Source organism: Xenopus tropicalis, chromosome 9 (genome assembly GCF_000004195.4).
Source record: "Xenopus tropicalis strain Nigerian chromosome 9, UCB_Xtro_10.0, whole genome shotgun sequence".
In the NCBI taxonomy this organism is placed as follows: domain Eukaryota; kingdom Metazoa; phylum Chordata; class Amphibia; order Anura; family Pipidae; genus Xenopus; species Xenopus tropicalis.
Genome location: NC_030685.2, coordinates 61055016 through 61190859, shown reverse-complemented (window position 1 = coordinate 61190859; position 135844 = coordinate 61055016). Strand labels below are relative to the sequence as shown.

Sequence of the window (135844 nt, the reverse complement as noted above, 5' to 3'; positions counted from 1 at the left end):
CAGAAGTGCATGTATGAATACTTTTACATCCTAAACATTTTAGGGTAAAAAAAAGCACCCCCCCCCCGCACTTTTGTACAGTATCCCTGGGAGTCAGTAGGAACAGCAAGAGGTGTTGGGAGGTTAACTTTTTATGCCAGCAGTGAATCCACTAAGTGTCACATTAGCTGTAGGTCAGTCTGTGTATGGGCCATCTTTAGCCTCCCCAAACAAAAAAGTCACCCTCCGCCTATGCAGATATCTGTGACGGGCCTTCTGCGCTCCCAGGACACGTTCTGCACTGAGGCGACTGAAAACACGCACTCGATGCAACATCAGGCCAGTGACAAGGCAATATCTATAATAAATAATAACTTTTATGTAAAGGGTTCATTGGCCAAAGTCATTCTTTTTTGGATTGCAAAGAACAAAGTTCATAGGCAAAAACTTTATTGCTGGTCTGAGTGCCTGTCTGGATGGAAAATATTTGAAGTCAGAGAACTGTACCTGGGTGTTGCACAGAACATTTAATTTATTAATTTTAAATTAATTATTAAAGGCAAATCTATAAACTGTGCACAACACCACATTAGATTGTCTGTGGCAGGGTAGGCAAAGGCTTGGTAAGGAGAGCTGTGTTAATGACCGATGTAACTTCTACTTCTGCGCTCAAGTTTATGCACTAGGTTACTCTATGTATGTATGTATATCTTTATTTATAAAGCGCTACTTATGTACGCAGCGCTGTACAGTAGAATACATTAATACAAACAGGGGGTTATTAATATAATAATAGATAAATACAAAGTATAATAATAAATACAAATAAATACGAGATACAGTTGCAATAAGTTAAGAGTCAAAGGCATAAGAGGATGGAGGTCCCTGCCCCGTAGAGCTTACAATCTATATGGGAGGGTAACTTACAGACACAAATAGGCAAATACAGTATAAGTGCTGTAGGTCACAGTGGGTGACACTACAATATATGTGCCTATAATAGAATCATACTTATTTACAGTAAAAGCCTTGCCGCTGACAGGTGTAACATAAGTACAAATACTTAGGTGTAATATAGGTGTGTGTAAAAAACGACTTACACTCCTTTTAATAATCAAAAATAAATATTGTTGCAATATAGCCCAAGTTTTTGTTTCCGCTTTGGGACCAAAATGTAAAATATAATGCAAGTAAAAGTAATAATAATTACGTATATATTATTGGATATACATAGACATACAGACACAAAATCTGTTTAAAACATTGATGCAATCAACATTTAAAGACTGTGGAACGATGTGCTTATACAGTTAGTATACATGATATAAGAGTGGCCAGCCAGCCTTGTATGGAAAGTCTCTCATATAACCCACATAGGGCTTTATTGGGTCCAGCTGGAATAGCCATACAGGCACCTGCTTTCAGGTCAAACACTTTTCAAATCGATGTTGTGCCTATTTTTATGTTATGAATAGTGCAGCACAGTTTGCAGATTCATTCTCTCTGCTTATGTAACAGTCCCCCTACTCATACAGGTCTTGGTGCAGCCGGCTTTAACCCTGCATGTTTCCTTCACACAGTGACGACATCACCGTCATATCTAAGACAAGAGAACGAATAGATCCTCTTATACTCGGGAGGTCCCAGGTAGCCGAGTGGTAGGGAGTCCGCCCTCAGTAGGGTCAACCCCCACTGAGACGCGGGTTCAATTCCACCCTTGGCCGCTGGCTGTACCCTGTGATGTTGGACAAGTCACTTCACCCAAAGTCCGGGTTGGCTGTATAGCCTTTTTGACTTTTTCAGTGGCTACATTTACCTTTCCCCACCAATCCTCTTTTTGCATTTTGATACCAGCTATAAAATTGCCTGCCTTAATTATGGCTGATTGTCCCTGCCACAGTTAGTGGAACTGAGCTGTCTATGGCAGCTGAAAGCAACTGTCACAGGAAAAATCTTTTTCTTTCCACTGGCAATAAAAAGTCAATTGATACACATCCCTGATGCTTGTGATATAACTATGAGAGCCCACTAGATATCAGACCAATGCCAATGGCAGTAAGAGACTGAAAGCAGTTGCAGATCAGCAATAGCTGGATATCCAGAAGACAGGGGCGCTGCTGCCATAAGCCTGCAAGAAGCCACTCCTGGTAGCTTTAAATCGGATTTTTGACTCTGTACTAGCAATGTGGCCCCCTCTTTCAGTTATCTGGGAACCTGTTATCCAGAAAGCTCTGAATTACTTAAATACATTTTTAAAAATGATTTCCTTGTTCTTCAAGATAATAAAAGAGTATAGTGCTGGGCGGTATGACCAAAAATTTATATCACGGTATTTTTCAAAATTATATCGGTGTCACGGTATTTGACGGTATTTTTTTTTGGTGGCCACAGAACGCTCTTAAAAATGTGCTATACTAAGCAAGATTCACATCCCAAGGCTGAATGAGTTCGAACACAGTGAATTCAAGTTTGGAGATGCAAGCTTTCAGTATAAGAATTTGTCTCCAGTGTGGGGGGGTTTCTTTAATTTAAATAAATGAATTTACACATATCCCTGTCATTTGTATATATTTACTATCAATTTTATTCAGACATTGCAGATAAATTCTGTCTTGTTAGCAGTTTATGTGAAACCTTAGTGTATTACTGGCTATGTCTGGGCAAGGTGGAGTGATTGGATGCTGTGGGGTGAAATACAAGTAGTCAGTCACTCTTGTAGCATTGTATAGGGTGCATGGTGCAAAGTAAAAGGAAGGAAGGTGGTGGATTTGAGGGTATTTTGAGGGATTTTCAGCTTGGTGGGTTCTAAGTAGTGCTGGGCGGTATGGCTAGCGATGCGGTCCGTGCCGCTTCTGGTGCGTACTGACGTCACGTATGCACGGGGCGCAACACAAACTACACCGGTATGGGGGTATTTCAAAAATTAATATCAGTTTTTTTTTAAAAAAACGGTATTTGGTATATGGCGGTATACCGCCCAGCACTAAAAGAGTACCACGTATTTGATCCCAACTAAGATATAATGAATCCATATTGGAGTTGCATCCACTGTACCTATTTATATAGAAGGACATTTTAAGTTAACCTTTAGTATGTTATAAAATGGCCTATTCCTAGCAACTTTGCAATTGGTCTTCCTAATTAATTTTTTTGAATAATTTGCCTCTCTTCTGCCTCTATACAGATTTCAAATGGGGGCCAAAAAATATTGCTCTGTGAGGCTACAATATTATTATTATTATAATTTTGTATTACTTATTTTTCCAAGTAGGCCCCTTAACTATTCATATTCCCATCTCTTGTTTAAACCACTACCTGGTTGTTAGGGTAAATAAGACCCTAGCAACCAGATAGCTGCTGAAATACCAAATGGAGAGCTGCTGAACAAAAAGCTAAATAACTGAAAAACCATTAAAAATAAAAGTGAATTTGAATGCGAACTACCCCTTTAAGCTAACTGATCACAAACACAAATGTTTGCAGATCCCCTAACAGAAGTGCATGTATGAATACTTTTACATCCTAAACATTTTAGGGTAAAAAAAAGCACCCCCCCCCCGCACTTTTGTACAGTATCCCTGGGAGTCAGTAGGAACAGGAAGAGGTGTTGGGTGGTTAACTTTTTATGCCAGCAGTGAATCCACTAAGTGTCACATTAGCTGTAGGTCAGTCTGTGTATGGGCCATCTTTAGCCTCCCCAAACAAAAAAGTCACCCTCCGCCTATGTATAAGCCTGCTTTTGTATGGTCCAAAACTTGCAAACAAAGAAAGTCCATACACTCACGGTTCCTTGTTAACTTAGTCCATTATCCACTGGTGCAGATCCTCCTGATGTACCTGACCAGGTGCCTATAACAATGAGCACAAGAAAAAAAGGAAAAAGCACACAAAACGATTTGCTGGAGTAAAAAGATACCTCCAACCTGTATTTCCTTTTTTAGGGCATAATATGAAAACATTGCCAATAAATTTATTATGCACAACATTCTGACAAAAAGAGGATTTAAATGTTTTTAGAACCAATATTGACTAGTTGTTGCCAGCAGTAGGCCAAGCCAACTGGGCACCCTAGGCAACCCGCTCGGCTACCTCACCCCTGCACCTTCCCCTCCCCCTCATGTGTTCGCGCATGCGCAGTTTCGTCGGGGAGCGATTGCCCCCACCGCGTAATGACAACCGGAGGGGGGCAAGAGAAGGGAGCGCAGGCTAGGGGTAGGCAGGAAAGGTTCCTGACTGGCACCCCCCAATCGTTGTGCCCCTGGTTGTTGCATTCAGAATCAAACTAAGCCCAAGGCCAACTTTACCAACTACATTTAGGTTTACAGGTTTACTGTAAAATTACATTGCACCTTTAGATTGCAAGCTTTTGTAAAGAAGGCCTTCTTTTCCCATTTTTATTCTGTTTTTTAATTCTAGTTTTTTAAATTATTGTAAGACCCATGTATGTTATAAATTAAAACAAAGAGCTGTGTAACTTGCTGGCACACTATAAATAGATGATGTTGATGGTAATGACATTGCCCTCACAGAAAAAACTACAGCCACAATTGCAATTCAGTGTCTTGGCATGTTGGGCCAACAATCTCCTACCCCTCACCCCCCAGCTCCATCACCAGATTTTCTCTGGAAGGCATGGATGGAAGGGGGCATATTTTTTTAATTTCAACATTAATATAGAGACACCTAAAACCTGCTGCCCTAGACACGGCCCTTGGGTGCCTAAATATAAATACGGCCCTGGGCATTGCAACATCAGACCAATGGTTTTTGGGGACCATAGTCATTTAGGCTAAAACAGACATACAGTGTGATTCCATCCATATGTGGTGCAAATCCAAGTGCAAACCTGGGGAGGCAATGTGTACGCCTTTTAAAAGCTTGCTATACTATTATTATTACATTTATTTATGTAGCACTATTATGACAGTATAAGGCCAGAAGGAGGTTACCCCTTGATATCAAAGGCTTGGGTACAGAACAGGCCACACCAGGGACTTTCTCTCAGGGATGGGCCCTCTGGTTGTAGTGAGAGGATTATCAGAAACATGGTGGTGTTCAAAGAAATTAATTAGTGTCAGGAATTCTTTAGAAGGTATATTTATTAATGTAGCAACCGAAGGATAACAGTCTGAGTAATACAGTGATAGCAGTCAATGTAATAAAATAAGCAACCAGGAAAAATATAAAATAGCAGGAAACAACTCAATATAACCTTTAACAAAGACTATGAGCAATGCTTTATGGCAGGGATCCCCAACCTTTCTTACTTGTGAGCTACAGTCAAATGTAAAAAGACTTGGAGAGCAACACAAGCATCATAAAAGTTAATGGAGGTGCCAAATAAGGGCTAAGATTGGCTATTAGGCAGCCTCTATGCACACTATCAGCTTACAGGGGGCTTTATTTGGTAGTAAATCCTGTCTTCAACCAAAATTTTCCACCAAGTCAGGAATCCAAAAATAACTATCTGCTTTGGGGGCACAGAGAGCAACATCCAAGGGGTTAGTGAGCAACATGTTGCCCCCGAGCCACTGGTTGGGGATCACTGCTTTATGGTCTCACCCAACCAGGTCTGCTGGTCTCCTTATTACTAAGGCCCCTATTTTGGGTTGCCAGGCATCTACCTGTGTACAACCAGGGTACTAACCTGCTAACCTCCTGTTGCAGCTTTGGGCTGCTCGGCTACTCTGACTGGCACTAAGTGGGTGCTCCTGCCCACAGACTGGGTTTTTTGATACATGAACTAAAGATATAGTTAGACACCTACTGGCAAGGTATCAAATAGCTTGCCAATTTAATTAAATCAGCAGAATATTTAATCTCAGTATTTGGTAAATGCAACCTTAAGGGTTACATTTATAAAACTGTACATAAGGCTATGGTACTTTATGACTGACAAACCAATGTAGGTAAGGAGGTCCCTGCTTGCAAGGGCTTAAAATATAAAATGCAGTGTAATATAAAAAGTTTCTCTAAAGTAAAAATTTTAGAAGCATCCCTGTCTTTAGTCAGGTAAATATACTATACTGATGAGGGAGCTGGTCTATAATGTACATTTAAAATATATTGAATATATTTAAAAGTGAAGGGAACTATAATTTATACCTTTTATATATGTGTATATTTATGCAGTTTAAAAGCTCAACAATTAATGAATAACTACTAAATTAAAAATCAGCCTTTAATATGTAACAGCTCGGAAAATGTGGGCCAATGTGACCTCCGTAATCAAGAGGCAAAGTCAATAAGGGAAAGTATCGGGTGGTATAATTCATTATTATTTATTCCGTTCTAGAACAGCCAAACAAATCCTTCACATTTATAAATACCCCTATTAGGAGGAGATCAGGAATAAAAAAAAGTCACCACCAAATCAAACTATTTAGTGGAATTTTTTGTACACTTTACCCACAAAATGTTAGTTCTCAGGTTTAAGCCTGGGGAGTTATATTTGTCCAACATAGCAATGGCGAGAAGCAAGAGTCAGGTATTTCATGTTTTCAAATTAAATTAATTCAAAATGAAATCAAATGAGAGATGACTTCCCCAAATGAAGGAAATATTTACCCCTCTATTGCTGTGTAGTGCTAATCCTGCTGCCATACAGTATTAATGGGTATGTTTTTTCAAAGTAATGGTGTATTGATTAGACACAAGCATTATCACTGACATCAAGATAATAAAAATATTAACAATAAGATGTAAAAGTCCATCTCCCATAAACTCCATTATAAGCAAATAATTCTAATTTTTAAACATTATTTCCTTTTTCTCTGTAATAATAAAACAGTACCTTGTAATTGATCCCAACTAAGATATAATTAATCCTTATTGGAGGCAAAAAAGTCTATTGGGTTTATTCAGTATTTAAATGATTTTTAGCAGACTTAAATTGTTGAGATCCAAATTACAGAAAGATCCCATATCCAGAAAACCCCAGGTCACGCGCATTCTGGATAACAGGTCCCATACCTGTCTCTTGTGGTTAAGTATTTATTCTGAAGGTATAGTTTTGCTTTAAATACAGTGGCATTTAATGACACCTTTTTTGACAGCTTTGTAAATGTCACTCCTCTGGGTGCCATTCACAGGATCTCAGTGTCTGGGTCTTGTCTTACATACACATCAGCACCCCGGGCAGGATAATAGCTCAACCTCCTGACCTCCCTCATACAGACTTTGTCTCCAGCCAGAATAGAAAGAAGCACAGGGAGCAGCTCAGCAAGGTGAGTTCCCAAATAACGCTTAGATATGAAGAATAAGTATGCAACACAAACCACACACAGATTTATTTATTTATTTACATTTCCAGAGGTATTGCAGCATGTATAGAGCTTTTGGTATTTGTTACAAAAAACACTAAAGTGCAATGCAAACTGTACATATATCCTATTATAAATCTGCTTTATTTTTACAGGATCACAATGCATGTCTCCTTTTTCCAACAGCCCTTCTGTGCTGCTCCATCTCACACAAAACTCTGCCTTTCCCTTCCCCATCTATCTGCTTTAATTTGTTTTTTGTTTAATGTACCTACTCAATCTTCTGCCTCTGCACTCTCCTTATGTCCTTCTCGGTGCTCCTGCGAGCCCAGATCATTTTTTGTAAACTGTTCAGGGTTGAACCTATCATCCTTCCTAGTCTTTCCTCCTCTGGACACACAGTTCTTGGACCTCTCAGGCTGCTCTCTGAACTCTTCTCCCTCTCTTAACAAACTATGGAGGCTCCAAACATTATTGTTGGCTCAGAACAAAATCAAAGAAGTAGGAGATTTATCCTGGATGGGGATTCAAAGTCTACAGATCCTGGATCTCAGTAGAAATAGGATATCTGTGCTCAGTATGAGTTTTTCCAAGGATCTGGACTTACTTATTCACCTGATATTATCTTACAATTTGCTCCACACTCTTTCTGAACTATGCTTACAGCACCTACATAACCTGGAATACCTGGACCTGCAAGGAAACCTAATTACCAGCCTTCAACCTGGAGTCCTGAGACCTTTAACCAAGCTACGTCATCTCCAGCTCCAAAACAACTTATTGAAGAGTTTACAAAGTGATGAATTTTCTGTCTTACAAAGACTAGAGCTCCTGGACCTGTCCGGGAACCAAATCCAAGAGCTGCCACCCATGTTATTTAACCCCCTCCATTCCCTAACCTTCCTTAATTTACAGCAAAACCAGCTTCACCACCTCCGTTTTCAGACACTGTGTAACCTACCAGCCCGTGGGACTATAATGTTATTGTCCCAAAATCCCTGGGAATGTGACTGTGATCTTCAGCGTGTGTTTGGGAAGCTGGCTGGAGTGCACAGGCTCAGCTTGCAGGACAGTAAAGAGCTTCGTTGTGCTGAGCCACCGCAACTAAGGGAAAGACCCCTCACTTCTTTAGACACAGGATTGTGTGTGGCAGAGACAGTTACTGTGCTGGTCATCACTTTGACTGTAACTGTAACTGTGGTTGGAGCCATTGTTGCAGCAGAGAGAAGCAGAAAGAAAAGTCCTAGGACCCAAGAATATGAAATATCCATTCAGGACTGAATAGATAAAAGAAGGGATATTGACTAGGAAAGCGCTAGATTTTCCTGTTACTGTTCAACTAAATGCACCACTTATCATACTGTTGCTAGTGCTCTGCTGACAGACCCTAAGGGGTGCAATTTTGTACCCCTTAGAGCTCAGCACTTATAACTGTGGAGTTGGTAAATATAAAGGTTAAAGGGGTGGTTCACCTTCAGTCTAACTTTTAGTATGTTATACTATATCCTTTTCCTGACAACTTTGCAATTTGTTCTCATTTTTTATATTTTATAGTTTTTGAATTATTCGCTCTCTTCTACTGACTCTTTCCAGCTTTCAGCTGGGGGTCACCGACCCTAGCAGCTAAAAAACGATTGCTTTGTGAGGCTACAATTTTATTGTCATCGTTACTTTTTATTACCCATATTTTTATTTAGGTCCTCCTCTATTTTGATTCCTGTCGCTCTTTAAAACCACTGCCTGGTTGCTAGGTTAAATTAGGCCCTAGCAACCAGATAACTTCTGAAATTCCAACCTGGAGAGCTGCTGAACAAAAGGTAAATCATCCAAAAACCACAAATAATAAAAAAAAAAGAAGACCAATTGCAAATAATCTTATAATAGCACTCTCTACATTATACTTAAACTTAATTTAAAAGTGAACTACTCCTTTAACTTTACACCAATCTCAGTATATAATGTCTGTATATATATAAAATCCCTTTTATCTCTATATTTTGAACTGGGAAATCCTAGCAGCTGGATATTAATTTAATTAATCAAGTAAATCTTTCCTGGAAAAATTTCCTGACATTCCGGGAAGTGCTTAAAGGGGTAGTTCACCTTTACATTAGCTTTAAGTATGATGTAGAAAATGCTGTTCTGAAACAACTCACAACTGTTCTTCATTTTATATTATTTGTGGTTTTTGAATTAGTTAGTTTTTATTTAGCTCAGCAGCTCTCCAGTTTGGAAATTCAGCAGCTATCTGGTGGCTAGGGTACAATGTGACCTAGCAACCAGCCAGTGGTTTGAAAGAGAGACAGGAATATGAATAAGAGATTGCCTAAATGGAAAATGAGTAATTAAAAGTAGCAATAACAATAACATGTTAGCCTCAATAGTTGTACAGGTATGGAATCCCTTATCCAGAAAGCCACAGGTCCCGAGCATTCTGGATCACAGGTCCTATACCTGAAATAGACTCTTCCTGGGTCAGTGACCCCCAGTTGAAGACTGGAAAGAAGCAGAAGAAGCAAATAATTCAAAAACTATACAAAATAAAAAATGAAGACCAGCTGAAAAGTTGCTAAGAATAGTCCATGCTGGAAGATAGTAAAACCCGAAAGAGAACCGCCCCTTTAATGAATCAGTGCATTTATCAAAGTCTTTTTTAAAAGTACCAGTTTGTCAGGGGCAGTTAAGCTTTCCAAAAGTTATTGCTGTTGATTATTATACCAGAAGCAGGGACTGCTAATGCATCACACTGTAAGAGAATATAGAGCGGGTAACCTGGCTTTCTGAACTACTACAGGAAAACACCACAGCTGAAAACAAAAGTATTTCAATTTAAACTTTACATCTAGAAAATAGAACAGTTCAATGCGATGCAATTATTTGTCGTTTACTCTGTATTACATATGTAGGTCTCTATTATAAATTGATTTGGATACCAATATTTGCTACCATATACAGGTCCTTTTCAAAAAATTAGCATATTGTGATAAAGTTCATTATTTTCTGTAATGTACTGATAAACATTAGACTTTCATATATTTTAGATTCATTACACACAACTGAAGTAGTTCAAGCCTTTTCTTGTTTTAATATTGATGATTGTGGCATACAGCTCATGAAAACCCAAAATTCCTATCTCAAAAAATTAGCATATCATGAAAAGGTTCTCTAAACAAGCTATTAACCTAATCATCTGAATCAACTAATTAACTCTAAAAACCTTAAAAAGATTCCTGAGGCTTTTAGAAACTCCCAGCCTGGTTCATTACTCAAAACCGCAATCATGGGTAAGACTGCCAACCTGACTGCTGTCCAGAAGGCCATCATTGACACCCTCAAGCAAGAGGGTAAGACACAGAAAGAAATTTCTGAACAAATAGGCTGTTCCCAGAGTGCTGTATCAAGGCACCTCAGTGGGAAGTCTGTGGGAAGGAAAAAGTGTGGCAGAAAACGCTGCACAACGAGAAGAGGTGACTGGGTCCTGAGGAAGATTGTGGAGAAGGACCGATTCCTGACCTTGGGGGACCTGCGGAAGCAGTGGACTGAGTCTGGAGTAGAAACATCCAGAGCCACTGTGTACAGGCGCGTGCAGGAAATGGGCTACAGGTGCTGCATTCCCCAGGTCAAGCCACTTTTGAACCAGAAACAGCGGCAGAAGCGCCTGACCTGGGCTACAGAGAAGCAGCACTGGACTGTTGCTCAGTGGTCCAAAGTATGTCATTCGGAAATCAAGGTGCCAGAGTCTGGAGGAAGACTGGGGAGAGGGAAATACCAAAATGCCTGAAGTCCAGTGTCAAGTACCCACAGTCAGTGATGGTCTGGGGTGCCATGTCAGCTGCTGGTCAATGCAGCTAGCTATCAGGAGATTTTGGAGCACTTCATGCTTCCATCTGCTGAAAAGCTTTATGGAGATGAAGATTTCATTTTTCAGCACAACCTGGCACCTGCTCACAGTGCCAAAACCACTGGTAAATGGTTTACTGACCATGGTATTACTGTGCTCAATTGGCCTGCCAACTCTCCTGACCTGAACCCCATAGAGAATCTGTGGGATATTGTGAAGAGAAAGTTGAGAGACACAAGACCCAACACTCTGGATGAGCTTAAGGCCGCTATTGAAGCATCCTGGGCCTCCATAACACCTGAGCAGTGCCACAGGCTGATTGCCTCCATGCCACGCCACATTGAAGCAGTCATTTCTGCAAAAGGATTCCCGACCAAGTATTGAGTGCATAACTGAACATAATTATTTGAAGGTTGACTTTTTTTGTATTAAAAACACTTTTCTTTTATTGGTCGGATGAAATATGCTAATTTTTTGAGATAGGAATTTTGGGTTTTCATGAGCTGTATGCCACAATCATCAATATTAAAACAAGAAAAGGCTTGAACTACTTCAGTTGTGTGTAATGAATCTAAAATATATGAAAGTCTAATGTTTATCAGTACATTACAGAAAATAATGAACTTTATCACAATATGCTAATTTTTTGAAAAGGACCTGTATTTAAGTGTTAGTATATCTTTATTTTTATATTCCATTTGTGTTGAAGGTACAAATACTTTCCCTAACCTTTGGGCTCTAGGCAAATGACTGGGGCAGCAGGCAGAGCTGTGCAAATTCAATATTACATATAACCCCTGGAATACAGGGGCGACATCCTTTGGCCCCCTAAAAGATCAATATGCTACATTACTTGTAGCTTTAAGTATCTATACTGATTATCTTTTACTTAAAATCTGATTTAAACGGATTAAATTTCCTGTAAATTATGACAGTGCTGATAGCATTATATATATTTTATTAAGTTAGGCTTAATGGCACAGATCTCCCCCCGTCATATGCAAAGTACCTCTGGGGATGGGGGCGCTTCCACCTGTACAGTATAATCCACATAGCGTAACATGCAGGTAATGCACCAACACTAGCACTAATACTGCTTTATACTGTTTATTAACTTTATCCATTTATATGCTTTTACCCCATCCTGTGACATTATGTTCATAAATAAAGTCTGCATTTTGCAGTATTAAAGACTTGATGATTGAACTTACTTAATATAATCAAGAAATTCTTGGTGATTTGCAATATGCTTTATTTTATTCCCCCTGTATTACGGATTCCCCAAACTGTGGGGGAAACCATTAAGGGAACCAATACAGTATAAAGGGGCACAGCTGATTATGGCAGAAGTATATATATATGCTTTTTTTCTTTGGGTTACATAAAGGGCAAAACTTACAGTTGTGAGTAGGATTGCGTTTCCCATAGGGCAAATAGGGCAAACAAGAAACTTTACAGTACCTGCCATTCTGTAACTTGATGGTCAGTGACATAGCTTATATAGTTTGTACAGGGGGCCGTGCAGAAGGACAACCATAATATCATCCATTACCATATATACTCGAGTATAAGCCGATCCGAATATAAACCGAGGTACCTAATTTTACATAAGAAAACTGGACTCGAGTATAAGCCTAGGGTGGGAATTGCAGCAGCTACTGCAAAGTTTCAATAATCAAAATAAATACCAATGAAATTACATTAAATGATGCATCAGTGGGGTATATGTTTTTAAGAAAAAAAGTAAACTAGCTCTGTAAGTGGAGAAAAGGGTCAACAAAAACAATATGGTATCAACAATGATACCTTAAGAGTACTACCCCCTTAGCTCAATCAGCAACCCAGCTAAAACACAAAGAGGTAAAATCCTTTAAAACTATATATAGTTTATATAGAATATAAAGTGCAATGTCTAGTGCAGAATGGGACAGGTGAGGATGGTAAATGAAGATTAATTTGGGAGCGGGCCAGGGCACTGGAGGGTCTGGTTGCGGGCAGCCATGACCCATGGCACCCGACTCGAGTATAACCGAGGGCGACTTTTTCAGCACATTTTGGGTGCTGAAAAACTAGGCTTATACTTGAGTATATACAGTACTTGAAAAGTGCAACTTGGCCACCATTCACCAACAAGTGCAAATTTCTGCAACTTTAGACCAGGCCACAAAGAACTGCCCCCTGATTACCACAGATATAGTTACATAGGGTTGAAAAAAGACCAGTGTCCATCAAGTTCAACCATTCCAAGTAACCCCAGCACACCTAACCCACACCTACCAATCTACACACTCACATACATAAACTATATATACAACCACTAGTACTAACTGTAGATATTAGTATCACAATAGCCTTGGATATTCTGCTTGTTCAAGAACTCATCCAGGCCCCTCTTAAAGGCATTAACAGAATCTGCCATTACCACATCACTAGGAAGGGCATTCCCCAACCTCACTGCCCTCACCGTGAAAAACCACCTACGCTGCTTCAAATGGAAGCTCCGTTCCTCTAATCTAAAGGGGGGGGGGCCTCTGGTGCGTTGATTGTTTTTATGGGAAAAAAGAACATCCCCCATCTGCCTATAATCCCCTCTAATGTACTTGTACAGAGTAATCATGTCCCCTCGCAAGCGCCTCTTTTCCAGAGAAAATAACCTCAACCTCGACAGTCTCACCTCATAGTTTAAATCTTCCATCCCCTTAACCAGTTTAGTTGCAAGTCTCTGCACTCTCTCCAGCTCATTAATATCCTTCTTAAGGACTGGAGCCCAAAACTGCACCGCATACTCAAGGTGAGGCCTTACCAGGGACCTATAAAGAGGCAAAATTATGTTTTCATCCCTTGAGTCAATGCCCTTTTTATACAAGACAGCACTTTATTTGCTGTAGTAGCCACAGAATGACACTGCCTGGCATTAGACAACTTGTTATCAACGAAAACCCCTAGATCCTTCTCCATTAAGGAAACCCCCAACACACTACCATTCAGTAGATAGTTTGCGTTTATATTATTTCTACCAAAGTGCATAACTTTGCACTTATCAACATTGAACCTCATTTTCCAGTTTGCTGCCCAGTTTTCTAATTTTGTCAAATCGCTCTGCAAAGCGGCAGCATCCTGCATGGAACTTATAGTTTTGCACAATTTTGTGACATCAGCAAAAATAGAAACAGTACTGTCTATGCCCACCTCCAGGTCATTAATAAACAATTTAAAATGCAAAGGACCAAGGACTGACCCCTGCGGTACTCCACTAACCACACTGGTCCAATTAGAAAATGTTCCATTTACCACCACTCTTTGTACTCTATCCTTCAGCCAGTTCCCTATCCAATTAGAAATATTATGTTCTAGGCCAATATTCCTTAATTTGATCATTAACCTTCTGTGAGGTACTATATCAAACGCTTTAGCAAAGTCCAAGTAGATGACATCAACTGCCATTCCAGCATCGAGGTTCCTACTCACCTCCTCATAAAAGGCGACTAAATTAGTCTGGCAAGATCTGTTACGCATAAAACCATGCTGGCACAAACTAATAGTATTGTGAACTGCAATGTATTCAAGTACCCTATCCCTTATTACCCCTTCCAAAAGTTTTCCTACTACTGATGTCTGACTAACAGGCCTATAGTTTTCAGGCTGAGAACGGGATCCCCTTTTAAATAGATATGATGCTGGGGACCTAACTATGGGATGTTACATTGATCTTCTGGCTGTCACCTGAACATCACCACTTTAGAACCTCATGTCATTAAGGTAATAATTATCCAGGCCTGAATTCGAATTGCCCTCCATTTACTGGAACCTTGATGACTTGAAATGGTTCCCTTTAAAGGGACAGTGAATTTCTATTTTGCCCATATATCAATCAGGTAGGCCCCTTTGAGGGCCCCATACATGGGCAGAGTGTGGTGACTTTTACACCAAAATAAAAATAACAATAAATTAAAATATAAAGTACAGTTGCCCTGCACTGGTTAAACTGCTGTGTTTGCTTTGGAAAGATTATAGTTATATAATATATAGATAGCCACAGGGGCAGCCATTTAAGTTTAAAAAGAGGAAAAGGCACAGATTCCATTAGCAGATAAGCTCTGTAATAAATTACAATGGTGTTTTACGAGCTCATCTGTTATCTGCTATGTAACCTGTGCCTTTTTCAGACTGAATGGCTGCCCCCATGGCAACACAGCAGCTTGGTTTATACAAACCATAGTATTGTTACTGGAGCAACACAACTTTTACCAGTTGAGGCCAACATTACATTATTACATTACATTTACTTTAAAGTGGACCTGTCACCCAGACATAAAAAGCTGTATAATAAAAGTACTTTTCAAATTAAACAAGAAACCCAAATTCATTTCTATATGAACACATCCAAACCCATTATAAAAGGCATTTAAAAATCCCAGCTGTCAATCATATATTGCCTGCCCCGCCTCTATGCCTTAGCATAAAGGCGGGGCAGACAATTACTTTAACTTTCAATTCAGCTCTCACTTTCCCCTTCCTCCTCACCATCTAATTGTGTAACCAGTGCATGGGCCTGGGCATCTGACCCCCATTCTGACACATACACAAGATTTTGGGGTGATACAAAGCTTGCCTAAATAACAGTGTCCACAAAATGGCACCTGCCTATTTGCTGTGATTGTGTAATTCCTGGACTGAAGGAAACCAGATTTATATTATTTATATAGTGTAAGTGAAGTATATTTTACTTAAACACAATAGAAAATAATTTCAAATTATTTCTTAGGGTGACAGGTCCTCTTTAAATCACTTTCATTTTCTGGTGATACCGTTCTTTTAACATGCAGTTACTAAATAAACCTTTGTGCTTTTAACTCCTCTTACATGGAAAGAACTAAGATGTGTAGCTTCAGTCCACCAGTTATTTTTCAACTGCAGCTGCGACAGCTAAAAAAAAAATCTGCATTTCAATGCAAACTGAAGGGGCTGCTATCAGGTGCCTATACCTCTATATACACAATTTACAATACTTTTCTGTGTGATTTATTATGTGGAAGCATCTTGGGAGATCTTTCCTTACCTCTTAACTCTTGGTGGCTTGGAATTATTGAATGTTTATTTCAGCAATTAACACAAGCAGCGGATTTGTGTCAACATTTTAATGATTTTAATATTAAAAGAACAAAAAGAAGTACATTTAGAATGCACATACTGCAAAAAATTCTATATTTTCCATTTATACACCAAATTAGATATCACACATCTTCACTTCTGCTTTGGTTTTAAAGAAAAAAGTAATTAAAGGAGAAGGAAAGGCATAATGACTGGGGGTGATTGTAATTGTTATTTTAGATGCTGGGCCATTGCTCCTGTATGGTGAAAACTGCACTGGCCTGGGGTACTACTAAAGGATTGCTTTTCCTTCCCCTTTAAGTGTAAATGGAACAGCTGGTTACATCTGCTGCCAGCTTTAATGTCTCTACTGGACATATTTTCCATGACTCAAAGCAACTTACCAAAATCATGACACAACGGTCAGTTTAGACTTTTGTATTGAAAACAATATTCCAAAAAATCTGCACTCAAACTGAAATGTTTAACTGAACAGGCTTCTTTTAAAGGTAAAAGTAACATTTAGCCAACTTCCATCATAGTCACTTTAAGAACCAAGGAGCAAAGCTATTTTTATATTCAGACCAGAAGTTGTCCAGGGCCAGACCTATCACAGGGTTGCCCAGTGAGACCAAACCTTTCTTATTTCTCCATAGGTATCTGTGACATCTATTACATGTATTACTGTGAACATCTAATGCAGAGTGGGGCCTTAATGTCAGGTTCTCTTGTTAAGCCCTAAAAAGCTTCCTGATACTTTCACTGGTCCACTTAAGCAGGAGTCTAAGTGCTGTATAAGGAAAAGAATACTCCATCCTGGTTATTAGAGACCTGTGAACTGCACACTTTACTGCACGAGATCATGACAAACAGAAAATCAACTTTAAAAATTTTATTCTGTGTTCGCATAGCTTGCTGTGACCTGTAACTCTATGTGAAGGGTTTTTCCATGTTGTTGAATGAGTTCACAAGTTCTCTGCAAGCCTCAGACAAGATGATGTTCTGCTGCATCACAGGATTTACCCACATCCAACAGGGTGTTTAAGTGCAGTTCTAAAGCAGAGTTTTCCTGCCGATTTGCATTAATGAGTCTACGCAGCTCATTCAATTTGTCTGTAAGAGAGGGACGCAAAGGTGACGCAGAGAGGCTCTCACTTAGAGATGAATCTTGGGAGGCAGCGTGAATGATATTCTCTGTAGATCTCAGTTGTGGGGTTTTTATTGGAGCCCTTTGTAGGGGGGAAGAAGACATGTTGTGTTCCACAGGCCTTTGTGGGGAAGAAATGTATAGAGCAGTCTCCAGAGACATATGCAGCGGGGAGGAATGAACACCACTGTGTGACCGATTTGTTGGTTTCTCTTGGGGCCTGAGTAAGGCTTCCGGAAGGTACATAGGGAGAAGAGGTGACGCAGATGTTTCCAGAGCTTCTTCTTCAAGAAACTTCTGCAGTTTCTCCTTACACCTAAATTAAAAAAAAATAAAACCACAAGCAACATTATTATATTTATCTTATTTAAAGTAAATCTTCTGGACAGAGCAGTAATATCAAAAGTCTACTCGGGAGAGCTATAACAACATCATTTTCTGTTTATCCATTTGCAAAACCTAATCTTTTTCTGGCATATTCCATTCCAGCTTGCCTTGTTGTTATACTTTTGACAAGTCTACTACCATATAAACACTAATAATACTGTGGGGCAGAGCCGAGCCAGGCAGTTAGTGAGACCCCTTTGTCCCATGTAGGCTTGGCATAGTTGGATGCCTTTAACAGTCGTAGCGCCCCAAGCTTATACATACAGTTAAAGTTCTCACTCCAGCCATATCCACACACATTTCACATAAACATCTGCAAGTAAACTATGTAAGCATTAATGAGCAATTGTAAGGTCCAAGAAAACATCCGTTCAGTTTAAGGCTATGATTCTGATTCCCACAAACAGCAGCTTAAGTTTTAGTCAGTTGCTCCTGCCCCAACCTGCCTATTTCACTTTACTTGGAGCAAACCCATGCTGCACTTTTGTATGAAAATGTTTTAATTTGCTTCCTGTAAGCTGTGACATCACAATTTGCATTTGCTTTGCTGAAGATGAATATAACGTCACTCCAATGGACCCTAGTAGTTAGATGGTGGGATTAATGAGACTAATGGCAAGAGCACACTAGGTATATGCCCTCTTCACTTTGTCTGCAGGCAGGGAGAAGTGGGGCATACGCTTAGTGTGCCCTTGCCCTTAAAGTTAAGCTAAAAATGCATTTTGAAAAAAAAAAAAAAAAAAAAAAACACACTGGCCCTATGCCTTAGTATTATAAGCATATATTTTCTTGGGTCATTAGCTGCCACTTCACTATTAATATATACATTAAAAATAATGTTCCTTTAACACTTACCCTTTGCTCTCTTCCCTCTCAGCCTCCAATGACTGTTTGAGCTGCAACCTGAGCTTATTTATGTGCTTGAACTCGGCTCCTAACTCTTCATTTTCCAGGTTTTGCTCAGGGCTCACACGAATTGAAGCCAACATTTTTGTCTTTTGTGTGGGAAGACGTTGCCTGTAAGATCGACTTATGGGGGGGAAAATACAATTCAGCTGACTTGGCATCATACCAACAAGTTAAAACAAATTAAAACAAGAGGCGCACAAAGTTTTGTTTTTTTCAGGAACACCTTAAAGATGTGAGTGATGGAAAACATGATACACAGAAAATGACTCACCCATCATAAGTCTCTTGCGCATCTGTGTGTGTGCTCATCCGAGCTCTTTCCCATAAATTTGAAGGACTCAGATTTCTCAGATCATCTTGCAAGAAATAGACATGAATGTCTTCAAGAGAACCTAAAACAGACATATTATCAGAATCTGTCAGTGTATTTACATCTTTAACCAAACCATGTTTTTCTTCATTAACCACAAACCGTATCCTATGGTGGACAAAATTCACTGCTGGGAAGATGTTGCAAGCTTTTCATTCTTGATATAGAGATCAATGTTAACCTTTTACCAAAGACCTGGTCAAATACCATAGGACTGTAAATCCTAATTTGCTCTTAAAAATAAATAAATAAAATATCCCAATGTATTGCATCAAATTTACTAGTTTGGATTTGGCTGAAGCCTGAACTGAATCTAAAGTCGAATTTGCACATGCAAATTAGGGTACGGAATGTTTACAGAGAACAGAGCGCAGCAATTTTTTTCAGATTTCTTTGTAGATTTGACCAAAAGTTATATGATTTTAAGGGTTCAGATACAGTTCGGCCAGGCACAGCCGAATCCTGGCTTTAGCTGAATCCCAAAATGAATCCAGGATGTGGTTCCTCCCTCTAACATATTAGCAGGCATCCTTAGTTCAGGTCTTATGAGCAGTAGCTTTGACTCAAGCTACATTAATACTGGTGCTGATTACACTGCCTAATTTAAAAGTATCAGCTAAAGTAAACACACGGAGATTGAGCTACCCGCCCCCTAATTGTGCACTTTTTGCATCATTAATATAATTCCTTAAGACTGGTATAAACTGCCATCTAATCACCCAAAAGTTCTCGATAAGGTTTGTTGTGGTGATGGCCTAGAAACCAGCTTTATGAAAGCAAAACCATTATTCGTTCAGTTTTGACATAAAAACAGGATGTAGGCATAGAATCCAGACTTGGGGAAACATACCCGAGTATTCAGAGTTCACTGATGGATCCCAGTCTCGAAGCTTGTGGTTGATACACAGGTTTAATAAATCATCCCATGGAAATTCTTCTGCAGGAAACTCCTCCGAGTATCTGCCACCTGCATTTGTATGCAGTTTATCATATGCATGTCTAAGAAGGATCTGCACCTCAGAGAGCAAGACTGGGAGCCCCTGCTTACATCGACAGATCTGATCAATGTACTCCAGAATCATAGAGCAGACAGGAAGCCAGGGAGCTGAGAGGTTAAAGTTTATGAAAACAAAATATTAAAATGTGTTACAAGTGAAAGATGCATTTATGTATGTGTGTATGTATGTATCTATGTATGTAGCTGCTTCTGTCTCAGAAGCAAATGGACACACAGAGTGCAAAATTTTTATAACATCTATACTTAGATACTAATTATACAATACATTTACTACTAGCTTAGCTTGTAGCTTCAGTCTTGTATGTCTATTTTTTTCATCATCTACATATATTTCATGTATTTATGTATGTATTCATGAATTTACATTTTATGTAAGTTATATGGTCAAAGTAGCACTCACCAAGGTGTGAGGAATAGTGTTACAAATGATATGCAAGATACAATTAGCCAGTCAAAGAGATTGGTCTGTCCCTCCAGGGAAGAGAGACCTCCTGTTCCAGAGTAAATGCCTGCCTACTTTTCCCATACCCTACTTAGTGTTATTACTTCATTACAATAACAAAGTGTGGTCTATTAACTGGATGGCATAAGAATCCAAAAATTGATATCTTTGAAAACTCCATGCACAACATACACAGTACCACGTTTACTTGTAGTCTGTACAGAGACATGTCATAACTTCAGAAAATGTAACCCCCTTTGCTAAGTAAAATTTACAGGAACATTTTTGGTATTGTGACCCTTTATGTTCTTGTTCCACCCACTATTTTTCTTTTTCAACCATCTACATCTCACCTCCTTGGGGAGGTTTGTCCATCTGTGGAATCTGAAAGGATAGTACAGACTTCTTTAGCCAGGCAAGATGCCCAGGGTGGTTCCAGGAAGTATGTGGCAGTACAGCAGTGCCATTTGGACAAGAGAACTCAGTTACTGGCCAAGAGATATCAGAGAGCTGCTCAGAGGAAATAACATTTGCTAAGAAAGCAAGTACACTGTTGTACAGATCAATTATTGCTGCAGGATCCTGTGAGGGAAGACGAGCCTTCTTTCTTTCCCACATGTCTCGATGAAAAGGCTCGCTAAATCCACTACATATGCCATCTTCTATAAACTGGCGCAAGGGAAGGGAGCATAATTCCAAGGTATGAGGGCAGCTGGAGAGTAGAAACTGTACAGCACTGGTGACCTAAAAGATACAGAAATCATGTCCATCAGTGAAAAGAAAAGTAAAATAGAAAAATGGACACTGCTAAGGAATGTAGTGTTAAACGCCCATATTTAATAAAAAGGCACATCATTTGTCCAGGAGCAGTAACCTATAGTGACCAATAATATGTTTGTTTGCTTTAAAAGCATAAAGAAACATATAATAACTGGGGGTGCCAAACTTTAGGTCATCCCCAGTGACTAATTGTTTACCTGTGACCCTGGGCTGGTGCTCCTGTTCACTGAACCAGGATTACTACATTAGGAATGCCAGGACCCCCATCTTCTTGTTCCAGGATTCTCTATAAATCTTAGTCTAGGTGCGTATTCACTCATGTATGCACTTGGGCTGCAGAGCAGATCCAAGAACATAAAGAAAATTGAGCTTCTACAGTAGTACCGGGTGCTGCTGCAGTTTTCAGGAAACCAGCCCAGGTTCTCAGGTAAACGATTTTAATCACTGGGGGGTGCCTGCCATTTGGGCACCCCAACAGCACAAAACCACACTTGTTACTATTTTTAAATGAAGGCAGCCTTGAAGCTTTGTCACATACCTGTTCGGTACCTTGCAAGTCATCTAAAGAACCAGAGAGAGGGAAAATCTCATACTCTGAAATGAGACCATTTGAGACTAAATCTGCAAGGTTTAGGCCTAAAAAACACAAAAGAAAGGGAAAAATAACTTAATCTAAATTTGTGTAGATGTACAAACACACTGGAACGGAAGAGAGTGTGACATGTTGGTGCAATTCAGGCTTAAATGCCTTTTATGCCTATGCTTATATGAGCTCTGAAACACACACTAACCTTCTTCCACTTTAGTCATAGTGTTCATCCCAAATGCTGGAACCAGCACTCCAAGGGGAATTGGAGGCTGGAACGGCTTGGCCTGAAGTAGTTGCTTGAGCTGCAATAAGGCAGACAGCCAATACACATCATCCTCAATACTGTCATCTACAGGTGGCAATAGAAGGATAAGGCCACTGGTCCCTAATAGATCTCTCTTTGTTTCCACTTGCTCCATCTCTGAGGTTGTTAGTGGGCCCTGTGCCACCTAGAACAAAGGCAATTTTATTTTTGAGGAATGTGTTAATAACTGTGATAAAAACAGAGTGACAAATTATTGCAGAATAACTGAAAACAAGGATTTACCTTGACACACACATTAACACGCACAGGGCGGCCATTCTGAGATTCAAGAGAGCTGTAGAGTACCAGCGTGTCTACGCTTTGCTGCTCTGTATCTGAAGTCTGACCACCTGTCCAGGAGAACTTGGCCTTTAACCACTCTGAAAGAATACTAGGACACAGAATGGAAGTCTAAATAATGTTGGGAAACTTGTGATAACATTTAAAAGATTTTTTTTTTTTTTTTTTATATATTTTTGGTTTCAAAAATAAGGGAACGAGGAAGCAAAAACAAAAAAAAAAAGAGTAGATTTGCAGGGAACTTTAAACTCAAAATCATACCCTTATTATACAATACATGCGACACCAGACCACTCGTCCAGGTTTATTCATATGGTATACTTACCTGCTTGGTTCAGGTATCTCTGAGGTTTCTGGCAGTAGTAGTACCAACTTCCAAAATATACAGTCCTTCCATGATTCTAGATTCTGGGCTATCAGAGATGGTAGCTGTAGAGGTGTCCAAGCAGCATCACTGGAGAAAGCAGAGGGATTGTTATGCAGACTGCAGAAATAAGATATGAAGCTACAATATATTGGTTACATTGACCTGAATGACCAGCTGACAACTCAGTTGGATGAAAAATTCTTGGTACTGACCATAACAACTTCTGGAAAAAATGCTGAACTTTCATCTGGTGAAATATCTTCTCCCTGCTCTGGTGAAAACTAAAAAAAAAATAAAATAAAATTCAAACTCAAATTTTCAAATTCAAATTAGCAGGCTTAGATGGTGAATATCTTGGCATGGGGCACTGCTAAAGAACTCAATGGACATATAATATACCACTACAATTAACTGTGCTGCAGTTCCCTATTAAACACTTTAAAAATGCAGAACAACAAAGAGATCAATCTAGAATTGTTGTGTTTACCTTGTAAAAGATACCCCTATTTTCCCAGCATGTCCCAGGTTCAGGAAACCTTTTGCAAAGCCCAGATGGGCACCATGTAAAGCAGCGCTGGGAAGTAAGGCTTTCAGTTTATCATTGCGGCTTACAGAACCAGGTGCGGCTGGGAAACCTCGCATTTGCCGCCTTAGCTTTTTACGCACAGCCAACACTTCCCTCCATCTGATAAAAGGGAAAAACAAAAATATATATGCCATCTATGCTATGCACATGACACTCATGGATAGCTGAAATATATAAATATATTTCCCACCTCTGAAGGTACTTGCTGTAGTACTGCATCTCATGAAGGGAATCTCGTGCTAACTCAAAAATCTCCACTTCCAAGAACTGACTCAGATACTCATCACATACCTTTTCAGAGCAGCGAGAGATGCGTGCATTTTTGTCTAGCTGCACAGCATGCCTGCAATACATGAACCAGAAGATGAGTGCTGAATGGGAAACAAAGGCATTTCAGGCTTGTCACAAGTGCCAGGAATTAGTGACTTACTTAAGCTCTTCAGCTGAAATATTGTAGATACTGTCAGTTAAAACCTCCTTTAATAGATCTTTGCACTGAGACAGGCTGATTTGGTCTAGTAGCTTTTCCCTCTCTTGTTTTAGCCTGAAAAGCAGAACAAAATGACTACAGAGATTTTGTACTTAAACACTAATAAGCACAGGAAGAGCATAAACTAGCAGAGCAATAAGACAGACAGACCACACACTAGCTGAGCAATAAGCACAGGCAGAGTATACACTAGCAGAGCACAGGTGCTCTCGCTGTTGGGGAACCCTTACTACCAGTGTCCTAGGAAATGAAGGTTTATACATGTAAAACTTCAGCACTGGAAAATAATAATATGTTAATAAGCAGTACAAAACAGGGCAGACAAGTTTTGGTTTCCCGATTCATTTTTAAACAGGGATTTTTAAACAAGGATTCTGCTTTTTGCTTAGATCTTGTGCCACAGTATCTGTCTTTTGTCATCATGCACTAGCATATGCCACTACCATTGCCTTTCTTACCTTGCTTCTTCTGCCTTTTTGAGCTTCTCTTCCTTCACTCTTTGCTTCTCAGAGCTCACTTCTTCCACTGCTACTCTGTGTGAGATCTCAGAAATCACATCTGTGAGCAGTGTGTCAGCAATAGGGACTGCTGCCCTACAGAGAAAGAAAAATGGTCTTGGAACAATGTTGTAAAAACATACAGAGAAATGTACAAAAATGATCGTTGGTGCCAAACATAAGACTAAAGCTAAAATGTTGTACTTATTCCTTATGTAACGTATAAACAGCCGGTACAGAGTGGCCAATTATTCTTTCCCATTTAATGACTTGAAAGGTAGAGCAGGACAAAAGAAAAATCAGCACTGCCAGTTTATCATCAAAAGGTCAGAATATTTCTATGGGTCATTTCTTAAATTAAATCTCCTGTAGATTTCAGATTTATTTAGCTGAAAAGGTTAACAAGCACCACAAATGTACTTGTTGCCACAGAAATAAAAAATGAGTATTGCAAAACTTTTAAGACTACAAAAACCTTTAAGACTATTTACAGATGAATTGGGGGGAGGTTAGGGGAAGTAACCTTACCCTCTGGCAGCAGAGATGTAGGCAGTAGCAGCTTGGATGAGTTCAAAACTTTGCTCTTTCACTATTTCCTCAGTTATATCTTGTGCCAGCAAATGAATATCCTGCATGTAGGTGTATACAAGAAACAATACATAGATTAGATGAAACCAGGACCAACAAATGTTTTCACCCCTCGCAGCAGTCTGTACCAAATCATCTGGTTACCTCTTCAGTAAAAACTGGCTTTGGAGGAGATGGGGGTGGCTTAGGTACCATTATGGGCCGCAAGACTGATATTGGAACAACCGGGATAGGTTCTAGGGTTTCCGTGGGAAGTGAAAAAGTCTGCTTGTTAGGCTGTTCTTCAGGTTCAATCTCTCTCTCCTCTGGTTTTTCTATACCAAACATAGCAGAACCTGTTGTGGCACAACATAAAGCAGCAATAATTGGTAATGATATGTTGGAACAAAGCGAATGAGAAGGAGAATAAACAGAAATGTCAGATTTTAAATTCAAAAATCTTTATTCAAAGGGGGGACTGCATTGCATTAAACAGACCAAATAGACAAAGCAGAGATGTTGTACTTTGCAGACCCTCCGTCAACCATAAAACCAAACCCTTAGGAATTACAAAATGAGCATTCTATCAATTAGTGCTTTTGTTATGGTTAGAGACTTTGATTTTTTAGAAAGCCAAGTTATGAGGCACCCTCAATGCAGACCTTGGGCAACACTATCCCTGCAAGATCGTAAAACCTGCCCCAAGCCACACTGGGACAAGATGTGGATTAGTAGTTTTAAGCGGCCCACCTATCCTAATGACTGGCCACTTTCTGCCTCTGTGTGCGCATAAGCGTAACACCTACAGGTTACAAGGACTGGTAAGCAGGATTTTGTATGTTGTGTGCTATATGTGATTTAAAGTGATCGTATAACAGCTATGAACTCATTAAAATGATCAGTCTGTGATTTCTAGATGACTTTCTGACAAATGCATGCTGGTTTGCTAGGATATGGAATGCACCAGGCCATATTTTTAAATACATAAACTATGCACTTATAATTTACTTATTTGTTATAGGAAAAAACAGCAGCCTTATTTAACCTTCCACATGTAAGAGTGAAATGCAAAATATAAAAGAAACCATCTGATTCTCCCCCCCCCCCACCCCACTCACCATGTGTCTCTTGGATACTTCTGAGTCCTGGTTCAACTAAGCTGTTCCCTCCTGTGTACTTATTCAGAGCATCAAAGCTGGACAGAGGATAATGTAGGGCGAAGTGTGGGAGAGATGCTCCATTCACAATCTCCCCTACAGAGACTTGCCGCTTTTGGCTAATGAAGAAGCACTTCTTGGGATGTGGCAGAACCTCAGGCTCAAAGAATGCAGAGCGGTTAAGTTCAACATTACTTTAGAGGTTAAAAAAAAATAAATAAATTAAGTCATGTTATACTGAAAATGGATTTACACTGAGAAATGTAAAGTTAAGCTGATCATTCATGTACTGTTGAGGAACCAAACCTTAAACCACAAATACGCTAGTATTTTGTATCCCGACACCAGTCTAAAGGTTCAGCATCTCTATAACAGCAGTTAGCCAGGTCTTCACATTTGTGACAGGAGCTCCCTATTTTGGATATTGTTAGGAGTGTCTGTGACACACATATGCTTAGTATGCGCTGGACAGCCGTTGAGAAGCTTAAGGGTCATTGCAAAGCTCCAAGCAGAAAATGCTACAGGGCTGATTATAAACTTCTGATGCTAATTCCAGTGGTCTTTGAGCTGCCATGTAATGAGCATCTAAATTAATTGATAAACAACCTTGTGTTGGGGCTTTTATGTTATATATATATATATATATATATATATATATATATATATATATATATATAGGTATACTTTAAGCTGGTCCCTTGAGCTCAGGCAACTAACAGCAGCAGAAAGCATGTGCAGAGAAAAAAAAGATGGGAAACTACTGAGGCATAGATCTTCCCTGCTAAAGGGCTGTGGTTGCCTTGGGCTGGTACAGAAAAATACAGAACATTATGTGCAGCACTTGTGGCCTATTTCTTCATTAAGCTTTAGCACTCCTTTAAAAATCATACTAAATAAAGTATTCTACATTTCAAGACAAATAAGGTTGCCTGACAAACACAATTTGCTATTGGTGTTGGTCGGTTTGTTGATCAGGCTTGTTTGAAAAGTGAAAGCGCTGCAGTTGTCGGTCTAAATAAGCAGTAATAAAAAGCATAACAATAGAAAGGTGGTCATGATGTGTATGGCACCTTATAGTAGAGTATTGGTCTGTTCTGCCCATGGGTGATCAGTCAGATAACGTACCTGGCTGGCCTCTGTATGGCCACATTTAGTAATGATTTAGGCTGCTTACTATCAATTAAAATCTCTGCTACAAAATAACATTATTTTTAAGCAATAAAAACAAAAAAGTTTCATCTTCATTTCACTCGGCAAAATAAGCAACAGTGCAATATTAGACTACAATAACTTTACATACCGTGGGTCAGGAACCATATGAGACATATACAATAATCACTGCACAGTTACAGCCATAGAAATGTGTGTTTATCTACCATTTAAACATCAGTTCCTTTGATGTAAAAAGCAAAGGACATGAGCTACTAAAATATACACAAACTATGCACTATATACATGCCATATATTATTTATCTATATATTATAATCCATATAATCATGCACAGACGCACTCAGGGACTTCATAATAAGTGAAAAATTTAAGGTTTATTGCCAACATTTTGACTATATGGATATATTCTTTTTTGTGACTACACAATTCTGTGTATTTTTGTTACTATAGCAGCATGGAATAGTATAGGCAACCTTAAAATATGTTAAAGGAATTCTATCATGGAACAGAATCCTGCATTGAAATCCATTTTTCAAAAACATTTTTATATTAAATTTTGAAATTTCACAGGGTGCCACAGCCATGTGACCCGTGCTCTGATAAACTTCAGTCACACTTTACTGCTGTTCTGCAAAGTTGGAGAGATATCACCCCCCCCACCCCCCAGCAGCCGATCAGCAGAACAATGGGAAGGGAGCCAGACAGCAGCTCACAGTAGATGTCGGAATAGCACTCAATAGTAAGAAATCCAAGTCCACTTGGGACTCCTCCAGTTACATGGGAGTAGGAGAAGCAATAGGTTATCTCAGACACAATGCACTCAGATGGCTGCCTTCACACCAATATTACAACTAACAAAAAAATACATTTGTTGGTTCAAGAATAAAGTTTTAAAACGTAGAGTGAATAATTTGCTATGTAACCAGTGTAATTTAGAAATACAAAATTACACCATAAAAATATATTTACACAAGAATACTTATAGTATTCTACCCTGTTTATTAGGGGAATGCAATATTATCAGTTGATAAAAAGCCATCAATGCAAAACAGTGTGTTCCATATTTGCAAGAAAGCAATTAATGAGTTAGAGCACAAAAAATGGTGCTTGCCATTAAAAAAAAGTTTTGGCATTTCCTTATAATGACATCTTACATTTCATAGCAATCACTACTATAACTGATTTTAGGATGGAGATTTAATTTAAAAATAGGATAAAAATATGTTCTCACCCTTCAGATACACTGAGTCCATAAGAATTAAGGAATTCTGTGGCCTCATTTGTATCTTGGAAAAACAGCATCTGCAGCATGCTCTCCAGCGGGAATAAGGTAGGTCTCTGGATGCTGGGAGTGTATGCAACATTTAAAACTCGAAGTGCATCTCGACGGATCTGGGAAAAACAAATGAAAGAACAACAACTTAAACCCCTGCTTGGAAGCATGAAGTCACCAGTTATTCTCCAGTTTCTGGCTTAAAAATTTAAGTATGAACAATCTCTCACCTGGTTAAAATAGCGGTGTAAAATGCAACTGTTTAAATATGATGCGGATCGAATCAGTTTGAAGAATCTTACAAAGTTTGTGCTATTCAGAGCAGCAAACACTTGCACGGCAAACTTGACTTCTTCAGAGTGGAGGACTGTAGAATGGAATTCCTGCACTTCTCTAAGGGAGCGACAATAAGAGAATAAGAAAGGAGGAGACACAGAAATGGATAGTAAGGCAGGCATTTGAGAATAGGACATTAAAGGTTGAAGCTCACCCTTCCCTTGCCTTTTACCACTTAGAGGCATTATTCAGAGCAAAATACTAGAAAAGCATTAAATTGCACTTTTTGGTATTATTGTTTTTTTTAAATGGAGGATACATATGAAGACTATTGTTGCCACCAATAGCCCAGCAGACTTTGTATAGAACATTTTGACTAGGTATGCAGCATATGCATTTCATACCGACATATCCCCACCAACTGCATCCAAGGCACGCCCTGCCTACTCCTATTTCCAACCCAGACTAACAGCATTAACAGTAATCCAAAACACTTTTCATTGCATGGGTAGAGCTTACCACTACCTTCTGAAGGCCTGCAGGATCCCTGGTCCCACCTCGGCAGCAACTTCTTCTTAATTTCAAATATATATATTGAATGTTAAAAGCCGTCAGCATTGGTACAGTGCATTATACAACTACTGATGTGTTTTGTGCCAAGTTGCTGGCACTTTCTCAAAACACGTAAGTAGTTGTGTAATGCACTGTAGAATATGTAATATTATATATATATATATATATATATGTTTTGAAATTTTAAATGAATCCTGGAGAACTGTGTGTTGTATTCTGAACTAAAAAATGCAGCAAGTGTGAGGGGGTTAACAGTACATCTGAAAGCATGAATTTTACATTATGCATTAAAATAATCTGCCAGTTAGTGATCCAGTAAGAGGAGAGGGTTATTTCTCTGTATACTGTATTTATAGATGTTTCTGTTAACTGAAGTATGACACTTCAATAAAAAGGTTATAGTGTTCCAATAGGTGAATCTGCTGTAGGCTACTGTCCTAAAACATTTTTTAAAGATTTATAGGGCTCTGCCTGATTTGCCATCTAAACATCAGGTAAATTTGTGAGGAGTTGGTTGTCACAAACAGCATACAAACACAGGGCACAACAATGGATAACAAAAAGAAGAGCCACAACAGCTATTTTTAGAGCTAAATGTACTTGTTTAAAGGAGAAGGAAAGTCTAAAAACAACATGAGCTCAATAACTTAGCCTTAACACAGTCCTTAACATATTTCCTGAACTCATGGTGCTGTTGCTTAATCTGGCTCTGACATGGAAAAGTCTTGTCAGTAAATGCAGTACCTGCTCTAAGCCTGTGCAGCTTCCTGTCTCACTGAACACAGATTGTCCAGGACACAGACATGCTCAGTGCACAGCAGAGAGCTCCGTTTTTTTTTTTTTTCCTTTCAAGATCTGCAGTCTCTGAAGAAATGTTTGACCCCCCTTAGCCCCGCCCACTTCACTCTACTGTCCAATCGGAATGCTCCTGTGTTTTTTCTAGTCCTGCACAGTGCCTCTGGTTGCATTTGCTGTGCTGAAATCGAGCTGGATACTATACCTGCTATCCCACAGCCCCAGTCCCTTCCCATAGGCTATTATCCCCCCACTACTACTATAGGCACCATCTCTCCCTACTATACCTGCTATCCCACAGCCCCAGTCCCTTCCCAGAGGCTATTATCCCCCTACTGCTACTATAGGCACCATCTCTCCCTACAATACCTGCTATCCCACAGCCCCAGTCCCTTCCCAGAGGCTATTATCCCCCACTGCTACTATAGGCACCATCTCTCCCTACTATACCTGCTATCCCACAGCCCCAGTCCCTTCCCAGAGGCTATTATCCCCCCACTGCTACTATAGGCACCATCTCTCCCTACTATACCTGCTATCCCACAGCCCCAGTCCCTTCCCAGAGGCTATTATCCCCCCACTGCTACTATAGGCACCATCTCTCCCTACTATACCTGCTATCCCTCAGCCCCAGTCCCTTCCCAGAGGCTATTATCCACCCACTGCTACTATAGGCACCATCTCTCCCTACTATACCTGCTATCCCACAGCCCCAGTCCCTTCCCATAGGCTATTATCCCCCCACTACTACTATAGGCACCATCTCTCCCTACTATACCTGCTATCCCACAGCCCCAGTCCCTTCCCATAGGCTATTATCCCCCCACTACTACTATAGGCACCATCTCTCCCTACTATACCTGCTATCCCACAGCCCCAGTCCCTTCCCAGAGGCTATTATCCCCCTACTGCTACTATAGGCACCATCTCTCCCTACTATACCTGCTATCCCACAGCCCCAGTCCCTTCCCAGAGGCTATTATCCCCCCACTGCTACTATAGGCACCATCTCTCCCTACTATACCTGCTATCCCTCAGCCCCAGTCCCTTCCCAGAGGCTAGAATCCCACTGCTACTATAGGCACCATCTCTCCCTACTATACCTGCTATCCCACAGCCACAGTCCCTTCCCAGAGGCTATTATCCCCCCACTGCTACTATAGGCACCATCTCTCCCTACTATACCTGCTATCCCACAGCCCCAGTCCCTTCCCAGAGGCTATTATCCCCACTGCTACTATAGGCACCATCTCTCCCTACTATACCTGCAATCTCACAGTCCCTTCCCAGAGGCTATTATCCCCACTGCTACTATAGGCACCATCTCTCCCTACTATACCTGCTATCCCACAGCCCCTCATCCCCAGCCATCCCACAGCCACAGTCCCAGTCCCACTATCCCACACCATGCCACAGTTCCACATCCCCAGCCATCCCACAGCCACCAGCCTTCCCACACTCCCACTATCCCACAGCCACAGTCCCACATCCCCAGCCATCCCACAGCCACAGTCCCACATCCCCAGCCATCCCACAGCCACCAGCCTTCCCACACTCCCACTATCCCACAGCCACAGTCCCACATCCCCAGCCATCCCACAGCCACAGTCCTACTATCCCACGCCATGCCACAGTCCCACTATCCCACAGCCCCACATCCCCAGCCATCCCACAGCCACAGTCCCACATACCCAGCCATCCCACTAAAACCAGCCTCAAACATAATGAAAATTATTTATTAAAAATATCATTTAAGAAAGAATGCCATTTCAAGATAAACGCTTCAAACCCTTCTTTCCCCTAACTCACTGTGTGCAAATATGGCTCCTTGACAGACGAGCGCGCCAGTCAGCGTTACGTCACAGGGTCACTAATCGGCGCATGCGCAGTAGGAGCAGGCGAAGGGGGAAGTGACGTCGTGGAGTTTGAAAATGCCGGCACCAAAGAAGGAACACAGGCGAATCTTCCGAGGGCTGGTGTGCCGATCTACAAGCAGCGGCTAACTTTCTAAGGTAGCGGTTCAAGACAGGGCCTGATGCCCTTTTCAAATATGTTAATATCAATTTCTGCCTTTCCTTCTCCTTTAAAAGTGACCCAATGTTATACAACAGTAAGGGGCTTAAACTCAAACAGATTGAAGCCTCTACAGATTGAAGGCAGTAAGGTGCATAAACCAATGTCACTGGGTGGTATGGTCGGTTGAAAAAGTCAGTAAAAAGCAAACAATCGTAGGAAAAATATATAGCCCTTAAAAAACTCAATATGCAAAATTAAAGGAAAGGTAACACATCTGGCCCTACCAGCAGCGCATTTTGGTAATGTGCCTTAAAGGAAAAGTAAGACTAAAAATTTTTAAGTAAAAAATCTATTCCACCCTGCCCCAACAACTGCCCTATCCTGCACACCAATTATTATTTTGAATGCTTTATTAGAAAATACCTGCTAAAACGTGGTTTCCGGTCATTTGAAATGGGGCGATACAGCGATGCAGGGAAGAATCCACAATGCGACGATCGATTGATCGATCTTAGCCTTTCTTCTGTATAGGAAGGAGTCGGGCTAGGATCGATCAATCGATCAAGTTTAGTTCAAGGTATTTTCTAATAAAGTATTAAAAATAATAAATGGTGTGCAGGATAGGGCAATTGTTAGGGCAGGATAGAATAGATTTTTTAATGGCCTTTTTATCATTTCTAGCAGTTGGTCAACTCAAAAATGGGGATTATACCGAGCGCTGGTACAAGAATGGTTCTAGCAGTTGGTCAACAACACAGCGTGGCTGGCAATTTCTTCCATTCGTGAAAAAAGTGGAAAAATACATAGCGTTAGCCATGTTACAGTAAAGAAAAGTAAGAAGTGGTTTACCTGAGAATGTCTCCCTTGTTTAGAGAAAGCAGGACACTGTATCCCCTGAACTCTGGCTCACAAGGGCAGGATATCCCACGATTGTGAAGGTCTTGGTACATCTCCTTTAAACTCAGCAAGCACTTTGTCAAATTCTCATTGTTGATTTTTGCATCAAAAGACGACATAGGCTCCTCACACAGCTCAAAGGCACAGTGTATATGGAAGCGCATACATTTCTCCATCAAAGACACAGTACTGAGGTTACACAAGTGTTGCTGAGTTATGTCCTGCGTATAACACACACATTATTCACAGTCACTTACAGTGTTCTTAATAAATAGCCTTATGTACCTCTTAACAAAAAAGACAAAAAACTGTCCTTCCCTACTTTCCACAAATATTATTCAGTTCCAACTAAGGAATGGAATCTAGTGTGACAATGCGAAGCCCTATCAGGTCAATGTAAACCAGAATGAGAGATATAAATTTAAAAAAAAAAAAAAAAAAAGTATAAAACACGTACCAAGAATCATCCTCATTTCCACATACTTAGTCCTCACCTTTCTTATCCCACGAGTCCGGTTCCATACAAAGTCATACCATTCCCGATAATTCCCCTCTCCCTTGTCCATTATCTGAGTCACCAGGTAGTCCATGGTCATACTCAGCACGTGCGTCGGGCGCAGCTCATAAGGGAGAGGCTCTTCCTGATCAGCAGAGGAACGACTATACTCCTTTATAGCAGTTGCATGGTCTACCTGAAGAGGACAACATTAACTAGTCACACAAAGCTGTCACAGTGTGCATCTGACCTGTAATGCAAAATTTCTGGACCTAAATTTTTTTATACCTTATCTGTTCCGGGTAGAAGTTCAAATATACTCAGCTGCTTGCGAGTTTCCCTCATATATCGCTCCTTCTCAGGACACATATCAGGACACGTTCCAACAAACAGCTTGGCCTGGTCTAATTCAGTTCTCTTAACACGAGCTATAAGAAGTCAATCAGTGTGGCATTAAATTGACAAAAAAATGTAACAAGAACAAAAAAACAAAAGTACCCAACAGTTTATTAGAGATTCTTAACCCATGGACCACATTTCAAAATACACTTCAGTGCCAACTGAGTACATTGGAAATGCTTCCATTTAAACATAAGAGATTTGTGTTGGGAGACGAAGCTTGACTCCCAACAATATTGTAAATTAACCCACAGGTGATCAGTTGGGTTAAGGTCAGAGTTCTTTGCAGACCAATCAAGTTCTTCCACTGCTGTCTCTGCAAATCCATTCTGTGCAGACCTTACTCTGTGCACAGGCTTATTGTGCAACTTAATCAGGAAAGAGCCTTTCCATAAGCTGTTGCCACAAAATCAAGACGACAAAATTATCAAGAATGTAATAGTTTAATGTAGTGGCATCTGTATTGGCAATGCTGAGTGTTGCTTAAATAGCTGTATAGCATGGATCTTCAAGCAATCCACTAATATAGTAACACCTATTGTTAAATAATAATGGACTAAATAATAATGGCAAGCATAAAAAGGCATACAAGGAAATTAAAATAAATAAACCTAAATTTATTTGACAATAATTTTGATCATGAAGCAGATTCCCAGACATTATCTAACAGCTCGATATGAAAGACAGTTGAAATTGAGCTTTATTTTGCCAAGAAATTCTATAGCGGAGTTTCTTTATAGCCTAATAAAAATCTGAAAATATATTTAACTCTCTAAAGTTATTTTATGTTGGTTCTTTCAATTCCCTGTTTTAAAAGCACGACATCAACCTGTTCTTATTGAGCACACAAAGGTTAACCCTTTTTTTAATACAGCTAAGTCTAAAATACCAGATACCCAGAGTCTCTGTCTTAATGTAAACACTGATGTGTGCATACTTGTACTTCAAAACCTTTCCAATGAATCCCACAACAAATGCAAAAAACTTGATGGGCCATATTATATGTATAAAAGAGGATTATCTAAATTATGGTCCTTTTTATTGCCCTATAATGTACTGGGAGTCTGACTGGCACAAACTGTATAACGTATTACTGCTGCCGTCTTGCCCTTCTATTCCAATGTAATGACACATCCACACATACTCCTATAACTGCACTTGATAAAATATGGGCTTCTTAGAAGATAAAATTACAACAATGTTAACATGAACTAACAAGAACATCCTTTTGGAAGATCTTTTGATGATTACTTGCGGAAACCAGAAACAAAACATGACGTATATCATATTTAGCAGTGAACGTGAGGCTGAAAATTACCTTGTCGCAATATTTTATCCCGCTGATTCAGTAGGAGGTACTTATCTTCTGAACTCTCGGCCACCAATCCTAAAAGGTGAGAAAGTGACGGTGGTAGCGCTATTCCTGATGAATCAGAAGGCGGTCTTTGGGCATCAGAGCTTTCAACATCAAAATGCAGAGCCTTGGAGAACCCAGGTTTCTTCGGTGGGGACCTATAAGTGCAATATATTGTCATGAATATGCAATAGAATATTATATATATATATATATATATATATCAGTCCTGATGGTGTCTGCACTCCAAGGCTTTTAGTATTCTGTGGGGTGCACAGCCAAAATCTGAGTATTTAGCATGAAATAATCCATGGCCGGCACACCCTTAAAATTCAAAAAAAATTTTATTGAAAACTCATTGTTTAAAAACCAACGTTTCGGTCCTCATTAGGACCTTTATCAAGGATAAAGGTCCTAATGAGGACCGAAACGTTGGTTTTTAAACAATGAGTTTTCAATAAAATTTTTTTTGAATTTTAAGGGTGTGCCGGCCATGGATTATTTCATGCTATATATATATATATATATATATATATATATATATATATATATATATATATATAATATTCTATGACGATCCTATATGGATGACGTCATATATAGCACACACAACAAATTTGTATTTATTCTGACCTAATCATACAGTTTTTTTTTTTTTTTAAATGTATATTATATATACACACACACATATATACAGTTGTTTGGATACTGTACTGTATCCTGTACTGTATGTACTATATTAATCTGGAAAATGCAACCTAAATACTTGGTTTATAGAGAATCTATTGTCCTAAACACCTGTATCAGCATAACTGTTGCATCTGCCATTTGCTGTGGAAGCTTATAGATACAAATAGATTTAAAGGGGAAGTACAGCTTACCAAAGATATTTTGGTTCAATTGTTTGTTTTTAACTTTTCTAGTATGAAGAGCTTTACAATTTAATTTTTTCATCTGATACAGACTTGCAAACAAAGCAAACTTTTCTGCAAGTCGTAAAATTTTTTTATGAATCTTATGAAAATGCGTATTCGCTTTAATGTATTGGGTGTGAGGGGAAAAAAGGCAGATCAAAAAAGGCAGATCACCATGGAGCTGGAATTGAACCAGCCATTTTCCTTTACGGTCTCTCCCTCTACCACTGAGCTATTGAAGGGATCCTTAGTTGCAGCTATCTCAGAGGCTTTATACCTGCGCACTATTTGCCTGTGAAGTAGCAGATTGGGAAACAAACAGCTAGACATCCCCCTGATTGCAATTTAATTACCATGCAAGCAATGCACCCCCATTAGCACATATATTTATATTTGTGAAACATCACCTAGAAAATTTAGAACTGCAGTCATGTGGTAAATGTTATATCTTTATTTGTTTAATGGAAGATGTGAGCATTTTACGGTCAGTATTGCTGGGAAAAGAAATACCGATTGATGGCAAAGCTTTGCTTTAGTACCAGCTTAGCACCCCTTTCACAGTCTATAGTATAACTTTAACCTGATTGGCTTAGCCCTGACTTACTTTGTCCAATGACTACTTTTTTTTTACAGCAAACCAGGCTGACATTTATAAACAGGGCACTTAAGTTAAAATGGATAGAACTCTGGATAAAGTGTGGTTAGGGTTAGTAGCAGTACTTAAACCCCTATAATGAAGTTTTCCTTTTAACAGGCCCAATAATTAAATATGTTTAAAGGGATATTTTTATGGTATACTTTTTATTTTTAATTACCCTATTCACATAAAAATAATTCACTCTACCATTTAAAATTTTATTCTTGAGTCAACAAATGTATTTTTTTTTTAGCTGTAATATTGGTGTGTGTAGGCGCCATTTCAGTGCATTGTGCCCGAGTCTGAGCTTTCAGAAAGAGCCGGCACCACATATAGAACTGCTTTCAGGTAACCTATTGTTTCTCCTGCTCCCATGTAACTGGAGGAGTCCCAAGCCGGAATTGGATTTCTTACTATTGAGTGTTATTCTGATATCTACTGGGAGCTCCTATCTTGCTCCCTTCCCATTGTTCTACTGATCGGCTGCTGGGAGGGGGGTGATATCACTCCAACTTGCAGCACAGCAGTAAAGTGTGACTGAAGTTAATTAGAGCACAGGTAACATGATTGTGGCACCCTCGAAAATGAAGAAAATGGCTAGCCCCATGTGAAATGTGTTTTTGAAAAACGGATTTTAATGCAGGATTCTGCTAGAGAAGCTCTATTAACTTATGTGCTTTGAAATGAAACATGTTGTCCTATGACAGCATTCCTTTAAGTACAGGTGGAAAGCTTTCTGTTCTCAACTCAAATCAACTATTAACTATAGACCACATCATTTTAAAATTCAGTCAGTACTTACGTTTTAGCCCCAGTCCCGGTGGTTATATCTCGGACCAGTCGTTTTCGCATAGGGGAAAGCTTGGTACTCTCCTCTCCACTCAGTCTTTCTTCCCTCTCTTCTATCTGTTGCTCACTTTTACTTAAGAACTCCCCCTTCTTACCAGGACCTGAGAAGACTGGCTCATCAGTACAAACAGCTAATACACAATAAAAGCAACCAGGATTACATACAGACAAATACTACTAATTAGACAGATGACATACCAACCTAAACATAGTCTACATAAGGAATTACAACACCTCTTAACATGCAAAGACTCTGTTTATGTCACATAAAAGCTGGAAGGTAACAGGCATAATGTATAGGTCTATAGTGCATGTTTCTTCAACATAAAATCAACAATTCACACATACTCTACTGGTTGTACGCACACATAGCTCTCAACACCAGTTCTTTCAGACGACATGCAGTTATGAAGAACTTACTGGTCGTCTTCTTCTTGTAATAGAATATGCATACGTCGCTGTGCAACTTCTTCGCCATTTTCTTTGCATTGGCAGCAGCCGTCTGATACAAATTTAAAAAAAAAAATTTTCAATGTCATGTGAATTTCTATATTTTATTGCTTATTACTATACATTTCTAATAACAAGGAAAAGGCCAGAAAAAGCACCCAAAGGATAGTTCTTTTTTTGCATAATAAAAGAAAATCTAATTCTAAATAACTTTCCAATACATATTCTTTAAAAAAAAGGTTCAAGGAGAACATTGTAAATGGAATTGCAGGTGTATATATAATATATGGTTTATTTATATTTTTCTGTTCTATGGGTCACAACTCCTTCATGTCTGTTTAACTGGCTTGCAACATTGTTTCAGAAGTTAGGCTGAGGGAACACAGGGTGTATGGAGCACTTCTCTTTGCCTGCATACAAAACGCAGGTGCAGAGAAGTGTACACGGTACACCCTGTGTGCCCTCAAGTCTTAGAGCCAAGACTGCAGCAAATGTTATTAGGATTTATTTAATGTTTATATGGTCTTTAAAGGGGAGTTCACCTTTAAATTAACATTTAGTATTTAGTTATTTTAGGCATTTAGTTTGGAATTTAATTTGGAATTTCAGCAGATGATTGCTATGGTCTTGTTTACCTTAGCAACCAGGCACTGGCTTGAATATGAATAAGATAGGGACTAAATAGAAATATAAAGTAATGATAATAAAATTGTAAGCTCACAGAGCAATAGTTTTTGGGCTGCTGGGTCAGTAACCCCCGATTTGAAAGCTAGAAAAATGAAGGGGGATGCAAATATTTTAAAAACGGTAAAAAATAGAGCTTTCCACCGGCGACTCCTATTGTTCAGAAGCAGAAGAGTAGGGAGAGTAAAAGGAGTGTGTATTAAGATGACAAAGGGATTTTAATGTTCAAACAGTTTCAGTTTTAAAGGAGACATATCCTATAAAAATTATGAATGTACCAGGGAATTATACTCCTCTAGATATAGAAGGATTGTGCTTAAAAAAGTTGTGTTTCTGACGGATTTATTGAGAAATTCCACAAAACCCCCACTAGCCCCGTCCATCTGTGCCACTTCCTGCTGGCTGAATTCTCTGGATGAGCTGGGGAGCCGGCGGCCCTCCGTACCCTGCACTGTGGGATAGGAACCAATCAGCAGCTAGGCTGACCTGATAGGGAACTGAAGCCTCTCTGTGCTTGTGTGAGTGCAGGGCTGTGATTGGCTCTCCCCCTCCTACTGTGCTTCTCTAACAGCGCGTACGTCCCTCATTGGTGCAGCACGCGTCGCGCATGATGCCGTACACATGCGTGCTGCACCAATGAGGGACGTACGCGCTGTTAGTGCTTCTGTTAGCGCGCATGATGCCGAAGGGATGCAGGGACATATAAGCGCTGTTAGTGCTTCTGTTAGCGCGCATGATGCCGAAGGGACGCAGGGACATATAAGCTCTGTTAGCGCACATGATGCTGAAGGGCCGTAGGTACGTACACGCTCTGTTAGTGCTTCTTAAGCCATTAAGTTCAGTTCAACGGTATCAGTTTTGACAAGGTATGACTCCGTGTATATGTGTGGCTTGCAGATTACAGAAGTTTCAGTTTAGTTCTGTCCAGCTTTTGCATTTTTGCTACTGTATCTCTTTTGCTTAATGTTGATTTTACCTTTAAATACTAGGAGCAAATACTAATACCTGAAAACAGTTTTAGGTTACAGAGAATAAGAACTTCTACTATATTTTGTTTCCATATATGTGTGCAAAGCAAATAATTCAACCCCCAAGGTTTAAGTGTTTGCTGTGAGTCCTAGTAACCTCTTGCAATGCCACTGGGAGGCACCTTCCCCATGTGCCACCCTTAGAGCATTCATAACTTTTTGCTTTTTGTTAGTTGCTAGTAGAATTTACAAACACAAATTATTAGTAGGTAAGAGAAATATTTACAATATATATCATAACATACTTTCAATAAGAATCTGCCCTTGCCCCCCACCTCAAAACACATTTCACAATTGTGCCCATATATCCCAAGTGAGTTGGAAGAATATATATAACAGAGAGAGAAACAGAGAGAAAACAGCAGATAATTAGTATGGCAGCTTCCTTAGCCTTCCCAAACTTGCTTTTGTCTGCTGATGTAGCATTTTTCTTTCTCTTAAGTAATCTATTATTTATTTATCTGTTATTTGATTATTGAAACTTAGCAGTAGCGGCTGCATTTCCCACCCTAGGCTTATACTCGAGTCAATACGTTTTTCCAGTTTTCTTAGGTAAAATTAGGTACCTCGGCTTATATTCGGATCGGCTTATACTCGAGTATATACGGTACATTTTTTTCCCATTTATCCAATATGTCTCCTTTAAATTAAAAGTAATGTGCAAATAAATGGGTTTACATAAAGTGGCATGTCTCCTTTGCAATCAGCTGTGGTCTCCAGTGTTGGGAGTGCAGACGTTCAACACCTGCTTTTCTAATTTACTTAAGATTATAATAGAAAAGGGTCCTTTCCTGATAAGACTAGATTTTTACTTTGTAAAATTAGCAAAACTTCAGTGTCAATTTTCTATTTTTTTTTTTTTTATAAAGCCATCAAATGTTGAGATACTAAGTCCAAACGGATTCTAAATTCTATATCAAATATGCAAATTTTATTTTTATAAATTAAATCATTTTTATTTTTTTTAACAAGTAATATTATGTACTCATTTTATTATAAAAACAATCTGAAAAGGACAATAGAAATATTCAGTAGTCTACCAGTTTCAATATATTCTGCATACAGTTAGTTCTCCATTAATGATGGTTGGAATAAGTCAGAAAGCATATAGAGTGGATATAAAAAGTCTACACACCCCTGGTAAAATGTCAGGTTCCTGTGCTGTACAAAAATCATTTCAGAACTTTTCCCAACTCTAATGTGACCTATAAACTGTACCACTCAGTTGAAGAACAAACTGAAATCTTTTCGATGGAGGGAAGAAAACCAAAAAAAACTAAAATAATGTGGAGTCAGCATACACCTGCTATCATTTAAAGTGCCTCCGATTAACCCCAAATAAATTTCAGCTGCTCTAGTTGGTCTTTCCTGACATTTTTGTTAGTCGCATCCCACAGCAAAAGCCCACAGAGAGCTTCCAAAGCATCAGAGGGATCTCATTGTTAAAAGATATCAGTCAGGAGAAGGGTACAAAAGAATTTCCAAGGCATTAGATATACCAACAGCAACATTAAAGGAGCTGCAGGAATATCTGGCAAGTACTGGCTGTGTGGTACATGTGACAACATTCTCCCGTATTCTTCATATGTCTGGGCTATGGGGTAGAGTGGCAAGGCGAAAGCCTTTTCTTACGAAGAAAAACATCCAAGCCAGGCTACATTTTGCAAAAACACATCTGAAGTCTCCCAAAAGCATGTGGGAAAAGGTGTTATGGTCTGATGAAACCAAGGTTGAACCTTTTGGCCATAATTCCAGAAAATATGTTTGGCACAAAAAAAAATACTGCACATCACCAAAAGAACACCATACCCACAGTGAAGCATGGTGGTGGCAGCATCATGCTTTGGGGCTGTTTTTCTTCAGCTGAAACTGGGGCTTTAGTTAAGATAGAGGGAATGATGAACAGTTCCAAATACCAGTCAATATTGGCACAAAACCTTCAGGCTTCTGCTAGAAAGCTGAACATGAGGAGGAACTTCATCTTTCAGCATGACAACAACCCAAAGCATATATCCAAATCAACAAAGGAATGGCTTCACCGGAAGAAGATTAAAGTTTTGGAATGGCCCAGCCAGAGCCCAAACCTGAATCCGATTGAAAATCTGTGGGGTGATCTGAAGAGGGCTGTGCACAGGAGATGCCCTCGCAATCTGACAGATTTGGAGAGTTTCTGCAAAGAACAGTGGGCAAATCTTGCAAAGTCAAAATGTGCCATGCTGATAGACTCATACCCAAAAAGACTGAGTGCTGTAATAAAATCAAAAGGTGCTTCAACTAATTATTAGTTTAAGGGTGTGCACACTTATGCAACCACATTATTTTAGTTTTTTTGGTTTTCTTCCCTCCACCTAAAAGATTTCAGGTGGAAAAAGTTCTGTGTACAGCACAGGAACCAGACATTTTACCAGGGGTGTGTAGACTTTTTATATCCACTGTAGTTTTGACTACCACATCCTAATTTAATACCTCCTTGCCACCCCAGATGTGCAGTACCCTCTAAATTTTTTGTCCCAACATTAACTTACATGATTGTTGAAGTGAATGACTGCTATTTTCCGAGCAGGTTTACAATACATCCGTTGCACCTTTCCTGCTTTTTTGAAGAATTTCTCCAAATACTGCTTTTGGTTTAGATGATTAGGCAAGTTGGTGACATGAATGGAAGTCAGGTCATTTGGAGATCGCATTGCCCGGTCTGTTCTTGGCCCACTGTCTGCTCTGCATGTCCGGCGCAGTGGTGTTTTAGCAGGAACAGCTGGATAAATCAGAAGTGGAAAAAATACTATAATTACCAAAAATAACAGAAAACAAATTAACATTTGTGAACTTTCAGTTTATTGTTGCAGATATATATTTTGTAAGAATAAAAGGTGGTACAGAAAAAGCATACTGTAAATGTGAAACCCAGCATGAATTAATGCACCCTCATAGTGATAAGCACAGGTTTGTTTATCCATCTTTGTGCTCAGGTTCTGACTCCCGCTTCAAGAGTCAAAAGTAGAGAACAAAGCAGAGAACAGCCAGATAGATACCGATTTTAATTACATTTACAAATACCTTTTAGATATATGTTGGCGTTCCCATTAAATTAAATAAAGGAGGAGCTTTTGTACTGTGTGTGAATTTTAAATATTTCCCTACCTAAATTGTCCGATGACTGCTCCTCACTCTCAGGCAAAGGTTGAGCTCTGTTAAGTGCTAGCTGACTTCGAACACTTGGATTGGATTTTTCCATATTTTGTTGGCTAATCCCTGCTGTAAGATGAGCTCTAGAAACAAGTGATTGGCTTTGTCCAGCTTGCACATAGTTACGCTTTGGCATTTGTTGGTTGGTTCCAGCAAACGATGGAACTTTGCTAGACAGAGTTTGACTTGAACTAACAGCTGTTTTAATGGCTGTAGATTGGTTTTCAACTGGGTAACCAGCTGGTGGTGATTCAGTTTGAGGCTCTTGGTGGTGCATAACTTCTTCAGAGTCCTTTTTATGTTGAGTCTTTATATGACTTTTAACTACATCATATAAGCTTCTAACGTACATGGTGGCACCACCTGTGAGTTGTCGTGCAAGCCTGCTGGGCTTCTTTTCTGGAGGATTATCACTGCGAGAACTTGGAAAGTTCTCCTCTAAGTAGGGAGGCTCATGTTTTACAGAAGATCTTCCCATATCTTCCTTCCTCTTAATGCCTTTTGGAGACTCCTCTTTCTTGGACACTTCACCTACATGTAAGAGATCTGAGCTAGTAACAGGGTTTACAAAATTTGAAAAATTGCTACTAACACCACAGACAGGTCGTGAAGGTGCAGTTTCATCCTTACCTTTGCTATCGGCTGAAGTAAAAGAAAATGTGGTACTGTTCTGTGATTCCCTAGAACCAGTATGAACAATAGGCTGAATATGACTGGACATCTGATTATTATTAGACATAGTCGCTGGATTCTCCGTTTCAGAGACTGCTCCAAAAATTGGCTTGAAAGTAGAATTTGATGGAGGTTGAAAGTTGCTTCGGGAAGACTCGTTAGATATCTGCTCCAAGTTGTTAAGTATTTTTGTACCTGATGAATCAGTTTCTGAATTAACCTGCCCAAACACAGAGGCACTTCCTGAATTTTCTAAAGTAGCAGATGTTTTCTCAGATGTCCCACTATTTTGTCCAAAAACAGGTTGTTCAGATCCACCTGTGACTTTACGAAACAAAGATTGCTCAAAATTGACTGCACCTTGCGTAAATGATGATCCAGACTTTTGTAACGGGGCTGTACTAAAGGTAGTCTGAAGGCCAGGTGTTTGGCTGGTGGCTGTCTGTCCAAAACCAGAGGAAGTCTGAGCAGATATCTGTCCAAACTGAAAACCCTGTCCAGAGTTTGCCTGCGCAAACACAGAACCCTGCCCATTACCCGCCTGACTAAGTGAAGAAGTCGTGGATGCAACAGTACCTTGCCCAAACACTGGCACACTTGTTCCAAATGTTACATTACTTGTCAAGTTTGGTACAGTAGAAGTCTGGCTAGTTGTTGTCTGACCAAACACAGAAGTTGACTGGCTTGTGGTGGACAGTCCAAAGATGGGTATGGACTGGCACGTATTAACTTGTCCAAAAAGATTTGTAGACTGGCTGCCAGTGAGTTGTCCAAAAGCAGGTACAGATTGAGAATTTGTAACCTGCCCAAAAGCGGACAATGATTGGGAAGTTGTGGCAAGTCCAAATGCAGGATTAGACTGAGTAGTAATTGTATTCCCAAAGACAGGAGCAGGTTGTCCACTTGTAGACTGTCCAAACACAGAAGACTGACCAGAAGCATTCTGCCCAAACATGGGAGTAGATTGCCCAGTGGAGGCTTGACCAAATATTGAGGGAGGCTGCCCAGGAGAAAACATGGAAGCAGTCTGACTGGCATGTGTTTGTCCAAATATAGAAGTAGATTGGCTAGTTGTGGTCTGTCCAAATGCAGGAGTTAACTGTGCAGAAGAGGTCTGTCCAAATAATGGAGCGGATTGCTTGCTAGAGGCTTGTCCAAAAAGGGAACCTATTTGGCTAGAGATGGCTTGTCCATATGGGGGAGGCTCGCTAGAAGAGACTTGCCCAAAAAGAGGAACTGATTGGCTTGTAGAGACTTGCCCAAACATGGAATTCGATTGACCAGTAGAGGTCTGTCCAAAGAGGGAAGTCATTTGGCCAGTAGAGGTTTGTCCAAACATGGGAGCTGACTGGGCAGTAGAGGCTTGCCCAAACACAGGGACTGAATGGGTACTAGAAGTTTGCCCAAATGCAGGAGCTGAATGACTACCTGAAGTCTGTCCAAATAAGGGAGCTGAAGGACTAGATGAAGTCTGACCAAATAAAGGAACAGGTGAAGCTGTTGATGTCTGTCCAAACGCAGATGGTTGTCCAAACAATGAACTGCCCTGATTCTGACCAAGGGAGCCAGATGGATTCTGTCCACCAAAGGGGCTGTTAGAGTTCATAGTGTATTCCATTTATAACCATCGACAGACCTTAAAAAAAAAAAAAAAAATCAGTTACAGTGGGGCAGGTTAAAATTTTTACTTCTACTATGCATTTGACATTCAATGCGGTTTTACAATTACTACAATGATGCATACATATAAAGCCGTTACATAACCACTTAAAGGAGGACTATACCCCTGGGCGCAAAAAAAAAACCCTTAACTATCACCGCCTAGACCCGACCTCACCTCTCTTTATTGCATTGTTTTTAAGTTTAAAGTTTGTCCCTATCACTAACCGCTACCTAATAATATATGCGGATATATGCGAGTGAGCATTGCTCTTCCTCCTGTCCTCTTGCGCGTTTGATTGAAAAAGTCTGTCTTTTTGTTAAAGTCGGCTTTTCACTCTACTGCGCATGCGTGAAGACCGAAGCAGGAATACGGATCGCTAGCTCGCATACACCCCGGACGGTGCAGTTTTCCACACCAGCCAGGAGGAACTGTGGATCCCAAGGCACCTTGCCCCCTATTTTCTGAAAATGCCCACTCATTCAACCTCTATGGTCTGAAGTTGTAGGAATCTTAAACCAACTACTAGCCTGACAGATCCCATTAGATCTTACCACCCTCTTAATGGGCAAACCAATACCAAAACAACACAAAAGCAGCCAGGCCTTAGCCAACCAAGTATTTGCAGCTACTCACCTAACCATATCATCAAAGTAGAAGAGCCCTAACCCACCCACTTTACTGGAAATTATTAACAGAGTTAATGCCAATAGAACTTTTGAATCAGCCAATGCAACTATCCAAAATGCAACAAATCACTATCTTAATATTTGGTCTCCATGGGTACTCCAAGGCCTAGTCCCTATGCTGCCTTAAAGGAACAGTAACACCAAAAAATGAAAGTGTTTTAAAGTAATTAAAATATAATGTACAGTTGCCCTGCACTGGTAAAACTGGTAAGTTTGCAACAGAAACGCTACTATAGTTTATATAAATGAGCTGCTATGTCAACATATATATATATATATATATATATATATATATATATATAATGGGGTTTTATCTGTTATCTGCTAAGTAACCTGTGCCTTTTCTCCTGTAAATGGCTGCCCCCGTGGCTACACAGAAGCTTTATTATATAAACTATAGTAGTCTTTCTAAGGAAAACACACCAGTTGTACCAGTGCAGGGCAGCATTACATTATATAGTAATTACTTTTATACACTTTCATTTCTTGGTGTTACTGTCCCTTTAATACGCTATTATGCAAACATTGACCTGCATAACTATTTCCTCTCCTTTAATTTAACCCACTTGCATCCAGATCATTGTTCTGAATATTTTGGTTTACAAATGATGTTATAGATTATTCTATCTAGCTGACGTCTACACAGCAAAGAACAGAAAGCGGATCAGTGCTACATTTTATGCAATCTTATGAAACACGGTCATATGAATTGAACTGTTCTTACAGGATTTGTCAGGTTTACAAATTCTAATAAAAGATATAGTTAAAAAAAATATATACTCCAAAATGATACAGAGACCCCACTGTGATAAACCCTGATCATATTCTGGTTACAGGGCATAGCTGCTGCTACTCCAAAGCTACGCATGTTTAGGCCAACTGCCCCAGTCCCATATCAGCTGTTGAGCTGCATTATTCCCACTCTTGACAAAAATAATACGGCCATAAAAGCGCCCGAATTGGTTCTGTGGAGAAGTCATCCCAGTTAGTCCATTAGTACAGGCGCACCGCTTAAAACACTAAAAGTTGAGAGCAACCCCCTCCGCTTTCGAAACGATAACTTTGCCTACTAAGCCTTCCAGCCACACTCTCTGCACATCTAACCTTCTCAAACGCAGTTCTTTGCCTTTCCCGAAAACCCACTGAAAGCAGCTACTACTGACCGGCGTACTCACCTCTCTTTTCCTGCAGTTCCACTTTTTTCGCCCTGTTTCTGTCGAGCCAATAAACATCCCGAACAGGAACTACTGTTCACTTCCGGCGTCCAGATAAATGTTCCCCTAAGGTCTGTGTAGTCAGTTCCGCTGCTTGAGTTCTAGCACGGTAAGTTAATTGGATAGTCGCTCTGTTCTTTTGTCTGCGGGACCATGATAAAGCATTGCTCCTCTATGACGGGGCTACAGTTCCCACCATGCCCAGACCGTGTCTGGGAAATATTGATAGAAACCGCATTGCACATAACAAATCTGTTCTTTATCCTATGACTTTACTATACATTGTGTTATAGTTTTTGACTGCTAACTTTAATATGTCTAGTTACTCATATGTATCAATTAATACTGTGTGTAATGGTGTAATGTAAAAAGGCCTGTCAGAAGCAGACAATTGCATGTAGATTAGCGATTTTCAACTTGCGGTCTTAGGGCGAACACACACACAGCTACTTAGTAGCAGCTACTTGTCATGGCTACTAAACACCAGAAAATACCCTGCCTTAGACAATAATTGCCTCTGCTAAAACATGCGTAGAGACAATTAATAATAAATGATCAGCACTGTCTATTTTTGTAGCCCCCACAGGCATACCTCCCAACATTTGAAAAATGAAAAGAGGGACAAAAAGATTTGGCGCGCATAGCGCAGCAATTTTTGGCCACGCCCACCTTTGTGGTCACGCCCCAATTAACACACCCCATTTTTTTCTAAAAATACTCCTTTTATATAGTTGAAATGATGAGATCAGACACAAATGTGCTATACCCTCATACTGTACTACCTAAGGAAAACAATATAGCAACTCCTACATATAAAATACAAATATAGAGAGAAGGCAGTCAGTTATAAGTGAGTTATAACTATGTACCAGTTTTGCCCCCCATACACAGTGCCCCCAATGGCCCAATAGACAGTGCCCTTCATACACAGTGCCCCCCAATACACAGTGCCCCCCAATACACAGTGCCCTTCATACACAGTGCCCTTCATACACAGTGCCCCCCAATACACAGTGCCCCCCAATACACAGTGCCCTTCATACACAGTGCCCTTCATACACAGTGCCCTTCATACACAGTGCCCTTCATACACAGTGCCCTTCATACACAGTGCCCTTCATACACATTGCCCTTCATACACAGTGCCCCCCAATACACAGTACCCTTCATACACAGTGCCCCCCAATACACAGTACCCTTCATACACAGTGCCCCCCCAATACACAGTACCCTTCATACAGAGCCCCCCCATACACAGAGCCCCCCATACACAGATGCGGGATGCACTATAAAAAGCGGGACTGTCCCGCGCAAAGCGGGACAGTTGGGGGGTATGGACAGGTAGCTGCTACTAATATCTCTGAGTGTCTTCACCCTTATGGTTTTTGTTCATCTACAACTCCTAGCATCCTACAAAGATCTGAAAGCTATCAAAAGTTACTGGGAGTTGGACAAAGGAGGGCCCCATGATCCCTAACTTTGGCTTTGTTTAGGCAAAATATTTAAACATTCTACACATTAATTCTCTTACACAGGGCAATGTCCCTAATACTAAGGAACGCACAGCGCGCAGTACCTCTCCGCAGGGCCCCTTTGCGCTTCAGTCTGGACATTGCACGGAGCTGCCTGAAAGTGAGGAATTTTGACCTTGGTATTATCTGTGTTAGCAACGCCAGGATCCGACACATCAACAGAGTTTATCGAGGACAGGACTCTGTCACAGATGTACTGTCATTCCCATTTCATGAGGTACATTTAAAATTTATATAGATATATTTACATTTGAAACACTTAAGCTTTGGATGAGCAGCATGGCGTTAATTGTGCTGTTAAAACATGGCTGGATTAAACATTGTATTGGAGGGATATGGTAAAAAGAAAAGTAGAAATTTAATTCTATGTATAATATGATCTGAAAACTGATATAAAAGGATGAGTTAGAAGCTGAAACTAATAGTTAAGGTGAAACCTTATGGGTAGAGATTTACAAAGATCAAAATGGCACATTGTAAGTTTGACAGTAGGGGTAAATGTCACACATTTTCAGGAAGGCAAACAGACACACATTTGAAGGGACAAGCAGGCCCATAATGGTGGACATACCAGTAGGACAGAGACAGAACAAAGAATTTAGCCATTAAGGCAGAGTATGTTCCACTACCTAAAATAAGTAGTTTACTGCCCACCTTGTCCCAGGACATCCCTATACCAGAAAAACTATTAAAAAAATATAGGAGATCATTTCTTGTTACCTAAATTCATATATGAATGTACTACTTCTAAAAATAGAATACTCTTTATATCTGCTTTAATGGGGAAAGGTCCTTATTTGTTTATAATTACATAATTTAGATTTTTTTTTATTAAACGCATTTAACCTTGTTTGTGCAGGATCTGAATCCCAGTTTGTTACCCATCCCTGCCTCTTCAGATGAATACAATTTAGGGGACATTTACCTTGGAGTTGAATTTATTTACCAACAGTGCCAGAAAACACAAGAAGATTACAGCAGCATCCTTACAGTAAGCCATGCAGGAGTATGTATTGGTACATATGTATGTTTTTATTTATAAAGTGCTGCACGCAGCACTGAAGATTCAAGTTAAAGGAGAAGGAAAGGGTTAAACTTTAGAAATCATCTTTAAAAAGGACTCCCTTGCTTTTACCTGATCGCTAAGATTTTTTTTTTCTTAATAGCATTTGCATCTCCAGCAGTTTGCTTTTAAAGGAGAAGGAAAGGCTAAGTCACTTGGGGGTGCCAAAATGTTAGGCACCCCCAAGTGACTTAGATCGCTTACCTTTTACCCCGGGCTGGTGCCCCTGTACGAAGAGAACAGCACCAGCCCGGGGTAGCAGCGAGCGCTTCCTCCTTCCTTTTCGCTTGCGCGCGCATGCACAGTAGAGTGAAAAGCCGAACTTAAACAAGAAAGTCGGATTTTTACTCTACTGCGCATGCGCCGGCCGACGGATTTCGCCGGGAGAAGAAAGAGGAAGGAGGAAGCGCTTCCTACAGGTACCCTGGGCTGGTGCTTTTTTCTCCTAACAGGGGCACCAGCCCAGGGTACAAGGTAAGCGATCTAAGTCTCTTGGGGGTGCCTAACATTTTGGCACCCCCAAGTGACTTAGCCTTTCCTTCCCCTTTAAAGGAGAAGGAAAGGTAAAAACTAAGTAAGCTTTATCAGAAAGGTATATGTAAATACAGCCATAAGCACTCACAGAAACGCTGCACTGACTTTTCTGTGAAAAGATTTCTTGTGTCTGTAATTCCTGTGCCAGAGACACAGTTCTCTCCTCTCTCCTGCTCCCCCCCTTAGGAATGTGGATCTGAGCCAATCAGCAGGAAGCTGACTCATAGTCTAACTAACTGAGCATGTTCACTTGGTCTGGGTGTCTGTGCAGGAGTGAGGCATTATGGGAATTTTCTTTACACATCTCAGTGTTTTTTAGACAACTGAAGATATGCCTGTAGCTTGAGATTAACTCTTTATTAGCCTTTCCTTATCCTTTAAAGATTTCTCTGTTTCTTCTCCTTTGCGGCCACCATTTTGTATTTGACAACCTACCAAGTTGACAGGGTTAAAGGAACAGTAACACCAAAAAATTAAAGTGGATAAAAGTAATTACAATATAATGTACTGTTGCCCTGCATTGCCCTACAACTGGTGTGTTTGCCTCAGAAAGACTACTATAGTTTATATAAGTAAGCTGCTGTGTAGCCATGGGGGCAGCCATTCAGAGGAGAAAAGGCACAGGTTACTTAGCAGATAACAGATAAACCCCCATTATATGGGGCTTATCTACTTGTTATCTGCTATGTAACCTGTGCCTTTTCTCCTCTTTTCCAGCTTGAATGGCTGCCCCCATGGCTACACAGCGGCTTATTTATATAGTAGCTTTTCTATAGCAAAAACACAATTTTTTTGCAGAGCAACAGCACATTATATTTTAATTACTTTAAAACACTTTAATTTTTTGATGTTACTGTTCCTTGTTCATGTCATTAATAGAGATTGTAACGTAAGGGATTAGGACCAGGTTTAGGTGAAAAGATGGTTAGTTCAGTTTGAAGTGGCATTGAATCATCCAGTTGGAGATTGCTAAGAGACAATGAAATTTAGTCTCAGTTTCAACTGATAATGAAAGGGTTGTTAAACATATATAGATATCAACCCCTTGAGAAAGCCCCCTTTGGTGGCGAAACAGCTGTTGGGGAGTCTGTTCTGGAGAAGATTTGGGGGCCCCTGTAAGGAGTATGGAGAAGGTGGATGTTATAGAGCAAACTGTACATACTGTGTAATATGTCTGGTGACATGGCAAATTCATGGTGATAGCCAGTATTCCAGCGAACTATTACTGCTGTCCCAGAAGGGCAGTAAGTATAATTTTATGTACTGGTTACACAGTGGAAACCTAGGTGCTATTTGTATATACAAATTCATAATGGAGGAACAATATATGTAACTGTGACAAATATGATTATATAAGCTTCCCTCACAGGTCATTGAAAACTGGCCATTGAACATGATCAGCACTGTCTATTTTTGTAGCCCCCACAGGCATACCTCCCAACATTTGAAAAATGTTTGTATCCCACTTTACCCAGTCATAGGTGGGTTACAATATCTGAACATGTGGTGCAACAGTTTGAACTTGGGTAGAGATGCAAGTGAACTATACACAGCGCAGCAGATGTTCTGAGCAGCATCTAGTTTACCAAGACACTGTAATAAGACTTTGTAATAACATAAGCAATAATTTTTTTTTTCATTCTTTCAGATATGTGCAGTCCATGGTCTCTGCCACCTTCTAGGGCACCAACACAATAACCCAGAACAGTGGAAACAGGTCAGCTTTACTACACCAATCATTCTTTATGCTGACAGTACTGTTTCTGGCATAAGAAAATATGAGATCCTTGCACACTTTAGGAGGCAATTTTCCAATTCCTTTAGTAAATATTTGCTCTAATGATCCCAGCTCTTGCATATGCCAAGCTGAAAACTGTACGTAATTGTGGTTGTTGGTGGGGGGAAGGGGTGTTAAGAATTGGGTGTGCTCCCTCATGTTGTAGTAGGCTTAAAAGCACCCCTGCATGTTAAAATGAATTTGTATGAAAAGCACCTCTGAAAGATTAGAGGGACAGAATATTTGGTATATTTACCTATTAATTCTAATAACAATTGCCTGGATCTGGACAGTGCCTTCACAGGTCAGGTAATTGCTGTTTGAAAATGCTGACCGCTGCATTTGTGGGCGCCATTTGTTTGACCCATGAGTGAATTGTACAGGTCCAGGCAATTGTAAATATAATGAAGCAATTTCAGACATTTTATGGCTTGCTGGAAAAGCTACAAGGCAAAAATTCTATGTGGGCACCATTGTCCTTAAGCTGAGGAAGTGTTTCTTGATTGGCCTGTCAAAGTATGCCAGAAAGACTCAACACACAGTAATGACCAATCTGTTCTCTTTAGCAGATGCTTGAAAAGGAAACTGAGATTCTAAAGGAGATAAACAGAGTTACCGGATCCAAACTGACACCGCTTTCAACCAACCATTACTAACATTCTGCTTCGTCCTGTTTACATCTTGCAATGCAGTTATTTACACAGTGCTCCTTGCCACTTCATATGGTGTTCTCAGAATTTATACTTTTCAAAATTAAGGGATCAGTTTAAACCACAGAATAACATGCAGATTTATGGGCCTCTATGATGAGCTTACTTAAACCTTGCAGAAGAGATTTAAGAATGACTAAACTTTACTATATCACTATATTAAATATATCTTGCTTGATTGGCACCAGCACATATGTAATGCTGTTTACCTCCTGCAATTTCTTTTGAATATCAAGTTTTTGGCAGAGGATTTGGACATGAACCACCAGTGTGCTGCTCAGGGACTGACTTTCTGTTGTTAGCACATGAGCTTCACTGGAGAAGTCTTCTGTGTTTATTGCCTATGCAAAGATGACTGAAAATGGGAAACCACTACCACTGGTTTCCCATTTTCAGTCATCTGCAAATATTAACACTAACCTATACTATTTACAGTGTCATTAATAAAAGGATTGGTAAGGACTAGGCCAACACTGATCAATGTGACACTCCATGTGACCTCAGAAGTTTTTATCCCACAGTGTGTTAAAATTGCCTTTGTTACCATTCCTGACCCTTTTTCCTACAGATAGAAATTGCACAGCATTCATATTGCTTGAAAGACATAACTGATACTTACTGCAACTTTTCAATTGCTCTTCATTTTTTTTTTCTTTTTAATAGTTTTTAATTATGTGCCTTCTTTTTCTGACTCTTTTCAACTTTTAAATGGGGGTCACTGACCCCAGCAGCTGGAAATTTTTTTTATAAATTATTTATTTTTTATAAATTATTTTTATATATATATATATATATCAGTCTCTCATTCAAATGACTCCCTGGTTGCTAAGCTAAGCAGAACCGTACCAACCAGACAACTGCTGAAATTCGAAACTGGAGAGTTGCTGAACAAAAAGTGAAATCATTTGAGAACCACAAAATGTTTCAGAAGATTACTCTCTGCATCATGCTAAAATTTAACTTAAAGGTAAACAACCCCTTTAATTTTGTAAAATAATGAAATGTAAGTACAAGAAGCTTCAAGCTTCTTACTGGAGTTACATTTCTAGTACCTGTATCTGAATAGTGTGCACAAGGCCCTAAAGAGGGGTTTCAATTAAAAGCACATAATAAATTATATCGACACAACAAATGTATTTGTTATATTTTATTATATAATAATAATAAGACAAAAACAAATGTAATGAACTTGATACAAAGGATTGTAGACAGGGATTGCTGGGGTCATAGCTGCATCCTGCCACAGGGACCTGATTGGGCCATATGAGCTAAAAAAAAAAAAAAACCCCAGAAGAAGAAGCTAATAAGTATTAGGGTCATTGGTATCTGAGGGTAATAGTGGGGGTTCCCTTATCCAAACTGGGCCTATAGCACCTAACTATATCACTGTTCATGACAATGTTGTAATAATTTGTAGGTTATATAAACAAAAATGGGGTTAGTGCAACATTTAAAAACAGTTCATAATATGCAGCAAAGTGGATAGTATTAAACAAGTATGATATTATATATTTGATTGGAAGCACTCACATTTTTATTATTTGGGCTATTAATTATAGTTATTTCATCTTGTGTCTATGAAAATTATATTTTTTCTGCACAAAAGAATGTGTTGTGTATGCTAGTGCAACACTGCTTAGAACAGGGACTCTAAACCTCTAGGCTACGCCCCAAAATTTGGGCTGTATGCTGTTACGGGTGGTTCTTCATAATCCCTTTAAATAGTGGGAAATTTCTTACTAAATAGCAATTTTCAACTAAAACTAAGTTGATAACTGCTTCTAAAGCAATGGGTCAGAAAGCTGATTAACTCACTTTTGAGTTATGGTAAACATTTGTTTGGAGCTACAACATACATGCCTGGCTGGAAAGTTAGTAGCGTGCTAGCAAGCCTGCACTAAATACATATTAGTTTTATAAAACTCTCATTTCCCATCAAGGTTGTGTTTTTATTTCCCAAGGAATCTTCATGGCCCATCGTACACAATCTTTTTTCATAATCAGTAATAGATCAGCAGCATCTGGATCACTTTTTCTCCAGTTTTATCTGTAAGAAAATGATAACCCAATAGAGGGAAAGCTATGTTATATATTGTACGTGAATGATGGGTGCTGTAGATGGTCAACATTTGAAATAAATATAGTTGGAGATTTATAAGGGTCTCTGTCTGTCTGAGATGCAATGTATGATTACATGATTTATATCATCTTTTTTATGAAAAGTTATGTTGTAAAGTTTTTCTAACTAAGGGTCTAAAAAATAATAAAAATCACAACTGCACAATTATTGCAGTGAAACCGTATTTGGATCTTGCTGCACACAAATATATGGAGTAATACTCATTTATACTCATTTAAGAAAAGACCAGTTGAACCCGTTTGTGTTCTTTTACTGAAGCAAGGGGTTTGCCTTTATTGCAAAGTAATTTAGTTTGAAACCTTTGCTACAGCAACAAATGTTTTCTTAAAAAAAAAGTCTGTGTTGCTTACTTCTGAACAAAAGCTTTTCCCAGAATTAGCAAGCACCTCAACTTTAAGCAATACTAACACCACATCTTAAATCTGTAGCTAATGTAGTAGTGCCTTAACAGCTACAGGCAGTTGAGTCCTGAAAATACAAAAACCCAAACCAATTGTCCCAATCCCTTGGACAGAACCAGCTGTCCTAGGGATGGCACAGGTGCACTAAAGTTCACTACATATAAGGTCAAATTAAACTCTAATTACATTACTAAACATGTAAAAGGGGCAATATAAACCTAAAAACACCTTGGCTAAAAATGAACTCAATAAATAGGACTTGTGTTAAAATTACATAAAAAAATGCAATATTTTTTCTAATGTTTTCACATTATAAAGCACTAATTTAAACATTAGTCATTGAACTTACCCCCACCCAAGACAATTAGTTCAGAGCTGCTTATCCACAACAAATAAACAAACCCCTCCCTTTTCAAGACAGCAGCCATTAAACAGCTCATTATCAGGGGCTTTTCAGTGGACTGGTAATTCATTTTATCTGTTTGTAGGGACCAGGAAGTTCTAAAGTGAAACTAGTTTAATATCCTTGTTTAGTTCCTGAAATAACAGAAACCATAGATACTACTTAATTAAAACAACAGGCAAAAGGTATGTTCAGCACAAGCCCTATTCATTCAGTTCACATTGAATAGAGCTGTATACAGTCCTTTTAAGTTATATAGCCTTTCTACTTTGTTTCTATATGACAAGGGTGCCGGGCTGCGGGCTGTGCTGAACCTGGGCGGCATCTAGTTGCAGGGAAACAAGCTCAGGTCTCCCACTGTTTTTGTATTATAGTGAGCTGTATTATATTTGATAATGTAATAATATTAATAACAATAAAAATAAAGTGCAGAATATAAAATGTAATCATTAAATTTACATTATATATGTAATAATTAAATAATATACTATGCACTAGTTTGGCCCCCTCACCCCTGCCTCCGAAAAATTGCTTGAAACCGGTCCCTGGTGCAAAAAAAGTTGGGGACCACACCTATATGAGGTCATTTCGAACAAATACATTGTAGCTTTGAGAGTGATTTATTTCAGCTCTTATTTACAATATGTAATTTCCTGTGTGTCAAAAGTATAAATACACTAGTATTTCGTGGCATTGCCTTTTGCTTTAATTTCTACTTTTTCAGTTCAATCCACACATGTTAAATATGATTCAGGTCTGGGCTTTATGATGGCCACTCCAATACGTTCACTTTGTTGTCTTTAAAGGGCATGTCAACCCCAAAAATAATTTTTTGCATAATAATAGAAAATTCTAAGCAATTTTCCAATATGAAATAATTAAAAATTTGTAGCGCTTTAAAAGTTATTTGTAAATGTAATTGCTATTGAAAGCAGCATTTGCTGAACTCCTGGTTGTTACGTTTTAAACAATGTTGCAACTGTCAGTCTCCTCCAGCAAGTGAAGTCTGTCAGTCTGCTGCCTTGTGTTACATTGTTATAACAGTCAGAGCCACCAGGGCAGGGAATAGAAAAGGACAGGCAGACACTGGTTTTAATATCGATTATATATACAAATAACTCAAAAATCATTACAAATTTCTAATAAATGTATATTGCAAAGATGCTTTGAATTTTGTTTTCTTTTATTAGGCAAAAAATTATATTTTGCGTTGCCTTGTCCTTTAAATCATTTAGTTACAACTCTAGAATATATTTCGGACAATTTCTTGCAGGAAGACAGTGTTGCAACCAGGTCTTACATTTCTGGCTGATGTTATGAGGTGTTGCTTCAGAATCTCTACATAGTCCTCCTTCCTCTGAAGTGCACCAGTGTCCTTTCAAAAAAAAAAAAAACCCCACAGCATATTTCTGCTATCCCATGCTTCACGGTTAGGATGGTGTTGTTCTGCTTAAAAAGCCTCACTCTTTTTCATTCGTTACATAGCAAAAGTCATTATGGTCCAACAGGTTTATTTCTGTTTTACTTGTCCTCCATAAGGCTAAGTCTTTGTCCTAGTGATCATCTGCAAACAAAATCTGGCTTTTTCATGTTGAGCTAGGAGTAGGGGCTTCTTCCATTCCCGGCAACTTTTAGGCCATGGCGATAAGAGACTGTCTTAATGGTGGTGGATATGTGGTACCTAATGCCTCGGTCTTGTGGTTCAGTTGGACCTTTTGAAGCAAAATTTGTTCATCCCTGGGAGTTAACTCCTTCCTGGATAATGCAGTGTGTGTGTGGTTCCAGGATTTTCATATTTGTGTAAAAATGGTTGTACAGGGTTGCGGGACCTTCAGCTTTTTAAAAATCCTAAGAAGGAACCTGACTTGTGGAGGTTCACAGTTCTGTCTTAATTGCCCATTTTTCCCTTATCAAGGGCAACCAGGAAGTGGCTCTAAGGTAGATCCTTAAATATAAAAATAGGTGCATTCCCTTTTGAATAATATTGGGAGACAGTTGGGCAATGAAAAGTCATTACATTACATTCTGGAGTTTTGACACACATGAAATAATATACAGTAAATAAAAATCTGAAATGAATCTGTTTCTACACTATTACTTTGAAATTACCTTACAAAGAAATAACACGGGCAATATATGGTAACATAATAAGTGAAACTATAAATAATTGAGTTTGAACATTTTTAGCCTAGCACTCAATTGTACATTTGAAAAATATAATTTTTCTTGAAAATGCAGCCCCATTAAACAAACCCGACAGGAAGTTGCAATTTTCTATGGGTACAATGTCCTGGTGTGGATTGCAGTTACCTAGGGTAGCAGTAAAAGTGATGCTTGATGCCAATGTTATTTATAGGGGAACCCAACTGGCAATCATAAAGTCTGTATATGTGTAATATTTTCCCTCCATGGACACAAAGTGCATTGCAGATGTGTGCTGGTGTATGAGATGAAGGTGTACATGACATATTGCAATACTAGTAGTAGTAGTTTGATAGTTCCTTCTCACCTCAGCAGCTCAGGGTCTCACAGGCCACTTGGGACCCTGGGGAGGAAACCATCTGTTACTACACTTTAAAGAAGAGATTGTTGTGAGAAGACAGATCAATGTTGGGGAGGGTGTTAGCAAGGTAAATTAGAGGAATATTATTATAGAGGAGTGTTGCTGCACGTTAGCATGCAAGTTCCTTCCTATCACAAAAAATGTTACTTACGTATGCATAGCTGGCAGGATAGTAGTTGGGCCAGTAACATGGTGGACAGCAGGAGGAAATGAACTCATCTGTCCCATAGTGTTCGATTGCATCATGTGGGGCCACAATGGATATCCAGGTCCTGGCTGCATGGGAAGTGTCCCACCAGGAATGGAAGGAGGGGTATAGTGGTGATGATGGTGCACTGAGGATGGTCTCATTTTTTCAGCCTTCAGAACCACAGGACCTGCATTTTGAGGGTCCTTAGGGCATAAATAGGTAAACAATGACTATATAAGAAAAACATGACTTTCAGAAACAGGAATCTCATTTATGAATAAAGTAAAAGGTACAATATATTTTCCCTATACTTTGCACACAAGAAATGCATAATACTGCTGTATGTTGTGTATTTGGTGCCGGAAACAGGCAATATTCCATTGTATCCTTTTCCTGTGCCCTGCCATTGCTTGCCTTGCTCTTTAGGCAAGGCATAAGTTACACCCAGGAAAAAGTAATGCCTCATACACTATGGGGCACATTTACAAAAGCACGAACGCTCGAGCGTTCATGTGAACGCTCCGAGCGTATTTTTGCCGATTTTTTCGGGCGTCCGCACGACTTTTTCGTACAGCACACAACTTTTTTGTACGGCGCACAACTTTTTCGGACGTTTGTACGAAAAAATCGGAAAGGTTTTACCGCTGTTTACAATTGTTCGGTACGAAAATTTCGTGATTTTCGGATCACCAATACGATATTATCGTGACTAATACGATTTTTTCGTAAGCATTTTCGTGATATTGGCGATCTTCCGAAATTTTCGTTTCCAATACGATTTTTTCCCATTCGTGATTCGGATTCGTGGATTAGTAAATGTGCCCCTAAATATACATATATTTGTAATATGGGGAACATTCCCATACAAATATCTCTATTACCTGGAATGATGAGGTGTGTGTAGAGGGTAAACCTGCAGGCTGTGATAGAGCCATTGGAGGAAGAGCCTTTATCATCATGTTCTGCATGATTATCTGATGCATTTGGGCATTCTGCATAAGCATCATCTCCACCATATCTGCAAAGGTGAGTGCAGTCTAGTGTGACTAGAAATTATAGACAAGTATGGCAACACACAAGAGAGGAAATGGGCACTGTGACATGAAACACAAAAAGGCCCACTAGTAAAGTCCAAAACAGGCAGATGTAATATTTCTACAGAGAACCTTTCAGCAATTAAGTACTTTAATTCATATGATTCCTTTAATACCTTCCTTAATGCTGCCAGGACGGACAGGTTGTAGTGATTGAGGGTGGGGTATCTGGGTAATAAGGGGCTGTGGTGGTAATTGCTGGATTATGGTTGCTGGATGCTGAGGTAACTATAAAGAAAAGAAAATATTACAACATGTGCATATAAACATATTAATGTAATCAAAGCAGTGACATAAATAGATGTTACTGGCACTGCCCCACATCAAGTTCAATTAAGGGCCCCATTAAATTGGGCTTTACTGGCCTACACTCCCCTGCTTTCTTTGTAGTTACGCCCTTGCACCAAAGACATGTTCAGTGTTACATAGAAAAATGAGCTAAATTCCCCCTTGCCCACTATAATCAGCCAGAAGTTGATTTCTTCTATCCTAGGAGAGTTGAACAATGAAAGAAAACATCTGACTGGTTGCTATGAGTTACTGGACAGGACATTTTTTTATATACTAATTATGCTAATAAATATAGTACTCACCTGCTGCTGGATGATTCTGGGAGGCTCTGGTGGGGGTGGAGGTTGATAAAAGTGTATGGGTGGCTCTCGAGGCGGTAGCTGGTGATGGAAGTGCATTGGTGATATCTGATGAATGGGTTCCAAACTGATTTTTTTTCGACTTGTGCCCTCCCACGTGTGAGGCCGAGCAATTTCTTCTAGAAGATGCTCTTCCTGTGAATTTAAAGAGTCATGTTTATTTAAAGCATAAAAACACATTTATGTTAATTTGTTTGATGGATTCTCATTACTCCTAATCAGATCTGAATGCAAGTATTTGTATGTTAAAATTCACACTTAATTGATGTTTATCCATTTTGGATGCAAGTTTAAACCATTATTTTATCATTACAAAGGGCAGGTTTTTGATTTGGTGGGCCCAGATGTTGTTACATTACCCCTCACAAAATTCCACTTCATCTCTGTGCCCCCATTTGTAAAGTAACTTACTTCTTTCTATTACTATGCAGGATGCGCGTTAATGATTTTCCCTTCGGGTGCTCCTGAAAACTCTTGCCACTTTGCATTGATGGCCACAGCTACAGATGGGCCAGAACATGGGGTAGGCTGGCAGAAGTTACACCAGAAAGAACCCCAAATATGTGATGAATAAATAAATAAATCTGCTGACCAGAGGGATTCTTGAATTACTCACACGTAATTTATGCAGTAGATCCTTCCTTCTTCGTAAAGCTGACTGCAGAGCTTCTTCATGCCCATTGTAGCTTCCTGAACACAAAGTATATACAGTATTTTAAATAACAGAATGGCGGCCCTTCTAATATCTTGTACCTATTATCATTCTGGTTCTCAAACTGTGAGACTGGCCCTTCTCAATAGCTCCAAGATACAGCCTTAGAGTGAAATTTTAGGTGAATTTTTATTTACTGCTTTGGATATACAGAAAACGATAGGAGGGTGCCCTTAGTATAGGCTGTGGTGAGGCTCTTTAAGGAATAGTGCCCAAAAGGCATTTGGTCTTGTATCCATAGCTTACTGTCTTAAGTACCAATAAGATTGTTGTCCTCTAATTGGATTAGAGTGCAGCATTTTCTCATGTATAAGGATAAAGGGGAATTCTTAAAAAGGTGCACAATTTAATATGGAAAGGTGAGTGCCTCAGCATTCACTTGTTTACAACCCTAATTAAGGGTTGAACTATAAAGAACTTCTCTTTAAAAGAATACAGCCTGCCTTAAGGCTCATGTCTGTAATTGATCCAGTATGCTTTCAACCTGAAGACAACAGTTTGCTTCATCCAAGCCATTTACCCTCAGCCTATTGGTCTCTTACTTCAGTGCTGTCCAACTGGCGGCCCGCGGGCCGCATGCGGCCCACGACCCCCCTCTGTGTGGCCCCCCACCTGTCTGGCTGCTTTGATGGCTTACTCTTGTGGAAGCTTTATATGGTATCAGTACTGTGATTAACTGCCCCCCTGCATGGTTCACACCTCAGATTCAGACTGTTCACACCTTTTAATCTCTGCATTGTTCACCCCCTGCAGAGTTCACATCTCAGGCTCAGGCTGTAATCAACCCCATTGTTCCCCTGTTCACACCTCAGACTGTAGGAGCAGTAGAAACCCACAAATAATCCCTGCACACTACAAAAAGAACATATACTGTGGTGGTTCTGCAATTGTTCCATACACACAGGCAGGGTAGGGCAAGCAGAGTATGGCACACACAGGCAGGGTAGGGCAAGCAGAGTATGGCACACGCAGGCAGGATAGGGCAAGCAGAGTATAGCACACACAGGCAGCATAGGGCAGGCAGAGTATGGCACACACAGGCAGCATAGGGCAGGCAGAGTATGGCACACACAGGCAGGGTAGGGCAAGCAGAGTATGGCACACACAGGCAGCATAGGGCAGGCAGAGTATGGCACACACAGGCAGGGTAGGGCAGGCAGAGTATGGCACGCACAGGCAGTGTAGGGCAGGCAGAGTATGGCACACACAGGCCAAGTATTGCACAAACCAGCCAAGAATGGCACACACAGTCAAAGTATGGCACACGCAGACAGGGTAGGAAAGGCAGAGTATGGCACATGCAGGCAGGGTAGGGAAGGCAGAGTATGGCACACACAGGCAGGGTAGGGAAGGCAGAGTATGGCAGGTTTTTGCTGTACTACAACCATTAATATGGGTATGGTCATGTGATAACACGGGTGTGGTTTCAAGTGGGTGCGGTTTCAAAAAAGGGAGTAGCTTTCATTTTCGGCCCTCCACCACGTAGGTCGAAAAATTCCGGCCCTCGGTACCACAGAAGTTGGACAGCACTGTCTTACTTGAAGTTTCGGGCTCAGTATCACCAGCTTCCTCTGCCATTTCACGTTCATTCTCTAATCTCTATAGAAAGGAAAGTGAAAATAAATGAACACAGACTAAAATGTAACTCTAAAATATTCTTTTAAAAAGGTAGATAAATGATAAAGGTAAAAGATAAAATGCAATTCATAAGAGAATGGTCACTATAATTAACTATGCCTAAAATTTTTTTACTATGGTTTATTAAAGCCACTATTGTTGTCATATACAATGCACTGTGGTTTAATTAGCAGGTGTGTGTCTTCTACAATCAGATTGGTCTTACTTTGAGAAAGTGCCAAAGTGATTATTGTTAATGCATTGACAATATCATACTAGGAGTAAGTAAATATGAATAATCTGTGGCGATGCATCAAAACTGGTGTTGCCAGTTGGTTTATGAAAGTTTGAGGTTGCTTAGGTTTCAGTAGGTTGAAGTACTAGCTACTAAAACAAAGGGGTCTGTTAGAAAACTGGCACACACTGCTCATTGGGATTTAATTGATGGCTGAAAGGGTTCTAGGACCACAGGCACTAGAAATAGTTTCAAGATTGGTATGGAAAGCATTGGAATGGAAAGTGCCGGGATTTATGAACATATTACCTAAGAACTAGAATGTTTCAGAGACAATCAATGACATTTATCAATATATATGTCCAAGAAATATATCTATTGTACCTTCTCCAGAAGTCTCAGTTTCAGTCTAGTCATCTGATCAACCAATGTTGCGTCTGCCATGGTACAAGATGCTGTTGCAAAATATGCAGGTAGCATTTAGCAAAAGTATTAGACTGGGCCTCTTGCTGCCCAACATAGAAATTGATTACTAGGGTACACTCTATGTGCCATTCCATATAAAATGTACTAAATTGTATGCTGTATAGTATAAATTAGAGACCTGAGGTTTCTTTTATATAAAGTGAGGCCAACTGATATATTCCCTGGTACTTTAGCAAGACAGTCCAACTCTAGAAACTCTATAAAATATCTGAGAAATGATCCCAATATTTTCAGTCTTCAGGTTCTGTATAATTAAGCCTAACTGCCCAGTGACACTACCTGCCCTGCAATCTATATTCCTACCATGTTTGTATGTGACTCATGGCCCTTATTGATCACCCCACTCTCTGACAGTATAATAGAAAAGAAGGAAATATTGACTAAATAAATACAGTGATTTTGCATTTATTTTCCCAGTCTGAAGAAACAATAACTTACCACAAAACAACTAAACACAATAATTCCATGGGAAATAATAATGGACATCCAATTCCTACATTTGGGCCAATTTAATTACTTTTTACCTTTATAGTCCTATCTATCTACCTACTTACTGTATAGTTTCTAATTCCTACATTTTGGCCAATTTAATTACTTTTTACCCTTCTAGTCCTATCTGCCTACTTATAGTTTCTTATACTGAATACAGACCACCCCAGCCCTGCCCACTTATGTCTGTGCCACATTGTACTCACCAGCCTCCTATTTTGCAATTGCAGGAAAAATCTCTCAGTTCAGCAAGTCCATTTGACTGTATCTGAAAAAGTTGGGAGAATGAATGCTGTCGTGTCCTCTCTTCTGTTTTTTTCCTGTAGCTAAGTCAAATAAGAAGATGTATTCTGAAATGCTTTTTCAGTTGCCACTTGTAATCTCCTGTACACAGCTTTGTATCCAAGGCATGTGACTTGATATGCCCCAGCCCCACATTCTTGCCAGAGATGAGAAACTTACTATTCCACTTTCAACAGGTCATTGAGTAACCTAAACAGCTTGTCACCAGTAAGTACAAACTTCCCCGCCCCTTCTCTCTTTGGATATATCCCAACAGTTACATGCATAGAAACGAGACATAAACACAAACTCACTAACAGAAGCAACCTGTACAGCAGCAAAGGCAAGAACCCTGCCCATTAACCATATCTTAATTTGCCTAATATCCTTTGAAAACAGTGTTAAACCATAATGATTTGTGGTTTACTACATTTTATGCAGTCAGCATAACAATTACACTTCTACACATTGCCTCATACTTGTGGTGCAGACATTCACATTCTGTTTTAAAAGAGAATAAGCAGGCAGGAAGGAGACCAGAGGGCTACTTATCACTCTCGGTGTAAACTGAAGATGAGCCATGTAATTTTGGGCTAAACCTACATATACACTTGTAGATTTCCCTGTATATCATTATGCTTGGTTAGTTGTGTGTGTGTGTGTGTGTGTGTGGGGGGGGGGGGGGGTTGCAAGGTGTTTTGTAGGCACCCTAAGAATTTGTTCTGCTTAGCATGAGGTCTATTCATTTCATACTCCCATGTCCTGAGAAAGTACACTAGTAAACAGAACAGACAAAAGCAAATCAAAACAACAAAGGGGGTTAGAAACATACACTACAAACAAACACACAAATCTAAGTCAGTTGCAAACAAACACACAAGTCACAAAGCAACATGACATGAGTAGTTTTGAAAGTAAATTAGATACCTGGAAACTCCCTATTGTAAATAACGCTTCTATTCATTTTATTTTCATAAAGGTATGCAGATAGAATAACATTCCCCTTTTAATTCTGGCTAGTAACACTTTCAAATTAAAGTGTCTGTTCTTTATCTGTTTGTTGAATTACAACCAGATTACCCCCCACCCCCAACTAATTCAGGACAATTTAGATAATTAATTTAGATAAATACTAATACTCCATCCTTTTAGGACACGCGGGTGACTAATCTCCCCGTGTGCCAGAGCCCTTAGGGCAAGAACCCACAGGGCCGTAGACAAACCGCTCCGAAAAGGCTTTCAGCACTTCGTATCACTTTGGTAATCCAAAGTCACGTGAAGTTTCCTCCTGCAGGCAACTTCGTGCAACTTCGGAATATGAATCCTTATCTGTATGTTTGCACATACTGTGTAAATTGCCGGTAAATATGCAATGTATAATGAAGGGAGGACCTGCACTCTGCCTATAATGTGCCATAATAATTCTATTGCATAGTATAATATATGAATCACCAGGGGTGGACAAAGCCAACTAGGCGCCATAGGCAACCAGGCCTGTTACCATAACACTGCACCCCCACCCTTTGACTTTGTGGGGGGCTGTCACACAAAGACAAGCAGTGGGGGCAAGAGAGTGCGTACTAGGGGTATGCAGGAGAGGTACCTCTCCTCTGCCTAACCCTAGTTCTGGCCCTGTGAATCACCATTAAAATACCACCTCATTTTTGTAATGTATAAATCCTCAAGAAACATTATTGAACCATTATATACAGTAATGTCTGATGCGACATAGATTTAAAATTTCTAGTTGCGCCTACTTTACCTCATATCAAGTCTGTGTTAAAATCATGTGAAGTGCATGTTTAGATTGGAAACAGTGTTTCCTTTGGCCGCCTGCAAATGTACAATTAATATGTTCCAACCTAATATTATAACTTCATTTTGGTGTGAGGGTACCACACAGTTAAAGTGGACCTGTCACCCAAACATGAAAAGCTGTATAATAAAAGACCTTTTTCAAATTAAACATGAAACCAAAATCCACTTTTATATTAACACATTTAAACCCAATATAAATGCATTTAAAAATCCCAGTCGTCAATCATATACTGCCTGCCCCGCCTCTATGCCTTAGGCATAGAGGCGGAGCAAACAATTACTTAAACTTTCCATTCAGCACTCGCATTCTCCCTACCTTCTCACCATCTAACTGTGTAGCCAGTGCATGGGCCTGGGCATCTGGTCCCCCATTCTGGCACATACACAAGATTTTGGGGTGATACAAAGCTTGCCTTAATAACAGTGCCCACAAAAATGGCAGCTGCCTGCTGGCTGTGATTTGTATATTCCCAAGACTGAAGGAAACAAGATTTATATCATTTATATAGTATGTGAAGTTAATTTTGCAAACACAATAGAAAATAAATTGGAATTATTTCTTAGGGTGACAGGTCCCCTTTAAGGCTGATGCCACACCAGGCATATGGCATATATTTTCGGCAAGATGAAAAACGCTTGCTGAAAATATGCGCCATATGCACCATATGCCCCTACCTGTGCCTGCACCGGAATGAATAGAATGCATTCTCTCTGACCTGGATCCTCAGTCAGAAGGTGATCGTTTTTCTTTGCTTCCTTGTGCAGAGTGAAGCCCCGCCCCCACTTCCTGTTCAGTTCTCTCTTCAATTGGACTACCTGTAGTCAGCCTGGAGAGACTTCTGGGCATGCCTGGAGGCAGCAGGAGCCAGTCTGTGCAATAGCAGGGTTTTTTCATTGATGAGAGACCTGAACAGGAAGTGGGGGCGGGGCGGGGCTTTTTAGTAGCGCACACTACTAAAAAAGTATATTTTTATGAAAATGGTTTATTTAATGGTTTTACATATGAGCTTGTTTATGCAATATATTTTATAGAGACCTACACTGTTTGGGGGTATAGTTTTCCTTTAACAATAGTCTGATCAAAACCGATTGCTTACTACTGGTAACTGCTCTGGGCCAGTTTAGCATCTATATATGTAAGTCTCTAATATGATGCTGGTATCTGGTGTTGTCCAAAATACAGTCCCCTACCTGATCAAAGCATGTACCACTTGTATATACAATAATAAAGTTGGTGTTACAACTGATGAATTGTCCTACCTTTACACATATAAGGGCAAAGCAGCGTTTAGCTCCACATTTAAAAGTACCCTGGTGGAAAAACCAGGTCACCATACTCGGAGATAGACTATTTCCATAAGTACAACATTTCTAGTAACAAATCTGCAATCCAATCCCAAAATGATCTTGTGTTCACTTCTCTTCCCTTTTACCATGCTCCTCCATCCCATGTGTGCCATTTACTTACAGTATCTTCTTTGCAAATGTTACTGCCCTTCAGTGTTGGACTGGCCAACCAGGATACCCGGAAAACTCCCGGTGGGCCCAGGTGTCAGTGGACCCTCCTGCTCACCTTGCCATTGTATGCCTTGTATGGCTATACCATAGCCATTACTCAATTCTATATGAAAAGAAATGGAGGAAAGTATAGATAATAGTATGTAAAAAGAATTAAGAGACTAAATAAAGTGAATGTACAGAGAAGGGCAAAGTGGGCCTAAGGTTTTCTGGTGGGCCCTTGGCACCCCAGTCCGACACTGCTGCCCGTCAAATCCGAAAATCCATGCCAGGGCTGAATTGAGGTGCCAGTGGGCCCAGGACAAAGATCTTGTTGGTGGGCTCCCTATGGCCGTCCCAAGACATTTATAATAGTGTTACCTTCAAGCACGTGAACTAAGACCAATAAAGAGATGGTCTGTGTTTATCAAAGCAGAGCTGAGGTCTAGGTGCAGCTATCTGAACTAACAGTCATTGAAATGGGTATTGTGTTATTACAGTATAGGGAAAAAATAAGAAGTGGAGGGTGATGGATAATAAAAAAGCTACACCAATCCACAGGGGGCATTAGACAGGGGTAGCAACCCTTGACCTCATGCTTCCAAAAGACAGTAGAAGGGCCCTATCCTGACCGCAGAATTGCCTAATGATTGAAGCACTAAAACATGACTAAAAATGTTTGACACCCGCTAAGGGTGGCGATCAGTGGCAATGCCAGTTCTGAGATTAAATGCCCGTGGCTGTTTGTACCCAGCAAAATATTTCATAACAGATTTTTATGGGTGTGTGTTTTTACCTTCTGATTCAGACCCCCAAAAAAACAGCTACCAGCAGTGACAGTTACAGGTATGGTTTTTTTTATTGAAATTTTTATAAAAATTGTATTGTAGGGCCAAGCCACTCCGTCACAGAAAGAGCAAGGTCTTCAGTCAAGGAGAGCATTCTGCAGTCGGACAATAGATTCCTGATGTCCCAGGGAGAGCAGCATTGCAGCACACTCGGCCTATGCTAAAGAAACACAGATAAACAGGATAGAATTACTGGGTTACTGACTGGAGAGCCTTACTCCAAGTTAGCATGTTAATTATAACAAGGCAAAGTAGCGAGAGGTACAAAGAACAACAATTGCCAATCCCTTCCCCACCAATACCTACTCCTCATTCCTTTCAATGGCAAACACACTTGTCTGTGGCACTCAGTCAAGCAATCTGTGGATTCTGGCAAATGCCAGATTGGCTGCTGTAAGATGCCATAGACAGTAAATATTTAGTGGGCTGGTGGGGGAGGCTGATTAGGCCTCTGTGTACTTGAAATGCCAGGGCCTATTCTGTATCCCAGTCCGGGCTTGCGCTGCAGCAGGTATAGTTGCTGTTCTACCATGCTCAGATTGGCTTTCTAACACCATTGAGGAAGTGGGGAGAACATGTTTACACTCAAACACAAGGTGGTACTGCTTATAGCTTGTCCTAACCATCAAAAGCCATAAATTAAATTGGACCTACCATATAACTTTGATGTTACAATTTTTTTATTATTCATACTTATCAAAGACTTTTTACACTGAAGAATCTCTTGAAGCTTTCCTACTGACTTCTATTTCTTAATTGTCTAATAGAAAGTAATTGGACAATTAAGTATTGGTAGGTATCAACATTGGTAGGTACAGATATGGGATCCCTTATCTAAAATACACAAACAAAATCAAAAGAAAACCCCATACTGGCTTAGTGATTACTAAACACTAATTGAGAAAGCAGAGTTTGATACTATAAGGCAGTGATCCCCAACCAGTGGCTCTGTGGCAACATGTTGCTCCCCAACCCCTCAGTGCGCCCAAACCAGGTAGTTATTTTTGAATTCCTGACTTGTGGGCAAGTTTTGGTTAAATAAAAACAAGATTTACTACCAAATAAAGCCCCCTGTAAGCTGATAGGGTGCATAGAGGCTCCCTAATAGCCAATCTTAGCCCTTATTAGGCACCTCTATGAACTTTTATGATGCTTGTGTTGCTCTCCAAGTCTTTTTACATTTGACTGTGGCTCCTGAGAGAGAAAGGTTGGGGACCCCTGCTATAAGGGCTCTGGCACACGGGGAGATTAGTTGCCCGCGACAAATCTCCCTTGTCACGGGCGACTAATCTCCCCGAACTACCATCCCACCGGCGAACATGTAAGTCGCTGGTGGGATGGTACACGCTGTGCAGGCGATTTCGGCAAATCACCGAAGTTGCCTCGCGAGGCATTTTCGGCGATTTGCCGAAATCGCGCCGCCGCGTGTGCCATCCCACTGGCGACTTACATGTTCGCCGGTGGGATGGCAACTGATGGCAACTCGGGGAGATTAGTCGCCTGAGAACAGGGAGATTAGTCGCTCGTGACAAATCTCCCTTGTCCAGGCGACTAATCTCCTCGGACTGCCATACCACCGGCAAGAGAGGAAACTTCCACGATTTCGGGGAAATTCCAGCGCCGCTTATGCCATTCTCGCCGGTGGGATGGCATTTCAGGGAGATTAGTTGCCCACGACAAGGGAGATTTGTCGCGGGCGACTAACCTCCCCGTGTGCCACAGCCCTAACATTTAACTTTTAATAGTCTACATTAAAAATACCTATCATTTCTCAATAAGGATTTAGTAATCACTAAGTGGGGAGGTGCCAGTATGGGTTTTTCTTTTGATTTTGTTTCTATATTAAGAATTTAACTACCCAGTACACCACGAATGTTGAGCTGCAAATCACTGCATATGTGGGTTTTGCACTTAAACTTTGTCTGCAAATCTCTTTCTGGAAACCTGTTATCCACAATGCTCCAGATTAAGGGAAAGCCAAAAAAATTCTAAGCAATTCTAATTTTTAAGAATTAATACCTGTTACTCTGTAATATAAAGTAGGAGCTTGCACTTTATGGTAGCTGCTGGGTTTATTTAATGTTTAAAGGGGTTGACCACCTTTGTGTTAACTTTTAGTATGATGTAGAGAGTAATATTCTTAGACAATTTACAATTGGTCTTCAGCAACTCCCCAGTTTGGAATTTCAGCAGTTAACCAGTTGCTGGGGTCCACATTACCTTAGCAACCAGCCATTGGTTTGAATGAGAAACTGATATATTTATAGGAGAGGACCTAAACAGAAATAAACGTAATACAAAGTAACAGAAGTGATTACTAAACACTAATTCGTATGTCATATGATGGCCAATTCTAAACAACTTTTGGCTAAAGCAGACCTTGTACTGCCCCACAGTTTTTGCACTTTAGGGACTTTTCCTCTGGGGGACTCTTAGGTTACCCAGGAAAACAATATATCATTTTTTTCAGGACATTCTGTAACAAGCTTCTAAATGTCTAAAAAATGAATCATCACTTTAAAAAAAAAATCATATTTTCCATAATATAAACACATACACCAGAAACATAAATTATTTTATGCACAAAAATACAACTGATTTGGAAAGTCCCATGTTTCCTGAACATTACCAATACCAAATATATATAGTTTTATGGAGATTTCTCACTTTTGTCAAAAACTCCCAGCAGTACACTACCGAATTTCCAAAACACTGCTTCAGAAAGCTGCATACTTTAGATTTCAATACCACAAATTCCACTAGGTTTATCCCAGAAAATTATACATTTTTGGAAAGAACAGATTCCAGGGAATCCAGAATAAATTTCTATCATTTTATGTGGGATAAAGCTACAAAAAAGTATGCTGAAAAGGCAGAAAGCCATATATTTTTGGAAAGCACACATTCCACGGAATTCAAAATGGGTACCCGTGTCTTTCTACTCCAAAGTACCAAGCCACACAGCTTTCCTAAAGTTGGCAATTTTGATAACATTTCCAAAAATCCCCTCAAAGCTTCCACTTTGCAGCATCTTATCTCCCACATATCATTAGGTACCAAGATAAAACACCCTGAATTTGATACCCAATATGTATAGGTTTACCTAAGAATGTGGCATGTAGGGGCCCCAATGTGAACATACCCCCATATGATCTATTATTTCTGTCATTTCAGCTCCTGCAAAATCAACACATTTACATAATGTTATGTAGGATAAAGCTATAGATAGCTATATAAAACACCCTAAATATGAACCCCAGGTCTTCTGAACAGTTTGATGCCCACTGTACATATTTTTATATTCCGGCCGAAAGGCTGGGGCTTTTTAAAGCCACTTTTTTTTATGTATTTATATGTATATATGTTTTTTTCTTTCTTCATTCATTTTTAGCACTTATTTTTAGCACTTATTTGGGATTTGGGGGAATGGATAAAGGTATCCCCCTAGCCTTGTGGCGAAGGGGATCTGAAGACCCTTGCCACCTGCAGGCCTTTTGGCAGGGGGGGGTTGGGGATAAACGGGTTCCAGGCGAGGGGGTTCCTGAAGAAATTCTAGGACCATTTTTGTGCCTTTTGGCAAGGTGGACCCGGAGTTTTTATGGACTTAGCCTCTTTAGAGTCCAAGGGGCGGATTTACTAATCCACGAATCCGAATCCCGAATGTGAAAAAATTGGATTGGAAACGAACATTTTGCGACTTTTTCATATTTTTTGCGATTTCTTTGTCGCCGTCACGACTTTTTCGTAAATTGTCACAACTTTTTCGTAGCCATTACGACTTGCTCGTAAATTGTCGCGACTTTTTCGCAGCCATTACGACTTGCTCGTAAATTGTCGCGACTTTTTTGTATTGAGCGCTCGTAAACAGCGGGCAAACCTTTGCGACTTTGCATGATTTTGGAAGCCTCCCATAGGACTCAATAGCACTCTGCAGCTCCAACCTGGCCCAAGGAAAGTCACGATACTGAAGCTTGAATGAATCCGAAACTTTCGTACTCGGCACGACAGCTACGAGTAGCGACAATTTACGAGCAAGTCGTAATGGCTACGAAAAAGTTGCGACAATTTACGAGCAAGTCGTAATGGCTACAAAAAAGTCGTGACAATTTACGAGCAAGTCGTAATGGCTAAGAAAAAGTCGCAACAATTTACGAAGAAATCGCAAAATACCGATCATTGCGAAAAAAATGCATTCGGGCGCTTTTCGGACGTTCGTGGATTAGTAAATGTGCCCCTAAGTCATTGCACCCTTTGCGCTATGTGTGGCACTTTAATGTGAGCACTTTTTTTTGCACTGGGTGGATGAAGCACAGCGGGGCTTCAAAAAAAAAAAAACCCTGCCTATCAATGTGTACGTTTCAATCTGTGGCCCAAGGTCTAATTCTTCAAAACACCAGTTTCTTATTTACCGAAGAAACCAACTTCAAGGCACAAATAAAAAACTGTCTGCATAAGAAAACAACTAAAATTAAGCGTTCATCGCTTCCTTTACCAGCACAACCAAAACTCACGTCTCCCGGGATAAGGGAAATAACGCAGCAGAAGTCTGTGTTCGGTGAATGAAATGTTGAAATAATTATGTAAACACTAACAAAAAATGGGGAATCGAATGTCAACCCTCAAAACTCTATGGATTTAAAAAAAACAAAAAAAAAAAACCAAACACCTACTGACCATTGCCACAAGGGGGACCTTCTGCGCCCGGAACCATAATCCATCGGAATATTTTTTTAAGCACCCGCGGAAGTGCCTTTTGGTTCGCGCTTTGGTTCCCGCTCTTACTGTTTATCAGTCCCCCGGAAACTGAATTCAAAAGTTAGACTTGGACTTTAGAGACAGAGAAAGACTGGTGAGTACGTAAGTCACGTTCTTTTTTGTACCTTTTGCTGCTGAGTTTATACCGTTTATGGGACCCTTTCTCCGGGATTTCGGCAAGTACCGAGCGCTAAATTTGAACTTTTTAGTGCCCGAAGCTGCTGCGCTGTCAGTGTTATGTGAGAGGGCTGATGTCTGTAGCCGCGGTGTCACTCAGGGGGAAACAGCATCATGAGGGAGCGGACTGTATATGGACATTATAACGTGTAGGCAAATGTAAAGTTATACGAGTGAATATCACTTCTTTTGCATGTACAGTGCACGTCTCCGCTTTTCTGTCAAGTAGCGAAATCCAGCTGTTGCTGAACTACAGGCTTCTTCATCGATAATGTAGCTGGAGTCCTAAATCCACAGGTCACAAGCTGAAGATATTGATTTGTATAGGTAACCCCTATTTGGCTGTAATTAGTCAAATGTGTCCAGCTAGTGAATAGAGCATGGGGTCCATTCGACTCTGCTTCAGCAGGATGGGCCTAAGCTATATGGAAAGTGCTTATGGAGGATGTTGTGTAACTATCCCTCCCACTGCCACTGTGTAGTAGTGCAAAACTTACCATGGAACAGACGCCAGGAGCATTTTAACTGTTTATTGTCCAAGACAATTAGTGCAGGGAAATCAATACTCACACAGAGGATATAGCAATAACACTGTGAGGATAGAAGAGAGGATGCCCCCCGGTTTATCCCACCTCTTGTGAGTCTGGGCAGGGTTAGACACCTGTCATATTGGCACCACTATGGAGGGCAGTCTGGATAACTACTTCAGTTGAATACCTTTATCTTTAAGGATTGGCTGATTCTTAGGGCTCTGGCACACGGGGAAATTAGTCGCCCGCGACAAAACTCCATGTTCGCGGGCGACTAATCTCCCCGAGTTGCCATGACCCGCCATCCCACCGGTGAACATGTAAGTCGCCGGCGGGATGGCACACTCGGCGGCACGATTTCCTGTAAGTCGCCGGTGGGATGGCGGGTCATGGCAACTCGGGGAGATTAGTCGCCCGTGACAAGGGAGATTTGTCGCGGGCAACTAATCTCCCCGTGTGCCAGAGCCCTTAAAGGAATACTGTCATGGGAAAACATGTGTTTTTCAAAACGCATCAAGTAAATAGAGCTTCTCCAGCTGAATGCTGCATTGAAATAAATTTTTTAAAAGCGCAAACAGATTTTTTGGGGGTATCACCCCCCCTCCCTTTCCCCCTCAGCAGCCGATCAGCAGAACAAGAGTTCAAGAATAAAATGTTAAATCATAGTGTGAATCATTTGCTATGTAAACCGTGTAATTTCAAAAATTTAAACTACACCACAAAAATCATGACAGAATTCCCTTTCAATTATTTGGTAGGACAGGTATGGGATCCTTTTTCTGGAAATCCATTATCCAGAAAGCTCTGAATTATGGGAAGGCCTTATAGACTATAATCCTGTAGATTATATGAACCCACCTCGCATCCCTCTATATAACTGGATACGAGTTGTAAGGGTTAACTTATTCTGGTAAAGGCAGAGCCATAAGAATTCAGTGATTGGTAGATGAGGGTATAAAAGAATCCCTACGTAATGGACCATAATCGCCTTGAAAAAGCATTTGCAAAACACGCGTAAATGGCTTTAAAGACTATAAACCTGTAGATTATATGAACCCACCTCGTATCCTTCTGTATAACTGGATACGAGTTGTAAAGGTTAACTTATTCTGGTAAAGGCAGAGCCATAAGAATTCAGTGATTGGTAGATGAGGGTATAAAAGAATCCTTACGTAATGGACCATCATTGTCTTGAAAAAGCATTTGCGAAACGGGCGTCAATTATAGTTCGGCAATGTACCACAGTAAGGTCAGACATACTCGCATTTGTGCCAGGTAGGGGATATATTTGGCGCCCCTGAATCTGCATTATAGTGTGCTAATTATTTGTGTTTATCTCACACACCGCACTAAACAATACCATCAAGTGAAGTCCATATTCTGCAGAGCACTTGATGTAAATAAAGACATGACATCTTGTTTTTTAAATGGATTTATTGACATGCAATAAAGTAAAAATCCAGAAACATCAACCGAAGTCCAATATAACACTTATTTGGCTTGAACACAAATATACTTACCCGTGTGACTAATATATCCAATTTTTGTGAATGTAGTAAACCGGTAAACCTCTTGGTGTCATGATCTCTAGGTAATGAAGTAGAACATTGTAATTTACTTACCACCCGGTTTGTATATGAATCCGTAGATTAAAAACGAACAAAATACATATTCGAACTAGAGCAAAACACTTACCTGGGTTGATCTAATACCTATCGATCTGTGATTGTCAAAGAACAGAATCAGCAATGAGCTGAATACATCTAGTTAGGATAAGCAGTGTTTGTCAATGGGCAAGTGACCAAAAAAGAAAAAAATTCCCTCCTGATATCAAATAGAACAATCTCAATAACCTTATTCGCTTATTAAGCTCTTATCCTTGAAGTAAGGGTTAAGAACAACTCTCCCCATACACACCTGAATGATAACAAAGTGTGTGTTATGTATCCATGTTGGTTCGGACTGTTACATTGCATGTACTAATTAGTTACAAATAAGGGAATAAGTATACCCAAAGTAATCTGAAACATTGTAACAAAAGTTAGAATTTGCTAGCTAGAGTTCAGCCAGCAGCACTCCCCTAATAGGTATAGGGATAATCTTAGGTTTTAACACCTTTTTTTCTTCTTTTCCTCTCTCCTTTTGGAATTTTAAAAGTTAGGTTTTTAATTGAGGCTAAATAAAAGATTGTGTTTTAATAAAAGTTCAAATAGGTGTGCCTAAACTCCAAGTGTTCTTTATTTCTCTCAATTTGTATAACTTCATTAACACTAGTGCACATGGGCGTCCGCAGAAAATTTTCCAAGGGGGGGCAAGTAAGCTAGCATCATCCTGCAACAGATAAATATATATATATTTTTTTTTTTTTGCAGGATGATACTAGGGGAGGCTAAATATGGCCCATACACAGACTGACCTACAGCTAATGTGACACTTAGTGGATTCACTGCTGACGTAAAAAGTTAACCTCCCAACTACCTCTTGCCGTTCCCACTGACTCCCAGGGATACTGTACAAAAGTGCGGGTGGGGGTGCTTTTTTTTTTTACCCTAAAATGTTTAGTATTAGTAGTAAAAGTATTCATACGCGCACTTCTGTTAGGGGATCTGCAAACATTTGTGTTTGGGATCAGTTAGCTTAAAGGGGTAGTTCGCATTCGAATTCACTTTTATTTTTAATGGTTTTTCAGTTATTTAGCTTTTTGTTCAGCAGCTCTCCATTTGGTATTTCAGCAGCTATCTGGTTGCTAGGGTCTTATTTACCCTAGCAACCAGGTAGTGATTTAAACAAGAGATGGGAATATGAATAGTTAAGGGGCCTACTTGGAAAAATAAGTAATACAAAATTATAATAATAATAAAATTGTAGCCTCGCAGAGCAATATTTTTTGGCCCCCATTTGAAATCTGTATAGAGGCAGAAGAGAAAGGCAAATTATTCAAAAAAATTAATTAGGAAGACCAATTGCAAAGTTGCTAGGAATAGGCCATTTTATAACATACTAAAGGTTAACTTAAAAGTGAACCACCCCTTTAGATGTGTTTATGTTAGTTTTATAGCAAGAAAGGCAGTGGGTACTGACTCCCCATTATATACAGTGAGATGCAGTCCGTATTTACAAACCCAGCACATTATATGCCATGAGGAGCAGTGGGTACTGATGGCAGATATTCAGGCCCTGGCACTATAACACTGGCACTGATACACAGCATTGGCCCCACTGTAACTAACTATAAATGAACAAAACAATGACAAAAAAAAAAAAAAAATAGTAAGTGCAAAAAACAACAACACATATATAAACACACAATGAGCTTTTTCAGAGGGAAAGAGTTAACTTACCCTCCATGTGTTAGGGTAGGGGATAGATTATAAATTAAACAATTTAATGTCAGCTAGTGATTCTTTAGAACTGTATAGTACCTGTGGGATGAAAACTGCAGCAAAAGTTGAGAGTTGGTTCTCGGGTAAAGTTACAGCTGCAGATTCATCTTTTCAGTCTTTATTTCTGTTTCCAGTTTGCAAAATCTCCCGATCCCTGTGTGCATCTGTGCTCTGATTGGTCAATTTTACTGTCTGTCAAGGAAGCTGTGCTCTGATTGGTGAATCCACAAGAAGAAAGATCCAATCAGAGCACAGCAAAAACGGGCTTGAGGGGAAAGTGCAGAAACGGAGTAAGGTTTTTGGTTTTTTTGCTACTTTTCCAGGGGGGGGCAAGTGCCCCCTCTTGCCCCCTTCTGTGGACGCCCATGCTAGTGCACCCTATAATACTATAGTGCGAGGTTAAATCCACTCCTGAATTATGGGAAGGACATCTTGCATAGAGCCCTTTTTTTTTTTTTTTTTTTTCAATATGTTTTATTTCAAATAAAGGTGGTAAAAGACATACAGGCTACTTTCCAAATATCACAGTGTATACAAACATAAAATACAAACTGTAGATTACTGGAGCTTTATGGTAAGATAGAAATTGTGAACATAGTTGAATGAGTAGTCTGAGAATATACCATAAGGGGCCAGGGGGATCCCTGTCATGGGGCCCATTTTTAAGTAAATAATTGTTTGGGTTTTTTTAATTATTTTCCTTTACTTGTATTTGATGGTAACTAAGCTCATGAATCCATGTTGGTGGCAAAACAATCCAGATTGGTTTATTTAAAGGACATATAAAACCTACATTTGCCTACAATGTATATCAGTTGGGCATGTCTCCCCCACCCAAATGGCATCATTTGTACTGCATATATCCCCTCCGCTTGCCAGCACCATCACATTTTCCTAAAGCAAATAGCAGCTTTCACCCGGTGGCCATTTTTCCTCTGATACATAAGCAGATACATTTAAATCTGCAAGCAGCATACACACACAGGCCCTCATTCAGCATACATTTAATCAAGAATACAGGCTCACACAGGCAGAACTGTCTCTGATAAAAGTTCTGCTTTGTTTGAGCACTGTAATGGTAAAGCTGAGCTCAGGAGAAAAAACTGAAGCAGACAGCTAGAGGTGAGTTTATATGGGAACCAGCAATGCCATCTCTTTACTGGCTGCTAGACTGGGGGGGCATATTTAGTAATCTGAGTTTAGAGGGGGCCGAGTGGGTTACAGGAGGAGAAGGAAATCTAAGTGATAAAGGGAACACTGCAGCCTTACTATTAACCTCTGGACAACCAGTGTGGCAGGTATTGAAAGATTTCAAAGAGGCTGTTCACTGATTACATTTTTGTGTGTGGGGTTTACATGTCCTTTAATGTTTCAATGTTTTTTATGTAGACTTAAGCTATTGTGAACAATATTATGGAAAAACCCTTTATCCAGAAAATCTCACCTACCAAACATTCTGGAAAATAGATCCAACAAGCTACATATAGAATGTTTAAGGCGAAGACATTTATTTATAAAGCGCCAACATATTCCACAGCGCTGTACAATAAGTGGGTTTCATACATTGGACAACTAGTCGGCCCGTTTATTTAAAACTTAATTGTTTTCATACAGGGCGATTTGTACATTTGGGTGTGGAATTAGCCATTGTAGTCTTTTAAAATATTTGAAGACTAATGACCCCAATTGTCTTTGCCCTAAACTTATGTATTGTAAGTGGGCTATATATTATCTTTCACATTGCTTTATACTGTTTCTTCAACCAAATGTGTTTTTGTTTGGTAATTGGGCATTGACTCATGGGGCAATTAGAGAAATCCCTAACTAAGGTGTCTAATGGTAGAAAATACCTGCATTGCCTGCATACCTGCAGTGCTATGCCTCTTTCCAGTATTTAATGCAAATTTTACATTTGTGAATGTAATTGTAAGTGACATCTGTATTTGTTAGTCCCTTTCTGCATTGCTGGTTCTGAATTATGAAACAATTTCATAGCATTCTAGCTTACAAGATTGTTAATCAACTGGCTTCTGCTACATTGGTTAAATATTCAAAATCTGCTGTGCAGCAAATAGCAAGGGACAGACAGATACTGCTTTCAGTAGCAACTGCATTTACAAATTGCATAATGTTTGTATATAATTTTTTTTTTTTTTTTAATTAGGCAACACTGTGGGTTTGCACCCCCTTTAAATTCTAAAAAGAAAACAACTTTTATAAAATAAAATCAATTTGTTGCAATATAGTAACAAGTCTGAACTGTTGGGAATTCTGATGGTTCTGCCCTAATTCTTATTTATTAAAGTAATACACTTCCTATTGCATACTTTTCAGCATGTTACATGAAAGTATTAACTTGTGCAAAGGTATGCATTCTCACAACACACACATACACTAAAACTCTACAGGTCTCTCCATACTCCTAAGCCCATTTAGCAGCTGTTGGGTTTGCTGTCTCTATTGTTACATCCCTTCCTCATATTGTTTAACACTGAGTTTATGCTGGTATAAGTATCCCCTGAAATAGCCTGTCTTTCTCAGTCTGTAATCCACCACAAGCTGCTTATCTTTCTCAGGTGGCAGTGTGTCTGCCTTTCCTTTATAGGCTGCTCATGTTGTTTAGAGTCTACCCTTTTTCAGTCCAGTGGATTTGTGTTTTAGGTGTCCATATTGATTTAAACAATGTAAAACTATTAACCGCAGATACTGTTTCTAGACACAGCTATTTAGTCTTGGCATTACAGCATTATTTATCCATTGCTGGATACAGCATACATGAGCTTTCTCTGTTGATAAGTTTTCCATAGCATGCACTTTTTGGTTTTGTGGCTTTGTTACATATTTCTTGCTTATCTATCCCTATATCTCTCATTTAATTTCCTTTGCAGCTTGCTGATTTCAGACAAAGAAAAGCAAAAGGGCAGGGCTCAAATCCGCAGAAAAAGACGCAGAAGAGGAAGAGTTCGTCTATTCACTCGCATGACATTTCGCAGGCGGAGAGCTCGATAGAAGCTGCAGAACGTTCCCCACATGAACTAGAATTTACAGTTCAGAACATCCAAAAGAGGTGATAATATTATAAGTTAGTGCTATATGTCTATATATTTCTGGATAACAAACCTGTTTATAGGGTTTATAGAGTACAGCTTTATAAAAGCACCTTAATTCTATACATTGTATGCATTCTACATTGTAAAAAAAAATGTATAATTGTCCCTGAATTGTTCTGCTTGTATGTTTTGTTAGATGAGCTTGGAATGCAGCTCACTCAATTTGTCTGATTATCATGGAATGTCCGATGTGGAAGAAGGGGATCACATGAACCATGAAGTTTTTGACTTGTATGAAGAAGATGGAACAGAGCCTGAAAATAAATCACAACTGCAAAAGGTTGGCCTTTTACATCATATTGCAATTCACTGCTCTTGGCATGCCCAGACTAGCAATCTGTGGATTCTGGCAAATGCAATAGGGGCTGCTGTAAGATGCCATAGACAGTTACTATTTATTGGGCTGGTGGGGGATGCTTGGGCCTCTGTGTACTTAAAATGCCAGGGCCTATTTTGAATCCCAGTCTGGGTCTGACTCGTACTTTTGGAAATTTGTTTACAAAGTTATTGTGGAGAAACCCCAGTTTTATTCCAGTCAGAATGATCTTGGGAACTGACATGTTATTAAAAGATATCAGCCAGCCATTCTTCCCAGTGGCCCAGTCTTTTGACCAACTGTCTGATGACCAGATGATTACTTTTTGCATTCCATGTCTCGGGCCAGATTGACCGTAAAGTCAGTCATTTAAGTTAAACTATACAAGGCCAGTTCTACTTGCCGTAAACACAAACATACATTTGTATATGTACTGTTAACCTCTACTTTTATAAAATATTGTATTTGCTTCAGTAGTTTTAATATAGTTTAGTAGAGAAGGAACTACACTCATCACTCAGGGGGCATCACAAGCCCAACGAGGAGCTTCTCTTATGAAACAGTACTGTGACTGACAGTAAATATTTGATCTCAGTTGCTAAAGAGGTTGATCTGATTTATATATGCATATCAGGTGTTTTCCATTTTGGGACTCAATGGTTCTTTAACAGTATTAGAGCATACAGCAGAATGATGTAAAATATTGAAATGAAATATGGTTAAAAACTTGGTAAGGCAAAATATTACACTCCCTTTAAAGTGCAAAAATGAGTGCAATTCATCACATGTATGTTTTGAAAAGTAATATTTTTCTGCCTTTAATACTGCAAATTGTAAGTATAATGTTTGTTTTTCTTTGTCTCAGCAGGTGCTACAAACTGCTAATCATGACTGCAATGATATGACCCAGTTATCTTGCAACTTACAGCAGGAGCTACAGGGCAGTCAGCAAATGTTACAAGATGCTGAGCCTTTGCCAAATCAGATACATACCATGGAGGGTCCGTTGCATGATGTAAGTATATTGTTTAACAAATATTTTACTTGCACATATAAGCGTTTTCTGGTATAAATGGTTTTATACTATGATTTAGGCATATAAGGTTATATTTATACTAAAACTTGGCTCAATAGATGTATATATGCCTAAGTTAAATTTTCTAAAGATCCATTCTAATGGTGCTTTACATGATCTTTTGTTTTTATGGGTAGGCAACTGATGTTTTAAGAAACAATACTGACCTTGGACTGTTTGACAACAGAGCGTGTGATCTGGAAAAAGAGCTGGAGAATTTTAAAAAGGTAAGATTGGAGATAAATTTTCCAGATAAACTCCAAACTCTGCCTCCAAAAGGAAAGTTAAGTGATACTGACACGAAAAAATTACTTTTCAAATTATGAATCTACAAAAAAAGTCACCTATAGGTCATGTTGATCTTTTTTCACTGTTAGGGTTGGTTTTGTATGTAATTGACTGTTTTGCCAACCTGACTGTCCCTTCTCAGCCTGTCAGTTATAGCTTCTAATGCTAAGGGCCACTGCTGCACAAATATGGCCCCCCCCTCACAGAAGAACATGGGGGATCAGATAAGGAATGGAAAAGCATCAGGAAATACTTTTTTTTTGCCAAAATTATAAAGCTCATGCAAAGACAATGTTACAATAGATGTATAAAACGTTCTCATTTCTGTCAGTTTCTCTTTAGGAGCTTATCTCCAGCTTACCACTACTAACACCTGTTGGCCAAGTTCACCTTTTTTTTCTCTCCTATGACATTTTATTTGATTCATTTTTTTAGGCAACTAAAGATAAAGAAAATCAAATTGCAAAACTGGAAAACCAAATGCAGGAAAAAGAAAAGAAACTTGAAATTTTGCAGGAGAAGTTGGAAATATCAGAAAAGTCTGTGTCTGTCCTAGAGCAAGAACTTTCTGAGAGCAATGTTGAAGTGGTTAAACTTAAACATAAATTATCTGGGTACATGCAGCCAGTTGAAGAAAGTAGCATTACTACCAGTAACCAGGAAATTGCAATTACTGGGGAAGATAGTATTCAGTCTCTTACTTCAGTAATAGCAGATTTAAGGCAGAAGCTTGAACACTCTGAACGTGATTTGTCTAAGAAACTTCAGGATCAAATGGTGGAATTCGAGAGGGAAAAAGGGTGTTGGGAACATAAACACAATGATATAGTCACTAATCTCACGATACAGTTGCAACATATGGAAGAGCAAGCACGGGAGGCTGCAGCACAGGACAAACAAGAGAAAGAACGCTTAAATGAGGAGCTTCGTATACTTAAAGACAAGTTGAGGTTAGAGGCAGAGCACAATCAGGTGCTAAAAATACAACATGACAAAGACATTCAGTTGTATCTCACAAAATTGCAGAATTTAGAGAGAGAGCAAGAGGAAATGAATGAAAAGCTGGCTAATGCCAGTTGTGTAGAGCTGGAAAAAGAATCTACTGATATTTCTGATAAATATGAGGTTTCTAAACATGCACTTAGACATGAGCTTGAAGATCTGAAAAAAAACTTAAATCGTGTCAAAGCCAGGAAAGAGCATGAGAACTATGAAACAGTCCTGCATAATATAGAAGATCATGATAGGGCGTTGAGTCCATTGTCTGATACTCTGGACTGTATGGATAAGTACTTGGTCCCAAGTACAAGCATAGAATCAGACAGCCAGGAACACGCTCATTTTGAATTAGACAGCGACTTTGTGTTGGAACAAAGTCTCAGCTCTACAACAGAAGTAAATGTTAATCTACTATCTTCCCCAATGGCAATCACGAATGTCTTGGCAGGAGGGGCTTCCCTTGGGACATCACTGGATCCTGAATATTTTGCAGTTTATCTTTCTGGTAACCTAAGGTCTCCTGCACCTTACAATGAATTTAGCACTATGTGTGATGAAAGCCTGCTACAGAAATGTGCAGTTCTTGTTGAACAGCTTAATGATAGAGAGCAGCAGTTACAGGAGTGTTCTTCTGCCTTGGAGGAAGCACTTGTAAAATGGTCAGAAGTGACAAATGAACTGGCGGCTGCGAAACTTGAATTAGAAATTGAAAAGTCCAAAGGGGGTGATTTAAAAAAACACGAGCTAATAGTAGAAGAGCTTCAGAGTGAAAGGGATGCCCTGAGGAAAAAAATAGTTGCATTAGAAACCAAGAGCAATGTACAAGATCAAAATAAATGTGGAGATAAATTTTGCCATGAGAGCGAGATTCTAAAAAATCCCTTGCCATCAGAAGACACTTTAATGCAGTTACTGGAGGAAAAGAAAAGCCTACAAAGGAAACTATCTAGTATAGAGCAGGAACTCGGGAAAGCCATTGAGTTATGTAATGAACTGAAAATAGACAATGCCAAACTCAACCAAACTCTTCAGGATGTTCAAAAATCCAGAGAATGTGACCTTCAGGAATTTGACAACAAACTCAATGCCAAAGGTGTTGAGCAGCAGCTTCTCTGTCAGGCAATTAAGGAGAAAGAAGCAGAGTTCCATGAAAGGGAAAGGAGTTTGCAAGAGGAAGTCTCTGTTTTAAAGCAGTTGAAGGCAGAGCTGGAGAACAGATTGCAAGCAGAGGTGAGCATGTACATGTTCTTTTAGTATAAAATAAGAAAATTGTATTTTTCTAAGTCTTTAATGTCCTCCGCATGCCTATGATGATTTGGGGTTGTACAGGCCTTATTAATAGTTCATCCAGTTACCTTAATTGCTTAGATAATTTTGTTGGCGTTTCTGCACCTCTAATTAGCTAAGTTGACGTTCCAGTTATTTCTATTCTGTACATTTAAATGTAGCCTTAAATAATAAGATCCTGCCAGCAAAGAATTCACGTATATTAAAAAGCAAAAAACTTTGCCTAAAATAAACTTTAAAGGGGACCTGTTACCCAGACATAACGCTGTATAATAAATTCAAATTAACATAAAATCCAAATTCTTTTAACACATCCTTACCCATTATAAAGGTTTTTAAAAATCCCTGCCGTCATCTATTAAATATTGGCTGCCTTGCCTCTATACATAAAGACACTTTCCATTCAGCACTTCATAGATGTCACTGCCCTCCTCATTGTCTTATTGTGTAGCCAGTGCATGTGCATTAGGTCCACAATTCTGGTATATAAACAAGATTTTGGCATGATACAAAGCTTTCCTTACTAACAAAACGGCTCCTGCCTTCTTGCTGTAGTTATATATTTCCAAGTCTAAAGAAAACAAGATTTAAATAATTGATATAGTGTAAGTGAAGTTTATTATATTTTACTAAGCCGATAGGAAAGAATGTGGAATTATTTCTTAGGGTGAAAGGTCCTCCTTAAGGCTCTCGGATGTAAGCAGTTTTGTAGTTGACCTATTGTGTCTTTATTTCCATGTGATTTTTTACGTAATTTTAATACCTGTTTTAACTGTTTTGTTAGTCTTATGGAGTGATATCGTTTTTAAATTTTCTTGCATCTCACGGTGTTCATTAAGCATCAATTATCTTTGTTATGCAGATACATCAACAGACGTTTAGCCTGCCTTGTGTCAGTCACAAAGATGAGCTTCCTCATGTTCATTCAGATATGAGCACAAACCCACAGCTGCGGAATAACCCAGTGGAGGGAACAGAGTCTACTGATCTTTCAAAAACTCAGCAGGCTTCATTACAGAGACAGGTAATCATGTTTGATCACTCATTTGGCCTTCTGTTAGATTCTAGCATCACCTAGTAATATTTTTGCTGATTTCTTCCCCTTCTGCCTCATTGGTCCGTACCTTTAACTGTGACTGCATTCTGTTCCACAGTCAGAGCATCACATGGAAATGGAGGCTTTGCGTCTGAGTCTGACCAACATGCATACTGCACACCTAGAGCTTTGCCAGGCCAACCTGCAAAGAGAAAAAGAAAATGCTCTGGTGCAGCTGCGTGAGCACTTGAATGATAAGCGGTCACAGGAAGTAGCAATTCTTCAGGGAAGGCATCAGTTTGAAGTTGAAAAACTGAAGAGCCAACATTTAGATGCCATGGAAAATTTGGTGGTTCAACATTCTCAGAAACTGGAAATGCTGCAAAAGGAAATAATGCAGTTAAAGGAAGCTCAGTCACAGGAGATATTCCATCTACAGGAACAATATGAGAAAAAAATTGATGGGCTAAAAGAGGAATATTCCCAGGAGTTAGTAGAGCAGAAGAAAAAACTGGAAGAGATGCACCAGCAGGACTTAGGTATGGGAGATTAAGTATGGCATAATCTGTAATAAATTCTTAGGTCGATATAATAACTGCTAAGCTTTTTATTTTTTATCCTCTATATGTGATATTTCATACCCTATAGTCATAATTTATTTGTTTTGTTTTTGCATAGCCGATATAAAGAACACAATTCTGAATGAGATGTCTCTACAGCATGAGGAGGATATGGAGGTATGAGCTTTCCCACTTGCCTTAAATTGTGATAACTAAGTTTAAAATAGGCAAGAATTGTAAGTGTAACTTCTTCCCTCAGAACCTAAAAATGCAATTGCATAATGAGAGAGCGCAGTGTGAGGAGCTGACTGTACAAAGCCAGAATGAGGTATCCATTTTGCAGTCTGAGCTTCAAAAACTCAAAGAGGAGATGCGGAAACTGCTAGAGGACAGGGCTGTAGAGAAAGGTAGGTTAAGATCACTGTACTGAATTGGTTAAGTTCCGCAATCCGTTTTAAGTGTTGCTTGTATCATTTTACTTTTTGGACTGATCTATTGTACATTATAGATTTGTTTATTTTTTGATTCAAGATCAGTGGAATCCAGAAAAACATAACATATCTGATGTCTTGGTATGGGCACCCAGCATGAGTGTTTTATTTGTGATCAGCGTATGAGCATATTCTGACATACATCATTGCTAAACATTCTCATTTCAGATGCTCACCAAATGTGCAACAGTTTAAAATGCAGCATGTATTTGTCGGACATTTTGTCATTGTAACTTGCTGTGTATTGCCATTATCTGTGTTTAGCCACTAATTGTAAGAATGTGTATTTTTCTCAGCCCTTCGTTCAAGAACATAAATACTGCATGCCAACTTTTGAATTTATGACCAGAAAATATGGTGCACGGCTAGAATTTACAGTGGGGAAAAACTTAAATGTGCAGTTATATTGCCTTTTACTCGCAGGAGACAGGTGGTCATGGGGGGCCAGTCTGGATATGCAGAATAAAAAGGGCAGGGCTTGTCAGGGAATGGGCATGATTTCGATATAATGGGACTTGGACAGCTTAGGATGGTTGGGGTAGGTAGACAGGAGACAGACCTGATAACTTAGTAGTAGTAGTAGTAGTAGTAGTAGTAGTAGTATAGGACCCGTGATTTCTTTTTTTTTTATATTGCAAGCAATTTATCCAACCACAAATTGTTTTGTTAGCTGTGAATTCCAAATTGGGAACTTGTTCTGTAATGAGCCAGTTATTGCATAATAAATCTATTAGCAACTTACAACATGAGAGTGTGTCCAGAAAAAATTATTTGTTGAGGAACACCCAAATGAGTACATAAACAACTGTAAGAAAATAATTAGACTATTTGTAAAATAAATTTAACTGTCAGGCTTGGACTTTTAACTGCTTTTAGATTGCTATGGTAATAGCGTATACCATAGACATCTGTGACTTCTCCTGTGTTTCTGAGGTCAGTGACAATGACATCCAGAAAAAATCTACAGTTTAAGGACAGTAAGAGGCAGTACTGAAAGTCAAACATATGAATACCATAAACTATAAAAAAAAAATGATGTGACACTCCCTTTTATTGCAGTGATTATTAGTAAACTACAGTGCCAATTTATTCTGCATTAATGTACAGTTGAAGGCAAGTAAATAATAAAATCACATGGCCTTGCCTGAAGGAGCTAACAGGCTAACAAAGGGCTTTTAGTTATTTATTGCTAAGAAAAGTTTCCTTATTGCAGCAAATAAAGCAGTGAAACTTTTGTTAAATCTCTTCACAGCAAATTTCAAACTAGCTGAAAGATCAGGAATATCTAGGGCAGCAAATAAGCAATCACTTAACCTAGCCTGCAGAATAGCCACTCCTTACCATTCAATTGTTTTGGTTCCCCATTGAAAGACAGTCCCACAATGTATGAGCCTATAAAATAAAGCTTAGAAACCGAATGATGCTGAGTGTATGTTCATACAATAATTCACTTTAATTAAAGGGCAGATGCTATTGGTGGTTGGACACTTTTAGAAAGTAAAGCTGGCCATACACGGGCAGATCGCCAAGCGAGCGGATCTTCACCCGATATCCCCACCTACGGGTGGGCGATATCGGGGAGGCATGTAGTCGAAATGCGATTTCTACACGCGTCAATGGGGCAGTCTGTTCGGGGACTGCATCAACGAGCCGATGTGGTCCCCGATCCGACTGGATTTTCTAACCTGGCTGACCGATATCTGGCCAATTTCAGGCCAGATATCGGTCGGCCAGGCCCCTCGGTTCTGCCCCTACACGGTCCAAGGGACAGATATTGGCAGCTATAATTGGCCTGTGTATGGGGACCTTAAGAGACAAAGAATTTAATGTTGTTTACCTTAGTTGAAATTAAAGTATTCAACAAATCTGTTCAGCCAGTATGATGAGTGAGAGAACATCGAGTAGTAGTAGTAGGCATTGATAAGAGTAAACAACCTTGCTTTCTGTGTACTTCACATGCAAATGCATTATCTTCCTTCATTTCCATTAAGTAGCTAGGGCTGTTTATTTTTTTTTGTTTGCATGACTGACTGTTGTGGTTTTTTATGTTTGAAATGAAGTTGATATTTATTTTAGTAGAAAGAAATTCTTAGATTCATGACAGTACAGTCAGCACATGGCTCTTCTTTAACTAAGACTCCTTAACAGCTGAACAGCTGATGAGTGCTTCATCTGGGCCAGTGATCCCCAACCAGTGGCTGACTTGGAGGCATAAAGACCATGTGTACTGCCAAAATCAGCCTCCTGTAAGCTGCCAGTCCACACAGGGGCTACCAAATAGGCAATCACAACCCTTATTTGGTACCTACAGATACATTTTTCATGCTTATGTTGCTCCGCAACGTTTTTATATTTAAATGTTGCTCATGGTTTAAAAAAAAGGTTGGGGATCCTTGATCTAGGCTGTTGCATGCATGTACTACTGTGGTCTCTAAATACACTGGGCTCATTTATTAAGAAAGCAATGCACCAGTATTTGCTGACGGCTTACATGTATGCTGTGCTCCATGTAATTTGTAAGCATGTCTTTGCATATTCCATAAGCCATGTAAAGATTTGCATTGGTGGACTGAGGCATACATTGTATAAGTGCCAGTTGGTAACCTCAGATGTTAAGGTATGGGAAGACTTTTGAATGTTGCAGCGTAAGAGCCCACATTGGCCAAAAGTTAAGCTGTGTCATGTTTTTACTTGACTGCTAGTGCATCATCACATGTAAAGACTTATTGGGAGAACCAACTAATTATGAAATTATATTACCTGAGCACTGCCGTCTTTAGAAAATGAGTCCCATTGTCTTCTATCATAGAATATCATACTGCTTCTAAGCTGTCATTAACAACTTATTTACAATTGCAGTTGAAAAAAGTGAGCCTAACCTTGAAAAGCAGTCACATGATCAGTTTCTGCTGGAGCACCCTAATAGAGAACTTGGCATCAGCACAGATGATAGAAATAACATTCAGGTAATGAATTGTCTATATAAGTGCTCAAGGTGTAAAAGCACTTTCTTTGAGCACAGGCTGCCATGTGAATATGCTTTCTTTCAGTAAATAAGTAAATGAAGCTGATTTTTTATTTAACAGTTTCACAAACAGGAAGGTGGGTACTATGATACTAGATCCAGTGTAGAAGTCCAGCTTCTCTGGTCTCAGCTAGATGGAAATCGTGCCAGTCGTCAGGAGCTAATAGGTAAGAACACCTTTAACTATTCATATCTCTCCAGCACACTAGAACATTGATTATCTTTTCCTAAATAGCATTCCCTGGTTGTTTGTCTTAGGGCTCTGGCACACGGGGACAAATCTCCCTGTTCGCGGGCGACTAATCTCCCTGAATTGCCATCCCACCGGCAAAAATGTAAGTCGCCGGTGGGATGGCACACGCGGTGGCGCGATTTCGGCAAATCGCCGAAAATGCCTTGCGAGGCAACTTCGGCGATTTGCCTAAATCGCCTGCGCAGCATGTGCCATCCCACCGGCGACTTACATTTTCACCAGTGGGATGGTAATTCGGGGAGATTAGTCGCCCGCAAACAGTCGCGGGCGACTAATCTCCCCGTGTGCCAGAGCCCTTAAGCAGGTCTGTCAAACTTAGTACATGCAGTGGGTCGATTGTATCTCATATAGCATGTTCAAGGGCTGTATTAAATTAAAATTAATTCATTCAATGAAGTCTATGGAGCCTTTGAACAGGCTGGGGGCCATAAAAATCCTTTGGATGGCCTTCTAGTTGGGCAGCCCTGGTCTTAGGCTTCCCAAAATATCCTGCAGAAGTACAGAGAAACCTCAAGTTTACATCCCCTGATTTTAAGTTTTCCTGCATTTTACTCCATTGTTTTGTGGTCCCACTAAAATACAACACATGAACTTCCCTAATTTTACATTTTACCAGATTTTGCACCATTTTTTACTGGTCCCCTGAAAAACTTAAAATGGGGGTTCAACTCTATTGTAAGATGGAAACCAAGGACCGTAGCAAGCATCCTGAGGTGCTGTTTTATTGAATTTCACACATGTTCCAGGTTTTACAGGTCCATTGTAGAGGTGGCGTGTGATGCCCAAAATGTCATGTTGAATTAAACAGCCCCTTAGCAGGAAACTTGTTCTTGTATTACAATACTTCCATAAAATATTATTTGTTCAGTTACTTAGGAAGCTGTTTTTGGGTTATGTTATTGTAGCACCCCTTTGCTAAAAAATAATGGGCTGCTTTCTGTTCAGAACTAAAGGAGCAGCTTTTAGCCCGTTCTGCTCAAGTTGAAGAGATTGGGAGACTTAAACAAGACTTTGAGCAGCAGAGGCTGCAGATAAAAGTGGAACATGAGAAGGAAATGGATGAACTGAGAATATACTTTGAGCAAAAGTCCCGAATGACAGAAGAGAGCTATAGAGAGGAACTAGAGATGCTGTTACAGCGCCTACGAGAAATAAAGGATGAAGACAGGGAGGAGCTTACTCAACAGAGCAGGTACTTCATGGTACTTTCTAGGTTAAAAAACCTTTGTTGATTTAATAAATTATTGTGCATTTGGTTAGTCCATTATGACACTGTACTAAGTAAACTCCCAGTGCTTATATGGATGTGCTATGAGCACAACTGGTATCATGCTTGTAGAGTTATTATATAATTATAAATATACCCTCAACTGATTCTCTGCACCCTTTTTGGCATTTTCTATGCGCAGTGGCAATCTCACACTTTTAGAGGCCAACACATTTTATATATACACACATATATATACACATATATTTTTTTTGTATTATTATTATTTTAAATGTAGTGCATGAGATTAAAGTACACTTGTGTTTTGTTATGTAGTTCCATCCTTGCTTTAGATGTGCCAACAGAGAATGAACAAAGTCATCTTTTACAGCAGCTGACTGATGAACTGTTGCAGCATAAGGTGAGGCATGGTTAGACTTACAAACATACAAACAGTTTAAAAACTAAACAGATTAAAGTTAAAAAAAAACATGGCTTTTCATCTGCAGGAAGAACTCTCCTACCTCAAGCTTCAGTCAGATGAGAAACACAAACGGGATCTGGAAAACCTACATGCCTCTTTGTCCCTGCAGTACATATCTGAGATGCAGGCTCTACAAAAGAAACACTCTTTGGAGCTGGAGCACCTGAAGGCTAGACTCTCTGAGGAGCATCTTAGAGGTTGAACTTGTTTACCTATGTGAACTAAAACAAAAAGTTGCCTTTGTATACTTTGAACATAGAACTAAATTGTATACTGTCCAGCAACCACAGGAACTCTGTTTCCACCCTCCTTTTTTACCCTTCTTTGTAACTGTTCTCATTATAGGAAGAATCATGGTCTCTGTATGTAGTGTGGCAAATTAACTGGTACTTTTTTTTTTTTTGGGTCAATTTTTTTAATTCATGGGGCTGCTTTTCATAAAAAAAAAAAGCTTACAAAAGCCTGATGTTCTGGTTAAGACATATAATAACAGTAGTTAAACCCATAACATTGGGTAATATTGGCAGAACCACAGAGTAGAAATTGTTTGAGTCCAGATAAGATGTTCTTCCTCCTTTTTGGTTTGTCATTTTATTCCATTGAATGTGACATTTTTATTTTTAACTGAAAACATGTCCTTCTTGCACCATTCTTTAGAAATGAAAAAGTTGGGAGCGCAGACACTTTGTGATAATAGTCACCTTGTGGGAACCAAAGAAGCAGATAATATGCAGTGCTTTGAAGATGATTATCAGGCATGGCTTTGTCTTCTGCCACAAAATCATTGTGCTACTAAACTGGAAAATCTAATGGAGCAATCGGATGGGGGTCAACAGTTTGTCCTAGAACAGGAAGACAAATTGCAATGTGTCCTAATGGAAAAGGCAAGTGTCACTTGTGGTGCCATATCTAGTGTAACATTTCTTTCTAGAATACCCTTCCTTACACTACTTTATTTTATTTTTTTAATTGGCAGAACGATCAGATCTGTCAAACTGAGCCACATCTGGAGTCCGAAGACATGTCCGACAGCACCCCTAATACATGCAACTCTGAGAATGACACTAGCCTTCAAAATGGAAATGCCTGTCCATTTCATGAAACCCTATATAGTAAAGAGCTTCTGTTGCTAAAGGGTCAACATGATAAAGAACTGGAATCACTGAGGGAACAGATGTCCATAGACGTGGCAAAGATCAAGAAAAACATACAAGCAGACTATGACTGTGCATTGAAGGAGGCACAAAATAGGTAAATACCATAGAGTTAGCCTAAAGCTTCATCTCAAGGAAACATTCTCCATTGTTTCTTAAGGTCCCCATACACTATAAGATCCGCTCGCTTGGCGATGTCGCGAAGCGAGCAGATCTTCTCCCGATATCCCCCACCTACGGGGGCCAAACGATCGAATTACGACGACGGGCAATGGCTGATCCGACCAGATTTTCTAACCTGCCTGATCGAGATCTGCCCGATTTCAGGCCAGATCTCGGTCGGGCAGGCCCGTCGGGAGTGCCCATACACGGGCCGATTACACGGCAGCTATTATCGGCCCGTGTATGGGGACCTTTAAATAATCCGGTTTCTCTTTACTATCCTTCTAACAGCAATCTGTCTCTTCCATCTTAAAAATCATACTGATAGACAGCAAGCCTATAAATACAATATAACATAAAGTGCCCATTGGTTTAAACATGTTGCTTTGTGCAAAGTAAAATAAAAATATCAATTTCTGTGATTTTCTTGGAGAAGGACTGCTATGAGAGAGAGCTTGGAGATGTGTACTGTTTTAGAACTAAATGTCTATGAAAAACAAAAAATCCAACACACCATCTTCCTCAAGAAAAGTTTCTTCATTCTGTGATATTAAGTTTATAGTGCATGGATGGGAACATATTTCTTAATGTTAAAAAAAAAAAAAAATGCTACATAAAATTCTGTGCCCCAGAATAGGCAAATGGGGTTTAGTGTAGCTGCCTAAAATCACAGGTCTGGCGATGCCCATACAGCTGCACATAGGTTAAGAATGTGTATCAGTGCACAAAAGAGGGTACTAATCAACATTTTTACCTTTAAAATATGATAGACTTACATTAAAAACAGCACATCAAAGCTTATCTAGTTAGTAAATTAACCTCTGTTGCTGTTCAAAATTGATTATATCAGGGATTCATTTAGGCAGAAAAGAGAGAGTCCAATAATAAACCTTTTTGAAGCTGAATGGGCCCCTGGTATCATAAACTTTGAACAGCTACAGATGATTTAGTGTAGGCATTTTAAGGGGGAGTTCCTCTTAGAATTGTTGTGATGTAGAAATTGATATTCAGCATCAATTTGCTATTGCCTTTTTTTTTTTTTTTCTTTTTTTCTTTTTTTGTAAGGCTTTTTGCCTTTCTTATTAGACTGAATATTTTGGTGTTTAAAGATTTTTGCCCATTCTTTGACATTTTCTTGCTGTGGTGTATGGTACTGCTGCTTTTGTTCTTAACCTTCACTTTTAGAATAATATGTATTTTTTTAATTTCAGATTCAAACAAGACCTGTGGGAAAACCCTGACGAGCTACAAAATCTCTGGAGAGATTTTCAAGAGAAATTGCAGTGTGGTTCAGGTGACCATATATCAATCAGTACCATAGGCTCTTGGGGGCAGCACAAAGAGTTACTTGGCAACGGTATGTCTGACATGCAGCAGCATGAGAACAAGCTCATTGTTGATGTGTCAGACCAAAAGTATAATTTTAAGCTGGAATTCAGTGCAGATTTGTTGCATAATGAACCCAAGGAAAAGCTCATTTGTCTCTTATCAGAGCTGCAAAAACAGTATGTTGAACTCAGTGCCCATGTCGCTGAACTGCAGTTACAGCATGAAGAGAAGCTCAATAAAACTGATGTGTCTGATCATGAACAAGAGTTCAGCAAACATCTGTCAGAGGTGAAACAGAAGCATGAGGTAGAGCTCAGCAATGTTGTATCTAAGCTGCAACAGCTGCCCAAGGAGGAAAGTCTTATGTCTGAACTACAAATGCAGAATGAACTGGAACTTCACAGACAGGTTTTTGAGCTGCAACTGGAGAACAACAAGGAGCTTTTTCCCCCAGTTTCAGAGCTGCAGCAGCAACATGAGGAGGTAATCAAGAACAGTGTGTCTGAGCTGCAACAGCAGCATGAAATAGAGCTCAACAATCGCGTGTCTGAATTGCAGCAACAGCATAAAACGGAGCTCAACAACTGTATGTCTGAACTGCAGCAGGAACATGAGGAGGTAATCAAGAACCGTGTATCTGAGCTGCAACAGCAGCATGAAATGGAGCTCAACAACCGTGCGTCTGAAATGCAGCAACAGCATAAAACGGAGCTTACCAACCGTATGTCTGAACTGCAGCAGGAACATGAGAAGGTAATCAAGAACTGTGTATCTGAGCTGCAACAGCAGCATGAAATGGAGCTCAACAACCGTGTGTCTGAACTGCAACAGCTACATGAGGAGGTACTCAAGAACCGTGTATCTGAGCTGCAACAGCAGCATGAAATGGAGCTCAACAACCGTGTGTCTGGACTGCAACAGCTACACGAGGAGGTACTCAAGAACCGTGTATCTGAGCTGCAACAGCAGCATGAAATAGAGCTCAACAACCATGTGTCTGATTTGCAAAGGGAACATAAAGAGGAGCTAAAGAACTTGCAAAGGCAGCATGAGGAGGAACTTGACCACCGTGTGTCTGAACTACAACAGATACACAAGGAGGAGCTCAGCAACAGAGTGTCTGAACTTTTACAGGGATACAAGGAGGAGCTCAGTAAAAATGTGTCTGATCTGCAAAGGGAACATAAAGAGGAACTAAAGAACAAGCAAAGGCAGTATGTGGAGGAGCTTGACCACCGTGTGTTTGAACTGCAACAACAACATGAGGAGGAGCTTGACCACCGTGTGTCTGAACTGCAACAGGAGGATAAGATCAACAGTATGTCTGACCTGCGAAAGCATGAGGAGGAGCTTAAAGCCCTTGCCTCCGAGCATAAAACACAAATCGAGCAACTGGAGACAACACATATGACAAATATGGATACTTTGGAGTCATCTTATCTTGCTGAGATCCATAAGATCCGAGAAGAGCACTCACAAGCTCTTTCTGACCTTGAGATGTGTCTGGCTGATCGTCTTCAAGAAAAAGAAAGGGAAATGTTGGAAAAACTGGCAAATGCTGAAATGCACTGGCGTGATCAGCATCAACAGGAGCTACATCTCCTCCGGGAACTTCTTGGAAAAGAGCTAGCTGCTGTTCATATGGATAAATTCCAAGCCATGTCAAGGGAGCTGGAAGCAGCCCATCTGGTAAGTTTGTAACCACCACCCCATGACAGGTATCTCTCAGCTCTCAGAAGGCTGAGAATTTTAGCTCTACAACATCTCGAGGGATGTTTTACATATCCAAACTAAGATTAAAAATAGGCCGTTTCATAGGCATAGGCATTCGCAGTGCTCTATGGGACAAACATCCCCCCACATGCCCAATAAATAATAAGCCAATGGCATCTTACTGTAGTCAGTGTATTCAGAAGGGCAGCCCGGACCTGATGTTGGTGCTGTACCTCTTCTTAATAGAATGAAAGTGAATTATGGAGCTTTTAAAAACTACTAAAACATGAACCAATAATAGATGTTTGGTGAAAAAACCAAAACATTCAGCCAGGTGTGGGCTCATATTCTGTTCTGTTCTATTCTCATCTATGTCTCCCTAAGCCAATTGTGTTTTCATATCTATCTCCCTAAGCAGATCGTTGCTAGGATAGAGTTTCACAGCAGATGGTTTAACATCGCCTATTATTTTGCCAACAACTCCTGCAAGGAAAGAGAAATCTGATATGGTAGCTAATAAGGATCCTAACTTACTGAATTCTAAATTACTATATGCAGTGATTTTGTGGTTTTCATGCTCTAATTCATAAAGAAAGTTAAAGTTCTAGAGAATCTGCCCCTAAGTGTAATAAAAATAATCATTTAAACATTAAATAAATAAAAAATAAGTGGATTGTTTTGCCTCCAATATGGATTAATTATGTCTTAGTTAGGTTAGTTTTTTTATTATTATTATAAAAAAGGAAATCATTTTTAAAATTTTGACTTTTTGAAAGATTTTATGGAAAGTGACCGTACTTAGACACTTTCTGGATGGCAGAGTTCTGGCTAACTGATCTCATACCTGTACATTTAAAATTACCGGTAGGAATATTTTTGGGGAACTGGATGCTGTTATTACAGTACAGGTATGGGATCCCTTATCCGGAAACCCGTTATCCAGAAAGCTCTGAATTATGGAAAGCCCGTCTCCCAGTGACTCCATTTTAATCAAATAATTCCGAATTTTAAAACTGATTTCCTTTTTCTCTGTAGAAATAAAACAGTACCTTGTAATTGATCCCAGCTAAGATGTAAATAATCCTTATTGGATGCAAAACAATCCTACTGGGTTTAATTAATGTTTTATTGATTTTTTAGTAGACTTAAAGTATGGAGTTCCAAATTACGGAAAGACCCCTTATGCGGAATACCCTTGGTCCTGAGCATTCTGGAAGATGGGGTCCTATACCTGTATTGTGGGCTCGATTAATATGTAGATGTATGTAGATAGGTAATAGTAGACAGGTTGAGGCCAACCTTTTTTACCTGTGAGCCACACTCACACAGCTTTGGAGAGACACTCTGCCATGAAATAATTTCCAAATTACTGATTGGTTATTTGGTTGCCCCATGTAGACCGCTAATCTGCAGGAATTTCTCTTTAGAGTAAACACAGGTCTTTATGCCTCCAAAACTTGCTTTCAAACTAAGAATTTAAAAAAGGGCACCTACTTTTAGGTCACTGTGAGCAACAATCAATGGGGGTGGTGAGCAACCATGAACATCATGAACCACTGATTGATGATCACTGTATTAGACATTGGGTTAGGATAGTTTGAGGATAAAAACGTGCAGTTTTTTTTTGTGTTTTTTTAACTACTAAGGTCAGTGACACCCATTTGAAGGTTGCAAAAATGCAGAATGCAAATAATTAAAAAATTAGGTTGCTAAGAGTAGGTCTTTGTAGTTAATGTAAAGGTTTACTTATCCTTTTAAAGGGTTTGTATACCTAAGTTAATGTATAATTGAGAGTGCTATTCTAAGCACTTTTGCAATTTACATTCATTATTTTTTTCCCCAAGATATTAAAGGGGTTTGAAACCCAACCATGATGCTGTACCACTGCGCCCCCTCGTTTCACTATAGAAGTTGATAAAAAAAAAACATGATTATAGATGCAAGAAAATTCACCAATGAAAATTCTACTGATAACTTTATTATATATGCAGTAGAATTAATCAATGAGAATGCCGATTCCCAGCACTATGTCAGGCATCTTACTGTTAGCTGTATAGAGATAATTGTCATTTTTTCCCCTTCATTATATGATCCTGGAATTGGACTTGGGAATAAGGACAGACTTGTTCAGTGCTGGGAAACTGTGTTTAATGCTTCCAACTCCAATTGCAGAAACAACGTACAGGGGGCCAGATTTACACAGATTAGCTGGGATTTGTGGAGGTTTGGGTAAAAGTTTAGGAAAAATGTCATTGTGCAATATTGATTTAACAATGAAACCCTTATTTAGCTGGACTACAGCTCCCAGCATGCCTTTACCATTATTATATGTTACATTATTCTGGAATTTGTAGTCCAGCAACAACTGAGTAAAGTTTGGTTGAGCAGTGCTGTGCAGCAGGGTTTACATCCCCTTCAAGAGTTAAAAGTACTGTTAATATGAATACATTTTGTGACATCACCACCTGCTAGTCATTTTCCGGACATAAAGTAGTCGACGTTGTGGAGGAGGTTGTGAGAAGAAAGAAAAAGGGCCAATCTAATGTTCTGGTTAGGAAAGACATTAGAAACCTCAGATAATTTGTCTAACCTCTTACAAGAGGCTCCCATCTTTCCCTTTTATCTTTCTCCTAATAACTTCCTCAACTACTTCATGTTTGGAAAGTGATTCTGCTGTAACAAAATGCAGTAATAACCAAAAAATTATATGGAAGGCCATTTAAACTGGACACAGATCCAACCCTTGGCTTCTGGAAGGAAAGATTTTAAGATATATAGTGGAGGAAGAGGCTGACAAAATTTGTGCTTTGTGTGGAGAATTGGTGTTTCCAAATGCAAAGTCTCATCCCATTTTGTGTTATCAGAAGCATCAAAACAAGTTGAAAATATCTTACTAACTTTTTAGGAGGAGATGAATGAAAAGCTTGATCATCAGCGTCATGTACTTGAGCAGGAGAAGATTCATGCCTTTGATGCCCTGCAAGAAGAATTACAAAAAATAGAGCAGCAGCACCAGATTGCTCTACAGGAGCTGCGTGAGTTTCATGATGCAGAAGTTAAGAAAAGGAGTCTTGAAGAAACTGGAAAGCTGCAGTTGGAAATTCGGAAGTTAAAAGAAGAAATTCAGAAACTAGAGGTCTGTGATCTTGGTCGTTACCTTTCACACCTAATCACTGGGTTGGGGAGGGGCCTACAGTCATTTTGGGGATGATTCTACATGTTAAACTTCCACCTCTCTGAAAATGCCCCTATTTTAGATGATGATGATATTTGTGTGTGTGTGTGTGCGCGCGTGTTATAACATATATAAAGGAAATCAACCTATAAGAAAACAGTTAAGACAAAAGTCTATTTAGAAATGCTAGAGGTAGCAAAAATTTTATGGGCAATACATTCTGAAATCTCAAAAATCAAATCTCCAATACTTTTATTGATACTGTGTCATTAACATGTTCTAGTTGAGCATAAAGATGAAATAAGTAAAACAGGTCACCTGTTGGTTTCACACAATTTGTTATTCTAAATTGTTTAAACTACTTTTTCTGATTCTTGTTGTTTAAATCCATTGTCAAATACTCTGATGGAATATCTCACAAATTCAGTAAAGCGAATTTGAAAAGAAAGACAAAATGCATTGTTTATCCTCACTCATATTGCACAATTTCTGCAATTAGATTCTAACTACAGAACTGACTAGTGAACGCCAGGCCTTGTCTGCCGAACTGCAGTTGAAGGCAGAACAGCAACTGCAGATTCAAGAGGAAATTGAGCTGCTGAAGTGTCAGTCAGAGATGCTGCTGGAACAACAAATAACACAGCTGAAGGTACAACACATGCATGCAAAACCTGGGAAGAGAAAACAAATAAGTAACTAATAGCTTTTAACTGTCAGAAATATTATAAACATAATCTCTTTGTAGGAAGAATTTGAGGTGGAACGACAGGTTGCCCTAGAAAAGAAAGAAGAGCAGGTTACAAAAGAAGTGGAAAAGATGCAGTCTGCTCACCAGATGGAGATGGATCACATGACAGATAAGCTGCAAGAAAAGAGCAAGCTTGTATCACAGGTATGCACAGCACCTCCAAACATAATAAATAGAACATGGAAGCTGATATCTTTTTTTTTTTTTTTTTTCAATAGTTAATTGTAAATAAAATTATAATTTGAATATTTTTTCGTTAGTCTCTTGCTGCACTGCTAGTTAGGTCTCTTTAAACATATGTAACAGAAGTCAACATTGGCATGGGTCTTTAAAGGACTGTTCATTAGCTGGCTTCTGCTTTATTGTTTCAAAGGAAGGGCTACCAGGACAGAGATTCGAAAGAGACAGATATTTACAATTAGTGATGTGGAGGCTGGCCAGAAACACGCTGGCCTTGTGGTTTACTCGCCAGTCAGGTGGGTTCAGGCTGACATTTGCACAAGATTTGCAGGTCACAGTCTGGTTTGAGCTGAGCTATTCTTTCTGCCTCCCCCGTCCGTGACCTAACTGTGCCGGCTTCCACCTCTGGCAGCCTTTATTTATAGGCTTGCATCTGACCTGCCCCCTTCATGATGTCAGAGATGGGGTGGGTCAGCTTCGGGTCTGTAAATAGAGGTGGATTGCCAGGTCGGGATTGGGCAAGTTAGAGTCAAATGTGGGTCGACTTTTTGTCTACCCGCACATAGATATATATCTATATATATATCTCTTAAAACCCCCTGAATATTTCTAATAAACATTACAGTTTTAATAAAGATTGAATGTTACAGACAAGTAGAATGTTTCTGCCCCTTAGAGCTTACAATCTAAGTAATCATACAGGTATTAATAGTCTTTCCGAAGTAAGCAAGATATGAACAGGGTAGACAGATGCATATTCAAAACGCAAGTTGCAAACATGCAGTATAATATAAAATATAAGCCTAAATTATTTGAGATGTTTAGCCATGCAACTACTAGAATGAAAATATGATTGTTTCCATTTTTTACCTGTCTTGGCAGCTGGTGGGTTAAAGTAGGTTCACTGATGTGAAAACACAGTCCTGTCTTTCTACAGGAAATATTTATTCTATTGAATTGAGGTGGTGCTCTCTGCCTCTGTTTGGCTTGACAGGTTTCCAAGGTGTTGGCTTGGCAACTATTCTAGTTAGATACACCTTGATGTAATCCTTTGTACTTTCGCACTTCCAAGCTGATGTCTCTGCTACTGCTTGTAGATGTGAGAGGTTAGTTTGCAACTCTCCCATGTGCCATGGGGTAGATTTTCTTGAAAGACAGAGAGTGAGAGTAAGTGGAAGCAGTTATGTTGCTGGGATACAGCTGAACATATTTACACTCCACTTTTACACTGGGACTTGTCCATCATTACAATGTTTGCAATACTGCACCAGCCTAGAGCTCTATGGCCTTGCCATGCTAAGTTTTCTTTCTGTTATACAATTTCCTCAGTTACAGGAAAAGATCTTGTCTCTGACTAAAAAGATGGAAAAATCACATTCCCAACTTGAGGAGCTTGTACAGAGAAGAGAGCGAGAGAACCAAGAAGGGGATAACTTGGTGGCAATGCTGCAGGCTGATGTATCCACTGCCCAGCAGGAGAAGTAAGTTTTAGGATTTACTTTATATTGGACAGCTAAAAGAATGACCTCTATATACATATATAATATATATATGGGCCAGTAAAATCTATGTTTTAATATAACATATGTTGTTACTCTGCACTGTTAATCTGTTTATTTGCTTTAGATGCATTGCTTAGATTTATATAAATAAGGTTAAAGTTCATTCATGGCTTTCTATATAACTACAAATTGATAAAAAAAAATGTGTTTTTGCTTTATGGCTTTCTTCTTTAGGGAAGAATGTGTTATTGCAGAAGCATGAATAATACAGGGGTAGGGATCAGTGAGTAGGATACTACAATGTAATGGTACACTATCGTCAAAATATTAGTCTGTGCACGAACAAATTTGTATTACCTAGGATGTTAGCAATGGACATAACCACCTGAAATTTGGTCCAGACCTACATACTACTTCAGAGAGCAGGACAAACTTCTAATGGTGGCCCTGACTTCCCCTTTAACACCCCAACCTGTGCAGATTAATAACCAAAGGGGAGCCTGCCCCTGATGTCATCAGAGGGAGGGACAGGCCCTAAAATTTCTTCTCAGCCTTGGATTTGAGGATTCACGACCTGTGCATAGTTATTGACATATACTGGGAAAGGAATTATCCTGAATGTTGTTGATATTATGCATGATTAGAGAGGGTAGTGGATTTCCTGCCTTTTACCGTGCTAACTGCTGCAAAAGTCTCCATACCAGACCACTGTCAAGCATGCGTTAATGCGTTACTGTGTTACTGTGTTACTGTATGCTATTTGCAATCCACTGTTTAAGAGTGAAGACACTTGGAGCTACTAGTAGCAGCTACTTGTCGTGGCTACTAAAACAGACAATGCTGATCATTTAGTGATAACAGTCTCATGTTAATATGTATTTTAGTAAGGAAATTCTCAGTATTGTCTATGGCAAGGTATTTTCTGGTGTTCAGTAGCCGTGACAAGTAGCTGCTACTAGCAGCTCTGTGTGTCTTCACCTGAGAATGTGGTGTTCACATTTATACAGGCAATAAAACAAGCCATTTATCTAAAATTTATGTGTGTGCCATTAGCCTAAATGATGTAATTTTATAGATTTCCTAAATAACAGAACAAAGTATGCATAAATAAAAAAAAAAAAAATGAAAATGGCAAAGGTAAATAAATGGAATATTATGCAACATTGGGTTTTTTTTGTTTTGTTTTTAGGGCAAAGCTACAGGAATCTTGTCAGCAACTCCTTAAACTTTTTTCTGATGTTCTCAAGAGTACACTCTCAACAGAAGATCTCATATGCAAAAAAATTGGTCTGTGTTTAGATAGCAGCTTGCCTCACCAGGAAAATGTGGACAGAAGCCAGACATGGGGCACCTTTTCACTTCTCAAATGCGGTGAACTTTTGGAAAGGAGTAAGTTACGTTTCAGTGTAACAAGCAAAATGTTTAACGGACGGGGATACATCAAATCTTGGCGTTTTGTACAGGATTTAGATTTATTCCAAACTAAAACCTAAATATCATGTCACTTTAGACCACAGAATACAAATCTTTTGTAGTGGATTATTTTCTAAAATTATGGATCAGCATAAAGGGAATTTTTCCCCCCTAACCCCTATTTGGAGGGTTTTTTTGCCAGGGGTTCATCTGCCATGGCAAATAGAAAGGGGGGAGAGGGGACACCGCTGTCTGGTCCCTCTGGTTAACTGAAAGGAGGGGAAAGATGCCCATTAATTAAAACTGATGCTTGGGGTGAACTATATAATTGTTTGGTTTATGAGACTTTTAATTACTAAACTGGGTCTGGTAGCTAGAATTTTGGTTAGGATTTTAGTGTCCATATTCAATGAAGAAATTGACCTATAGGGGTTATACTGCGAGGGATCTTTATCTGGTTTGATAATTACAGTTATGGTTGGGAAGCAGAGGTGAACAATGCTCTGTGTGAGTCTTACAGCACTCTGAGGGCAGACTATCAGGGCCTGGTGCCTTTGATGAGGGGAAGGAAGCAATCGCATATTTGATCTCATCAAGTGTAAAATCAGCATCCAGTTCTTGTTGTTGTGATTTAGAGCATAGGTTTATGTTATGCAGGTATTGTTTGATGTCTGCCTCTGTTAGTTTTGAGGTGTATCATTGTAAATAGTATCCTGCGTATGTTGTGCAAATCTCTTTGGGGTCTGTAATATTAATACTGTTGGCCATTACTATAAGGTAGGTGTTTACTTGCTTATTGGCATGGGTCTGGCCACTTTAAACTTGAACTATTTAGTTATTAATCATCGAGGTAGCTTATAAGTTATTGTTGGGCTACAATACGCATGGTTGCTTAGAAACCACTGCAGCATCTATCTGGACTAATTATTGAAGACCCAATCAGCTTAACCATTTAAGAGTAAGTGGCCAGGCTCTTGGCATGTGTTAAAAGTACTTATCGTATTTTAATGGACCATCTGTTAAAGAGTAAGTTTTTAGACCGTTATAGTTCTAAAAGGTTCATCTGCTAACAGTAAGGACAGTGTTCTGCAATTTCCAGGGAGCCATTGCCTACGGAGGGCCCTGGGCCATTTCAGTTCACTTCTAAAGTTCTCTTAACTGGGGCTGCTTATTTTATGATGGGGTAACTTTTAGTTACACCAGCCTTTAAACATGAACATTTAGATATTCTGCTCCATTCTGTTTTAGACCATGTGAGCTGCAGGGTATAAAGTCTTTGCATTCCAGTTTGTGGTGTTTACTTCACTACCTTTCACTCTGTGTGTTCTGGGAAAGTATGGTTCAAGTAGACTCTGTTTTTTGCCCTGCATTGTATTTCAACATGGTACAGGTGTTAGGGCAGTTTAGCCTGATGTGCTTTTATCATGCCCCACCCCCAATCAGCTTAGTGGTAGAGAATATGACCCCGTTTTTGGAAATTTGTCACCTTTTCTGAGAAAAAAAACTTGGTTGCCATTGTACTTATTCTTAAGATTTTCTACTGTATATGTTTCAAAACATTGTAGCATGGGAAAAGCTTGGTAAGGACAGTGGAGCAGAAGTGAGGCCATAAAAATACAATTTTATTGTAGAATAGTATGAAAGCTGGAACTTGTGTTTTTTTTTTTTTCTGTAAATGACACTGCATATTTTAATTCATTGTTAAAAACTCTGTTGTGTAGTGGCAGCATAACTAAGTCACTCTAAGCTTAAAAACTCTTGAAACATTGGTCCTCCTTATTACTAGATGAGAAAAATCGTGTGAGCCCAGACTGTGAAACCATGACGGAACAGAGTCTAATGTCCTCAGATGAGGGTTATGAGGTTTCAGAATATCTATGCGACAGTATGCTTGGAAGCCTAGAGGTTGGCTTAGAGAATGAGGAGAAAATACTGCTGATGAGCCAACGCTTACGTACAGCTGTTGAGCAACTGCTTGAAATGGTTGCAGGATCAACCACCCAGGTAGGAAATGTTGCTACAAGAAGTCAAAAAATGATTAGTTTCTCCTTTTGTCTAATGGACGCACCAAGATAATATGTAATCATATTACTTTTCCTCACTTCACCTATAGAAGAGTTTCTTACTTTGCTTGCATATTGCTTCAAAATTATTCCTATTCTCTCCACTACCATCACCTTAGCTCATGTGATAGGAATATGCAGTTAAATCTCTCTCAGGTCTGACATGGTGGGTGGGCTGCCCAATTATATTGGGGCACAGAGGCTCCCCCAGGTTTGTTCTAACATCATCTGGAGCATGTGTTATAACAGTTGTTGATATTTGAGGGCCTTTTTGGCAGTTTTATGATTTTATGAACTGTAAATCATAAGGGCTTAATGCAATTTGTAACCAGTTGTCTCTTGATGCCATTGCTAATGGGCAATGGCTCTATTCTGCTCAAAAAAAGTACAGCTGGTGCATGCTTTAAAGGAGCAATAACCCAACAGCACCCAGTAATTAGATACTGTGGAACTGCAGCTGTAGACACAGACACAAAATTGAGGTTGACATGAGGGCAAAATGATCAGATCACACTGAAGTTATGTAGGCCATCAGGGCAAGGACCACATTAACGGAGCTGATAAGGGAGTCCGATGGGCCTGGGTCAAGTGCTCAGAAAAGTACTTTGCACAGATTTACTTTTTTTTGCTTTGAGTGTCCATAAAGATGACATTTTACAATAGATTCCTAATCCCAAATTTTTAGTGTCTCAAATAACAAGAAAATAGACTTCTTGCCAGCTAATAATAGTAGGCATATCTTCATTGATACTGTTGTTCATAAATATTGTTTTTATTTAATTTAGCTTGAACTTGCTCATGAAATGCAGCAAAAAATCCAGGAGGAGTTTAGAAGCAGTAACCTAGAGATGGCTCAAATAGTCATACAGAGCCAAGAGATGAAAAAACAGCTGGCACTAGAGATAGAAGCTAAGAACCAGCTGCAAGTGGAACTGCACAAAGCTCAAGGTAAGAAAAAACAGGTATTTTTATTCTAGAGGAATAAGGGAACTCTGAGTACAGGAGCATGCACTTGTAGGACAATTGCCGAGTTTTCCCTTCGTAGAAATGCTGAGCTGCTGATGGCCTTTGGCCAGTAGTGGGAACAAATTCACCTGCAAACGGGGGAAGTGCAACAGGGCAATCCCTTGTTGCTAGATTATCAGGGAAAGTCAAGCATGACTGAAAAAGGTGCATGGCCCCAAAACGTTGCATTTTCGGTATTAAACTTAAAAGGCATTGGCCTGCTGGAGCTGCTCTGTGTGCCATGAATTTGTCCCTATTCGTGTTGGGAGGGTGCCGACCCTTCTATCACTGAGCACTGGACTTATTCATACATTGGTTTGGCAAGGGTGTTCAAACACCTCTTCTTTTGACTTTGGTCAATGATAAACAGCCAAAGGCTATCGATGGACATCAATTGCCCAGCATTCCTGCAATAGAAATAAAATAATTGGGAAAATGTATACTGAAGCATTTACATTTTAATATCTGTGCACTGCCCCAAACTTACTTTTATCAAATAAAATAAAAAAATTGGTGCAGCTCATCACAGTAAGCAAACTTTCAGACCCACACCTTAGGATTTGAGAGCGAATGAGGCTTTAAGGCCTTCACTTACACACATTCACTGGTGTTATCAGCAGTACAATGCAGTACTGGTATAGGATCCGTTATCGGGAAACCAGTTATCCAGAAAGTTTCGAAGTATGGGAAGGCCATCTCGTAATTAAGTTTTTTTTTGTTTTTGTTTAAAAGTGTACTTGATCCCTAATGAATTCTTTATTTGTGACAAAACTATCCTATAGGGTTTAATTAATGTTTAAATTATTTTTTTAGTAGACTTAAGGTATGGTGATCCAAATTATGGAAAGACCTCCGGTCCTGAGCATTCTGGATAACTGCTGCCATACCTGTACTTATGCCCTTTTTGCTTTACAGGTCTTATTGAGGGTTATGCAGCCGAGAAAGAAACGCTGGAGAAAACATTATCTGGGAAGGAAAATGCAGAGCGTCTTCTGGTTGTGGAGCTGGAAAAGTCACGTGAACAGCTGAAGGTTCTGTGCCAGGAGCCTTCTCTGTTAGGGGAAGAGAAAGAGGTTCTCCTTAAGCTGCAGGAGGTCTTGTCTGGCAGTGTGAAAAATGTTGAAGCAGGTGACATATTCTTTCAAAATTTAATTTTCTCTAGTTTCAGTTTCATATTTGTGCAAGATGGTTGTGCAGATTTTTTTTTTTAATAAAAAACCTAATGTTAAACAGCAGCTGCTTTTATTCATTACCATAAATTTATGCTTTGGGTAGCGAGTGGCATTTTCAAATGCAAGAGTGTTATAGAGAATAAGAAAAGAGCTCAGTGCTTGAAAATGTTGTGTATACACTAACCCTTCTACATTCTCATTTATTATTAAGTTATTGTATGCAAAAGATTTGTGGGGGTTTGTAGTGTTATCAGCCTTTATTGATATAGCATTGAAACATTATCTAGCACTTTTGACAGATTGTTCATAGTTTCCTGTGCCAGTGGCGCTTGCATTCTAAAGACGCTGTCATAACTTTATAAATACCTTTTTACAGGCCAATTAACTTGCCTGTGTATTGCTGAACTGAAGCACCTGGAGTTATTCTATATGCAACCTATATGCAAATTATTTGCAGATAGTACCCTGGTTGCTATCAAACCCTGGAGACCAATCTTGCAAAGTGGCAATACTAATCCCTGCCATTGTGGAATAGATCGTTGTTAGTGTTGTGTTATTATGTAAGGTTTTTTTCTTCAACAAACCTTGATTTTAATGGTGGCTTGTGCCTAAATGTTTTTACATTTTAGAGCTTCTAAAAGAGACCGAGCGATTGGCCCAAGAAAAGCTGGAGCTACACTGCCAAGCGAAAAAGGATAGGTCGAACCTTCTCTCTCAGATGAAAGTGCTTGAGATGGAGCTTGAAGAGCAGATGTCTCGCAACCAAGAACTTCTTAGGAAAACAAATGATATGTCTGACCTTCAACAACAAATTCAGTCTCTGGAGAAGCAACTGAAGAATCAGAGACACTTTATGGATGTGAGATTTTATAAGCTCTTTGCACCGAGGTTTACTGAAGAAATTAGGTTTTGGTACAGTGACTTAACACAATAACCTGAAAAACTGTTTCCCTGCCCCTTCTTTTTGCAGGAGCAGGCTGTGGAACGTGAGCATGAAAGAGATGAATTCCAGCAAGAGATTCAGAAGCTGGAGGAACAGCTTAAACTTTCATTGAAAAATCTAGGTGACTCAAGGGCTTATGGGGTGAGTACAATTGAGGTTATATTGGCATCTACTGTGATTTGTGTCGACAGGAACATTTTGAACATGTCTTTAAAACCTGCTACTTATCAGCAGTTTTGTTCAGGAAAGCACTTAAAGGGGATGTTTACATAATTTTCTGAGACAATTTGCTATCTGGTTACTAGGGTCCAAGCTTCTATAGCAACCAGGGAATGGTTTGGATGAGAGACTGGTATAATGAATCAGAGAGGGACTGAATAGAAATAAAAGTTACAAAATACAAAGTAGCAATAACAAAAAGCAATAGTTTTTGGCTGACGGGGTCAGTGACCCCCATTTGAAAACTGCAAAGAGTTGGAAGAAGGCAAATAATTGAGAAACTATAACAAGTAAATAATGAAGACCAATTGAAAAGTTGCTTAGTATTGACCATTCTATAACATACCAAAAATTAACTTAAAGGTGATCCACCCCTTTAATTGCCTTACCTTTAGTACCATTAAGCCGGTATGAGCCATTCTCGGGTTAATATACATGCTGAAAGTAAGTCAAAGAGTGACCTCTTTTATAAATGCACCTGTGGTATTTTTAGCACAAAACGTTATTAACACAAAACATCACCTGATGGTCACTGCAGATGATCTGCTGGAAGCCACACACAGTCTGCCATTAAAAACCAGCTTGAGTATGGCATAGTGGGCAGAGAAGTGGTGCAACCTTTTTAAGGTTTGGTGGGCAACGAAGTAATATAATCAGGAGCCCACAGAATACATAAAAAAAAAAAACCCTGTCTGGCGCATGCACCCTCCTGTATTGGGCATTTTCTTCCCCCCATGTGGTCATAAATCTGCTTGATTTTTTATTTCTTTATATTTTGTACAATGAAAGTAATTAAATTGGAATAATTTTATATATTTGAAAGCCACAAACTTACATACTTTGTCATCCCTCAGAGAGAAACCTATACTGCATTTTCTGTAAATATTAAATGGGCTTTTCTTTTCCTCTTATGTTGTTGCACAGCTCCTTGACTGGCGTATCCAGGTATATGCATGCTGTATCTGCAATGTTGCTGCTTTTCTTGCCCACCTTCATTGTACTAAATGTTTGCTGTAGATTAGTTTCTGCATGGCCCTATGTAGTATACATGTTGTATGCTTGCTGTAGAACATTAAGTTGTTAGCAGTAGTAAATGTAGAGACTCACTGATGCATGTTGGCATGCAACTATGCTTTAATTCTAACTCAATATTAATGTGCTGTAAACATGCTGTAGAGCACATTGAGTTTGCCCTTTATATAATGAATGGATTTGCTTATAGCCAGTCTTCTGATACTCTTCCCAGATAGAGAACTTGGAGGCTCAAGTAAAGGAGAAATCTGATGATTGCAACTTACTACTACAAGGAAGAGATCATCTTGAACAGCAGATTACAGAAAGAAATGAGGAGATAGACAAAATGTTGATTCGAATCCAAGAGCTAGAGCAGGCAGCACTGATCAATGCAGATGCAGCCAAAAAATGCACCCAGCTAGAGGAAGAGCTACAGAAATTGCACAAGGCCCAGAAAGAGATCCTGCAGGTAATTTGGGTTATATAGGGGTAATGAACTGGTAACTATATACCTTAGCTTGAATGTTTAAGCTGGTTGTTAGTGGCATTTATAAACAGTGGATATCTTACTACAACTTATCATTTCAGGATAAGGATGCTTTGCAAAAGCAGCAGTACAACAATGCACTTCAGATTTCTGCTCTTCAGTCAAAACTAGATGAGGCCCGGCACAAAGTACCTTTGGCCGGAGAGTCTGAAAATCTCTTATTAAAAGAGCAGTTGCAGGCTGAACGCGAGGCTCTGCTCATTAAGGAGAAGGAGGTAAAATATACCAAATACTGGCATAAACAAATTTAAACTGGACGCAATTAAGCTAAGTATTCCTGGCATCTAATTGTAGGCTGAAAGTTTGGCTGAGCAACTGGAGCAGTTCAGAGAAGACCTGATGAACAAAACTGAAGAGGTTCTTCAACTGAATATGCAACTAGAGGTCCAGCGCAAACAGAACACGTTGGTTGCGTGTGACTATCAGGAGGAAGTTTTGCAACTAAAGGTAAACCCTTGCAGGCTGGAAAGAAACAAACGCTCTTTTTATTTGCAATTATAATAAAGCATCCACACTGTTTTTATCAGAGAGGAAAAATGTTAACACAATGATAATCCTTGAGTTATTCCAATAAGATACAGAAATGGGGAAAAACCATTACCTTTTTGAAGACTACCTAGTCAAGAAGGAATTTAGTGATGAGTAAATGTAAATATCTAGAAGCCCAAGGTTTTAACTATAAACAAAGTGTTCCTGCCTGAACATTGAGTTGCCTGCACATATTTAGTACTAGCATAAAGCGGTTTTACAGAGTCAGATATGCATATATACAAAATCTGTAACATGTACTGTCACCCACTTTTGTCACAGTTATAAAGAAATAAAAACCTCATGTCTGTATGTAAGCCATGGGTGCCAGACATGGAGAAACTTCTTATGAGTGTCAAAAACAAAAGCATCTTATATGAAAAGGCCTCACAATATGTAGTCATTAAAAAACCACAATGGAGAATCTGAAACAAAAAAGTATGCTGTATTTTTAAATGTATAAAATATTTGGTTGAGTTTAACCAAATAAAACTAAATCAGAGTTCTCAATCTTTTCCCATACTGTTGCCCTAAAGTTTAATTACACGCTTGCAAGGATCCTGATTATTATGATGTATTTTTAAAGTGCCAACATATTCCACAGCGCTGTACACTTAATGGCTGTATACACTGAACATACAGATTTACATACAAATAACTGTAACAATAACTGAAAAGGTAAAGAGGACCCCGTCCAAAAGAATTTACAAATCGAATGATTTTTTTTATTTGATGAGTGTGTGGAGCACTACAGCAGGTGGGCAGTCATATTCGTTCTGTGGTGCTGTCTCCAGTTAGACAGAAGACCTACAATGGATCAGTGTTGCAGAATTTATAAATATAATTCTTTCATTTTAGGGGGGCACAGGCACTCAAGGGTTAACACCACCTTCTGGGAGGAAAATAGTCTAAAAGTACAAGGTCTTGAGCCCTTCCAGGGGGCCTTGCTGCCTCTCCCAAAAGGCTACACCCTCTGTGGGGCTGTCACTGCCCAGAACATACATATTCTCAGTTTGGTCCTAGTCCTCCAAGGCCCCCCATATTGAGCCCCTTGCCCAGGCCTCTGATATACTGCTCATGTGGAAAACTGTCTTCTTTCTTGCCCTTCCTTGTTTTGCCCTTCAGTTAAACCAGGACATTGTTGCCCTTCCTTTTGTCCTCACCCTAAGAATCCTAAGAAGGTGGCTTTTCTTTCACTAGATGTGGTCTGTGCCTTGAAAGTTTACATTCATAGGTTGGCAGCATTTAGGAAGTCAAACATGCCTCTCATCATTCCCGTTGGCCCCACAAAGGACTGAACGCTTCCAAGCCTAATCTTGCCAGGTGGGTCAGGGGCACAATCTCAAGATTGCTGGTAAACCTTCACCCATTAGAGTCACTGCTCATTCAACCATATCCATGGGTGGGGTCATGAGCAGCAAAAAAACTTGCTTCTGTGGAGCAAATGATGGCAACTTATTGGAGCGTTCTGTGTTTCAACAATCTTCCTTTTGATCCTTCCTGGTGGGGGTCTCCTACCTCTTGCTTCATTTTGGGGGAATTGTACTAGGCTGTGTTTTCAAGGTGCATGTTCTGTGCAGTGACAGCCCCCTCAGTGGGTGTGGCCTGTTGGGAGAGGCAGCCTGGCCCCCTGGGCTGTCAAGACCTCCCCCCCCCCCCCGAAGGTGGGCTCTTTAGTGCTGCCTTGTCCCCCTTTTAAATGAAGAGGGAAAAGGATTTTACAGGTTAAGCCAACATCCCTCATTTCCTTTAAACATTCTTATTGTAGAAAGACATTTCTTCTTTGAAAGTTCAAAGGGATCAAGAAAGAGCCAACTCTTCAATAGAGCTTCCTCAGGCCTTGCTGCAAGAGAAGAACCAGGAAATTGACCATCTTAATGAGCAGATCTTGCAGTTGCAGCAGGAGCTGGAAAAATTTGTAAGTTGTTGGGATAATTCAGACAGGTTTGAAAATTTTAGTCAGTTGGATAATGATAAAATCTGCGTGTGTTGTATATCTGATGATGTCCTTAGGTGTCCCACAACTCATTTCCTGGAGGTCACTTTCGTACAATTATTGTCCAACAATTATTTTATATTCAGAACATCCTCTGATTTATTAATTTTAGTACTTTAACCTGCAATTTCAATCTGAATGTTAGTTGCATTAAAATGTGTGATTGATACCTGAACATTCATTGAAAGAAGACTAAAATGAAGACCTATGGATTTAAATCTAAAATGTGCTTGCTCAATTGTTAGATTCCAATAGAAATGTATTATATTTGTCATAAACTGATTTAGTTTTTGTAATGACATTCTATGGGGAATGCAAGTAAAATGCTTTGTGTATTTGGTCCATTTTAAAGAAAATACATACGGAACATATATAATAGAGTCTTCCAGTTAATGGATCCTGTATATGTAATGTAGGAAATGTTGCCCATTTCCCATAGGGTCCTACTTATATTTGCTTTATCTGTAATAAGTACCTTGTACTTAATGTTGAAAAGCAAGAATAAATGGATTTTATATCCATAGTTTGTCTGTTGTTAGCCAAAAGGCATGATGATCCCCATTTTCAGATGAGTATTTTGTCTTAAAGCCCCAGTTCTCATGCATTCCAGATACTTATAATATACACATCTAGGGGCGATTCATTAAAACACAAGTTTGAATCGAAAAAATTTTCGTACCGAATGATTGTAAACAGTGGCAGAACCTTTCTGAATTTTTCGCGCTAGCATACGAAAAAGTCGTGCAAGCGCGGAAAAGTCAGCGGATTTATCGTGTCTTGATAAATCTCCCCCTTAGTGTTTAAATTAGGTGTATAGTTTTGTGTGCTCAGAGCAGAGCAAACTTAAGTGTAAAAATATAGGAGAATTTGCTTGCCTTCACATTAAGCTGCCTTTCAATAATATTCTTTTACAGCCTGCACATTCACAGTCTTCAGAGGTGGATGAGTTGAGGTCGCTGGTTGAACATCTGCGTAGTGACCTGGAGAGGTTGCGTAAAGACAAGGAAGAAGAAGTAGAACAGCTGCACGAAGTAATTGAGAAATTACAGCAAGAACTGGCACAACTTGGTCCTAACCGGCATGAGGTTAGTGATAGCCAGGAGAGCCTGGATCAGCTGGGGCTTGGAGAGGTGGAGAATCTGAAGAGTGAGCTGCGAAAAGGAGCTCGGAAACTGCACAATGAAAGTTTGACTGAGCTTGATCACTTAAGTATTGGGAGGGAAGACGTACAAAATCTTGAGGAAGAGCTGATTATGTACAAGGGGGAGGTAGAGTCTCTGCAGCAGAGCCTTGAAGAAAGTCAAGCTCAACACCTTGCTGAAATTGAAGTGTTGGATCAGAATCTGCACAACTTACAGGAATCTACCAGACAGAAGGTCCAGGAATTGAATTCTCTTCAGTTGCAACAAGCTAGCCTCCAAGAAGAGCACGAGCTTCTTAGAACTGTTTTGTCACAGAGGGATTCAGAGGTTGCCATTTTGTCCTCTCAGGTGCACAAGATGCAAGACTCTCTGCGGGAAAATAAAGCATTCTTGACTGAAAAGGACTTGCTTATACAGACACTGCAGGAACAAAGAGCAGCAGATGTAGCTGCATTGGAGGAGCAACTTGCTCAAAAGTGTGTTTCTCATGAGCTAGCTGTTTCAGAGCTTCAGGAATTGCATACAAATAGTGAAGCATTAAAGGAACAAGAAGAGAAGCACAAAGAGGAGATAGATCATCTGAATCAGCTTCTGAAAACATGGGAAGGCAAAGCTAAAGCTTTAACAGAAGAAATTCAGACAATGAAATTGCAAGAAACTGAGAAAAATCAGCTAATCTCCAGATGCGAATCAGATCAAGTTTTGGTGAGGCTTGGTTATTTGCAATATGTATGTTTTTTTCCTATGTGACCTGTCTGCTTTCATATACTTTATGTGTACAAAGGTTAACAGTATAAGGGGGAAACAAGTAAAACACCGTCCCTAATATGTTTGCTATGTAAGATACCTCTAATTTAAAAAAATTCGGTCCCAGGTAGTTCTTTCTTACTTAATTCCTGCTGTCATTTTTTACTGTCATCCTTGCCCACAATCTATTTCCAAACTTTAGTACATCTAGTACTTGCAAAGATGAGGGGATTTTTCCATTCTCCCTTAGATCATTAAAAGTTCATATGTCTATGAAGATTCTTATTCACCCAGGTCATGATAATAAGTATCTAATAGAATTAAGTCTAAAACAACTGGAGTCCATCAAGTTCAACCCTTCCAAGCAAACCCAGCACACACAACCTATACTTACTAATCTATACTATCACATACTGTACATACACTATATATACAACCACTAATACCAACTGTAGATATTAGTATCACAATAGTCTTGGATACTATGCTTGTTCAAGAACTCATTCAGGCCCCTCTTAAAGGCATAAACATAATTTATTACCACATCACTAGAAAGGGCATTCCACAACCTCACTGCCCTCACCGTGAAAAACCACCTACGGTGCTTCAAATGGAAGCTGCGTTCCTCTAATCTAAAGGGGTGACCTCTGGTGCGTTGATCGCTTTTATGGGAAAACACAACTCCCCCCTATCTGCCTGTAATCCCCTCTAATGTACTTGTACAGAGTAATCATGTCCCCTCGCAAGCGCCTCTTTTCCAGAGAGAACAACCCCAACCTCAACAGTCTAACCTCATATTAAATATTAAATATTCCATCCCCTTTACCAATTTAGTTGCACATCTCTGCACTCTCTCCAGCTCATTAATATCCTTCTTAAGGACTGGAGCCCAAAACTGGACTGCATACTCAAGATGAGGCCTTACCAGAGACCTATAAAGAGGCAAAATTATGTTTTCATCCCTTGAGTCAATGCCCTTTTTTATACAAGACAGCACTTTATTTGCTTTAGTAGCCACAGAATGACACTGCCTGGAATTAGACAACTTGTTATCTACAAAAACCCGTAGATCCTTCTCCATTAAGGATACACATACATAAGGATAAACTACCATTCAGTAGATAGTTGGCGTTTATATTATTTCTACCAAAGTGCATAACTTAGCACTTGTCCTCATTGAACCTCATTTTCCAGTTTGCTGCCCAGTTTTCCAATTTTGTAAAATTCGCTCTGCAAAGCGGCAGCATCCTGCCATATACTTTAACACCTGCCTCAATGAGAATCATGGTACCATTGTGACTGGAACACATACTTTCTCACATCTGTGAGTTTTAGCCAACACCTAACTGAATAACTTCAATGGAACTATTGTGATCGGATGTCTGTGACTGTACTACCCTTAAGAGTTTATATGCCAGGGAATTCCCTACCACTCATGTCAACTGAAGAAGCATTTGGGTGAAGTCCAGTTGTTTTAGGCTTAATTCTACTACATACTGTATTAAAAGTTTGTGATCAAGCTGGAGAGTATATACACTGCTCAAATTTTTTTTTCCCCTTTCCAACCTTGAAACTTTACTGTTCAAAGGTTTCTCTAAAGGAGCAGCTGAGCACTGCTAAGGAAATGCTAATAGGGAAAGAAACTGAACTGCACAATACTCATGACCTGCTGTCCAGCATGAAAAGTGAGCTGGAAGAACTGCGTACAGAATGTGAGCTCAGAGAGACAAAAGCCCAGCAGGCCATTCAGCAGTTCAAGGTGAGAAACTAAAATACATTGCATCGAACTGTCTGTTAGAATCTTAATCAGCATTATCCAAAAGGGTAGGAATATTTTTGTATTGCCTTTGGGGCCTCACTGTGGTCAGGCTTTCCTCCAAGTTGTCAGTCACAAGATGGATCAGAGTGTTCAAAGTGACGATCTGCCAAGCCTACCTGTCCAAGGGAAAACCACCACCAAAGGGAGTCTTGGCAATAGGGGCGTGACTTCTCCTGGATCAGATCTGCAGAGCAGCTACCTGGTCCTCTGTGCATATGTTCAAAATTTTTTTAAAGTTTTTTTTTTGGCCGAGGCCTCCTTTGGACGCAAGGTTTTGCACTCCTGTGGTACAATAACATGTCAACATTCAGACCTCTTATCCCACCCTGCTGTTACTGGGACTGTTTTTTTAAGTCCCCATATGTTTCTTGTGTCCCCCTGAGACAACGGAGAAAACAGGATTTTTGATACTCGTCGTTAAATCTGTTTCTTTATAGTCGATACGGGGACACAGGGCTCCCCTCCCTTATGACAAGTTATTGATCATCTTGGTCACTAGGATCTGTTCTGCACGTTTCTTGTTTGATTTTTATCCAATGGGGCAATACTTTTTTTTTTGGTACAAACTGAATGGATTAGGTACAGTGTAGGGGTAAAGCCGTAGTGGACCTGGCACACCCCCTTAATTTGTTAATCAAGTGTCCTTCCTCATAGAGCGTGAAGTTTAACTCCATATGTTCCCTGTGTCCCCCCCCCCCCATAAATTATAGAGAAATGGATTTAACATCGAGTCAGAATCAAAAATCCTGTTATTCAAAATAGTGATTGCACACTATTCCTATGTTCCTATTTAAAGCCAGTATGACTATTGACCCCCCTAAGCACATAGCATTTTGGAAAGCTGTTTAGAGTGAAATAGTAAATCAATAGTCCCCATAAAGCATATATATCATAATAAAAGTGGAAAACAAGTGAGAACAGTAACATTATTATTTTAAGTCCATCTATTACAATGCCAAATCATTACGGGGTTCCTGCACAAACCTAGCAACACTACTGATGTAAAACTGCTCATAGGGCCTATCTAGAGTTAATTTTGTTAGCCTTAAAATGTGTAATGGAATTAAAACAATTCATTTTAACTTGCTATTGCCTTGGGCCTCCCATTTATAAATGCATTTAATTTTTCTCCAAAGAGGCGGGATGCTTGTGTGGCTGAACTGCAGTCTCATTCTCAAAATCTTGGAGCTCAGGTGCAGAAGCTCCAAAAAACTCTGGAGTCTCAAGAGGTTACAATTGCCAGCATGTCTGAAGAGCTTCAGAAACAGAATGTGGAGGGCCGGTACAATATAGCCTCCGACCTCAGAGCTTATACTAAGCCCAGAAGCTTTACTGAAAGTCTCACAGACCTGAGTGACTGGGATTCACCAGACATGGTCAGGAAACAAGAGGAGCACATGCACAGTATGAGGGTTTTCACTCCTTTCTCTGAACTTAGCATTGCTTATAGCACCGACCGTGATCCTATTCCATCAAAATCTTCTGAATATCAGAAACAAACAATTCAGTATGATCTGCTGGGGTCACGTACACCATCTCTCAGTGGGAGCAACTTCTCTGCACAAAGGACAAGTCCAGTAAGTTACCATCAATTAATGTAAAAGTTATTGACAAAAAAAACAACTTTTGTGGCAACTGTTAAAGAGCAAGAATAGGGACTTATGGGAAGAAGAAAGTGCTGATAGAATATGAGAAGAAAACAAAGGGCGGTGAATTAGTATTTAGGCCATATAATATTTATAGTGTTTGCCAACTTAGAGACAAAACCTTCTTTTTTACCCTGGGACGATATATGTTAAAATTTGTTTCTCCATCCTTTAGAAATTGCACAATTCTCAACAACAGCAGCGTTCAGTGTGGTGTGCAAGCCTGGTGGGTAGAAGCACCAAATACAGTAGGGGTTTGATGATGCACATAGATACTCAACAACAACAGCAACATTTAGGGTGAAGACACACTAAGCTACTAGTAGCAGCTACTTTTTCAGCTACTAAACTTCATAAAAATCCTCTGCCATAGACAATACTGAGAAATGCCTCTGCTAAAACACACATAGAGACAATTCTCAGTAAATGATCAACATTGTCTGTTTTAGTAGCCACGACAAGTAGCTGCTACTAGTAGCTCCATGTGTCTTCACCCTTAATGTGGTTTGCATGTATTAGCATACAATTTTCATATATCACTACTGCATTCAATAGAAACAGCAGGCACATGTTTCCTTTGTATCTAGTGCTCTAGGTGTCTAGCAGATCTACTCCCTTTTATACTGTCGCATTTGCACCGCAGGAGATACAGTAGAAGATAGGCTTTTCGTCTAAACTCTAAACCTTGTAGTTATCTACCGTGCTACTCTAGGACAAGAGAAGCCTATGAGTAAGTGCCCCACAAGGCTCGAAACACGTTAGGCTGCCTTACTCTTGTCCTAATAGATGATTTTTTAAATTTTACTTTTACACAACTATCTCAATTATTGATAGTCATTTTTGCATTCAAAATATTTAAAATTGCATTTACTACCCCTTACTGAGGGTTTCCTACAAACTTTACCATGTATTTATTTACCTGATTTTATTACATTGCATTTTCTAATTTTGTTTTTTTGAGCAGTGTATATACCGTTCTCTGCTATAATTTATGGTGCTTCTCAGTCATGTACCAGTACACCTGTGCTGAGAATTTTTTTACGGGTCTGGATCCATTTACCCTTTGTGTTAAATTTCTATTTCTGTTCCAGCTTTACCATAGTGGCAGCAAATGCTATGGCTAATTTTACATTATATTGGGCAAGTTTTATCTCAAAAGGATACAGTTCTTAATCATTGTTTTGCTTATGTCTGCCTTTTGTCTGTTATTAGTCCTAATCCAGTTTAAATGCTAACCTTCCAATTAGCATCTTAGAGCACACTGTGCTATGCTCTGCTACCTCCCATGTATCTGAAAAGATCATCTGTATTCAGACTTACGTCCACTGCAGTTTTACAATATCCATATTTTAAGAATCATCTTTGGTGCATATCAACTTTTTTCTATAAAGTTTCTGTATTTGGTGGTTCTGCAAGACATTCTCACTTTCTCTCCGAATTTAACAGCTGTTTTTTTCCTAAACCTACATGTTTCCTTATACATTTGCCATCATGCAGCTAATCTTGATGGTAATCAATTTCATTTCTGCAGCATTGTCATGGTGAATCGAAAACAGAATCCCTCATTTTTCGCTGGTGGGATGTGTACTAGCTGGTGGGATGGCATACGTGGCGCCGCGATTTGCCTTGAGAGGAAACTTCTGCGATTTCTGGGAAATTGCGGTGCCGCGTATGTCATCCCATCGGCGATTTACATTCTCGCCAGTGGGATGGCATTTTGGGGAGATTAGACGCCCGCGACAAGGGAGATTTGTCGCGGGCGACTTGTCTCCCCGTGTCCCAGAGCCTTTAAGTGGCAGCTCAATATTCCAATAAACAACAACATATGTCTCTGTATACACTGACATCTGTAAATTGCTTTAAACCCCACAAATCCCATAAGTAACAATGACTGTTTAAAGGGGACCTGTCACCCTAAGTAATAATTTAAAATTCTTTTCTATTGTGTTTGTTAAGCAAAATAACCTTCACTGACACTATATATAAGTAATATAAATCTTGTTTCCTTCAGTCTGGGAAATACACAATAACATCAAACAGGCAGGTGCCATTTTGTGGTTACTGTTATTAAGACAAGCTCTTCATCACCCCAACATCTTGTGTATGTGCCAGAATGGGGGACCAGATGCCCAGGCCCATGCACTGGATACACAGTCAGATGGTTACGAATGAGGGGGAAAGTGAGAGCTGAATTGAAAGTTAAAGTACTTGTCTGCCCCGCCTTTATGCCTAAGGGGCAAGCAATATATTATTGGCAGCTGGGATTTTGAAATGCCTTTTATAATGGGTTTGGATGTGTTAATATAGAAATGAATTTGGGTTTCTTGTTTAACTTGAAAAGTACTTTTATTATACAGCTTTTTATTTCTGGGTGACAGGTCCACTTTAATAGAGGCTTCATATGGTAGTATTCCATATGCATTAACTTGTAATCAGTGTACATGTATAAGCAAAATACTCTTAAAATGTGTACTAGTGTGGTACATTTATTTGGTGTAAGATGCTTAAGAGGTGGCCCAGTTGACTTTAGATTTCACTAGGGAAGAGACTAGAACATGGCAACTATGTAAGAAAATGCTTCTTGGAAGTTTTAGTATGATGGATGTGTTTTTAGCATCCAGCCATTGTTGTTTCTTCCTTTTGATGCCAAGGAGAAGACCAGGCCATAACCAGCTGAATTTCCTCTATCATAATCAGAGATCACTTTTATCCAGGCTAGTAAAGCTATTGGTACACAACAAAAGCTGTTCATATGTTATTTAATAGTTTTGATTATTCCTTTTGCTGTAAGTATGCTGTAGATAGAGATACGAACCATACTGGCAGTTTGAGAGTAAGGCTGCCTCACTTATTACTGTGCAGGGGTGATCTGTGTAAGTGGTTTGTAACAGTAGTGTGGCTACGCTAGGTTACATTTTGAATCCTTTAAGACATTCTATTGGAGAGCAAGCAAAGAAATAGTCAAAAAGATGGCCGTGCACAGGCTAATAGTACCTGCTGACTCTCCACTTTTGGACTAAGTTGCTTATTGGCCCATGTATGGGTTGCTTCTCACTACCCAAGCATTATCTGGTAGAAAACTGGCTAGATCGCTGCTGGGTAAGTTTAAAAATCCAACAAGTTGTACATTGATGCATATCTTCTTTACAAGTCTGCATAGGCTCTTGTTAGCCCCCCCCCCCCCACCCAGGTCAACAGTCTGATACAGTCCTCCATATATTTAGCCAAATTGGCAAAGATCGGTTTGTTTGTTGACCTGAATAAACATGCAGATGCATTTGTGTATGGCTGTCTTGTGTATCAACACATGGGTTGCTAAATTCCTCTCATTCAACCTGCTGGCCTATAGACTGAGAGGGGTTGTTGATAAAAAAAAAAAATGCAGAATTTGCAGAGCATTTTGCATTCAGCGGTTAAAAAGATCCTGATCTTTTTTTTAATGAGAAGGAAAGGCATTTTTGCATTTTTAATGCCAATAGATTAGCCACCTAGGACACTTATTCTACAGAACGCTTTACCATACCTGAGCTCCCACCATTTGTTTAAGATAGCATCTCCCATTTTAGCTTGGGCTCAGTAGCTTCCAGCTGTAGCTCTAGCCATTAGTAGCTCAGATCCTTTATGGGAGGGGGAGTGAATTCTTATGAATACTTTACAATATTTACGAAGACTTTTCTGATAAAGCTGCCTTAGTTTTTACCTTTTATGTCTCCATTAAGGCAAACAATCAAGGCTGTTTGTGTTTAATTTGACCCATATATCCTAAAACAGATTAACATATCCTGTGTGATCCTTTTTTCTTGCATTAGGTTGGAGACACAGAACATACCATGGTGGAGTCTGAGACTGAGGACCAAGGTACTGTCTAAGTTTGCCTTTGTTTTAATATTTATTTTTTTGTGTGCAGTTCAGTTAGTGTAATCTGCATGCAAATTAGATCGTATTGAATAGAAAAGATTGGTTTTATGAAAAACCAAGCTCCTCTAGTATTCAGTACTGTGACTCAGATATTGAAGGGGCACTATAGATATTTAATGAAAAATACCAAAAATACCATTTGCTTACTGTTTATTTCTTGAGCTAAAGAATTGAAGCTACTCCATGTTTCTACCTTGGGAGGTAGATAATTTAGATTACCAGTAAAAAGCCCAATCCCTTCACCCTTTGTTGTGACTGTCCTGATTGCAACCACTTGCACAGTTACTATGGAGTTTCTATGACCCCAATTCTTCCATTTGTGTGTGTTGTCTTCCCAAGTTACTGGTCAAAGCAATTACCTGATGATACAGTGTTTCTCTAAGGTCTCTTAGTCGCAGTCTTGAACCAAGCAAATTGTTGATACAGCCTTACAACATTCCATTTTTCTAATAGTTGTATGGACCTAACTCCACATTATTGGACAATTTGCATGAACACTGGAAATATTAACCTTTGGTATTTATCGGAAGAAAGCAGTTCATCTTCATTTTAGTGCAGCAAACATGTACATAGGCACATATTTACATTTTTGGGGAAATATTCGCTTTAGAATACTGGATAAAATCCTTAAAATGTTAAGGATGTATCTCAGGTATTTGAGTTACCTAATGTCTCTTGCAGATTTGTTTGCATGAATCTCAAAATCTCTGACGTCTAAAGTGACCTTTTGTTTTAAGTAAAATCGGTTTTAAAATTCTTTGTAAACATAGTTACAACTGAAAGCTGCACTTGTTTATCTGGTTCTGACTACTGAAACAAAGTCGAAGTCGTCTGCTCTCTTTCAGGTCTGTTAATCAGTTGGCTTCAGCTTCATTGCTTCAGGAATAAGGACCTTCATTTCAGATAACCTAAAACAGCCAGACCTATACTGCTTTCAATAGCAATTACATTTACAAATAACTGTAAAACCACAGACCATTTGGAATGAATGTATATTAGAATGTTGCTCAGAATACCATTCTTTTATTATATTATGCAAAAAAAAAAAAAAAGTTTTTTGGTGAAGGGCCCTTATTCCATAATAACAATAATATGTGTGTCTTTTGATCAGTTTACAATGAAGGCTATGAAACCAGTCTAAAGCCTGAGATGAGGCAGGGCAGTCTCGCTGGGCTCAAGATGGACTATTTGACAAAAAGAGGAACGTCGAAAAATCTACAGGTAGGGTTAGTTTTACATGCTGATAAGAGAATAATTACAAAATAACTTAACAGCCGTTCAGAAGTGCAATTCTTAAAAGATGATAAAGGGAAAACATAACTGTTTAGGGGCAAATTTGCTTGCTAGAAGTCTATGTATTTATGTATATAATTTTAACCCCATCAGTTACTTCATAGACTTTACCACTAGGTGGAGCATGCAGTGACAACTAACCACAGAGTAAATCCTCTGCTAAATTCATGAAAAAGTATATTGCTTAAAAGGTTACAGACCGTATTCTTGCCCCATCTAGACAAACTTTATTTTGTAGGCTGAATTGATAGAGCTTATGTCGGGGTGTATAACTCCCCAAGAAGAACATGGGTGAAATGTTTAGAAGTTGCATAAGGTTTTATAGTTCTCACTTGAGAGGGCTTCGACTTGCCTAGGCACTAAACGCAGCAGATGGGTGTCTTCTATTTCATTCTCTTTCCACATACTGATCTGATTCAGTCCTTTAAAAGCAAAATATTTACCCAGGTTTAAAGGAACAGTAACATCAAAAAATGAAAGTGATTAAAATAATGTACTGTTGCCCTGCACTGGTGTGTTTGCTTCAGAACACTACTTTAGTTTATTTAAACAAGCTGCTGTGTAGCCATGGGGGCAGCCATTTAAGCACAAGATACATGGTAAAAAACAGATAAGCTTTGTAAAATACCACTGTATACTAGAGAGCTTATGTTATCTGCTGTGTAACATGTGCCTTTTCTTATTTTTTAACTTTCAATGGCTGCCCTCATGGCTACACAGCAGCTTGTTCATATTAACTTTAGTAGTCTTTCTAAAGCAAACACTCCATTTGAAGGCTAATGTCACATGGGGCTGATTCTTGGCCTGCGGAAAAACACAGGCTAAGAATCAGCCCCACCGTTGGCATCAGCTTCCTACCTTACTTGCACCTGCAAGCACACAGAGGATGTCTGGGAAAAAAAAACGTGAGGTATCTGCACTCAGGCAGACACAGTGCTTCCCAGGTGTGGGCAGGTATTTTAAGAGGTCATTCACTGATACATTTTTTGTGGGGGGTTTACATTTTAAAGCCATGCATTATGTTTTGAACTTGGGCAAGTAAAGATGGATGTAAAAAGTATAATTACAAAATAATGTTTAAGTTGGTTTTATGCAGTTTGCTGATTATTCAGCAAACTTTATAATTAACTGCTGGTGTTGCTATTTTAAATAATACAGAGCATGCTGCAAATGATACACGAGGAAAGCTGTAAAATCCTAGCTCTGTCACAGCGTCCTGTAGACCAAATACCTAGTGATCCTACTGTGGCAGATACCTGGCTGCAAGACAAACAGACTCTTCAAGATGCCATGGAAAAACTTAGCAAAGCCTTGACAGAGGCTGCATTGAAGCAGGAGAAGGTAAGACCTTCCTATAGCAACTGAGAAGTAGACACAGCAAAAATCTTCTTTGATCAGCTCATTCAGTTGGGATTTTTTTTCCTACATAGACAAACCTGATTTCTTAAAGTGGACCTGTCACCCAGACATAAAAAGCTGTATAGTAAAAGCCCTTTTCAAATTAAACCTGTAACCCAAAGTTATTTTTTTATTAACACATCTATACCCATTATATAAGCATTTAAAAGTCCCAGCTGCCAATCATACTGTATATTGCCTGACCCGCCTCTATGCCTTAGGCATAGGGGTGGGGCAGACAGTTACTTTCACTTTCAGCTCAGAACTTCTTAGATGTCACTGCCCTCCTCACATTCCCCCTCCCTCCTCACCATCTAATTGTGTAACCAGTGCATGGATATGGGTATCAGGTCATATGGCACAGAAACAAGATTTTGCCACAAAATGGAGCCTGTCTGTTTTCTGCAATGGTGAATTCCAGTGCTGAAGGAAATAACTTTAAAAAAATGTATATAGTGTAATTGAAGTTTATTTTGCTTGATAAACACAATAGAAAACAATTTGTAATTATTCCTTAGGTCCACTTTAACACCGAGCGGAGGCCCCCAAAAAAAATGATGAAGGCATGCATTTTCGGACTTATCTCCATTCTGTATAGCTAGACTCAGGCCGACACTGTGCCTATCAGTGTAGTCACAAGGAGCTGCGGATAAAAACACATCCACTTCTGTCCTCCCGCCTACAAAACACAGGCGGAGAGAAGCAGAAGTTACACTATGAGTGACTGTGGCCTAAAAGGAAACCATTAAAGTCTGTCTGTGCTGCAGGGAACACTTTAAGTCCCTCTACTTTTCAGATAATCTCTGCACCATCCACTATAGAAAGCAGGGGCCCAAAAGTCATCACTTCACAATGGAACATGGTGAAGGGGGAGTAGCATTACACTGAGTCTTAGGAGTATAGGGAACTAGTCGTGGTTTCAATCTGTGGATTTAGGTATATATGTAGGGCTTTCCTACATACTGACTGAGCTCCTCTCAAAAAGGGGACCACATTTTAAATAGACAAAGGACACACTTTTTTTTTTTTTTTTTTTTTCTTTTGCAGTGTATTTGCTTGCTTATCAAAGGCACCTTAGATGTTTAGTTTAAAACATTCCGGGGGCCCACTCCATCTGATTCTGCATAAAAAAAAATGTAACTGCGTCATGCCAGGCTTATTTTACCAAGCATAATATATAGTACAGTGTAGTCTCTTGGCTTTTACACAGGATTCTTCAGATGTTGCTTTAGACTGGAGGAAAGAACTGTTGCAAAATGTGCAGAGCTTATTGGAAAGTGAACGTGAATACCTACGCCTGGAGCTACAGTCATGTCTCGGCAATCATGGCTCTATGGACGCAGGATCAATGTCTGAAAGACTGGAGCATTTATTGAAAGAACAGGTACATGGAGTTGTAGTTATTTTTTCTGTTAAGTCTTGGATGTGTTATGCCTTACTTTTTCCTTTTGTGCTTTGTAGTAGAGCATAATGTTTACCTTCTCCACAATCTCTTCTTTTAAAGGAAGAGCAAAAACATCTTGTAATGGCACATCTATTGGCTTCTGACCGCAGTAGCCTTCTCTCTGAAATTCAGGACTTAAGGTCACAACTACGGATGGCTCATCTGCAGAATCAAGAGAAGCTGCAGCAGCTACAGGAGGCTCTAACTAATACAGAGGAGAAAGGAAGTATAAGGGATCACCAGCTGCGGAGGCAAGGTATTAATACTGTTCTCAATGAGAAGTTTCTTTTAGCAAAATTTTGACTTCTATTATTCAGTAGATATGGCCATGGTGGGTTTTTTTCTGCCAAGCTGTCTTTTCTGATCCTTTCATAACCCTTGCACTGACCCTTCCTTTTCCTGCCTTTTCCTAGAGAGATTCGGTCATGATTTTTATTTCTAAATTGAACTTTTTACATAGCAAATAATTCACTCTACCATTTAAAATTTTATTCTTGAACCAACAAATGTATTTTTATTTTTTTTGTTTAGTTGTAATATTGGTGTGTAGGCAGCCATCTCCGCTTTCATATTCTTCACCCTGGGAAATGAAGAATATAGCTAGCCTCATGTGAAATTTCAAAATTAGAAAAAATTAAAAACTGATTTCAATGTGGGTTTCCTGCTGATTAACTGATGCGTTTTGAAAAACACATGTTTTCCTATGACAGTATTACTTTACTGACAACAGTCTTTGTACTGTGTTTAGCATGCATTGTAATTCTTTTGTGAGACATTAAAATACAATCGAAGATTTGGCATTTTGTAAGTAAACCCTAATGTGTACCATAAGCCACAAAGATTTCACATAAGTCACAATCAAATTCTCTAGGACTTTTACTGCATATTAACTGTTTTTTCTTTTTCCTGTAGTGGAGTTGTTGGAGTACAAATTACAGCAGGAAGCTTCCATTGTGGCTGATTTGAATGCCTCTTTGTCCCGAGAGAAGGAAAGAGCAAGTGAACAACACAAACTTCTACTTGTGGAGCAGGGCTCAGTCAATCAGCTTCGTACACAGCAGGAAGAATGGCAACTTGAACAGGAGAAACTTGTAAAAACACAGAAGGAGCTCCAGATGGACATATCCACACTAAGGTGCAAATCAGATTGTCCATAAACAACCTTGGTTTTGTTTTAAAATTCCTTTACATGCCCTCTTTCTTATGAACATATGGTTTGGGCTGGGACCAACGTTCTTTCTCATCTTGTAGGCTAGGGGTGCCCAAAAGGTAAATTTCAATTCACCAGTAGATCAAAGTGACTTTCTGGGTACCGTTCATCATATTTTTTGATGACAATGACTCTTGTATGGTAATTTAATCAAAACAATATCTGATTTCTAGCAATGTAATTCAATGAATTTGAAATAATTTTACTTAAAGGAGACCCCCATTTCACTAAAGTGTGGGCTGCCCTGTCGTAGGCCATGTAAGCAGAACTTATTATTTGTGTGTACTAAGCTCAGACTAAACTGTTTTTGTTTATACAGAATTGCCTATGTACTTTGAGATTTTTGGTATGTGCCGGTGCTATCATCACACCATGATCTCCATTTAATAGAAATTAAATATTATCTGCTCACCTGTTGTATGACGTATACATTTTGGTCATTTACAGAGAGCAGCTGGAGAGCAAAGCACAAGCTTTGTCTGTTTACATAGAAAAATTACATACTCACCAAGAACTGGAAAGTAAGCGCTTGGAGGAAGAGAAAATTCTTCAACAGCAGAGTCAGGAACACTATGAAAAAACTCTTCAGGTAGAACTTTTAAAATGGTCTTGGTAGCTTCTGTTTTTCTACTATTTTGCCCAAAGTTTCTTTAACCTCTTGGTTGCTGTGAAGCACAGGGAGTTAGAGCTCAAAACACTGTAAAGACCTCAAGTTTCAATCCACCTTGTTGTACTCTTATAGATTATTAGAATTATGTATCTCCCATATCTGACAGTTTACTTTATGAAAAAGTTATTACATGTATTTATTTATATCGCACCACAGATGTACACAGTGCGTTACAGGGCATCAGCACAAACAGGGGTATAGTTATTATAAAATTAGATGTAATGTAATAAATAAATCCATGCTTTAGTGTTTAATATGCAGCGTTGATGAGGCCCCTACCCTGAAGCACTTACAATCAGGAAGAGGAGACAGACAAAAAAGGGGGTGTAAAACAAGTTTCAAGCATGTTTACCTGCAACAAACATAAATATTGGAGACAGTGTTATCATACAAAATATAAAATATATGTCCTGTTGGCTTGAAGGAAAGCAAAAGCATTGAAATCATTACTGAGTTGAGCTCATTTTACTTTCCTCCTATGGGTTTATACATCAGAGCTGAGTAAATGCCTAAGGCTTTGTATTCTTTGGTTGTCACAATTAGTTATTTTTAATCAACTTTGTTTTTGTGTTTTATTAACAGGAATTGTCTAAATCCCTAGAGGAACTGCAAGTGCAGAATAACAACCTCTCTGCAGCTTTGCAACATGAGCAAACCTGCTGCAGCAACATAAAGAAAGATTTACAGATTGAGCAGTCACGGTTTGAGGCACTTCTTGCTTTGGAGCAAAACAAACTGTCCGAAACACAACAGGAATTGGCTAAAGAAAGGCAGCAATCGCAGAAACTGTCTAGTACTTTAACACTAGAACGTAATATGTTGGACCAGCTTAGGCAACAACACTCCATGGAGCTGTCCCGGAAAGACCAGGAGAAACTTCAGGAACACAACACAGTGCTCACACTAAAGAGCCAGTTAGAAGAGGAAAGAAGTCGTGCAAAAGATTTAGCTGCTATGATGGAAAAGACTCAACAACAAGCCATCCATGCAAAGAGACAGCTGGAGGCAGAGGTGCAAGCCAGTCGGGAGGAAACCCAGAATGTACGAGAGACAAGTATCAAGCTACGGGCTATGCTGGATTCTTTGCAGAGTCAGAAACAGCAGTTAGACAACACCTTGGAACACCTTCGTATCCGTGAGAGCAACCTGCAGAAAGAACGGGATCAGTACCAAGCACAAATTTTTATTTACCAAGAAGAAGAGAGATGTTGGATGAAACAAAAGGAGAAGGATAGGAAAAGCGAGGAGCAGACTGAGGCAAAGAGAGCTCTAGAAGAAGAAAGAGAAAAGAGGATACTGGTATGTAGTTAGGGTTAGAATCAAACCTGTAGCACTTTTTGTGATCAATACCAGGATTATGTTTGTCATGTTTCCCTGTAGCAGTAGTACAATTATTGGCCAAATCACATTGTCAGCTAGTGCGAGAGAGTAAAGTTGCAGTTGGTCTTTATTCAGACAGTAACATTGCAATCTTTCTATAGAGTTTACAACAACAACATGAAAGGGATCAGCATCGTATCCAGGAACTGCAGCACATGCTGGCAGAACTAGAGGAGCAAGAACGTGCTATTGCTTCCCGCAAACTCCAGTTCCAAAAAGAATCATTCAGCCCTGCAAAAATATTTTCTGATATTAGCACAGTATACTCAAAGGGACTAGAAAAAGTTTGGCAGCAGCTGTTCCAGATGGTCCTGCAGGTGAAAGAATGGGTAAACAAAAATAATGAAAGGTAAGAACTATATGCAAGCTGCATGGTGTTATTCCAATAATACCGTAAAGTGTTACAAACAATCCCTTCTTTGCTTTAAAGGAAGTTGTCAAGCCATCCAGATGACGAGGCAGTAATATCTATGCTGAACACATTATCTGAACTGAAAACTGAATTAAAGAGAGGTTGTGGAAAGGTAAGTGATTACTGCTGTATAAAGTACTTTCAAGGGTTGTGCTTCATGTTCTAGTTGTTTAAAGTTCAAAAAATTATTGTTTAGCCTACATGGATTAATCGAGCTTAATCTCAACATTCTGTCACGACTGACCCAAAAAAGACGAAGGTATTGTATTGATGTGGCTGTCGGCAATGCCAGAGGGGCCATTTACAATACCCCAAACTGTGTACAGCCCTGTAAATGAGCAAAGGGTGTGTTAGGCAGCACTCAATCCAAGAGGGGAGGCATGTAAGCACCCCCACCCCCTGACATGTGCAACCTGCATCTTGGCTTTGTCCTCCTGACGCTGTTCTCTGTAGCAAATATATATATCGAGTATAAACCGATCCGAATATAAGCCGAGGTACCTCCGGCGCGGTCCAGAGTCCGGAGCAGAGACTTGCGTGGCCGAGGGGCAACGCGGCGGGGTCTCTGCGACTCTGCGGTCGAGAGGGGCCCGGTTTACCTAAGAAACTTATTGACTTGAGTATAAGCCTAGGGTGGGAAATTATTTTACTATGGGGCTAGGTTAAATACATAAACAGCATGGAGTTGGAGAGAGAAAAGTCAGGCATATGCACTTTCTCTCAAACCCACATTTTTTTTTTCTCCACCTTATCATTCCCCAAATATGACCCCCTCTATCCTCCCTCTTTTCACCAGCCATTCCCCTTTTTTGTGTGCCATTTATTCTAGCTTTCCCCTTTCTTCTCTATGCTTTTCTCAATACTTTGACCACTTGCCCACAAGTTCAATCAACCCTCACTTACCCTGTTTCTCTGATCGGCTACTTTCCCAAGTATGCCTGGGTAATAATGAAGAGCAGCACCCTCCATTTGTTGCAGAAGCAAACTGCTTTTAAGTATCAATGTAGAAATCTTTACATGTATTTGGCCTGAACTGCTTCTCCAGTTTTTGTTTTCACACCGGAAATGTAGCTATTGTTACTGCCCTCCAGCCACACAGCCCGGACAGCACAGCACTAGATCGGCGGTGCCTGCCAGCACAAGTTGCCACAAACCCCTCCCCTGCTATCGCACGCCTTAACAGGGAGCGGGGTCTACTGGGACAAGCGCCCTAGCCCTGCCACCACACACTTAGAACACTGGTGGTGAAAAACTCTGCTTATACTCGAGTATATACGGTATATATAATAATATGATGTTTTTTTTCATGTTGCAAACCTGTTCACCTGTGTCCTTGCTGCCTTCCTTGCAGCCTCTGGGGCAAGTGTCACATAGTTTAATGGATGTTCTGCAGAGTGAGAATGAGGAGTTAACGAAATCTGTAACTGCACTTACTAAGGATAAAATGGAACTGAAAAGCCAGCTAGCACAACTTAAGAGGCTTCAGCAGCCATCTGAAAAACAGGTGAGAGAAAAAATTAGTACCAAGCATTAGTAGCTCTTATATTCTTGTTTGTAATAACAAAAAAAAACTATTACATTTCCATATGTTGAAGATTGGGTGGACCATTCTTAAACTGAGGTTTGGAACATGAGATATTTATTCCATATCAACCAATCCCTAATCTGGAATGAGATCAGTTTAGCAGGTCTTTCAATAATATATATGCATTTTTTAGCCTATATGTAGCAAGCTTTAGAATTCACCTGTGTTTAAAGTATACTTGGCTCTAGTTTGTGATGTTTGTTAGGAGCCAGCCTTTATTGAGGTAATGACTGTATAAATGTAGCATGAAACTTGTTGGTAGCAGAATGCAATGAATAGGTTGTCTGTATGCAGTGATTCAAAAAAAAAAAAAAAAAAAAAGATATACCATCATAGTTATTCCCTTGTACTGGCCACCTTTCAGCATAAAGATTTTTTATTTTTATTTTTTTTGTGTGTGTGTACTTGCCCTTTTAAATGTTTTTGCCAAATTCATTAAGAATACTTTTCCTTGCCTTTATTATAAGTGTATTATTTTGTTTGTCTAAATTATGTACCATTTGTTGATACAATAAATCTATCTTGGAGCAATGACTCACAGAGGGATTAGTTGTGATTGCCTTGCCACTGTGATTGCTTTATTGGCGGTGGGAAGGCATTTTGGCAAGATTACGGTATCAGAGTCTCCCATGGTAGCTGAGACTTAACTTCGGACGACTACTCTCCTTGTGGCCCATCAGCCTTAATTTCAGGCAGTGTTCTTTCAGTGCTATTTCCTGTTAAATCAGATAATCGTGTTTTTGTTTTGCATCTGCTAAATTAAGATTTGCATCTTCTACTGAATGTAACAAACCCTGAATTAAAAAAACTGATATTGGATGTAGTGCAGGTTATGATTGGTAACAGTCTTCTCCTATCATTGTTTTGAATAAGGTGCGCTCTACCAGTGCTTCTGAATCTGTTCTGGAGGCAGAGAGGGCCGCATGGCACAGAGAGAGGCGCCACTTGCAGATTGCACTTAAAGAAGCAGAATCGGAACTGGCCAAGATGACCTTAGAAAACCATCCAGTGCCTGATGTGCCAATCTCCAAGGTGAGCAGAATGTTAATACGGATAAGATTATATGTCTTCAGCCTTACATATTAGGAGGTCACCCCACAAATTGAAGAACATAGGGTAAAAAAAAAATAAATAAAAGCTTGAAATCACAACAAAAAAATAGGAATTTTGCACCCACATAGAAAATAATGATGCTTGAGGATTTAACACCAAAACCATGGGCCCCAGAAACAGATGTTGCCCAACTATTTTTCAGTAGGGTAGAGAGTTATGGGTATAGAAACTTCGCGTAGAGCGTAAAGGTGGCAATTGTTTTTTGCCTCGAATATTGGCCAAGTGTTATCCACATTCTATGTATCTCAATCCATGTTTTTAGCTTTGCCAGCTAAAACTACAGGCTGTGGTTTGTGTTACTAAGTTATTACAGTTTAGAGTATTGTTTGCATTTTTTTTTTAAACAAATATCTAGTAAATGATAGTGTGTGAGCTTTAATACTTGCCTTGCACTAATTTGCAATTTCTTTGCAGATGCAGCGGCTCCACAGGAAGTACCTGAGAGCCGAAAGCTTCCGGAAAGCTCTAGTTTATCAGAAGAAATATCTATTGCTCCTCTTGGGTGGGTTCCAGGCTTGTGAAAAAGCTACATTATCTCTGATTGCCCGTATGGGTGTTTACCCATCACCTTCAGACCTGCAGATTCCAATTACTCAGAAGCCAGCCCTCACCAAGTTCCGATCTGCTGTGAGAGCTGTAATTGCAATATCCAGGTACACACAACTACACATGGATAATTTGTTTTAATGTGCGTTTAGGATAAATCTAATAAATGTTATATTTTTGTCTCAGGTTAAAGTTCCTCGTAAGGAAGTGGCACAAAATAAATAAAAAGGCCGGTGTAGAAGATCCTGTAGTACAGATTCCTGCTGCATTTAAGCAAGGTACGTTGGCCACTAATTCTCCTCTAGTGTAACAGAAATCAGTAACTGACTGGCCTAGTGCTTGAAGCAGGAAAATGCCAAAGCTTGGTCTAAAGGTAAACTGACAGCACTAATTTTGATACACATTTGTGTTTTGGGTGTTGCTGTTAGTGTCAGTCAATGTTGATGTATGTAAAAAATATTTTTTCTGGATGTTAGAAATAAGCAGATGTACATTATGCAGAAGTGGCTATACATGCACCAATATTTGATGTGTGTATGGTGTGAGAAGAAGCGACCGATATTTGTATAAGCCTTGGATATCAATCGCCTCATTGATTGAGCGCCTTTGAAGGTGCCCGAACATCAGAACGTTAATGCTGAATCATCAGATAGGGGTAAAGAATTCCTTTGTTTTTACCTGCATATCTGACTATTCAGCTCTAAGGTTAGTAGAATGAATGAACAATCTTTCCTACGGCCAATGGTCATGGGAAAGATCGTAAATTTTAGCATGCATGGCCACCTTAATCCTGAGAATGTTAGGTAAAATGTCCATGTTATTTGAGCAACACAGTAACAATTTCTGTCTTTTACAGTGATAAAAGAAATGGGTTTGTGGATAATAGATCCCATATTCCTGTATATATAATTGATGATTTTTATGTCCAGTGATGGAAAGGTCATACATTTGAGGTCGCTTAGGGTTTCTGCTTGTCACTGATTACTAGTTTATATTTTCAGGGCCACTCACTAGGACAGATATCTTACATCAGCAAAATATTGGTGGTGTCCTATTAAATTCCCCACCCACAAAAGACGTGCCTTTGTCAAGCCTCCGGCCTAGCCCCATTTCTACAAGTGTCCAGTCTCCAAAGACAACCCACTGGATTCATAACCGGTTAGTACCAGAGCAGAGTATCACAGGAGGAAGATCAAATAGCATAGCAAGCCTACAACTTTTATTACTTTTTGCAGGATTAGCCACTCCCCTGCTTTGACTCCTGAACAACCTCAGAATACAAGTCATGATCCAGAGCGCTCAATATCTGAATACATCCGGCACCTAGAGCTGGTTCAGCAAAGATTAGGTGGACTGCAGAATGGTAAGAAGCCAACATGGACAACCAAAAAGCAGTGACCTATCCATACCTCTTCCTGCATGGAAACTCACGAATGGCTTTTAAGGGGTTAAATTTAGCTCAGACATCTATGAAAAAGCCAAGTTTTTCATGTCCTCTGAATTTACTTAGTCTTGTCACCTTCCCAAGTGATCTCTTTATTAGGGCTTATTCAAATATTGATTGGGTTGGGCAAAAAGTCCCACTGGTCTGTTTAAATAGTCAAAGGCCAATTACAAGCATGCCAGCTGTGGAATGCCTCTATCCTCCAGGGTGTGCTTCCTATGTTTGCCCTTGATTCTAGCATGTGTGTCCACTATTTCTGATATGACGAACTTTCCATTTTGTTTTGTGAATACTGATTGACACTCTTTCCGTTTTCAGGTACCTCTCCAGAGCTCTCCAGAAACAAATATGTTCGAAAGTAAAACATGAAGTCCTCTTCCATATTATCACTTACCAGCATATATTTTCCTATGCAACATTCACTTTTATGTGCACTGAGTTTTTTTAGCACTTGTAAAATGTAAAAAGTAGTTTTTATAAATATATATATTGGGCGCAATTGTATTAAGCACAGTCACAGAATGAATACATTCCTGGACACTCATACAGAGAAGAAAAATGCAAGGTGGTTGGTACTTTTTATGTAAAGCTGAATTTTGTATAAAATAAACCTATGTTTATAATTGTGTGTTTTATTTGTATCTGCATCTTGTGGCCCATGGCACCTTAGACCCACTTTGCCACCTGTGTTTAAACAACCCAGTCAATCAGCTACTGACAGTAACACATGGTTTTGTGAAGTTGTATCTGTGTTGGACTAAAAGAAGGGAACATTAAGACGTTCCACAGAAACATATGTTATATGTTCCCTCTTTCCCAAATGTTCCAGAATTGGCATTCCTCTTGTATTAGCTCAGTGTTTACACTGCATTATATAGTGAACGAAGTAAACCCTATTGTAAAATATAAAATAAAAGTATACAGGTCATAGAACTCAAGGGTGAGTTTGAATATCCTTATATTTTTAAACAGGGGGAACTTTATTATAATAAAGTTTCAGGGAGTCAGAAATGACAACACTGAGTACCGAATATAACTGATGACAGTGCTAGGCAACATTTGTAAGGATATAACTTATAAGAACAGATGGGCGGGACTAGTAGGGTTTGTGGAGAAATTTTCACACTAAATCAGCCCAAAAATTTTTTTATTTTTAAAGCACTTTCTTTCTATAGTTAGATGACTATAACACGTTGGCACTTTTTTTTTTTTTTTTTTTAACACAATGTCTCCTTTAATGAGTACAACTGTACTACTGACATTTTGTTTCTGAAACAATAATCTATTCTAGAGTGGTCTCATCAGGGGGAAACAAGTAACTCATTGGGCTCTGAAATTTTGTCTGTGAAGCAAAATATATCTTTGGTTGCACATATGACCTGCTTCTGTATAACATGACCCAGTGCTGTTTAATCGAAGGGATATGGTTGCCTTAAAAAAAGACCAACATTATCTCAGCCATTATTCTCAAGGTGCTGGGTATGATGAAGTTATTACTGCCATCATACATATGGTTTTGAGTATTTTAAGGTATTAACCTAGAGATTGGTACTCCATTACACCCTAGCTACTTAACATATTTAACTATGACAGTAGTACCACTTCCCCTTGTAAGGAGGTGAAATTGGATTTATTTCAGTGTATATAGTTAGACTGAAGTGTTTGGCCAGTAGGTAGCAACCACTAAGGAAAAGTCACCTTCACAAGCCTATAAAAGGGAGTGCATCAGCCAGGATAGAGAGGAGGATATTGTCATTAGCCCTCATTAAAGTAAGAGGGATAGAGCAGCTAGCTAGGACAGTCCATGTCCCAAGGAGGAGTTAGTAATTGGGGTAGAGCCCCACAGCGACTGTGTGCAAGCTAGGGAATTAGAGGTTTAGG

The 135844-nt window shown here is 39.5% G+C and overlaps 4 protein-coding genes and 2 long non-coding RNA genes across 20 annotated transcripts; 2 read left to right on the top strand and 4 right to left on the bottom strand.

Annotated features, from left to right (window-relative positions):
* Positions 1-16205: 16205 nt before the first annotated feature.
* Positions 16206-47371, bottom strand: mcm3ap (minichromosome maintenance complex component 3 associated protein). 3 transcript variants are annotated; one of them, XM_031893134.1, is made up of 29 exons: positions 47278-47371; positions 43712-45389; positions 43037-43612; positions 42421-42650; positions 38154-38235; positions 37687-37834; positions 35298-35491; positions 33869-34008; positions 33579-33776; positions 33037-33305; positions 28758-28920; positions 28486-28646; positions 26045-26277; positions 25092-25282; positions 24888-24988; positions 24321-24455; positions 23803-23916; positions 23563-23715; positions 23274-23471; positions 22999-23067; positions 22745-22873; positions 22363-22510; positions 22018-22264; positions 21765-21862; positions 20800-21190; positions 19837-20091; positions 18888-19008; positions 18563-18736; positions 16206-17636 (listed from the first exon to the last, which is right to left on the bottom strand). In XM_031893134.1, exons 2-29 carry the CDS (start codon positions 45369-45371, stop codon positions 17159-17161), a joined length of 7056 nt encoding a protein of 2351 aa, XP_031748994.1. In that variant the 5' UTR covers positions 45372-45389; positions 47278-47371; the 3' UTR covers positions 16206-17158. The 3 variants fall into 3 exon arrangements, with proteins under 3 accessions (XP_031748994.1, XP_004917948.2, XP_004917949.1); XM_004917891.2 differs by having other exon boundaries at positions 43037-45389; XM_004917892.4 differs by lacking the exon at positions 43037-43612 and having other exon boundaries at positions 45182-45389; positions 47278-47361.
* On the top strand, positions 47340-54217 carry ybey (ybeY metalloendoribonuclease). Of its 4 annotated transcripts, none has more exons than XM_002932008.5 (5): positions 47340-47425; positions 48852-49065; positions 49708-49839; positions 52094-52162; positions 52792-54217. In XM_002932008.5, exons 2-5 carry the CDS (start codon positions 48856-48858, stop codon positions 52876-52878), a joined length of 498 nt encoding a protein of 165 aa, XP_002932054.1. In that variant the 5' UTR covers positions 47340-47425; positions 48852-48855; the 3' UTR covers positions 52879-54217. The 4 variants fall into 4 exon arrangements, with proteins under 4 accessions (XP_002932054.1, XP_004917952.1, XP_004917951.1 ...); XM_004917895.4 differs by having other exon boundaries at positions 52789-54217; XM_004917894.4 differs by having other exon boundaries at positions 49708-49854.
* A 277-nt stretch (positions 54218-54494) lies between these two features.
* LOC100489834 (chromosome unknown open reading frame, human C21orf58) lies at positions 54495-64389 on the bottom strand. Of its 6 annotated transcripts, none has more exons than XM_004917897.4 (10): positions 64119-64388; positions 63322-63392; positions 62624-62684; positions 60990-61063; positions 60317-60508; positions 59840-59951; positions 59511-59647; positions 58591-58832; positions 58386-58448; positions 54495-54979 (listed from the first exon to the last, which is right to left on the bottom strand). In XM_004917897.4, the coding sequence occupies exons 2-9, from the start codon at positions 63379-63381 to the stop codon at positions 58403-58405; spliced, it is 924 nt and encodes a 307-aa protein (XP_004917954.1). In that variant the 5' UTR covers positions 63382-63392; positions 64119-64388; the 3' UTR covers positions 54495-54979; positions 58386-58402. The 6 variants fall into 6 exon arrangements, with proteins under 6 accessions (XP_004917954.1, XP_031748995.1, XP_031748997.1 ...); XM_031893135.1 differs by having other exon boundaries at positions 58386-58421; positions 64119-64385; XM_002932028.5 differs by lacking the exon at positions 54495-54979 and adding an exon at positions 57039-57821 and having other exon boundaries at positions 64119-64389.
* A 3954-nt stretch (positions 64390-68343) lies between these two features.
* Positions 68344-73121, bottom strand: LOC105948451. The gene is made up of 2 exons (XR_001171866.3): positions 73032-73121; positions 68344-68517 (listed from the first exon to the last, which is right to left on the bottom strand). It is a non-coding gene; the product is annotated as an uncharacterized LOC105948451 (long non-coding RNA).
* pcnt (pericentrin) lies at positions 73119-134586 on the top strand. 5 transcript variants are annotated; one of them, XM_002932007.5, is made up of 53 exons: positions 73119-73206; positions 80091-80269; positions 80449-80592; positions 81497-81643; positions 81841-81930; positions 82427-84220; positions 85140-85301; positions 85432-85852; positions 85992-86050; positions 86133-86280; positions 89224-89330; positions 89451-89556; positions 90588-90834; positions 91186-91270; positions 91359-91530; positions 91991-92217; positions 92310-92584; positions 93861-95667; positions 98597-98827; positions 99366-99515; positions 99612-99758; positions 101124-101275; positions 102486-102685; positions 104496-104713; positions 105558-105720; positions 106693-106905; positions 107579-107808; positions 107920-108033; positions 109036-109056; positions 109358-109594; positions 109714-109887; positions 109967-110119; positions 111969-112118; positions 113111-114043; positions 115674-115844; positions 117041-117481; positions 121360-121408; positions 122580-122689; positions 123920-124102; positions 125370-125543; positions 125664-125859; positions 126516-126738; positions 127261-127402; positions 128066-128782; positions 128965-129212; positions 129294-129387; positions 130627-130779; positions 131734-131892; positions 132388-132626; positions 132706-132797; positions 133521-133677; positions 133755-133882; positions 134282-134586. In XM_002932007.5, exons 3-53 carry the CDS (start codon positions 80449-80451, stop codon positions 134323-134325), a joined length of 13197 nt encoding a protein of 4398 aa, XP_002932053.3. In that variant the 5' UTR covers positions 73119-73206; positions 80091-80269; the 3' UTR covers positions 134326-134586. The 5 variants fall into 5 exon arrangements, with proteins under 5 accessions (XP_002932053.3, XP_004917946.2, XP_004917947.2 ...); XM_004917889.4 differs by having other exon boundaries at positions 81494-81643; XM_012970882.3 differs by having other exon boundaries at positions 73129-73214; positions 81494-81643.
* LOC116407538 lies at positions 99104-100791 on the bottom strand. The gene is made up of 2 exons (XR_004220395.1): positions 100665-100791; positions 99104-99537 (listed from the first exon to the last, which is right to left on the bottom strand). It is a non-coding gene; the product is annotated as an uncharacterized LOC116407538 (long non-coding RNA).
* Positions 134587-135844: the final 1258 nt, after the last annotated feature.

Coding starts and splice junctions, on each gene's coding strand:
- mcm3ap (XM_004917891.2), bottom strand. CDS start 45,371: ATGGAATACACTATGAACTCTAACAGCCCCTTTGGTGGACAGAATCCA. Junction 33,777..33,868: donor TTCTACCCGGAACAGATAAG/GTATAAAAAAAT, acceptor TGTCCTCTTCAG/GTAGACCATGCAACTGCTAT. Junction 22,511..22,744: donor GAGATACCTGAACCAAGCAG/GTAAGTATACCA, acceptor TCTGTGTCCTAG/TATTCTTTCAGAGTGGTTAA.
- ybey (XM_012970913.3), top strand. CDS start 48,856: ATGTCCCTAATACTAAGGAACGCACAGCGCGCAGTACCTCTCCGCAGG. Junction 49,066..49,707: donor TGTCATTCCCATTTCATGAG/GTACATTTAAAA, acceptor TTGTTTGTGCAG/GATCTGAATCCCAGTTTGTT. Junction 49,855..52,093: donor TTACAGTAAGCCATGCAGGA/GTATGTATTGGT, acceptor TCATTCTTTCAG/ATATGTGCAGTCCATGGTCT.
- LOC100489834 (XM_002932028.5), bottom strand. CDS start 63,381: ATGGCAGACGCAACATTGGTTGATCAGATGACTAGACTGAAACTGAGA. Junction 62,685..63,321: donor AACTGAGACTTCTGGAGAAG/GTACAATAGATA, acceptor TCCTTTCTATAG/AGATTAGAGAATGAACGTGA. Junction 59,952..60,316: donor CCAGAATCATCCAGCAGCAG/GTGAGTACTATA, acceptor TTTTCTTTATAG/TTACCTCAGCATCCAGCAAC.
- pcnt (XM_004917889.4), top strand. CDS start 80,449: ATGAGCTTGGAATGCAGCTCACTCAATTTGTCTGATTATCATGGAATG. Junction 81,931..82,426: donor AGCTGGAGAATTTTAAAAAG/GTAAGATTGGAG, acceptor TCATTTTTTTAG/GCAACTAAAGATAAAGAAAA. Junction 108,034..109,035: donor GTGACTCAAGGGCTTATGGG/GTGAGTACAATT, acceptor GTTGTTGCACAG/CTCCTTGACTGGCGTATCCA.